The 144,179-nt window shown below is 33.2% G+C and overlaps 11 protein-coding genes and 2 pseudogenes across 11 annotated transcripts in view; 1 reads left to right on the top strand and 12 right to left on the bottom strand.

Moving 5' to 3' along the window:
- LOC11420909 (transcription factor HEC2) overlaps positions 1–1,173 on the top strand; it is a 1,309-nt gene extending 136 nt beyond the window's left edge. Inside the window, exon 1 of the mRNA XM_003603005.4 lies at positions 1–1,173. This exon is cut by the window's left edge and continues 136 nt beyond it. Within this exon, the coding sequence (XP_003603053.1) occupies positions 148–963 (816 nt within the window). The 5' untranslated portion in view covers positions 1–147 and the 3' untranslated portion in view covers positions 964–1,173.
- Positions 1,174–26,813: 25,640 nt separating this feature from the next.
- Positions 26,814–28,602, bottom strand: LOC11431819 (heat stress transcription factor B-4). Its single transcript, XM_003603010.4, has 2 exons — positions 28,228–28,602; positions 26,814–28,018 (listed from the first exon to the last, which is right to left on the bottom strand). The coding sequence occupies exons 1-2, from the start codon at positions 28,474–28,476 to the stop codon at positions 27,146–27,148; spliced, it is 1,122 nt and encodes a 373-aa protein (XP_003603058.1). The 5' UTR covers positions 28,477–28,602; the 3' UTR covers positions 26,814–27,145.
- Positions 28,603–51,684: 23,082 nt separating this feature from the next.
- On the bottom strand, positions 51,685–53,311 carry LOC11432319 (uncharacterized acetyltransferase At3g50280). The gene has a single exon (XM_003603013.4). It carries the CDS (start codon positions 53,224–53,226, stop codon positions 51,877–51,879), a length of 1,350 nt encoding a protein of 449 aa, XP_003603061.2. The 5' UTR covers positions 53,227–53,311; the 3' UTR covers positions 51,685–51,876.
- A 1,695-nt stretch (positions 53,312–55,006) lies between these two features.
- Positions 55,007–55,948, bottom strand: LOC112420464 (uncharacterized). Its single transcript, XM_039831782.1, has 3 exons — positions 55,810–55,948; positions 55,234–55,691; positions 55,007–55,132 (listed from the first exon to the last, which is right to left on the bottom strand). Exons 1-2 carry the CDS (start codon positions 55,889–55,891, stop codon positions 55,264–55,266), a joined length of 510 nt encoding a protein of 169 aa, XP_039687716.1. The 5' UTR covers positions 55,892–55,948; the 3' UTR covers positions 55,007–55,132; positions 55,234–55,263.
- Positions 55,949–56,103: 155 nt separating this feature from the next.
- On the bottom strand, positions 56,104–57,894 carry LOC112420463 (uncharacterized acetyltransferase At3g50280). Its single transcript, XM_024780009.2, has one exon. The coding sequence runs from the start codon at positions 57,588–57,590 to the stop codon at positions 56,184–56,186; it is 1,407 nt and encodes a 468-aa protein (XP_024635777.1). The 5' UTR covers positions 57,591–57,894; the 3' UTR covers positions 56,104–56,183.
- Positions 57,895–58,526: 632 nt separating this feature from the next.
- On the bottom strand, positions 58,527–60,575 carry LOC11429851 (uncharacterized acetyltransferase At3g50280). Its single transcript, XM_003603016.4, has one exon. The coding sequence runs from the start codon at positions 60,429–60,431 to the stop codon at positions 59,064–59,066; it is 1,368 nt and encodes a 455-aa protein (XP_003603064.2). The 5' UTR covers positions 60,432–60,575; the 3' UTR covers positions 58,527–59,063.
- A 14,587-nt stretch (positions 60,576–75,162) lies between these two features.
- LOC11435203 (uncharacterized acetyltransferase At3g50280) lies at positions 75,163–99,680 on the bottom strand. The gene is made up of 2 exons (XM_003603019.4): positions 99,657–99,680; positions 75,163–76,664 (listed from the first exon to the last, which is right to left on the bottom strand). The coding sequence occupies exons 1-2, from the start codon at positions 99,657–99,659 to the stop codon at positions 75,297–75,299; spliced, it is 1,371 nt and encodes a 456-aa protein (XP_003603067.1). The 5' UTR covers positions 99,660–99,680; the 3' UTR covers positions 75,163–75,296.
- LOC11434259 (uncharacterized acetyltransferase At3g50280-like) lies at positions 81,120–82,720 on the bottom strand (annotated as a pseudogene).
- LOC11420911 (uncharacterized acetyltransferase At3g50280) lies at positions 95,965–97,812 on the bottom strand. Its single transcript, XM_003603023.4, has one exon. It carries the CDS (start codon positions 97,474–97,476, stop codon positions 96,103–96,105), a length of 1,374 nt encoding a protein of 457 aa, XP_003603071.2. The 5' UTR covers positions 97,477–97,812; the 3' UTR covers positions 95,965–96,102.
- LOC11432320 (uncharacterized acetyltransferase At3g50280) lies at positions 98,184–99,837 on the bottom strand. Its single transcript, XM_003603024.4, has one exon. The coding sequence runs from the start codon at positions 99,734–99,736 to the stop codon at positions 98,363–98,365; it is 1,374 nt and encodes a 457-aa protein (XP_003603072.1). The 5' UTR covers positions 99,737–99,837; the 3' UTR covers positions 98,184–98,362.
- A 2,275-nt stretch (positions 99,838–102,112) lies between these two features.
- On the bottom strand, positions 102,113–103,439 carry LOC11429678 (uncharacterized acetyltransferase At3g50280-like; annotated as a pseudogene).
- A 1,046-nt stretch (positions 103,440–104,485) lies between these two features.
- LOC11429679 (polyadenylate-binding protein 2) lies at positions 104,486–113,164 on the bottom strand. The gene is made up of 9 exons (XM_003603026.3): positions 112,805–113,164; positions 112,562–112,680; positions 111,531–112,187; positions 111,364–111,441; positions 111,191–111,280; positions 105,841–105,972; positions 105,388–105,564; positions 105,153–105,293; positions 104,486–105,044 (listed from the first exon to the last, which is right to left on the bottom strand). Exons 1-9 carry the CDS (start codon positions 113,034–113,036, stop codon positions 104,802–104,804), a joined length of 1,869 nt encoding a protein of 622 aa, XP_003603074.1. The 5' UTR covers positions 113,037–113,164; the 3' UTR covers positions 104,486–104,801.
- Positions 113,165–139,038: 25,874 nt separating this feature from the next.
- Positions 139,039–139,895, bottom strand: LOC11432890 (ethylene-responsive transcription factor RAP2-1). The gene has a single exon (XM_003603030.4). It carries the CDS (start codon positions 139,818–139,820, stop codon positions 139,302–139,304), a length of 519 nt encoding a protein of 172 aa, XP_003603078.1. The 5' UTR covers positions 139,821–139,895; the 3' UTR covers positions 139,039–139,301.
- Positions 139,896–144,179: the final 4,284 nt, after the last annotated feature.

Consider the following 144,179-nt stretch of genomic DNA (forward strand, 5'->3'; position numbering starts at 1 on the left):
CTCTTTTCCATTCCTCTGCTCATCTTCTGTTTTTCTCTGTTTTTTCAGTTACCCTTTAAATACTTGTCCATCTTTTTCTCCTTTCCCTCCCTCTTCATCTTTTGTTTCTAGTTTCACTTCTTCCTCTTAACCCTTCTGTCCCTGAAAATGGACTGTAACCAGTTAAAGTCATCTTCATCATCATCAGAGGAACAAATTGACATGATGTTAATGATGATGATGCAACTCCCTGAATTTTCTTCATCTAACGGTAATAACAACACCATCAATCAATTTCCACCGTCAGATCAACAATTCTATGGCACTTCAAATGCTTCTAACAATACACGTCCTCTTGCAGATTTAATAGATAACCCTCCTAATCAAATACCATGGTCTTCATCTTCATCATTCACTCACTTACCTTCACAATCCACCACAAATACAAACACAATCTATTTCACCAATAACAACTCTACACCATTAATGTTCCAACAACAACAAACAACACCGTTAATGTTTTCGAATTCGAGCAACGAGATTGCTCCGAATACGAACCATTATGGTACTGCATCGCCATCAGAGAAACGAAACTCGATGGCGGCGATGAGGGAGATGATATTCAGAATAGCAGCTATGCAACCAATTTACATAGACCCTGAATCCGTAAAACCACCAAAGAGAAGAAACGTGAAGATTTCAAAAGATCCTCAGAGTATAGCAGCTAGACACAGAAGAGAAAGAATAAGCGAGAAAATAAGAATACTGCAAAGAATGGTACCAGGTGGAACTAAAATGGATACTGCATCAATGTTGGATGAAGCTATTCATTATGTTAAGTTTCTCAAGACACAACTTAAGTCACTGCAGGAACGTGCTTCAGGAGCCAACAGTAACAGGACAGTTGCTGGTTCAGGATTAGGGTTCCCTGTTTCATTGCCTAAGCCTAATTACCAAGATCGTAATGTTGATCGTTATGGGTGATAAATTTCATTGATTAGGGTTTAATTATCATGTATAAGTGTGATCAATCAATTAAATAGTACTTTATTTTAAGGTTTAGCACCTTAGTCTATCTAGAATATTTATCTTAATTTGGTGGTACCAATTTCATGTATTTCGTCCTGTTCATCATGCATGATATCTCGTTAATTAACTCTTACCATTCATCTTAAATTCTTAATCCATGGATCTGGTGTGAAATTCCAGTTGTACTAATATGTTATCAATAAATGGATTAATCTCTAATATTTTTCCTTACTCTTTTGTAAAGTGTAAAAAAAATTATGTCCAATTTCATATTTATTTATTTTTGGTGAATTGTACTTTGGTACATCTAAAATATTGTTCTTTGTGAATATTTTCTTAATTAAAATATTGGAGCGAGTGTGGGCATGTCAGAGAAGAAAAATTGTAATTTAAAGACAGAGGAATAGAAGATAACTCTAGTGATATTATATTTTTTTTGAAAGAAACTCTAGTGATATTATATTAATTTTAATGTTGATAGAATAAATAATGGAAGAAATTATTTTTTTGGAGGAATGGAAGAAATTATTTATATATTTTTTATTGATTTATTTAATTATTAAATGTTGTTTTAATTTTTTATTTCACGTGTTATATTTTTATTAGATAAACACTAGTACACAATATAAGTATAACACCTGTTATAAAAATTCTTAAAAAATTAAAATTGTAGTATATCAAATGTTATGTTTCTTAATTATCAAACATTTTTGTAGGAGGAGAGAGACAGGGGAGCAGTGTGCTTAATATGGGTACACAAAAAATTTAAGCTCCCGCCGTTGGGTACATATGTACGGCCACTACGGGAAACAAACTGGTCTTGGATTCTGAGGCTAAAAGAGTTGAGGTGTTTTTAATTTAATTTTAATCTAAAAAAATTACCCACAAATTACAATTAATTAGTATATTTGTGTGGCTTGCCTTTCCCCAAAAAAAAAAGTATTTGTGTGACTTTTTTTATAAAATAAAATAGGAGTATTTGTGTGACATAAAAATAGTTATAATTACATTAAATATTTGAATAAGTTGATGATAATAATTAATTGACAATATCAATTTTTTCAAACCTTTAATTTTTGGTGAGGCTTAGATTACCCTTAAAAGATTATGGATAATTTATACAACAAACAATGAAAATTAGTTAATGAGTAAACTTGCAAGTGATGATACCCAACAGAAATAATATCTAAAATAAAACTTGGAACAAATCATTTTGCATTTAATCTGTTCAGAAAATATCTTTTAAATGACCCAATTATATATTTAAACAAATATCAATTTAGATGTTTTGTTTGCAAAATATATAGAAAAACCAAAGTGTGTGTTCAATGAAAAGTTTTTTACTGCAGTTTTATTGATCAGTGAAAACAAACACCCAGGATATTATAAAGTTTGCATTCTACATATAAAAACCTTTTTAGGTCTAAATTAATATTCCATAATATCTTAGATTAACATCAAAGGATTTTTTATAGGCTAAAATATGGTTTTAGTCTCTGCAAATATGTATCGTTTTGGTTTTAGTTTCTGTAAAAAAAAATTGTTTTTGGCCCTACAAAATTTTTTGTTTTTTAAAAAAGTCCCTGACCTCATTTTTTGATGATTTGCATACGTGACACATGATAACTGAACTCATTTTGTAGTTTTGATCCCTGCAAAATATTTTGTATTTTAAAAAGGTTCCTGCAAAATTTTTTATTTTTGAAAATATTCCCTCAGAGACTATTTTTAAGAATAAAAATTTTTGTGGGACCAAAAACAAAAGAAAAAAATCACATAAACTAAAACCAAAACGAAACATATTTGCACAAACTATAACCATAATTAATCTTTTTTATATATATATAATTTCTTCGAATGAGAGCATGATTGGCCACCCCAACTTCCGAGCAAAAGTTGAAACATGAGGTGTCTCTGCACTGGGGAAAGAAAGTGCATAGAGTTGTGTGTAAATTACGTAGCAAGTAGAAATAGAAAATGGAAAGAAAAAAGAAATTCAGGGATTAAGGATGCATGAGAAATCCACGTGATAATCTGACAAGATTGCGGTGGTTGCGTTTACGATCGGGCACGGTGATGACGTTGTTACTTGTCAATACCCTGACACGTGATACCCCATCTGCTTGGTCAACCATAAATCTTACGTGGTTCTCCACGTCGGATATATGTTTTACAGCTGCTGCATATGTCTACTACTTTGACCATTCAGTGAACATTTTCTCCATTTGGCACATTAAAAATTAGGGTTAATAAGTTTTTATCTTCATGTAATATGTTATTTTTTGTTTTCTCTTCTGTAAAATTTTTATTTTGATTCATACCCTGTTAAATATTTTTGTTTTGATTTACCCTTTAATAGGCCAAACAAAAACCAATTTTATTTTTTTTCAACAAATTTTTGTTTTTGTTTGGCCTATTACGGTGGTAAATCAAAACAAAAATATTTTATATGGGGTGAATCAAAATAAAAATTTTACACGGGGAAAACCGAAAATAAATCATATTACATGAGGTAAAGACCTATTGACCCTAAAAAATAAATGAAGGTTTATAAATCTTAATTCAATTGATAAAAAAACCGAGCACCCTAAGGAAGGTTTAAACTTTGATTCCTTCACTTATATTCAAGTTTTAATGGTTTTCTAATTGAAAAATATAATTATAATCTGATTGGAGTCAAATTTGATTTAAACAAAAAAAAGATTTAATTGATCTGTCGGTCCCTTAACTTATTTCTTTTATTCAATTTGGTCCCATAAATCTTAACTTTCTCAAACACGTCCCTTAACTTATTTCTTTTATTCAATTTGGTGCAATTTTGATAATTTTAATCCCCTAAAAGAAGAGATTGTTAGATTACGGAGGTCTATCAGATTTTATAGTGTATCACTAACACCAAATTTATTTACTTTCTTCTTCTTCCATCAATTTCATCTTCATTCATCCTTCATCTTTAAAAAATTCTTCATCACACCTAATTTAGAAAACAATTTTGTGAGCAATGAAATATCCAAAAGAAGATCTAACCAAACACCGAAGAAACCTAGCAAATTAATCTGAGACATAAATCAAAAGAATTGAATCTGTGACGAAAGAATCGAAAGAATTGAAATACCCAAAGATGGAAGAGAGACAATTTCAAACGAACGCTGCTGGAGATTGAAGAGGTGAGTGTCGCCGGAGGCATGGGCGGTCGTGGAAGGCTCCAACTCACAGGGTTTCAGTTACTGCTCATCATCAACCGTCGACGGCATGGACGCGTGAATCTGTGACGACGAGTTGTGCAATTGAAATTAAAGGAGAAAGAATTGGGGACGAAGTTTGAAGTTGATGCACACCCTATTTGTGCTATGAAGTTCTCCGTCTCGCTTGTTGTGCGTGTTGCTGTTCTGTGCAAGGTTGCTTCAGATCTCCCCAAGCTTGTTGAAGGACTCAAACGTCTTGCTAAGTCAGATCCTATGGTTGAGCTTCATCCAAAAAAAAAAAAAGTTTTCAGAACACATTGTTGCTGTTGCAGGAGAGCTTCATCTTGAGCTTCACGATTTGGGAATTTTTTTCACATAAATATGAGTTTTTTTTTTTTTATAAATTGGGAACAAAATTTGTAACCAATTTAATTTAATTGTTGATGAGTTTTGCTCCTGCTTCTGCTGCACCTCTCAATCTTCGTCTCTGTTGCGCTGAAAAAGGTAACATTCAATCTTCACATGCGTTGATGGATCCTCTTTGAGTTTCTGTTTCTAAAAATTTGGGTGCCATTTGTTGTTTTCATGTGAAGATTTCCAGTCGTGTTATTTGAGAATGAGATAGTATATTGGATTATGGTAGAAACCCTTGTCTGCATAGAATGAGATAGTATATTGATGAAGGATGAATGAAGATGAAAATGATGGAAGAAGAAGAAAGTAAATAAATTAGGTGTTGGTGATACACTATAAAATCTAATAGACCTCCGTAATCCAACGGTCTTTTTTTTTAGGGGATTAAAATCATCAAAATTGTACCAAATTGAATAAAAGAAATAAGTTAAAGGACGTGTTTGAAAAACTTAAGATTTATGGGACCAAATTGAATAAAAGAAATAAGTTAAGGGACTGAAAGATCAATTAAGCCAAAAAAAATGCTTAGATTGAACTCATGGTTAATAAGTCAATTCAAGTTGGTCACAAACTTAGTCGAGTCAAATTTGATTTAAAAAATATGTTTATATTAAATTTGAATTAAGTTTTAAACGGGATACATGATATCCTATCAAGTCAAGAGAGATCTACTGTCCTCGTGAGATTAACTCAGTTGGTATGGACAATGCATAATATATGTAAGGTCCAGGGTTCAAACTCCGGCAACCACAAAAAAAGTCAGAGATTTACTCATTTATGGTCTTAACTATTTGTACTATATTTAATGATATTAATCTTTTTTTACACCTTTCAAAAAATATTATAAATCTTTAATTTTTATTCAATTAATTTTGTCGTTAGATTCTGCTAGTATTTTTCAATTTGTTTTTTTTGAAGAAGTTAAAATGGAATATATTACCGAAAACCTGAAAATTTCAGCACAAGGAGTGTCAAAATTACAGCTGAAAAAGTATCAATTACAACAAAAAAACAAACGGGAAACCACAAAATAGAACCATAAAAGAAAGCTACCATGTTAGATGATAATTTTATCATCATGGAAAAAGTTTTCAGGCCCCTTTTGCACAACCGAAGTAAGTGGTGTATAGTGCACAACTACTAGTTTTCAAACTTACATCTATTATTTTCACTAATAGAAACGTATAATACGGTGATATATTTATCCTCGTAAATTTATCTCACCGTAAAAAAATAAAAAAGATGATGACATATTCTTAGTCTCATCTCCTTCAAAAAAATAATATTCTTAGTCTCATCGATAGGGCCGGATTTTGGGGAGTGCAAGAAGCTCTACGGAATCGGGCCTCTAAAAATTATGGGTCTCAAAAAAATTATAATACCCACCCCCACTTAAATTAAAAAATTACATGTTACTTTTTTTTCTTCTTCGGTACATGTATGAGTTTTTTCTAGACTCTAGTTCTACTTTCTAGACATTTCTGGACATAGATTTGATGCTATCAAACCACCATCAATTTGTATAATCACTTAATCAGTCAATTTAAAAAACTATTTCATTGAAAGAATCACAACAATTATTTCTTTTTTGCATAAACCTTTTATTTTTCCCTTTCCTACGACGTAGGAGTGACATTCCAAACGACACCGTTAGGTAAATTTCACCTCTCTTTCACTTAATTTTATTTTGTTTTGTTTCATGTTTAAAAGTTCTTCTTATTCTGATTTTTTAATGAAGCTTCGCTACACATAAAAAATTGAATTTTTATTTTACTGGAACCTATTTTAAAAATAGAACCGAGCCTCCTATTTCATAGGAACGGCCTGCTAATCGGTATTCAACGTATTTTAAGGAACCCGGTTAAATTAGATTGATGAAATAACGTGTTCTTAAGAATACTTTTTTTTTTTTTTTTTGAAGGAGTGTTCTTAAGAATACATTGATTACTAGTATTAGAGCCTTAGCCCTTATGTAATCGAGTTCCATTTTAAATACAAAAGATACTACCTATTAAATACAAAAGGCATTTACTATTTTAATAATTATAATGACGTTGACATAATTACCCTCATTTATCTATTAAAAATCTAATATCGACGAATTCTAAAGGTTCATTTTTTTTTTTACAAGAATTTTAAAGGTTCATGTGAGCAAACATTATGTATATAAAAATATGAGAAATGCTAAGGATAAACTCTCAAACACACACTTTCAACACACTCCAATAACATGTTGATACATCCCCATCCTTTGTTTAATTAACCGGCAACCTGATATGAAATTGAAATGTATTAAAAATATTGAGAATTATTAAACTTTTTTTTGTTGTTGTTTAATCTTTAACCATTCATCTTCTCCACTCACCATCTCACTGTAAACCAAGATTCAAATTTGTCTTCCTAAAGCTTTGAGATGTCGACAAACTCCAAAACAAGGTTGCCTTTTTCTGCAATATCGAACATTATTCACGAGACTAATCACATGTTGTCTGGGTTTTAACCAAAAAAAAAAACGCAGACCCAACAAACTTAGGAAAACGACGATGTTCAATTTCAAGGTGTTCAAGCTTTCATCAATGTCGTGGGAACGAACACATGGCCAAATCCTCTGTTTTGGTTTACTGGGTTAGGTAGTTGCTGGTGAGATTAAAAGTGAAGAAATAGATGGACTGAATTGAAAAAGAACATTTTTTGGTAACGCGAAATCCATTGTAACACGTGAAGCAGCAACACGTTTTGTCTTGTTCAGATCTGGTACTATGTTTGAAAAAGCCAAAGAACTATTTGTGTAGAAATTAATTCTTACTAGTACTTAGATCTATCATTAACTTTAACACATCAAAGATGAAGAATAAAAGTACTGTGTTTGTTTCTCATGGCAAATCGGTAGACACCATCGGTGTCTTGGAGAAGATGATACAACAACTAAATTCTAATTAAAAAAAAAAAAAGCAACAACGTGTGTGTCTGTCTTTCAAAACTGGCACAACCGGTTACCAGGTAATGGAATAAAAAATTGGGTGAGGTGGCTTCCTATTATTGGAGTGTGTAAAAAGAGTGTGTTTGAGGGTTTGTCCTTAGCATTTCTCATAAAAATATATTAGAAAGCATTCTTTCATCAGTGTGATTCATTTATCCTCCTCTTGAACAAAACAAGCTCTAACCTAACCAAATGGCTGAGATCCTTTCAAACGTGCCAGCATCTACTTCCAACACTGCTGCTCCAGTGCCGTCCCCAAATCCACCGCCGTCACCAGATGTTCAGCCGACGGAAACATATACCATCATCCAACTGCCCTACAACCAAGTCTTTCGCACTCCTCCACCAGAGAATGCCCGTCTATTTGATGAATACACTAACCTGTAAAAACCTAGGTTTTGGTGTTGTTGTCTTCCCATTTGGACCTTTTGGGTCTTATGTGTTCTGCTTTTTATTTTTGGCACCATTGCTTTTGTTTTTTTTTCTTCTGGATTTTACCACACATCATTATTGTCTTCGGTCTTGTGTCTTTTCATTGAAGATAACAGTAAGTTTAGATATTTTAGGTTTTTATGTTATTGGTTAATGGATGGCTTGAAAAAATGGTTTTTTGTACTTGATCTGGTGCAATATAAGAGCTGCTATCTTTTATTTTAGGCTTAAATATGCAAACTGTCCCTGTAGTTTGGGCTCATTTTGATTTTCGTCCCTGTCAAAAAAAATAATTAATTACATCTCTGTAAAAAAAAAATTGTTTTAAAAATGTCCCTGGCCCCACTTCGCTAGTGATGTGGCATGGGTTTTATCCCTTTTATATTTTGAAGACTCATTTGTTTATCTGTTTATTTCTTACCAAAGATTCTTGCGAAAGGGAGGGTGTAGTAGAAAAATTATAACAGAGATATTATCCAAAAACAGAAACTATGAACGATTAGGGTCGCCTCTTTCGTTAGTTTGTATATCATCTCAATATGTACAACTTGTGTTTACAAATTTTCGATGGCATTTGCGCTCCTAATGAGGTGCTGGACGAAGCACGTATTTTAAAGAAGGATCTTTTGCTATTTAAGGTGGATTTTGAGAAGGCTTATACCTCGGTGGATTGGGGTTATCTGGATGCCGTTTTGGGTCGTATGTCTTTTCCTGTGTTGTGGAGAAAGTGGATTCGAGAATGTATCAGTACAGCTACAACGTCCGTGCTTGTTAATGGTAGTCCGACAGATGAGTTTCAGTTACGGAGGGGCTTGAGGCAAGGCGACCCCTTGTCCCCGTTCTTGTTTTTGGTGGCTGCTGATGGCCTAAATATTCTGATGAAATCTTTGGTTGACAAGCAATTGTTTGCTGGTTATAGTATCGGGGCGGTTAACCAGGTTGTCGTGTCTCAATTCAGTTTGCTGATGACACTTTGTTGTTGGGAACTAAAAACTGGGAAAATGTTTGTGCTTTAAGGGCTGCTCTAACCATTTTTTTAGGCTATGTCGGGTTTGAAGGTAAATTTTCATAAGAGTATGTTGGTTGGTGTTAACATTGCCCCCTCTTGGTTGAATGAGGCGGCATCTGTTTTGAGATGTCGAGTGGGTCAGATGTCGTTCATGTACTTGGGCTTGCCCATCAGAGGTAATTGTCGACGATTGAGTTTTTGGGATCCTATTTTGAATCGTATTAAAGCTAGACTGTCTGGTTGGAATAGTCGATTTCATTCCTTTTGCGGCCGTTTGGTTCTTTTAAAGTCTGTTCTGACCTCTCTGCCTATCTATGCTCTTTCCTTCTTCAAAGCTCCATCAAGTATAATCTCTTCCATTGAATCTTTATTAAATAATTTTTTTGGGGTGGGTGTGAGGACCGTAGGAAAATATCATGGATAGGTTGGCATAATGTGTGTTTACAGAAGGAGTTTGGAGGGTTGGGGGTGAGGCGTTTGTGGGAGTTTAATTTTGCTTTGTTAGGTAAGTGGTCTTGGAGGATGCTTGTTGACATGAGTGGTTTTTGGTATAGAGTTTTAGCCGCCCGTTACGGCGAAATAGATGGGAGGTTGTAGTGGGGGGTCGGAGTTGTTCTGTTTGGTGGAGGGAGGTGGCTAGGATTAGGGGCGGGGGCGGTGGTATTGGAGGAGGGTGGTTTGAGGAAAGTGTGTCGAGGAAGGTGGGGGATGGGTCTGACACGTTGTTTTGGTTTGATAAATGGCTAGGACATGTTCCTTTTTGTGTTCGTTACCGTCGTTTGTTTGATTTATACGAGAACAAATCCATTACGGTGGCGAATTTGTTCTCTCTTGGTGTGGATTACGGTGGGGACGCGTGGCGGTGGAGGCGGAGATTGTGAGCTTAGGAGGAAGCGGAGTTAGAGGAGTGTGGGACTTTACTGCTTGATGTGTCTTTGTGCTCTAATGTTTCAGATAGATGGGTGTGGATGTCTGAACCTTCAGGGAGTTATTCTGTTCGTGGTGCTTACCATTTGTTAACCACGAAAGATATTCCTCTGGCGGACTCAGCAACTGCAATGATTTGTCATAACCATGTTCCGCTGAAGGTTTCTGTTTTTGCGTGGAGGTTGCTCCGTGACAGGTTGCCCACTAGACTCAACTTGGCTCACTGAGGGGTCATCCAACTATAAACCTCTGTGTGTATCTGATTGTGGCTCTTTTGAAACGGCGCAACATTTATTTGTATCTTGTTCAGCTTTCTCTTCTTTGTGGCCTCTTGTCTGCCATTGGCTTGGTTTTGTGGGTGTCGACTCCAATGTTTTGTCCGATCATTTCGTACAGTTTGTCTATTCGACAGGTGGTGGCAAAGCAACGCGGTTGTTCCTTCAGCTTATTTGGCTTCTTTGTGCTTGGGTGTTATGGACTGAGCGAAACAATAGGCTGTTTAATAATGTTGTAACTCCTATGCCCATGCTGTTGGATAAAGTTAAATATATGTCTTTAGCCTGGATGAAAGCCAAAAATGTAAATTTTAGGTTTGGTAGAGATAGGTGGTGTTTGAGTCCTTTTCAATGCTTGGGTATCACCTAATGGTGTTCTGTTTGTGTTTGACTAACTCTTTGTATTCTAAGTAATTTCTTTGGCACATTTTGTGCTATTGGGGTTGCTTGTTTCAAAAAAAATGTTGTTAGGGTTGTGTATTAATTATTAAAATTGATTGGAATATTTGTTTACATATAAAATGAAATTTCTTATTCGCATGATACACGTATTTAATTAGGGATATGGCTAAAATGCAAATTCAAGGAAATAACGGATTGCCACACTAAGCACACGAGTGACTAATATGTGGTAAATCTTTTGTTATACAACTCAATTCTCAAGAATTGAAAAATGGCTGGCAATCCATTATTACTACCTTATAATAATCAAATTCTCTTCTAATTCCTCTTTTCTATTTTCTTTATTTGTAATCTCAGCACATTTACACTTTACACTGCATATAAAAAATCCACAAGTTACAATCTGTGCAAAAACTAAAAAAAAGGTCAACAACTGACATTCCCTTATGTTAGATTGTTAGATCATCCACAACACAGCACCCCACATTGGGTACTTAAGTAAGACTTCTATGTTCACATCATCAATTTTACGGTAATACTGAAGAAGAACCAATTTTCTCCAGCCTAACACTTCAAAAGAAATTATTAAATAGCTCCACAAATAACTTTATATCATTACATTTTTAACAAAAATTATTTATTTTATTAAGATTTATTAAATGGGACCCATGAAATATGAAGAGAAATGGTGCTTCCATAGCCACCCTCCTTTATAAACATCCATATATTATACTCCACAATGGAAGTACCTATTTAATATGACGGTAAATAGGAGAAGCACCCACCATCGTGGATGATCTTAGTCCCTTACGATTTTTTTGCGATCGTATAACTAATTTCCCATTCACGTGTACGTCATAAAAACTCCACAATTAGTGCAAAAACAAAATCAGTGCATTCAATTCAATTCATTTACTTCAGTTAGCATTTAATAAAATGATTTTTTGGTAATTAAATGGAGTTTTTTTTTTGGTATAAAATTAAATGGAGTTTTTAAAGGTATGTAATGCAGGCAAACAAAATCAGTACTCCACTTAGAAATTAATTTTGGTACAAAAATAAGAATGGAGGGTTAGGCCTCAAACGTCCCCACCTTATAAATGAAGCCTTTTTAATGAAGATGCTTTAGAATCTCAATACTAAGCCTGATGATCTTTGGTGCAAAGTGCTCCTTAGCAAGTATGGTAGGAATAATGATTTAAGTTCGTCCATTAAATCCTAACCTTATGACTCTCCATTATGGAAGCTCTTGTTGGCACTTGGGGGGGAGTTTCAAAGAAATATAGTGTGGAAAATTGGGGATGGTCTTCATACCAATTTCTGGCGGGATAAATGGGGATCCAACAACATTTCTCTCATCACAATAGCAACTCAATCTTGTATTGATACCACTGTTAATGTTAAGGATGTGACTAATGAATCTGGTAATTGGGATAAGAGTTCTTGTTTCAAAATCTTCCTGAAAACATTGCAACTAAAGTGATTGTGCTACCCGCACCTATATTGAGGCTGATGGTCCTGACACCATTGGATGGAGAGGAACTAGTACGCATCAATTCACAGTTAATATTGCTTACAATTTGCTTGTTCATGACCAATCCATTGTGGATGGTGATTGGAAAATGCTTTGGGGATGGAGGGGGCCACATCGTATTCAAACTTTCATGTGGTTAGTTGCTCATGGTTGTATTCTTACAAACTACCATCGTAGTAAGTGGGGTACGGGTGTTTCGGCTACATGTCCCTGTTGTGGAAATGCTGACGAAATTGTTCTTCACGTGCTTCGTGATTGCAGGTCGGCGTCTCAGGTATGGATTAGACTTTTGCCTTATGATTGGATAAATAATTTCTTTTCCTTTGATGATTGCAGGGATTGGGTTTTCAAAAACCTTAGCAAAAGATCGATTGGAGTTTCTGAGTTTAGGTGGCAGACAACTTTCATGACTACATGCTGGGATCTATGTACTTGGAGAAACAAAGCTATTTTTGAAGAAGGATTCCAAAGATCAGATAATCCAACTTATGTCATCCAAAATTTCATTAGGGTCGTTGAAGAAGTTGCTAAGGATCATTTGCAGAAAAATCCTCATCATAAGGAAATTGTGTATATAGGTTGGAAAAGACCATTGGATGGTTGGGTGAAACTTAATTGTGATGGAGCATGCAAAGGTAATGGTGAGCTTGCAGGTTGTGGCTGGCTCCTCCGACAATCTGATGGCACATGGATCAAGGGTTTTAGCCGCAAAATTGGAGCTTGTGATGCTCTGCATGCTGAGATGTGGGGTCTTTATCTGGGACTGGATATGGCTAGGAGAGAGGGTATATCTCACTTGATTGTTGAGAGTGACTCAAAGGTGCTTATTGACATGGTTACTAACAATTGTAAGATTAATGGAACTATTCCTTCTTTGGTTCAGCGTATTCAAGAGATCCTTCGGCGAGAATAACATACTCAAGTTATTTACACTTGGCGTGAATGTGTTGATTGGCTAACCAATTTCAGCTTATCTTTGAATTTTTGGAATCTGATAGCTTTGGAGTCTCCTTCTAATGAGCTTCAAAGCCTCATGTTTGATGATATTTCTGGAGCGTGCATACCTAGAAATATGCGATTAGCTCCTTAATTTTTTGTTTGGGCCTTTGACCCTCTTTTGCACCAAAAAAATAAAAATTAATGGAGTTTCAGCAATAAATGGAGTTTTTAATGGTTTATGAGAAAATTAAAATTAATTTGTTCAAAACATTAAAATTAAAACTGTGTGAATACTTTATGGAAAATTGCCTTAATTCAATCCTACAAAGTTTCAACACATGTGCATTTATATTGTAGATACTAGTATAGTGACCCATGCCAAGCACGGGACAATAAAAACCTTCTTTGATAAAATGTATATATTTTATATTATGTTATCTTAAAGTTATAAGTGTGGTTATAATTTAAATTTGATATGGGAAAAAATATCATCTTAATTTTGTTAAAATGTATATATTTTATACGCCGGTTGTTATTTGTTTTTATTTTTTACAAAACCAATGATCTAATGTAAATATTGTATTTTAGGGTAACAACGATGTATAAAAAAAGTTCCGCGTATTGTTATACCTAAAAAGTGCATCGATTAAAAGTCAATGGCAGGAGGATCTGCTTATATAGAAATTGCATGTCATGTAATGACCAATACGCCTTACAAAGAAATTAAAAAAAAAAACGACTTTCAAACAATACGCAACTTTAGTTTTCTAAATTATAGCAATAACAATTCTAAAATATAATCAATGATCATACTTTTTGAAAAACTTCACGATACACAACATTTGTGGTCTCCTTGTAAACATTATTATCTTCATCCAAGATGAGCAGCTTCAAACCTTTTCTAGAAGTAACTCGAGAGACAATGACATAGAGTTGTCCATGCGTGAACACGGGCTTAGGAAGATAACTCCCACTCGAGATAAAGATTGACCCTGACTTTTATTTATTGTCATTGCAAAACAAACTGTCGATGGAAATTGCTTGCGCCTGAATTTGAAGGGTAGTCCTGGATCACTCAGAATAAGATTCATCGTGGGAATGAATACCCTCATACCTGCCCTTTATCCTGTAATTACGATAGCAGCTATCATGCTCTTCCCTAGATGGGTAACTGTCAGCCTCGTACCATTACACAATCCATTGGCCTGATCGATATTTCTCATCAGCATAACTGGACATCCCACCCTTAGTTTCAACCGGTGATTTTGAATTCCATAGCTCTTAATACCATTAAGAAATTCCGTTGTGAACCACTCGCTTTGGACATCAGAATTTCCCCCCGATCGACAAACATAATCAAAGCTTAAATACTATTTTTCTTCACCTGGAATTGGTGACATCATATATTCGTTAACATGCTCAACTGAATCAAGCGTTGGTGCGAGTATTCTCCTTTCTTGGAAAAATAGCGGGTCGCCAAAGTTATCATTCAAATCGGGATACACAAAGTCTATAACCCCTTGGATCTAACAACAGCCGACAGTGTTTTCCATATAAAGGTTTTTCCAGTACCACCGTAACCATATAAGAAAAAGAAACCACCATCGTTAGAACCAACAGATTCCTTGATCTTGTCATGCACACATCTCTGTTCATCAGTCAGCATCAGTAACATATCAGCACGTGTCTTTGCCAGTTCATCCTTGTTGTAATTTAGCTCATCGACGATAAGCTTGTTTGTGAAGGTTGGCATGTTTGTTGCGTTTGGCTTGGGCATAGATTTGAAATCAGTAAGCGAACGTCCGTTTTCCTGAAGCACATTTCAATTTCAAACAAACACAAGTTCTTCAAATCATCGACATTGATACGCAGATTTGTATATTAAATGTAAAGACACAATTAATATTAGAACCTTTGCATTCATTTGCGTACACGTTGAAGAGAAAGTTAAAATCTAAGCTTTACATGAGCCTTTATATTTAAACGTATCAATATGTGTTGAAACATGCTTATTTTCTCCTCTGTCTTTCTCCTAAAAACTCAAAATGCTAGGGAAAATTGTAGCCTATTTTGGGTAGATAGCCACAAATCAAACATGTTACTCAAATCATGGGTCGTCATACTAAAATATTTGTTAAGTTCATGACCGCTAAATACACACTATCATGACGTAATACGAAGAACAGTCCATTAAGTTTGCCACTAAAACTACGATAGCTTGGTAGCAACATCAAATGGTGTTTCTCTGTCTGACATTTATATATAATCAAGCATATTGAATTGGATTGATCTACTTAAAAGATATATATATATATATATATATATAAGGGAAGGATATATTGACTCCAAGAGTAACTCTAAGGAGTTACTCCACATCTCCACATTTAATTTTATCTTAATCTAATTGATTACATTTTAAGTCTTATCAATAACCATGTGTGTCATCATTCTTGATCATTTTAACAATATTAGGTTTCCTTTTTTGCTTTCAATCAACATTTATGTTTCATCAACACAATTAATAATTGGTAACAAGAAATTATTTGTATGATTCATCAAATGTTTTTTTAGAACAAATTTCAAATATTAAACTATGATTAAAGTTCTTAAAAAAAAAAAAAACTCATGCTGGTAAAAAACATCACACTTATTTATTTTTTGACGAAACATTACACTTATATTTAAATACAACTTTTTTAATTCACCGATAAAATAAAAATTAATAAAAATATATATACTTTTTTTAAATAAAAAAAATATATATGTATTTGCATTAATAAGTTTTTTATCAATTTATATTTGTACAAATATATATACTTGAAAACAATTTATTTATATATAAGGGTAGACCGAAGCCTTGTTCTAAATAAACATTAGATAAAATGTAAGAATATGTTTTTTATTTTTTCACCAATAACTGATTGTCTCATTAAAACATCTTGACCAAAAAACAATTGTGTTAATAAAACATGATGAAATATAAGATTTTTTTTTTCACCAATAACTGATTGTCTCTCAATAAAACATCTTGACAAAAAAAAAAATTGAGTAAAACATCAATGTTGATTGAGTATGAAAAAGGAAAATTAAATATTGTTAGAATGATCAAGTATGATGATGCACATGATTATTAATAAGACATAAATGTAGTTCGTTAGATTAAGATAAAAGTAATGGTGGGGATATGGAGTAACTCTTTAGAGTTACTCTTGGAGTCAAAATATCCCTTTCCTATATATATGGGATAGGATCAAATGACACCATGGTGTCAAAATTAGTTTGACACCAAATCTCATCCATTCATTTCATTTAATCCAAAGGTTTAAAACTATCACCAAATTAATTAATATACACCAAATACTCTCTATCACATAATTAAGAAATATATCTATCATTATTAATTTATAATCAAACATTCCATTTTTATTTCCCCAAATTTATTTGTTCCTCTTTTTTATTTCCCCAAATTTATTAATTTTCCCAGATTTCTATAATCATATTCAAACTTTTTTTCTAAACTTTTTTATAAAATGAATGGTTGAACTCATACCTATGGTTGTTTGAGTCATCATCACCATCAATGATATTTCTTTGTCTTTATCTCATATACTCATATTTTTTTAATAATTAATTAAATTGTATTAAAAAAAATCAACAAGCTCGACAAATGATTCTTGAATTGTTCATGCTAATTAGATTATTTTGTCACTCATAGGTCTAATGTTTTTTTAGAGGACTCGTTGTGTCTCATGTTTAACCGAATTAAGATTTATCATGATTTTATAAAAATTATAAAGTTTGAGTTTGTGCTTATGGCCAAAAGAAAAAAATTAGGGGAAAATAAAAAGGGTTTGAATCTACCAAAAACAAGAAGGTATTGTTTGATTATGAATTAATGATGATAAATATGTTTCTTAATTAGGTGATAGAGAATATTTGATGTATGTTAATTAATTTGGTGATAGTTTTAAGCCTTTGGATTAAATGAAATGAATGGATAAGATTTGGTGTCAAACTAATTTTGACACCATGGTGTCATTTGATCCTATCCCATATATATATATATGGCATATCAAGTGAGAGGAGTTGTTAAAATGAGAGATGAGAGGAACAAACCTCAACCATTAGATCAAAATCAATGGCTCACATTAAAACTCTTATTTTAGGGACTCATAGACTTTAATTTTTCTCAGTTTCCCATTGTCTTCATTTCCCAGTTTTCTTTATCTCTTTCTTCGCCGTTTTCACTCTTCATTATGCAGCTGCAATTGACTCATCACTAGTTTCTCTTTGATTGCTAGCATAATCACATTAATCATTATTATGAAAAATTCAATTTATGTAACTCATGCGGTGACAAAACAAACCCAGCAATGCTACTCTTTACCATGACTCCTCCATCACAAGCCTATTGCAATTCCAATTGGCCGGAAGATGAATAGATTTGACGACATCCCCAATTTCGTCGTCGGTGTTCATGTTCGCCGGAGTTCATCGTCCGTGTTCCTAATCGCCGGAGTTCGTCGACGGTGTTCCTGTTCCTTTTTGGATCTAAGCTTTGATGTTCTTGAATATTATATTTTAATATTACTTGCTAAATTGGATCTTTCATGGTAATTGGTTGTTAAATTAATGAAAGAACAACTAGAAATATATATAAAAAGAAAAAAAATTTGTATTTTAGTGATGAACCAGGTGGAGAGGAATACGGTAAAGAAGGAAGGTGAAGAAAACTGAAAATTGGAAATGAGTAAACCAATGGATGATGGAGAAATTGAGCAATATTAAAGCACATAAGTCACTACAATAAGAGTTTTAATGTGAGCCATTGATTTTGATCTAATGGTTGAGGTTTATTCCTCTCATCTCTCATTTTAACAACTCCTCTCTCTCTCTATATATATATAAATATATATATAGAGAGAGAGAGAGATATGATCCATTGACAGTGTCAACGAATTCGCTGACACCAAAGCTTAACCATCCATCTATTTTTAATCAAAGTGATAGGTGATTCACAACTACTGCTAAGGCTACGCTATCTAAGACTAAAATTGGGAAATTTCAATAATCATTTCATCACCAAACATTTCCTTTTATACAATAGAAGGCAGCCTCAAAGGCTCCTGTAAAAGAAAAGATGCTAACAGCTCATGACAGTAAAAATAAAAGGACATAAAGATAAGGTAAATGACAATTCTAAACATAAGAATGAAGAATTTGACAGCTAATATTCTTCAATGATGATAATACTCATAGGGGCATTCTAGAAGACTTCTCATTGGGCCTTGTGGATTAAGTGACATAGTCATTCAACCTTATAGTCATTGGGCCTTGTGGATTAAGTGATGCGTTTGGGTCTACCCATGTGAGTATCATTTGTATCACAAAGGCTCATAATTACTCATTTAAGACCTCACGAAATATCTAATTCTTGATGTACATGTGAATTTGGCTCTTTATTTCCTTTATGGTAAGTCAATCAAGCTCTAAATGGATGCTAAGAACTAATGTTTGTAAAATTCATCCCTGAAAAGATTGATTTCAAACTGAGCTTTTTTCTCGATTTCTAAATGGATGCTAAGAACTAATGTTTGTAAAATTAATAGTCATGGTAGTTATTTTGTTGAAAAATAATGTTCTTCTCAACACTTTCAATTTTGCAGCCCATCATAGTTTTTCACTACCTTTGCCTGTAATTGCAATCAAAATGTGGAATTAACAAGTGGGGATAATTATCATGAAGCCACCATGTTTTGAATTTCAATGGAACAATTGTCTCAGTGGTTGAATACATGTTGGGGAATTTTAATCACAAATATATATGATGATACAAATGGATTATAAAGATGAAACAGAGGCAGGCACATCTGGTCTTGAATAAACCGCAAAAGACAAAGGTAAACGATTAGAATTTAGAAAAGCAAAATCGGCATATCTTTGATTGATTTATGAATTTATGTTTTCACAGCATCATGATTTCTAGAAAATTGGAAACGATCGTATCAATAGAGATAAAATTTATGAGTTTTGTTAAAATTGAACCCTTCAAGCTAAATTGAATTGCTTCTCTGTAGAGATAAATCCAGATTTGTTTTTGTTAGATATTAATAGAGGTGATTCTGTCTCTATAATTGAGATGATCTTTGTTAGAGTGTAATTGAGAAAAATGATACACAATAAATAAAAACTAGACCTGCCGCACGGATCATATAGATTGCAAACGTAGTAGATAAAAGTCAAATTTAATAGCCAATTACAACTTATAATTTTATTGTCATAATTTTGAGTATAAATATAATCAAAGTTTCTCATGTCTACAAATTACGAAATATTTATTTAAACACTACATTCAAAGTACTATCAATGCAAAGACCATCTTCATCTATTAGCAAAATACTCACTCCGTCCCATATTATAAGCAAAAAAAATAAAATCGCACTTTTAAAAAAACTAAAACATAGTAGTTTACAACATAGTTTCTTGTGTTATCCTTAAAATAAGTTTTATAGGAAGATCTAAAAACAATTTTCATTGGTTATTGGTTATTGAGAAAATGAAAGAGAGTGCAAATGGAATGCACTTTGCACTTAATTTTCATTTGGAAAAGATAATTTTTTGAACCCCAATTTTAAAAATAGAGAATTAAGCAATTACTCCCTCCGGTCCTTAATATAAGAAAAAAAATCAAAAAACATCAAAACCAATGCCAACATTAATTGTTGTAAATTTTTAAACATTTTTACAAATATACCCTTATAGAATATTTTGAAACATTAAATACATTCATTAATATTAAAAAGACAGACATTAAATGAAGGATAAAAAAGTCTTTTAAGCAATAACTATCCTTAAAAATTGTGACATTTTCTTATAAATAGGACCAAAACTTTTTTTAAAAATTTTCTTATATTAAGGATCTGAGGGTATAATTATAAAATACATAGTTGAGAGAAGGATAACGCTTGGTAGCCATTGTCAGAAAATATTGGAATCACAACCAAGTATTGGAGCTATATTTATATATCGCAGATGGAAACTTAATTAAAGGTATCATAAATAAAATTAAACCTTAACCATTGAATGGGCAAAATTAACTACAACATTGCATTAAATTAAACCTTGGGCTCAATGCAATATTTGTGTGCTCAATGCTAGCTTGGAATGGTTGCCATACTATAGGGAATGAACAATGCTATATATTAAGAAATATTTAAAAATGATATGATAGAATAATTACCTTTAGATTTTATCAAGAAATTGTCTCGAAATTAATGTTAGCAAATAAAATGTTGGCTGGAAATCATGGGGTGGTGGATGTTATATATATATTTATGATAGATTAATAAATAAGACCGAAATCTAGAGGTGATTATTCTGCCATGTCATTATTGAATCTTTTTTGATAAAATCATTCTTGATATCTAACATTTTCATAAGGAATACACATGAGAATAAATGCTTCCACCATTTGTCATAGGTGCGTCCATTGTACTTCACGTAAATGAAGTGCTTTGTTATTTTTTGAGTCGCTAACACCGAGTTTGATTTCCGCAGCGGTCGAGTTGCATGTACATAAGTTGAGTTGTATGCGTGTTCAATTCCTGCAGATGTGGCTTTCCATTTTTTGCTTCTTCGAAGAAGAAAAAAAAACTAACACCGAGTTTGATAGTTGCACCATGTGTTTGTAGAGCTTTCAACATTGACCAGAAATTTTTTCATGACAATGTTCTTGTCCTGACCAAAATTTAACAGACATTTCCAAGCAATTAACATTTTTTTATCTCATAGTCTGTAGTAGGCAAAGCAATTTGACAAAATACAGCCTGAGACAACATCTCTTTATTTCACACTATAAAAAGAAATTAATACATATGTATGAATAGTATAAACTACAATAAAAAAAATGAAATACACTACATACCAACATGCAAGAAGTAACATAAGAGGTATTAAAGGTCTTAACATAAGCATGTGAAATGTATCAACTTTCAATTCAAACTATCTTTATAAAGCATGTTGACAACTTTTTTTTTTGTTTATAGGTTAAACATCAAATTCTAAAAACCATATACAGTAGTATAGGTGTTTAGAAACAATAATTGATTTTAGAAAGAAAGAAAAAAACATAAATAAATTTTATTAATTCTCAGTCACTCAATTTGGAGCAATTCACAAAAAAAAAATGATATGGGTTTAAATTAGTCATACTTAAACTTGCAACAAAATAAACTACATGCAACCAAAAAAGATATATGAACAAAAAAAACATTAATAAAAAAATAGACGAATTCTAAGCAAAAGACGTTCATAAAAAATAAAACTGTTTTACATTAAAGCAATATCACTTACATTGTTGAAATTATCGAACTCTAAGGGGGTGTTTGTTTCCATGTTATAAAATTTATTCCTGGGAATATGAGGATGGGAATGCACTTTCCCATGTTTGGTAGAAGGTAAAAGAAAAATATACCTGGGAACAAATTATACCCAGGAAAATTTTTAACCCATGATCTCCCTATTTTTATTCCCATGAAAAAGGAGTTGGAATGTTTTATTCCTAAGAATGACATTTGCCTTGCTACATGAAAACCCCACTACCACCATGTTTTTTCAACTGCCAATTAATTTCTGTTTTTTTCTTTTACATACTCTACATCAAGACATTGTTATAATGCATGTTATTATATGTAATTCATCTATTATTTCTTTATGTTCTTTTTGGTTTGTGCAAAAAAATATTTATGTGTCTATTCAAGTTTTCAACAATATTGTTCTATTATAACAATCAACTATATTCTATCAATCAACTATATGAAAACATAATTTTATTTCATGGTGTATTTTCAAATGCTTCAAGTTATAATGAAAATAAAATGTAGTAAAATAAATTCAAATTGATTTAGAAACAAGGTAGAGGTATTTTTGTAACTGTATCATGTTTTTTCTAGGAATATATATTCTAAACTAAACAACAATTAGCTATTTATGGGAACATTTTTTGAAAATATTCCTGAAAAATTAAAATACTAACCAAACACTTTTTTTTAAAATACCCAGGAATAAACTTCCCACTACTTTATTCCCAGGTAAGTTATTCCTGGGATTAATTTATGAATCCCTGAAACAAACGCCCCCTAATGAAAAGTGCATACGCATCAGATCTGTTCTCGTAGCCGGAACAAATGTCACACCCTCGTCAACTTTATTTGTTAGTTTGACTAACAAATAGTTGATAAATGGAAGAAGAAAAAAAAACTTTGAAGAAGATCAAGAAAGGAAAATGAAAACAATAATCAAACAACCTTTCAAGCTTAGCAAAGAAGATGCAACCTCTTGCTTGCTATGTGTAGTTACAAAATTCAGAATAGAAGACATTTTCAAACTCTCATAAGCCTATCTATCAAACGGTTCATTTAATGGTACAAAGAGATTATGAAATGAAGAGATTTGCAAGAAATGTGAGTCCAGCCTTCAAGGTACAAATTAATGTCATATAAGATATGTAAACTTGAATTGTATATGGCATTTCAATGTGTACATGGAGACTTAGATATGCATGCGTATGGGAAAAAGAAATCATTAAATTAATATGCATGCTTATGGGATAAAGAAACAAATTAATGTCATTTTGAAAGCTTGGCATTTAACATTTGAGTGGTTCTATTCTAAACACCTCTTAAGATATGAATAAACTAGACTTTTCACCCGTGCTTTCGCACGAGTCATATACAATGTAAATATAGTATTAAAAGCAAAAATACATTATAGTTTCAATTTAATGTTCAAACGTCATAACTTTAAATTCAATAGTAATTGAGGTTTTCGTGTCTACACATTTTGGAATTTTTTTTTAAACACTTACATTCGAAGTACTATCAATGCAAACACCATCTTCATCTAATAGCAAAATTTTCAAACCATTTCTTGAGGCAACCCTTGATATTGCTACATAAAGTTGACCATTTAAGAACACAATGTAGAAGGTATATACCAATCTGATTTAGTGACTGCCCTTAACTTTAGTTGATGGTCATTGCAAAACACACAACTATTGGAAACTGTCTACATTGAACAAAAAATAGTAGGTGAAGAAATTAAACTTATGAAGTCCACCCTATTTCCTTTCAAACTCAGCAAATTCAAAGTATCCCACGGTGAGACTTTTTTTATCATAAATTGGCAAGTTAAACTCATGAAGAAGAGGATGGAAGGAGAAGGAAGAATATGAATAATATAAACCTTAACGTTTTTTTGAATTTATTTAACGGAAGGGAAGGGACCAAAACAGGTAACGGAGATAAATATAAAATAATCAAACAAATTTTTTTTTTGTTAAGGGACCAAAGCGATACCAAATAAATATACTTAAGAGACCAAAATCGCATTTAAGCCCAATTTATAATAATAAGAACAGTCCAATTATTAGTGAATCCCATAGATTCTAAAGTGGTAAATTGTATTGCATAAAAATTTATTTTGGGACCATACCAATAACCTTTTTTTATCAGTGCCAACAATTCGGAATTTATGTATTCTGGGGAATGCTTATAATTTTTCTCAGTGCCAATAACCTTTTTTTCTCAGTACCAATAACCTTTATAATAATAAGAATAGTCCAATTATAAGCATTCCAAAGAAGGAAAATGCTGTTGCTCGCGAGAAATTGCATCCCGAAAGCATCACGACATGAATTGGTACATATAGTAAGTAATTATTTTACTAATAACACCACCCCCATGTATGGTTAGTGGGGGGCTTTTTAACAGCCGAGAACAGCTCGGGACAATTTCATTGGATATTTTTCGCTGTATATAGCAATGGCCATCCAAAGAATAGCGAAAAATCCGAGTTTGTGTATGCTTGTGGAATGTGGATGTATGTAATAGAGTTTGTTTGTAGTTTGGGATAAAAATCAACAGAGGCAGAGAAAATAAATTTCACAATTTCCCTTCCCTCTATGATAAGGAAAATGTTAGTGGAACATGATTTCACATTAATTAAGCAATTTGGGTTAATCATGTAGAGTTTCTTTTATCATGTGCAAACTTGAATAGTAGAAGAAGTAAAAAAATGCTAACAAGTTTACTTTGAAACTAGCACATTTTATATTAAGTACATAATTTTTTAATAAATAGTTGTTGTTTTCAATAAAAAAATTACGATTTTTAGTTGTTTTACCTATGCAATATTGTAGTGGATAGACAAACCCAATCATATAGTACATAATTAAGCATGAAACACAAATTTTGCTGAGTTATCCGACCATTAACAATCGGTTTTATTCATATATATATATATATATATATATATATATATGTGTGTGTGTGTGCGCGCGCGCGCGCGCATGTGTCTGATTAAATTTGGAAACCAAAAAACTAGTTTGAGTCTCAAACACTGAGGTACAAAATTGGCATCGAGCTATGCTTTTGTTGGGAGTATTAGAAAACTTCCATGAACATTGAAAAAATTATGGCTGTTTTAAGATACGATCGGAACATGTAAAAAAAGTGTTTGGATTCTAAATCCTAATGTGTAAAAATGACTGTTTTGTTGTTCAAATTCTAGAATTAGAATGTGCACAATTCCTAAAAAATGCCGTTTACAATTTGCTAAAACATTTTCCTCGCTAGAAATTTAGGGGTGGGAAAAGAATTTCACTGATGGGCCAATTTAATAGGCTTAATGTTGGGACCATTCCTAAGACCCGTTTTGTTGTCCAGGACTCCATGCTTTGGATTATGCCAATTTATAATATATTTCTTGACTAGGAAAAAAAATTGCTAAAATTCTTCTTATCAATAAATATTTATGTTATTCTTCAAATTTAAATTAATAAAAACTTATTGATTGAATATTGAAAGTGAAATTTAAATAAGTTTATGCATCATATTATTATAAAATAGAAAAAAATGTTTAGAGTGCCAAAGCATGAGACACTAACTAAAAAAAAGCATGAGCCAATAGGTCCACAACCACAAGCACTATCAGGTAACATAGCAAAAGTGTTACTCAACGTGTGCTTAATAAAATTAAAATTAATTTTCCCCCATAACCACAAATGTTCCTTTTCAGTTTTGCTCTTTTTCTGGGGTCAAATAAATAAACTTTAGCGACCTATTCGATACGGTTGTTTAGAATTTAGCAACACCTCAATCTCAAATGCATTATTAAAAAGTCCAAACCGAAAGCTTCTTTATTTACCACTCACAACTACTCACTTTCTTTTTTTCATCTTCAAACTCAAACTCCATTTCACTACTTTTCTTTTCTCTATAGCCATTAAGCTTATCTGACATTCCACTCCTAATTCCCTTCTACACGTGCATAAAACCTGTCACGTGCCACCCTTTTAACCTAGCCAAACATGGTCTTTGTCTAAACTTGGTTACATGTTATTGCTCTTTAATTTGGTCTTTTATCATTTTTACAATTTTCACCTTTCATATGTAACGAAATTAATATAGACTCAAATATAGAAATTTCTTATCATGCTTTCTCTGATGTGTCTCAGTGTTTCTCTGTTTGAGATATTAATACTCCACAGTTCATAGGAATATATTATATGTGAAATTATAAATACTAGAAATACACAATATAAAAAAAAAAAACACTAGAGTCAAGGAAAGCAATTTAATAGTATATAGTCTCTTTCTGATAATGCAAAAGACAAACTTTATGAGACACTTTTCCCGTATAGGTATATATGAGTGGTGCAATGCGACAAGAAAAAGAAGACTTAACATTAAAACAGAAAGAATCATAAACTTCCGGGGAAAAAATGCATATATTGTTCAATGTTTGTTCACCAACCGGTCAATGGTCTCATTTTTCTTTTCACAGTGTTTGTATGTTGTTGTCACAAGAGTAAAAAATCAAAGTGGAATCCGAAGAGTGTAGTGAAAATGTTAAATACTTAAAGTAGGGAAAGACAAATGTTTCTGGTCCTTAGAAGTATATAGAAGAAGCCTTGGAAGAAACATTTCCCTTACATTTCGCTTTCATGGAATAATTCACTTGTTCTTTTCATATCAAACTTTCTCAACATTATTATTATCAATATTTTATTCCCACTACAAAGATATACAGGTTAATTTCCTTGTCTACATCTGCATTACTGACAATTCATAAATACGGCAAAGTATAGATTTATAACTCTCTCTCTCGCTTGAAGAAAAGCAATGATAACATTCTTTTTCCATAAATCATTGTACTATATACTATCTTGACACCTAAAAAATGTTATTTGTTCATAATTAGGATTGCTAATTAACAACAAATTGTACTTCCAACAATGTGATTTTTTATGAATGAATCAGTCATTTGTGTCAGCTTCTTTCATCGGGTTATGAAAATTACTAAGATGCAAATTATTTTGTGTTTTTCGTTTGTTACAAAAATAATGCAAGAAAGCCTTAGAAATGTGTCATTAAGCCAGGCTGTTACATACATTCTCATAAGTTCTCAGCTTTTTACCCAATGGATAAATATGTAAGTATAGCTCTATGATCATTAACTCCTTTCTTTTTCTCGCTTTGTTATGGTAGCATTAATTAACGTAACTGAAGCATGCAGATATCAAAATCAGCAAAAAGATATGATGAAATGAACCAAACAAAAAGGAAGGAAAAATAAACCAACACAAGATGCTAGGAAGCAATAAATATTGCACCAGTGAAAATGAGAAAAACTCAACCAAAAAGAGAAGTTGAACCAAACATTTAAAGTTTGGTAATTTAATTTTGATCTTTAATCTTAGTACTACCAAAATCCACCTACATCAATAGATTGTGAACAAAGATAATATTGGCACTAAGTTATATGTACACAGAATCACACACGCACGCAAAAACACATGTTTCCATCAATATCATCATGATCTTCCTAGCTCCTCCGTGACTCAAAACTTGATAATCAACTTCATTCTTCAACAATAAAATAAGAAAGATAAGAATAAAATAAAACAAACAAGTAAAAAAAACTAAAATAAAAATAAAATAAAAAACCTAACTAGCTTAGGATTCTCATTTAAGAAACTAACTAACAAGTGGAAGGAGGCATGAGATTCAAACCCAAATCAAAATCATGTTCTTTTTCCAAAACCAAACGAGCCTTGTTTGTTTCCAAACTATTTGGATTATTAGATCCACATTCAGGGTGCACTCTTTTCTTGGACTGAAGTGATACTCCAAAAAGCTTAGTCTTGCTGCAGTTATTACTGTTAAGCCCTTCAACCATTGTTATTGAGCTTCTTGATGTGTTTGTAGGAGAGTTCACATTCATACCATGATGTGTTTGATTTTGAGTTTGAAGATGAGAAACATGTTTAGGGTTAGAATTGTAATAGCCCAAAAGCTGGTTCATTGGCTTTTGCACCATTGAAACATTACCACCACCATTCATAGGAGTTGAATTTGAAGCTTGTGGAAGCAGAAAAGATGAAGAGTAAGAGTTACTTGGAGCTACTGGTTTAACATGATTCTGAACAAAGTAGATAATATCATTGTAAAGCTTCTTCATGTGAGCTAACTCAGACATTAACATGTTGTTACTTCTTCTTAGTCTTTCATTGTCTTCAGAAAGAGCAGTAACAGAAGTATTGTAGTTGTTTGTTGCTGTTGTTTGTGTTCCTCCATTAACAAATGATGGTGAAGTTAATGGTGGAGAGTCGCACCAGTTGTTGAGTTGTTCATCAGAGTAATCATTGGATGGAGAAATGCTAACTCTAGTGTTTGAAAATGGAAAGAAACTTGGTGGAACATTGTGATGCTGCTGGTGATGATTCATGTTGATTCCTGTTTGTTGTGGCTGTGATGTTTTTCTTCTATGAATCTCACAAAGCAAATGCTTTTCTCCTTTTTTGAAATATTCATTTGCAAACTCCCATCTGTCAGGTACAATCTTTCTAAAACCCTAAACAACAAAAGATAAAAAAAAAAAAAAAAAAAAAAAGTTAGTTGAAAATAATAACAAAGAATATTAGTTAGTTATACTATTTTTTAAAACCAACCAACGAATCGAAGAAGCGACAATGAGTGATGAGTTATACTAGCTAGTTAGTTAGTTAGTTAGTTACAAGTTACAACATAATGACTATATATGATGAAGAGATGATTGCTTACATAGGTGTTGAGTTGTCGAACGAAGCTAGAGAAGTTGTTGTGTTTGAAGTAGTTAGGGAGGAGGTCTCTAGCAAATTCAGGAGGACGCCAAACAACGAAGGTGGAGTCATCTTCACCCCAAGAAACGATGTGATCTGTGGCTGGATCATCAACAAGTTGGTATGTTTTGGTGAGGAATGGAGCTGGGACTGATTTGTGTGAGTCTAATGAGAGTAAAATGCCTTCACAGTTGTCTAGTAGAAGAGCCATTTTCAGTGATGATCATTCAATAACACAAACAATACTGGTTTTTAGAGAGAGAGAGAGAGAGAGTATGTGTGAGTGTGAGAACGAATGAGAATGAGACGGGGATAAAAGAGAGAGGGGGTGGAATGAATAGTACTAGTACTAGCTTTTGTTACTGTGTAATGCACTAATGCCTTTTGTTTTTGTTCATTTCTTCTTTTATTTTTTTTTCAGATAAAATTCATTTTCAAGTGATGTGTAGGTTGGAGACTTGGAAGGATATTGTCTGTTGGGGCTTTATTTTTTTAATTTTTCTGATAGGTAACACGTTTTAAGGATTATTAATTAATTAAACTAATATTAATTATCACTTCACAAACCGTTTCAATGAGATTTAAACGGTCTTTGAAGATTACAATGTTAAGTTCTTATCTAAGCTATACTTCAAAGACAAATACATTGAGATATCACTCTTTTTAAGTAAGTAATTATATATATATTATTTTGTTCAAAACTCAAATATAAATGTTTTTTGTAGAGGAGTATCTCATTTGATATGATATTGCTAATAAAGTAAGAAATTTTACTCATTTTAACTTTATGGTATATATCTATTTTTTTTTTTTGAACAAGTTATATCTATGTTTTTGTCCTCCCAAAAGAGTTTTTATCATTATCACTTCACACTATTACTCTCCACTACATATTTCTTGCAACATATATTAAGTGTCATTTTAAGTTTTTATAACATATTCTAAGAAAAAGTATAATACTAATCAAGTATATAATTTTGAACAAGTTCAAAAATACATAGTAAGTAACAAATTTAGAAGTGATGTATATAATAATATTAATAATTTGGAGGAAAATTCAAATAAAATAATGAAGGACCATTACATTAATTTGGAGTATTATTATTTTTATTTATAGAAATATGACAAGAAAAATACATGTTTGAATAATGAAGATTGATGTTACCAAGAGATGAAAGTTCTTGTTATTTTAAAGCGATAGCTCGGAATCAAATATAGTAGCCAGTTGGGGAATATGTGTCTGTCTGTCTATCTAGGACTGTGAAATAAGGGCCTTTCAAGACAAACCCGTGACTCCCTCTCTCTCTCTCTCTCTCTCTCTCTCTCTCTCTTCATTCTACGTGTTTGTGTGTGTGTATGTTTTTCTGATACATATAGAGATAGAGAGAGAGAGAGAGGTGTTTCTGATTTCTGACATTAATCCCGCGCACACCCACTTAAAATCACGCATAAGAGCTAGAAGCTTGCAGACCCATGTTGTCTTCTTCTTTCTTTTGCAAATTGACCCTTCAACCCTTCCTTAACTCTACTATAGTACTACCCTTCTTGTTCTTTATTCCATTCCATTTCCATTTCTATTAGTAGTAATCAGTCAAACCCTTCCTCAACGGTTATGTATGTTTTCTACTAATAATTTGCTAATTAGTGGTTAGTCATAAGATAATATTGGAATAATTGTTCCATCACGGTATTACCAATTCCAATGGTAAAGGAAATGATCTCGTCTCGTGAAAAGGGATATAGATAGATAGTAATTCTCATTTTTTGAGAAACAAAAAGGTTATATACACTACTAGTAGTAGAACTATAGTAGTAGTATATTGACATCGATTGAATTGAAATATTGGAATAAAAATGAGAAAAGAAATGTCAAATGTGAAGAAGAAGAAGGTGGGTTTCACTTCACGTCAAACGAAACGAGTGTCTTCTTTTTCACTTTGTAGCTTTCCTTTTGTTGTTTATTGTCACCAACCAAACACAGTCTCTAATTTCGAATCCCTAGCTATCATACATTTTCTAATGCACGTCTCTACTCTACCTTATAGCATCGAACTACGTGATGGGAATGAATTAAAGACTGTTTTGAGTGACGACATTTCTTCCATCCGTTGCTTCTCTCATTCCTAGCTCCACCTTTTTTTCTTCCTTCATTTCCATTGAAAAAACACACATTTCAAACTTCAATACAACAATATACTATTGGAAAATATTAAAGTTGTATTTATTGGGAAATTTGGGAGTGCGTCGCGAGCAACATCAAGTCATTGTTCCATAATCGTAAGAGAAAAAAACACCACATCTTTATCAAAAATCTAAAAATTTAAATATATGCATAACATCTTTTATATATTTAACTTTAATTATTTCAATGTCAATGAGACTTAAACCTAACAACATTGACATTTCAAACGGCCAAATTTTTGAGATGTTGAATGTATAAATGTGCTTGAACGTACTTATGTGATTATATATATAAAAAAATCTTATATAATCCAAGATGTATAAATGTGCTTTGAAGTCTCTTTTTATGGTGGTGGTAGGGATTGTTGGGGTTTGAACCCCGAACCTTGCATCATTGTCTATATCAACTGAATTAAGCTCACAAAGTACGATTTGAAGTTCATTTCACATAAGTATATTCATCCTCATTTTTTATAAGCCGAAGTATACTCCATAACTCTACACTGTGCACCAGAGTATCATATTAGAATTTAGGTTGAGTCTTATCTATTACAATAATGAGTTATATGATGAGATTTAATTCAAATCCTATGTAAAATAAAGATGTAATGTTTAAAATGAGTTTATATATAAGGACACATCTATATATATATGATATAAACTATTTTTAAGTATCAATCAATGTAGTCATATATGGCTTATAATATAGGATCATGTTAGGGACATCAGTTAAGAGAACTAAAAAAAGAAAATTTTAAAGTAAAAATAACATTTTTTATGTTTTTGGAGAAGTTAACAGCATAAATTCCAATGTAATATTTACTACATTTGATCCTTAACCAGTGTCCCGAGCACCGGTTAACATTTCCCTATAATATATACACCCACATTTGAGACGTATGCTGTCTCTGGCCGCTAGTAGTACCATTAAGTCACTAGCTAGCTCACAATAGCTTCCTCTAGTTAGTAGTTACCCCTGTTCAGCTTTTCCTTACTTTTAAGTATTTACATTGAGCCTCCAACTTTGGGTCTTCTGCGGCTCGGCTTAGTCCCGCTGATGTGTCCAGGTGATTGAATTATTGACCCTAAAAAAGTTTCCATTAAGAACCTGGGTAAATATTTACAGCTTTTCCACCTCCTTTTTTATATTAAATATTATAAATAACCCCAATTAATCATAAATTTTCTTTACTTTTCCCCTTTTTCTTTATCCATCACACATTCACTTTTACTCCCCATGCCGTATTATTTATCGTGTATGATATAAGTTGCTCATGTCTCAAAATTTCAAGGTGCATGCAATATTAGAAGCAAAAATACATGCATGACATTAAAGAGCTAATTTTAAAGTAGAATACTTGATTTATTTAAAGAAAAATCTATTAACAATCTATTCACTATTTCACATTGACAATATGAGTTTTTATTATTCATTGGATTGCCTCATTAATTAGATATGGGTAAGTGTTTTCCTATAAGCTACATATTTCATATTGATAATACGATTTTGAAAGAAAAGAGGAGGTAAAGAAAGTTGCTTGAAAACCATAGATGATAATAATTGGCCAGTGAGGATTCAAATAATTAAAATGTGAAGTGCATTCATTCTGTGATAATAAGTGAAAGTAAAAGAGTAGGGACGCAGAAGCAGATAGATAGATAGAGGGGCCAAAGCAAAACAATGGGAGAATGATGACTAATTATATCGGATAGATATCTCAACTGATTATTTTGATAATGCCTATGATTCTCATTATTGGAAAAACAAAGCTAAACTGTCTTGGTTCCCCACCCACATACTAATTATTTCTCACTTTACAATTTTCTTTGCTTTCCTCATTAATAATATCTAAAAGTTGCTCAACATCCAACTTAACTAAGCTTACGAGAGAAGCTCAATTTTATTTTATTTTATTGATTTTACCCCAATACCATATTAGTAAACAATTCAAAGGAAGCAAACATTGAAGTATCTTGGACTTGAAGGGTGGGTAAAAAAAAGAGTATCTTGAAGGGTATCATGTTACAAGGAGATGATTAAAAAAGCAAAGCTGTGGCTTTTCTTTGGAGGATATTACAGAAATAATGTAAGTAGAATACTCATTTTCCTTAACAATTAGGTGGTCATAATCTTCAAGTTTTTTAAGGAAAAAATTAAAAGTTTTAGTAATCAAGTATATATTAATTTTCCATAAAAAAAAGTATATATTAATTTATAAATAATAAATTTAAGGTCTCCGGAAGTGTAACCCAATAGTAAAATAGTTGAAACGATGAAGGGGTTTTAAGAAGAGATTCAAGATTCGATCCTTGGTGTTAAGTGTTAACATTTCTACATCTCCTCTAACAATATACTACTCACTCCGTCCTAAAGTATTTAACAATGTTTAACCATGTTCACCATTTACATAATCTACTTTGGTCATATTTTTCATTAATACAAGCGAAAAGACGGGCACTCTCGTGCCCGTTTTTCCGCTTTTTATTACGCTAACGTTTGAAAATTATGAACGGTGTTTTTTTTAATGAAAATTACCTTTATACTAACATTTAATAAGAATAGAACATTTTGTAGTTATTTAAATAAAATAAAGAATTGTTGGCGTTCATTGAAAATGTACATATTTAAGAAGTCTCACGTCGCTTACAATTGAAAAGTATTCGAAGACTAATTCTATATATATATAGAGAGAGAATGCTTCTTTTATTTTAAGAAAAAGAGGTGGAAAAGTGGAAATTCTAGGGTTACACAAGATGAAACTTTTAGGGTTAATCACTTGAGAGTTTTTGAGAAAATTCTAGGGTTGGAAAACACTTCAAGATATCTTGAAGATAAATCATTGAGTCTCTTGATCACCATAAGAGATTCGGAAAAATGGTAGAAATTAATGTTTGACTTGGTCTCCCAATGTCTTACTGCATTATTGTTTTCTCTACCACGCGTGCATTGCCACTTTTGGTCGTGGTTCCAAAAAAAAAAATGATATTGTTAGTTCATGGAGCTAAAACATAGAACATTCTTAATTTGTCAAGTTCATCTTGTCTTTGATTGATCTAACACTCCTACGACCTTCATGAGACAATATGGACTTGCGAAAGATGTTCCTCGCTCATATTTTGTTTCCTTTAGTACGAGTAACCATCATTTGACTTCCTAAATATCAAATAAACTTAATTCGGTTGTTGACCATTTTCCGCCTACAATTTAGATTTTTTATAGGGGTGAAATACTTCAAAACCTAATATATATTACTTGTAAATAGTATTTTCTAGTGATTATATCAAATGTTCAAGTTAATTTTTTCTCATATATTCATGCAAGTAAAATATTTGTGAATTTTTTTCATAGGCGCACCATGAACTCTATTGCAGAATAAGCAAGTATCTTGACTTTTCTGGTCAGCATATAATCAAGGAGAATGATGTGATATTAATTTTGTGATATGCTATTAAATTGAGTATTGAAAAAAATGAGAAATCTAAAAATACCGACAGCTTCAAGTCCCGATAATCAAATGAGAAAGTGGGAATTATTAGTCTAGAAAACGTGAAGGGGAAGAAGAAAGGAAAGGAAAGGACCAAAATGACAAGTATCTGGCAAGTTGTAAACAATCATGCATGCCCTTGTTGTTTCTTCTATTTCTTTTTGCTTCTTCTTCTTCTTCTTCTGTTCTTCTAAAACCTTTTCTTAATTCTCAAATTCTCAGTTCACACCCCCCTGACTCTTTATCTTTCTGTATAATAGTACTCTCTAATATTACTACTGCAATGTTTCAGCGGCTGACATGGTGACAGTACCTATAGTCCTTTATATTTTTCTGATTCATCTGTGAGTATTACTAGTCTCGTGAATCCTTTTTTGTTTTTTTCTGTTCTAAAACACTTATTTATTACCACTACCTTATTCCCTTGTTCATGTTACGTGCATATTTATGGGAATTGTATACATTTTTTAATTTTTTTATCTTAATTTAACAACAAGACGAACTAACCCCTCTCTGTGCTCTCTTGTTCCAATATCGAAATAAACGTGACCACAGTTACGATAGGAAGAGAGTACCCTGCCCAATTATTTTGTTTTTATCCTATTCTTATTGTATTTCCAATCGAAATCGAATCTCATGTTTAGAACAGGAGCAGGTTAATTAAACTATTTCATGGACATGGAAACTTTTTTGTGTCGTCACGTTTTCATATTCAATATTATCTATCCAAAATTCAAACTTCTTTTTCAGAATTACTGATTGATTTGCTTGACCGCAACAGAATTGATAGACCTAATTACGTGATTATATATAAGAATGGAACATGAAATTAGACGGGGTCCATCTATGGGTCCACCCTTATTTTTGCACTAAAATGGTATAATTTAGTAAGCCAAACGTTTGCACTAAAATGGTTATCAACAGCTTAACTTAGTCTTGAAAAAAAGAAAACAACTTAGTCTAGCTAGGAACAATTTGAGCCAGCAAATACTTTGGTCAAAACTCAAATCAGTTGAAATCAAACAATGATAAACTAGGGTAAGCTTTACTTTGTAAGAATATTTTGTATTTTTATTTTGAAAGTGTGTAATAATTTTAGTTGTTCATAAAATGAACAATTGTGAGCATTATTTTTTTAAAAACAATGAATATGTCAAAAGAACCGTTCTAATCAAAATAAGTAAAGAACTCTTTAAAGATATCAAATCAAGAAATAATTTCTTAAAAAAGTTAAATAATATAAATTTTCATAAAAACTTAATATTGAAAATCTTTAAAAAATAGGCTTAATTGCACTTTTGGCCCCCTATCTTTTCAAAAGTTGCGATTTTAGCCCCCTAACTAATTAAAATACAAAACAACCCCCTATGTATTGGATCTTTGGCAGTTTTGGCCCACAAAATGGAAAGATAGGGGGCCAAAAGTGGCCTTGGGGGCCAAAACTGCCAAAGATCCAATACATATGGGGCTGTTTTGTATTTTAATTAGTTAGGGGGCCATAATCGCAACTTTTGGAAAGATAGGGGGCCAAAAGTGCAATTAAGCCTAAAAAAATATTGTGATGACACTTGTTAGCATTTTACTTAATTATTTTTAGCAAAAAAAATGTTGTTTGGATAAAAAAAAATGATGTCTAACACCCGAACTTGTTTTTCTTTTATATATTATCAAAATTGTAAGATTCTTCTCCTCACTCTCCAACAAGTCGGCCCTAATTTTCTCTCTCTAGGTTTTCTCTTCTACTTTCTTCATTGAGGGGTGGTTTTTGGTCAATTTTTGACCTGAAATCACCCCTCTTCATCTTTCTCTCTCTATTTCAATCTAAATAAGTGATTTTCACATAGATCCAGGTTTTTTCTTGTTGATTTCATCATCTAAGTGTGGTGGTTTGTTGTTCGTCGTCTTGTGCGGTGTTGTTTGATTTCCCGTCTTCTTGCGGTGTTCATTTGATTCATATTGAAAGATCGATTATTCAATCAACGATTTGGGCGTCAACATTGCAGATCCGGAGTTCATGGATATTCCGGTCACTTTAATTTTATCATATATTTTTGTAGGCATGTCGTTATATGCTATTAACTTGGATGTTGTGAGTTTGTTCGTAGATTCATCCTTTACGTTTTTAGCGATGTTGAATGATGCAATCTCTCGATTTGAATGAATGAATATCATTTTATTTTTGTAAAAAAAAAATCAAAATTGAATTCACGAAAATACATGGAATACTCCAATCCTAAACAAAGAACATAAAGTTCAAAATACAAAAATCAAACTAAGTTTTGGTCTAACACCCTATTTGTATGCGGGATGGTATACAATAATGCTGTTTGTATTTACCCCTCTCTCTCCCTTCCTAATAACAAAATTAGTAGTTATAAATGATGTATTTTTGTACTGTGTTCAAATATAATGCAACATTTTGATGTTCCAATAACACCACTCTTAGAGAAATGCATCACCCCCTAGTTAGTATTTTAATTTTCTTCCATTACAATGATTGACTTCAAGAATCTTACATCTTAATATAAAAAATTAATACATACTTTAAAAAACGAAAGTAGAAAATATTTTCACAAAGTAAACGAAATTTAGATTTTGACCGACAAACTAAAACAAAATTTAGATTTTGACCGAAAACTGTTATTTCCTTTATCCCATCCAAATAGGTGAACGAACACTTGATTGCTTAGAGTTTTGTTGAGTATATATGATACTCTCAAGGGTGGTATTGATGGCCAACTATTTTTATGGATGCCAAAGAATTTTCCAAAATCCAAATTCTCATGGCTTTCTCTTTTTGTCTGAATTAAAAATGTAGAACTGACCATCGTAACTAAAACATGAAATTTTCATTCGCTTACTTCCTAATAAATTTAATGTGAGATTTTTTTTTAAAAATAATAAAGAAGAATATAGTAAATTTCTTCAAAAAAAGAAGAAGAATAGAGTAAATATCTACACTAAAATAATGATAGCACCAACATTGTGATAAAAGTTTGATATTTTGTTGGCACTCGAACTTAACACCCTAGTATATCCTAATTTGAATGAGTGGGGATAAAATCTATTGAAGTTGTATATAAGAGTCCAACATTGCTAAAGTTTTCAAACTATTAGATGTCTATATACATGGCGGGTGTTAGATCCAAGACCATTTAACATGATCAACATCTTATACCTCCTAATCTCTAAATCACCGACTTATACCTCTCATAACTTGGATGATTATGAATAGCATTGGACACAAGATAAAGGATATGAGTACATTTATTTGGGAGAGATCCGAATATAGATAGATCCTCTACAACATATGCACTATATAACATTCTAAAATACTTAAATTTAGATAGGAAAAAAATTATTTTTTGAAATCTAACGATTCCTACAACTTCTAAACAATGCAGTTGTTGTTGGGGATCCCCACACGAGGGCTCCCCGACACTCCAGGGTAAGAAAATAATGGAAAACAAAAGCTGATTTTCCTCGCAAGTTGACATATATCCTACCGAGCCGACCACTATGCATGACTACCAAAATTCACCCAAAGAAAAACAAACAAATTATAAACTCACTCATCATCACACACTTCTCAAACTTCACACTCTTTCTACACGTTGAAAAGCCAAGAAGATTCTATTCTAATTTCTAAAACTAAAAATACAGTGAAAGTGAAACAACCCCACCTCCTATCACATGACCACCGCCAGTACCTTTCAATAAAATCATATTTGTTATTATTGGACAAAACTTGCAACGGGAATTTCAAGGAGAGACAACTTCAAAACACACACCGAATACGGATGAACGATTTTTATTGTAATTTTTTCGAAATGTTGGATTAGCTACACAATATCTTATTATGTTAATCATAAACATAGATACATACACCATTTTTTTTTAATAGGCAAATTCTATGGTACACCAAAAAATTTGAGTGTACCGGTACACCAAATCGATAATTAATGATTAAATGAGTTGTTGTTTTTAAGAAAAATAATTATTTTTTATCATTAACAATTATAATAATTAAATCTTATTTACCAAAAGGTTCGACGAAATAAAAATTACTTTTTTTTTTTAAATTTTTTTTATTACTTATAATAAAGAATATTGATAATTTTTTATAAAAAAATGTTAAAAATTCAATAAGATTCTTATAAACAATAAAATGATGTTTTTTATATATGAAATAATGTTTTCTAAAATATAAATATTAACTAATAGCTTTTTATTTCATAAAATAATCCTTAATTTATAAATTTATAGAGCAAGAGTATTGGTACATTAATCCTTCTAATGGCCCAAGAATAAAAAAATATGTATTTCCCTATACGACAAAGCCACTGAGGTTCTTTCTTCTGTCCCTTTTTGGACTTTCTTTTGTTTTCCCTCTCTTCGATTTCCATAAAAACACACATTTTCTATTCATTAATTTATATATTCATTAATTTTATGTTGTTATCTCTTTAGTTTTTTTTTATCTTCAATTTTATTATCTAATTATAATTCAAAACGTCGTATTTTATAGTTTGCCTTAGGCCTTCAAATTTAATGAGACGGCCCAACTATGGAGGATATATGAAATTAAACATATATATACATATATGCTTACCAAAAGAAATATACATTCTGTCAAAAAAATAAACATATATGCAAACAGTGATGCTATTTCCCGCGACACTTTTTATCGCGAACTCGTCCTGAACTGCCGTAGAGCTAATCACATCTCATGCTGGCCGGAAAAAACTTGAAGGTGGGGTAGTGGAATTTCAATTGTATAACAGTAATAAGCCTTCGTGATGTTGTCGTTGTAATATTTCTCGCTTGATTAAGCATTTTCCATATGCAAAAGTTGAATGCATAATTGAAATTGAAAGTTATATAACAAAAGACATATTTAGAATAAAGGGTATGTAGATGGAGGAGATTGGTTTGCATGTAAAAGTTAAAAGTGAAGTTGTCATGGGAAAGACATTGTAAAGCAGCTTCTTCAAAGAAAATAGTATGACCTATATACTCTATGATCAAATGCATGGCATGACAAATTTCTATTTTTTTTTTTTAAGATACTTTATAGTTACATTAAAAGGAGAGAATTGAACAACAACGGAGGTCTTTTCCCACCACTAAACCTTTTTTATTTCTCCTTTCCCCCTTTTCCTATCCCTTTATTTTTTATCTTTTTTCTTTCTTAAAGTTATTTCCATACATACGACGTGAATGGGAAATTATTCAAGATCCTTCTATTTATGTGAAATGATGAGATACTTTGCCTCGTATCATCGAATAAGAATAGAAGTAGTATATTCATATTCTACCACCTAACGGATCAATTCATCAACACCAAACATCACATATCTTTTAGTGATTTAATTAATTAAAAAGAAAAGCAAGAGAAGTATTAGACAATTCACTTGATATGATGCTGGGCCTAAGAACTTAAGCTTTTAATTTTATGAATGGTCAAGAACGCATTCGCATGCATGCATGGCCGACCTCGCATGTCAAGTTATGGGACCCAAATTATGTTTTAAGGACAATTAATTTTTAGATGTCTATGCTTGAACTAAACATATAAACCATAAAAGTCTAAATCACCGAATGTTCATAAAGAGATCTAGAGTGATAAGGGATCGGTTCCTCTAAAAGTTGAATATTGTAGGTGTTTCATTCTATCTGAAATATAAGCAAAAATAATCAAACAAATTTGAATATTTGATTCATATTTTTAATTAGATACATGAACTTTGTTTAACTTTTATTTGAGATTGAAGTACATTAGTAACAAATTTTGGATGTTATATTAACAATTCTTTATTACATTACTTCAAATTTACTCATTTTGAAGAATCTAAATTCAACAATAAGTATAAGCATTAGGTTAGTTTAACTCCAATTTGCAAGTTGAAAATATTTGACCTAACTCATTTTTATAAAACGAACATTTAATGTGAAATCATGTGTCACTATTTATAGCTTTATCTCTATTTTAGGTGAGACATGAGTTTTTCAATACACCCCTTGTATTCAATACTATTGTACTCAATTTGTAGATATAAATGGTGGGCAAACCAATTGCTAGACTCTATATCATATCATGTTTTTATATTAAATCTAACTCAATATTTCAATATTTTTTTTAGTTGCAAAGACCTTATCCCTACAAAGTAATTAATAAACATGATATTCTTAACGCACCCCTCACGTTTAGAACTAGGCGAACATTGTTTACCAATTATATAAATACATTTTTGGATTAAATATGTTTGTTTCCCTCTAAGTATATCATCTTTTAGTTTTGGACCCTTTAAAATTTTCCTTTGTACTTTGATCTTTATAATTTTCTGTTACCAATTTTAGTCTATGTTTTTTTTCTTTTAAAAAAAGTTTGTATTTCATTTTCCAAGTTACTTTTTTGTTGACATGTTATTGTCAAGACCTTAAAATATCACCACCTTAAAAACTTAATTATTTATTTGATCTTTAATTTCAATTTATATATAAACTAACAAAAGATTAAATATTTAAATTATTAAACAATAATGGCATGTCATAAAAAAAGTTACTATGAACATGTGACGCAAACTTTTATGAAGAAAAAAAAAAACTAAAATTGATAACAGAGAATTAATTAAGACCAAAGTCTAAAGAAATTTTTATATAGTGGATTCAAAAATAAAAGTTGATATATTTAGAAGCAGTAAAAACAAATTTAACCCTGCATTTTAGACCCGTTTTCTCATGAAATATGTGACTGTTAACCGAAACAATATAATTTGATTTTGAAATAGCTAGTGAAGAAGCTAAGGATGTTTTTATTTTATTTTTTACAAAATTGAAGAAGAAAGGTATAGCTCTATATAGGTAACGGGGAACATAAAGTCTGTTGGATCACATGCATATCACATTCTTTTTCTCCCTTCTACTTCTCTTCTTTTCATACTGTGGCCGATAAATGTCTAAAGATATAAAAAACAAAAAATAAAGGTGATTAGAGTGATTACTAACCAACAAAAAAAAAAAAAAAAAAAAAAAAAAAAAAAAAAAAAGAGGAATGGTTAATTCCACATCCACATTCCATATTCCACAGTTTGAAGGCTGCTTCTATATCCTCCTTAATCCAAGGGATTCTTATGACATGATGAAGCACCTTCTTCCTTCTGGCTATATGGGTCCCTCAACATCATCATTTCATGCATATATTGAAAGACCCACCTTCTCTCACGTCCATAACTTTGCAAAGTGCAAACCATTAATTGCTTAAAGTGGTAAAATTAAATTTCTGATATGCCAGCCAATAATGCATGACTGCAACATGTTCATCAGACATTGATCATAGCATCGATTTTCAGTAAAGAAGCATATGAATCGAAAATAGATTGGGTTTTATTAATCATGTTTGTGATCCAAAAATCATTTGCTATGTTTGATTGATTCCAACTGTCAAGTTTAATGTTAATGTTTTTTTTTTTTTTTTTTTGCGGTGAATCTTAATGTTTGTTATGCTTATTGAAATATGTATGATCTATATTATGCATAAATACATAGTAATGCATGTAGATATTTCCATGTAATAGAGAGTAGAGATATAAGGTGCCAACTAATTTTCCACTAAAGCAAAACCTTTTTGGCCTAGACAATCATGTTTGATATAAAGTTCTTTAGGCCAAGTAATCTGATAGTGATAGAGGTCTAATTGTTAACCAGGTCTCATTGATATAGAATTAACTAACGTTAAAACAAATTTTATTGGCTTTAAATACACACATGACTTTTTTTAGAGATGTCCGTTTTGATATATTTTGGTGGGCAAGAATATCAGTGAAGAAGGAGATCATTGTGAACATATTGACTGACCCACTAGACAGAAGATCGACTGCAGATGTTATGGTGTATGGATAGATAGGAGCAAAAACATGTATGTGTGAACTTGACTGAGGTTTCATTACTCGTGGGATTAGGGGTCGAGGATTTTATGGTAGGACAGACAACTCTAAAAGATGCGTCAAGCAAAGTGGCCAAACATTAGAAAACATGTTCCGACAATCAACATGCTTTTATACCATTTGTTTTTGACACTTTTGACGTCCTAGCACCATAGACTATTGACCAGCTTCTACATAGAGTTCAAAGGATCATGCACGACAATGTCATGACTCATAGGTTCATGAATGTTGTGTTTACGAAAATTGATTTTGTTATCCAAAAAGACCTAGCGGTGCAACTTGTTGCCTGTTTACCTTCTATTCATGTGTAATTAATCATTAATATATATAATAGTCTATAAAATAAAAAGGAAAATGTTACATGAACACCCTTTATTCCTACATCTCATTGTACACCCCATGTATTAGGGATATTTTGGTAAGTTCATCTCACAACCACACTTTATCTTCTATTTGTGTGGGGTCCAAGTTGCCACGTGTCAGAATTTTATGTGGGTGTAAAGAGTGTATTGCCACATGGGGTGGTACATGTATCATCACTCTAAAAATGTGTTCATCCATAAGTTCGAGGGTAAAAGTTACGATCTATGCAACAAAAAAAAAACTAATTCCTAGCTTTGAATTTGAATCAATTCTGAAATCATGGTCAATTATATTTGGGAGCATTTAAATATGTTAAAATCAATTTATATCTCCGAAATCAATTTTGTTTTCTTTCATTATCGTAGTCTAGTGATTGAACTTACACACTGAAAAAAAAATCTGAGTTTTTTACTCATCCAAATCTAAAACCAACATACACCAAGTTACATATATGATATAACCGGTTAAATGAAAGAGGGTTTCTTCATTATCATTATTAATATTAAATTTGATATTATAACATTTTGAACTGCTTAATTATATGTACTTCTTCATGACTAGTGTAAATTATCGAAATATAGCTTACAATCTATACGCCATCACTATAACAACATTTCATTTTATATCATAGAAATAACTTCTATTTGCTTTAAAGAAAAAGGGTAAACTTCACACGTAGAAATAGTTTTTTATAAGCTAAATATGATTTTTTTAAAAAGTCCAGATGGTATTCTTTTTTTTTTTGAGAGAAGTGCAGATGATATTCTTAATTTGCTTAAATCATAACTATTTTTTCATTAAACGTTTAATTAATTTCTATATCCAAATACCTTATTAATCTATTTTGGACAAGTTGGCCGAGTTTGTAAAATTTCTCAGTTTCTCAGTCTTGATCTAACAGTGATTTGAGTTCGATTGATTAAACATAAACGTTATAGAAGAAGGATATTTACGGTGAGTTGTTTGTGAGTTAATATGAAGGAGCTAGTACAATTCCTAATATAACAGGGACCGCAACACGTACTGTTACCAAAAGTGTAACCAACATCCTATTATGGTCCGGTGCTTCTTTGGAGTTGGCTTTATTTGCAGAACATGAGTGAAGCTGTTTTCACGTCCCACCCAAAAAAGCAAAGTGGACGCACTAAACAAACTTTTGCACATTATTTCAAATTTAAATAAAAGAGCATATATATATGCGTACAAGGATAAGACAAATGACTAGCTAGAAGAAATGCATGGTGAATTTCAATTTTAGCTTTTCAAGTTTCACCAATATGATGAAACAAGAGAAAATACACATAAAGCATAAGAAAAAAAAAAAATTAAAGTGAATCACCAATCTTTAATTTTGGTGATATTATGAGTCTCATGTAAGAATACCTACTCAAGCTATCACCACTAAAAAAGCAAAAAATTGTGAGGGAATTTTAGAGAGGGAAAACGTGAAATCCCTCTCTAATTCTGTCACTAAATTTTGCGACCAAGAAAATTGTGAGGGATTTAATTTTTTCTGTCACTAATTTCCTTCCCTAATTTTGATTTTTCTAGTAGTGTATAAGAATATCTCCCGCCAAATGCAGGCTTTTAGATTGAACTCTCATAATGATCGGTTTAAGTAATAACACTTGAGATTTACGTATAGTTACAAAAAAACAAGCTACCTATGCTGGATTAAGGTACACAATTGAGTAAGGTTAGATTAGTGAAACTGCCAAAGAGACAAATGCTACCACCAAGTTAATTAGAGTATTGAAAGTCGTTATGGACATTAACTTTTAAGTGGATTGATATATGCTATGAATCTTACATTTAATAGAATTAAAGAACTTGTACGTGATACACACATATGCTCTCCTACCTAATGTAGTAGATCAATCTTTTAGATTAGACTCTTGAATAAATTTATTAAAGTTGTAAATGGTAGTTTTTACAAAAAAATACAATGGCTTGACGTGATTTTGTAAAATTAACTATGATAGCAACACAAGGACCAAATGTATGTTTGGTAACACTTCTAAAAGGAGCAAAATTGATTATAGATTGTACAATTGATTTTGACATGTTTGGTTGATTTCGAGTATAATTAATTTTGTTTTTAGAATGATTCTACTTGAAGTTATGATTATTAGCTTTTGCTTACATAATTGATTTCACACACAAATTTAGTGTATGTTTTTGAATTGATTCTGTAAAATTGATTCTGACTAAAATTGAGTTGTAGGTATAGTAATTTGTGTTTGATTATATTTAATAGTGAGTTGAACTATATATTTGTGAGTAAAAATCAACTCAAGTAGAATAAATACCGAAGGCAAAATCAATCATACTTAAAAACAACAAAAAATGTTAGAGTCAATTTTACATCTTCATAATCAATTTTGGGCTCTCTAGAATGTGGAACCAAACATAGACTTATTATAATTCAACTCACTTTTGCTTGAATATATTCAAAGTCAAATAATTTTACATTCAACTCGATTTTAATCAAAATCAATTTTTGTGACTCAACAAAACACATTTAAATTATTGAAGGTGATGAAGAAGAAAAATGAAGGACAAGGACACATGCATGCATGTATTATGCATTATATTTGTATACCCACCCATGTACGGTTAATTTATATATGTATAATTGGCCACAAGGTAACATAAAGGCACTCACCTCCCGAATTCCAACACAATGGAAAAGAATATTGGGTTTTACATATCCTGGCAAAAGAACAAATGTTCCATTTACGTGGGTGGAAGCTTTGCATCAGAACGCAATATCCTTCAAAAAGTAGAAGCTGTGGGCATAACTTGCAACATTGTTCAGCTTAAAGATAGAATAACTTTGACTGCAAAAGAACAGAGATATCTAATTAAATTCACTGATGTGTATGATTTCAATGAAAAAGAATGAAAGAAAAAAAGAAGCATATTGTGTGATACAAAGTGGAAGGAAGCAGGCATGTTGTTAGAGAAGGCTGCCTTATTTAGACCCCACAAAGAGAAAACAAGATAAAAGAAAGAAAGTAACAAACAGCTTTATGGGAAGTGTGGATGAGGTTCTATATCATTGATTTTGAAATCAAGTAAAATTCTCTTTTCCTTCTTCATTTTTAAAACAATATTTTGTTTACATAATATTAATTACATGTACATTTTATATACAAACGTGTTTGTTTATGTATATGTGTGTAAATCTTTATACACACACATAATAGCAAAAAGTCCCTTCTTTTGAAATTTACTACAAGTTGTTTTGGTGGGGGTCTATAATTTTTTTTTTTCTTTTTATAAGAAAGCGTTTGTTTTTAGTATATTGTTAAATGTGAGAGAGGAAATGTTATCAGTCCTTTAACGTCCCAACATTTTAACCATTGTGCTACATTTTCGGATGCGTATAACTTAATTAATTTCCTTAAATGAGTATGAGTATGACATGACTAAGATAAGCTGGAAATTGAGGTGGGAGGTGGTAGAAGTGGAGGAGAAGGTTATTATAATAGAATAGATTGCAAGATAGATAGTTATAATCATGGGGGAAGCATATTCACTTTCCTTTGTCATCACTTTCTAAGGCATGATTAGATAAAAGTTCACCAATCTTCTCCACCTCCTTCCGATAAAAAGCATTCTTTTCTTTCGTCCTTTCTACATATTCATCCTTCTCTTTATATTGCCAACTATATATGACATAATGATACCAAATTTAGGAAAATGTCACAAAACTTGCATCTCAAGTTTATAGAAAAGATCATAACACTGATTTCCAAGTATTTGACTAGTGTATTTTATATACAATTAGTTTTTTTAGGCAAACCTTTGAAAGAATCCTCACAATTATATATTTACCAATAGTAAAAAATTAAAGTTTCTTTTGTTGAGAATAGTAAAAAAGTATGATGTTTCTTCCATTTGTGTCAAAATATGGAGATCACTTTATATACGCCTTCTTGAATGAATTAACGTTGTTTGCATGGGTATGTAATTATATTAGAGTGAATAATTACTTCGGTCCATGAGAAAATCTATGATACCCAATTTAACTGAAGATAACATAAAAAACAACCTTAAGTCCCTGATAAAAAGGACAATTGGATCCATAACAATAATTGAAAAGAGATAATTTTATTCTTGACAATAAAAAGAGACATTTTTGTTGCTACAACAAAAAATGTTTGCAAATAATTTATTCTTCAATAAATTGTATATTTTGTTTCTTTCATCTTTAGCGTTCAAAAAAATTATTCCATAAAAAAATGGGGACCTATGTAGGGATTAAGTCATTCAATGACAAAAATTAGGGAATTAGGTAGAGATTAAATTTTCTTTTATAACATTCAAACAAATTCATTCAAAGGATTTGTTTGAATGCTAAAGAAGAAAAGGAATAAAAATGAATGATTTGTTGAAGAACTTTATTTTTAGCTTCTTTTTTTTGGTGTGTTGTTATAAGGATCAAAATGTCTCTTTTTAATTACTGTAAAGAGATCAAACTATCTCACTTTTAATTATTGTTAGGGGACCTAATTGTCCATTTTTTGATAGTGGTTCAATTAAGACTAAGTTGTCTTGATTTTTTTCTAGGCACTAACAGTAGTAAAAGTTTTTTTTTTCAGGGCTCAAATTGAGTTTCATATTTTTTCGGAGAATAAAATGAGTTTGATTCTACTTGTATTTTTGCTTGTTTTTGAATCAGTAGAATTTTTTTGCCATGTCTCACACCATTAGAATATTTATAAAAGTTGCAAAGTGATAGAGAAACAATAGTGGAATCAAAGATATGAGAGGACTAACCTAATCATCTGCACGAGCCGGTCGCGCATATGAACTCATAGTCCCAAATTTTGAAATTCGTTCTCCGAACAAAATGTGTTCGAATTTGATGGGTTGGTTTGGAACTCGAACAAGAAAGATGTATTCAAACAACATAGTTTAGCTAGGATTACGGTTTAATTCAAAATTGTCTAAACTGATGAACACCCCTACTAATCACACTTGACATGACTTGAATTTATGTTCATAATTCTGCATTTGATACATTATACATAAATTTTATTGTTAATTCAGAATGAAGTTATACCTAGTTGGGGGATACTATTTAGATCTTTCCTGACGATGAATTCTAATGAAAATAGAAGATTTTTTTAAGCATAAATGAAAATGGTTTAAGCTCCAAGCACGATTGAAAATATCCTTAAAAAAAGCACGATTGAAAATAATGATCATGGTTTGTTTAAAATTACACACATACATGATGGATAAAACGTGCGTCCACGGTCCACATATAAACATGTTCAAAGTCGATACTCACGAAAGTGGAGCTGCAAGCTAGAAATTTCATGGTCTTAGAAATCATGATTTTTACAATTTTGTTGCATTAGCTATTATTACGTATGACAGACAATTCTCATAATAAGACTTACAAATCTTATGAAACTTTTCTTTTAAAAAAAAAACTTATGAGACTTTCTATTTTCACACTTCAACCTTCTCACACATTCTATTATGAATTTTCATATATAAAAAATTGAACGTATTAGATGGTTTTTGAATGATTGTACGCTTTTAAAATGTATAATCTACACTCTAATATGACTAGGACGTGTGAGGAGTAAGTAGTGTGTGATAACATATTCTCATTTCTTACTTTCAATTTTTTTAGATTCACCATGAGTTCACCCCATCTGAGTTTCTTTTGAATGAAGTTTTCTGGTTTGAACTGTTTTCCTAAAAAACTTCATTTTTAACCTTTTCGATTTGAATAAATTTTTTGAAAATTTTACTGAAAAAACTTATATTAGGTTTTACGAATTGTATTTAAATAATAAAAATGACTTTTTGTTTTGTTTGATAAGTATAAACATGATTCAATTATGTTATAAAAACCAAGCATGTAAAGACATGAGTGATGCTTTCACAACTACACAAATGTTTGATACACAAGAAGCACTAGTTAATTAGGCTTAGGGCCGACCTTAGGCATAGTCTGGGAGAGTGACAGCCTAGGGCCAATGGGGGCCCAAATTTTATTTTATTTTATTTATATGGTATTGGTGTAGCAAGCCTTGGTTCATCAGGGGTGTATTTAGCAAAGGTCATCAAGATGCCACAAAAATTGCCTACTTCAGAAAAAATGATAATGGGCTGAATTGAAGTTTGCTGATGTTTTAACTTTTTTAGTGCAATTTGCTATATATATTCTCATATTAAACATTTCTTTCTATATGTACCAACCCAAAAAAAATTGGGACTTTTGTTCCTAATAATGTACCAAGAATTTTATTATACAAGAAATTGACAATATTTTTTTGGGCTATTTGTTCTTAATAATGTGCCTCGCTTATTAGAAAAATATTTGTAATATTTATTGTCCAAAAAATTATGAGAATCTTCGTAATAAAATAAATGATACTTTAGAAAAGGGATTTACTTAAGAAATCAATCTTTATATTTCCTTTAGAGGATCCAAAAAATTAAATTATATTAATATAGTAGTGGCAACTTTCTTAGTTTGATTGAAAAGATTGCATAATTGAATTTGATAATGCAAGATCATGTTTCCTCAAAAAAAATAAAAATAAAGATAATGCAAGATCATGTGAGACGCATTCATGATCAAGAAACACGGTGTGAAACACATATAGGATCATGCGGTCCACCCCAATTTTTTTTTTTTTTTTTTTTGCTTTGTTTTCTTTTCATCAATAATATATATGATATGGTGCATTTGACACACGATGTTTTGGTGTGTCAACATAGTTGGTATTTCAACCGTCAAAATTATCGCATGTCTCAATAATTTTAGTGAGCTAATTTTTTATCATAGTGTAATAAATTTATTGATATAAATGATTAACTGTGCTTAAATTTCCCATTGGAGGCACACTATTAACAACAATCTAACACTAATATTGTATAATCACAATGAACTTGTTAGACATACCTCTATTTTATAAAAAGATGAATGACATACTTGAAACATATAAATGAGTTATTGTATGTTTGATTCCTCTTCAAAAATCTAACACTGTTTTGTACAAAGTATTATTGTTGTTATGAGTTTGATATTGGATAATTCTGCATCCAAAAGACCAAAATTTAATTAATTTAATGTTCATATTCTTTTTTCTTTTTGTGCTATTATTCTTTGGTGTTAAAATTTTAGTCTCTATTTTTTAGATGCTAAAATTTCAGTATATTTTGTATGTATTATTTACTCTACTTCTATGATTTTTGTATTGTTTTGGTTTCTATTGATTATTTGATTTATTTTAAAATATTGCTTAAAAAATATTTATTTAATAATGAAAAACTAAAATAAAATAAAATGAAGCGCTAATAAAATCATAAAAATTGATTACAAGAATCATTTCGTTGGTTAGAGTTAGACTAAGTGGTTAAAGTTGGTTACTCTTATCATGAAGTAAATAAATGGGCATAGATGTTCTAAATTTGATGTGTTGTGAATATGGTTTTAAAGTGATATCTTTTGAGTAATTCCCACTTTATATTACACATGTAATTTTTACTTATTCAGTAGAGTCATTACTCCATATATAATTAGGGAGTTTCTACTGTACATCCTTAATTTAAGATGTACTGGTACACCTATTTCATAAATCAATAAGTTAATGATTATTTTTATGTAATAAAGAGATATTTGTTGACTTTTATATTTTGGAAAATATTTTGGAGTATTTCATAAGAAAAAACATCATTTCATTCTTTTTAAGAATCATACAATTTTTTAAAATTTTATCGAAAAAATAATAATATTCACTATATTATGAGTAATAAAAATAAAAAAAATTAAATTTTGATTTGCAGACACTTTTGAGAAATAAAATATAATTATTATAATTATAACTGATAGAAAATATATATTTTTTTCTAAAAAATAATTCATTAAACTATTAATTTAATATGTAGGTGTACCGGTGCACTCAATTTTGTTGAGTGTACCGTAAAAATTGTCATGTAATTAAGGTGTATTTTCGCTCTAAAACAATTTAAGGCGTAATTTTCCTTTTTTTGAACTTTCACCCTCCCTTTACCGAATAAAAAAAAAAAAAAAAAACAAAAGTGGCGGTGCCTAAACTTGATCATGCCAATAAGGTTTTTTCTAGATGAAAAATGCTATACACTGCGAAAATATTCTCGCGAGTATATAGCGACAGCATTACATTAGGCAATTTTTTTTTTTTTGCTTACATCTATTTCTCTATCCTCCCTTGAATTCCACCCAACCTTGATTTATAATTGGCTGCTTTATTGTCGGGATGTTTTCGTGGTACATTTCTTCGCTAGATTTAGCACTCCTCTTTCTAGATTATCTTTGAAGATGGTGTGTAATTTACCCACCGACCAATGAAAATGAACAATTTGTTGGCGGGATCAAGATAGTTCATGGATACCACTTAAAAATGTGTTTATGTGGCTAATGTGTATTGGTTGGATAAATTACCCACCATTCTTCCATGGATATCTTGTTGTCACATGCTAATAATAGTAGCTAACTATGTGTTTCGGTCAAACTTGGCAACTCAAGTCATAAATAATTTGTTCCGGTGGCTTTTGTACTACTACATACGTATATATCTCTTGGCCTAAAATTTTTGACATTTCTTGATTTAACTTCTTCCGATTAAACTATTGTGAACAATTTGATTCAGATATATAAAACCAACTAATTTTGGGCAAACCGATTATCAAATTAATTCTAAAAGATTCTCTTCCTAGACTGGGAAGTAAATGTTGTTCAATACGCCAGAACTAAAATGAAACATTAATCCAGTAAGTGCAGCTCAATTGGTAGCTAACAAAGATAATTTATGTAGGGATCTTAGTTCGAATCTCGAATTCTCCATATAATATGTGAGAAAAGCTACAAAGCTGCTTGACAAAAAAAAAAAAAAAAAACCAACCCGACCGGATGATAAATAAAATTATATTAAATGAAATGAAATGTTAAACCAAACCCCACTAGATGCGAATTTTTTTTATAAAATGAAACATTAAACCAACCGCACCAGATGAGAAATAAAATTATATAATACTTCAGATTAAGGATATGCTAAATCATTAAGAGATATAGCAAAAGGTTTTAAGATATCTGACTCTCTAAGACTCCAACTTATCTGAATTTTTTATATTACTATAAAAAAAATTCAATGGAATGACATGTAAAAGAAAACCCTTGGATTTTTTTTTCCTCTAGGTTGTTTTAAAGAGTTGTGGATAAATTATCCAACAACCAACAAAAATTATCTTTATGAATTTTTTTGTAAATAGAGTAAAAACTAGTTTGTTTTTGTCATTTGCAAATTTACTTATGTGTTAATTTTCATTAAATGGTAGATAAATTAATCACTATTCTATCAAGGCACCATCTCACTTTAGCAACTTAGCAAAGCTCTCAACTAACATGTAAATACGTTTCTTTCTGTATCCCTGTTTAGGAATCAACATTAATATTTATTGATATTTCATATTAAAAAAAAGAACTATCAAAATACATTGATATGCATAAAAAAAAAGCATGGTAGAACTACATATATAATACACTAAAAATGATGAACCCCTTCCCCGTCCTTTTAAAATACATGTTTCTATAACCCTTTTGAATTAGACGGGGTACAGATATAATTAGAGAGAAACTGCATTCATGAAATTCTGATCCAATTCGAGGGCTCTCATTACATTTGGAGAAAGAGAAATTTCCAAATCCATGCTCCCTCCTCCTTCATGTCCCTCATATGCTGTCACATTCCCATCACATTTGTTTGCATAACCACTCAAAACTGCCACTGGTTTTCCCATTCCAAATTCATTTCCATACATATTAAACCTTGGTGAACTTATCATTGCCACACTACCGGCATCAAAGTGGTGTTTAAGGCTTAATATCATAGGAGACTCTAACCACTTTTTGACCATCTTTCGTATCTCTAGGTCAACATGGTTTGCTACAGCACTATGCACCTTCCATGCTGCCCATCCCAAATCATTTTCTAGCAATTCACCTACGGTTGTTTTTACACTCACTGTGTCAACTGAGGTCCCAAAATACTCTTTTGGAAGAGGTGGTTTCATTCTCGGTCGATTATTTACGGCTAACATACAAGTTGTTACTTGATCATTCGTTAGGTCGCGAGCACGAGTTATACCTCTCCAAACATGTGCTGATAAAGATTGGAATGAAGAGATTTTGTTTGTATTAGACTCCATATTGGCCTTAGCTTTCAACTTTGCAATAGACTCTGCTGTAAAATGGAAGAATCTCTCTCTCAGCTTGGGTGGTTCATACCTAGTTATAATCTCGTCATGATGTTTGAATGGAAGATTGATCAGTGGACCATAACCTTCTGGAAACCAACGAATGTGTGAGGGTTGGCGTGAAATGCGAACATCATGGCCTTGGCCTTGAAATATTTCAGACCATGTATTAAAGAAATTCCAATAAGAAGTTCCATCACCAATATAGTGATTCATAGAACAACCTATGAAAACACCATCTACTAGCTCAGTGACTTGGATGGATAACAACGGCATGGTGTGACCGTCGTGGTTGATTGCTTTATTAAGATCAAACAATGACTTAACAACTGATGGAACATCAATTGGTGTCATGATATCAGATACTGTTGCATCCAAAGTTGCATGGATGAATCTAGCTCCGGAGTTATTGTTACTGCAATCAACGAAAATATTATAAGTGGGAGGGTCTTGGGATTTTTGTGTAACAAGACGACCTGATAAAGGATAGAAATGAAATAAAGCAAGAGAGAGGGAGTGTTTGAGTTTCTCTAAAAGATTATGAATGAAATGTTGTTGGTTATTTGGCTTTTTGAATAAGAGGCCTTTCTGGATATAGTTCATAGAGGACATGGCAATATCCCAAGTTGTCAAATAGCAATTTTGGTTTGACTCTGGAATGGGGTGTAGTGGTTTGATAAAACATTCTGAAACACGTTGAATGATAGGGGAAGTCATCATTCAAATGCTCAGATAGAATTCAGAATTTTGTTGCAGAGAGAGAGCTCAGGGGTATAACTATTGAATGTCGCCATTGATTTATAAGTCAAGGAAAATATAACTATTGACTGGTCTTCGCCGCCAAACAAATTGATGGAATAAATAATTTGTGGTTGGTGATGGTAACATGGAACAAAATTAATTAATAAAATGATCTTGTGTGATGTAAGATGTGATGTGTTTAGACTTTATTTTATATTGCTGATACTACATGTTATGAAATATTTTTAGTGCTGCTGATACATGGCCTTGTAAGTTGCAATATTTTTTCTCTCTCAAATTCTAATTTAAAATTAATTAATTAAACTAATTAATTAATCATCTTCATTGAATAACTTTATATCTAGTTAGAGACTTTTTCTGTTGTAAAAACCAGATTGTCTATCTTAAATTATTGTGAGGAATCATGTTGTCTCTTATGAATATTATCTTGTTTTTGTTGTTCTCATGGACCGAATTCGGCTGCGTAGTTTTTAACTAAAATGGATATTCAATTTAAACAAAACCATCCATTAATAGTCTAAATTAAAAGTCTAAAGTTACGAATTTATACTCGTACACTAAATTTATATATACTTACCTCAATTCCTTCTATTTGCATGTTAACTTTGTCTCCTCCTTTAACAGCTGACAGAAGCTCGTTATGAGGGACCATTCTAAAAATCGTTGGGTCAAACCAGTCCTCCATATTCAACATGAATATTTTAAGGCCTTACAAATCTAACAAACTCAACTCAACATAGAAGCATAATTGAAGAACAGGTTTTGTCAAAATAAAAATAAAAATAAGAAGCATGATAAAAGAGTAATTTTGTTTGATAAAGGATAAATTTAGCAAAATTAAAGCCTAGAAAAAAGAGAAATGATATTTGTACAACCATTTTTTGATAACTTTCTCTCTCATACTCACATTATGGTATTATACTCTTATTCTCTCTCTTCCTTTTTCTCTCTTCATTATTTTTAACCGATGAAAAGAGAAAAAAAAAACAAAGTTGTCATAAAAGTTGTATCAAATAGTTGTTCAAATATCACTACTCTAGAAAAAATAACTTACTTCAATTGCAAGTAAAGTAAACAAAATTAAAGACAAAATCACAAGGTAGCTATATTGTTAAGGAATCAGAGGCAACTTGAACTTCCGATTGCAGAAAAGTTAACAAAATTAAAGACAAAATCACAAGCTGTTAAGGAATTTCACAAGCTCATAGCCATTTTGAATTCCTTTTATAAACAAAAGTACATTAACAATCCTAACCAAAATTTTCAAGAATTGTATCTTTACACAGGCTAGCTTAAATATCATTGATGTATTACTTACTTGCAGAGTGTTTAAGCAGCATTTCCTTCCTCAGAGATCGCAAATTTGCTCTTAGTTCTTAGAGTCAGAAATATAAAACCGCTATTATTAAACAACAAAACTCCTGTTTGGTTCTCATTAACCTTATCATCCCCAATAGTTCAAAATAATATTAACCTTTCTCATTGGACATAATCTACAATAGTACATTAAACCAATGGTTATTTCACCATGTATCCAAATGAAGCAAGGTTCCCATTATTTGATGAGAAAACCAAGGTTCCTATTTACACTTTATCGGCCCAATTTGAATTTACTTCAAATTTTTGTAAACCAAATTCTTTTTAGGTATATATTCTATGAAGTTCCTATTTACACTATATTAACCTCAATCAAGATTCATGAGTTCATTCGGATAACATAATCTAGAGCACAATATGATTGCTTAACATGATTCTTATAAGCTTAGGCATGGGAAAGAAAGAACATCTACAGTATCTAGGACGAATAAACACTTAATGCATACTCAAACTCAAAAGAGAAAAAGTTTAATCCAGAGTGTAACAGTTTTAATGAGGAAATTGACTATGGCAAGTTGATAAAAAGCCAAATGATGATTTTTTTTTTTTGGTTACAAGGGAAAACAAGAGCAGAAAAAAAAAAAACAGACAGAAGAAACAAAAGAAAAAACAGAAAGCCTAAGCTCTAGGAAAATAAATTCCTACTCCATCATTCCTTAGTAAATCAGGAAGGTCTTGAGGAGGGGATGAGTGGATAAGGTACTCATCATTTGACGAAGCTCCTAATTTTGCCATGAAATCAGCGCATTGGTTTCCTTCACGGAGGCAATGCTGGACAGTGAAATTGTGCGAAACTAAGAGGTCCTTAATATCTTGAATTAAAACGGCATAGGCATGATACTTTGAAGCTTGACCCGTAATGAGATTAATTGAGAGAAGCGAAACCGAGTAGCAAACCAATTCCTCATAATCCATATCTACTGCCATAAGAAGACCGCGGTGAATTGCCGAGAGCTCAGCAAGCAGAATGTCAGTGGAATCTGCAATGAAACCGGAGAAGCCAGAGAGGTATAAACCGGCACTGTTACGAATAACTCCCCCAAAACCTGCGCGAATTGGAGTTCTTAAACAGCTCCCATCCACGTTAAGGATATGGCAGTGATGATTATTACTGTTCCATTTGACCATATAAACCGGCACTGTTACGAATAACTCCCCCAAAACCTGCGCGAATTGGAGTTCTTAAACAGCTCCCATCCACGTTAAGGATATGGCAGTGATGATTATTACTGTTCCATTTGACCATACGATCAGTAGGTGAAACGCCGTTGCTTTGAAAACTTGCTTTGATAGTATCAGCAGAATTCTGGATGTGGAAGCCAAATGATGATTTTGAGTGAAGGCTTTAGAGCTATATAGTTGTTGGGGGGTGTCTGGAGCAGAAACGGATCAATACTCCAGGACCACCTCTCCTTCTAAAACTTTAAAACGTTAAGTATATGAGTTACATATCTTATATATCAAACATTGTATTCATTCATATATTTCAATTCTTTTCAAATATATGTTAATTTATTTCTAGGAAGCTTTGCTAAAATTTACAGAAGATTAGAAAAATTGACCACAGAAACTGCATTCATAAAATCTTCGTCTGATTCTAGCGCACTCATTGCATTAGGCAAAAGGGACACTGCCAAATCCATGCTTCCTCCTCCTTCAAATCCCTCATAGGCTGTCACGTTGCCATCAAATTTGTTTGCATATCCACTTAGAACTGCAACCGCTTTTCCCATTCCAAATTCATTTCCATACATATTGAACCTTGGTGAACTTGACATCACCACACTGAAGGGATCAAAATGGCGACCAAGTTGGTAGACAACCGGAGACTCTAACCACTTTTTGAGCATCTCTCTCACCTCTCTATCGTCATGATTCACAACAAGTGTATGCACCTTCCACGCTGCCCATCCTAAATCATTCTCAAGCAATTCGCCTACAGTCGTTTCTGTACTCACCACATCAACTGAGTTTCCAAAGTACTCTTGCGGGAGAGGTGGTTTGATTCTTGATCTATTGTTTATGGCTAACTTGCAACTGGTTTTTTGATCATGTTTTAGTCTTCGTGCACAAGTCACACTTCTCCAAACAAATGCCGATAAAGATTGGAAGGAAGATATTTCATTTGTATTGGATTCTTTATTGGCCTTTGCTTTCAGTTTTGCAATAGACTCTGCACTAAAGTGAAAGAATTTCTCTTTCAATTTAGGTACTGCTTCAAATCTGCTTGTAAACTCGTTAAAATGTTTGAACGGAAGATTAATTAGTGGACCGTAACCTTCTAGGAACCACCGATTATGAAAAGGTTGATGCGAGATGAGAACATCATGATCTTTTGCTTGAGCTTGATATATTTCAGACCATATATTGAAGAAATTCCAAAAAGAAGTCCCATCACCAATACAATGGTTCATGGAACAACCTATGAAAACACCATCCCCTAATTCCGTGACTTGAATGGATAGCAACGGCATGGTGTGACCATCATGATTGATTGCTCTATCGAGATCAAACAATGAGTCCACAATTGGCGGATCATCAACTGGTGGAGCATCCTGATTAATTGCTTTATGGATATCATATATTGTTGCATCCAGAGTTGCATAGATGAATCTAGCTCTGGTGTTATCGTTACTGCAATCAACAAAAATGGTATAAGAGGGAGGGTCTTGAGTTTTGTGGGTGACAAGGCGGCCAGAAAGAGGATAGAAATGGAAAAGAGCATGAGAGAAGGAGTGTTTGAGCTTCTCCAATAGTTTCTCGATGAAATCTTGTTGGTTATTTGGTGAAATTGTTGGTTTTTTGAATAATAGGCCTTTTTGGATGTAGTGCATAGATGACATAGCAATATCCCAGCTTGTTAAATAACAACTTTGTTTTGAATCTTCAATAGGGTGTAGTGGTTTGATAAAACATTCTGAAACAAGTCGAACAGAGGAACTCATCGTAATCTCAAATCTCAAAGAGCCCAAGAATCAAGATTTTGCTGCAATGAGCTCAGAGATATAACTTCCTCTTGTCAAATTGTAACATTGTTGGTGGAGTATATGTCTTTAACTTGAAGGATTCAAGTGTGAATTCAAATGACGCCAGAAAATCATCAATGTCATCTATTGATTAGTCAATGAATGTAGGTATAGTAGTTGTATTATCGTCTTCAGAATAAATTGTAAATTTATGGGAAAAAGAAATTAATTTTTCTGTGGTTGGATGTGAATTGTGATAAGGGATTCAGTTGCCAAATTTGTCTTTTACTTCAATAAATAAATGAAAGAAAAAAAAGTACGGCACTAATAATGAACGGATTTAGCATATACAGTAGAACATCTTTATCTGTCCTATACATACATTCAATCAAATCATTCCATTGCTTCAATTCTCCAGTAGGAACTTGTCAAAAAAACTTTTCAATAGGAAATTGTTCCTCTCCATCATAAAATACTCAAACGATAAAATGAAATCTCTACTCCTTTACATTATGTTCCGCTCCATTATATTATGTTTAATTCCGATTTGCTCTGATATGTTCAATTAACTCAAACAAAGCCTAACAAAATTTTAGAAAAGTTGTATTGGTTACCCGACAAAATAATAGAAAACTAGTTCAGTCCCTCTTGATTCACTTCCAACAATCTGAACTATTTAAATATTGAATCATGTCTCGTAATCAAACCGATCAGATTTAAATCCTCTCAATTATTAAAAAAAAATAATTGAGAAGGTTATGCGGATGATCTCGCCATTAAAATGTATTTGGTGGAGTGTGAATTTCAGATAGAAATGAAGTGTCTTTCTAGACTAATGCCATTATCTGATGTTTAAATTAATTTGAAGTTATCAAGCCTTTGGTGGAGTGTCATACTTGAGATCAGCTAAAGACATTGCGTATAATGTTCCCTTGTTCATTGCCAAGAAAGGAAGCTATGTTAATTACTACTCCACATGGTATCATCACTATCTATATTCTATAATCTGTTCCTCTTTTCTCTCTTACTTCTTTTTTTGACCATGTAGTAAAATACCAGTAGATTTTTCAAATTATTTGAATTTGAATATATTTTTCTTGGTAACTTACTTGATGGAGCTCCACTGGATGAATATGGTATGGTTCTTTCTTTTCTTCATTTGAGTGAAATTGCAAATATTGAACAAATATGTGATTGACTATGCTTCACAAGGTTTGGTTAGGCAACCAAAATGGGGACATCTTACGGAGCTACATGCTGCAATCAAGTCATGTTCACAACCTCTACTTATGGATATGAAAAATAAGAACAATGAATTCATCTTATATTCAAGAACTACCTCACATTGCATGAGTTTTTTAATGGCAAATATAATGTCCCCTTCCCTGAAATTATCAGCAAAACTTGCCAATAAATTTATCAAACCAGTAACAGTAAATAAATTTAGGCACTTCAAACCACAATATTCACGAACTGCTCGTCTAATTCCAAGGCCCTCATTGCATTAGGTGTAAGGGTCAATGCCAAATCTATGCTTCCATGCTCATACCCTTGATATGATGATACATTACCATCAAATTTGTTTGCATATCCACTCAGAACTGCCATCGCTTTACCCATTCCAAATTCATTCCCATACATATTGAACCTTGGCGAACTAGACACTGTGATACTTTGGGGATCAAAGTGGCGACCGAGTTGGTATACAACAGGAGACTCTAACCACTCTTTCAGCATCTTTCGCACTTGTTTGTCGTCGTGATTCACCACAGCCACATTAACCTTCCATGCTGCCCATCCCAGATTATTCTGAAGCAATTCGTCCACAGTCATTTCTGCACTAACCACATCAACTGTGTTTCCAAAGTACTCCTGCGGCAAAGGTGGTTCCAATCTTAGTCGATTATTTATAGCTAACTTACAACTTGTTTTTTGATCATTTGTTAGTCCGCGTGCACGTGTGACACATCTCCAAACATGTGCTGATAAAGCCTGGAACGAAGATATTTTTGTTGTGTTAAACTCCTTATTCGCCTTTGCTTTCAGTTTTACAATAGACTCCGGTGTAAAATGGAAGAATCTATCTCTGAAGTTGGGAGATTCATATCTGCTGATAAACTCTTCATGATGTTTGAAGGGAAGGCTAATAGGTGGACCGTAACCTTGTAGAAACCAACGATAATGAAAAGGTAGACGCGAAATGGGAACATCGTTTTCATTTTCACAACTTTGAGATTGAAATATCTCAGACCATATATTAAAAAAATTCCAGAAAGAGGTACCATCACCAATACAATGATTCAGGGAACAACCTATGAAAACACCATCCACTAGCTCTGTGACTTGAATTGATAACAATGGCATGGTGTGACCGTCGTGGTTGATTGCTTTGTTGAGATCAAAGAATGACTCAACAATTGGAGGAACATCAACAGGTGAGAGGATATCAGATATGGTCACGTCTGCGGTCGCATAGATGAATCTAGCTCCAGGGTTATTGTTACTACAATCAACAAAAATGGTATAAGAGGGAGGGTGTTGAGTTTTGTGGGTGACAAGGCGGCCAGAAAGAGGATAGAAATGGAAAAGAGCATGAGAGAGGGAGTATTTAAGCTTCTTCAATAGACTCTCAATGAAATCTTGTTGATTATTTGGTGAAGTTGTTGGTTTTTTGAATAATAGGCCTTTTTGGATATAGTGCATAGATGACATAGCAATATCCCAACCTGTTAAATAAGAAATTTGCTTTGAATCTTCAATAGGGTGTAGTGGTTTGATAAAACATTCTGAAACTCTTTGAACGATAGAGGATGTCATCATTCAAATATTAAGCAGAAAACAACACACAATGTTGTTGTTGCAAGAGAGATCATACAAGTAATTCCTCTATAAATAAGAGTGAAATAGTCTATTTTTTCGGTGGAGATACTCTCAACATCATTCATGTCTAAAATCAATTAATGTAAGACGATAAATTTCTCACCGGAACTATGTTTATGAAAAAAGAAAGAAAATTTTATTTTATTTTATTTTTACAAAAAAACAACAAAATCTCTAATTTGTAAGGCCTATACGTGTTGATATCACTTGGTCAGGCTGATAACATTTATCCTTTACGTAAATTCTATCGTACACCTAACAATTTGAGTGTATTGGTACGTCAAATTCTTAAATTAATAGTTAAATGAATTATTTTTGTAGGAAAAAATATTTTCTATGACCTATAATTATAATAACTAAATCTTATTTATCAAAAATGTCAACGCAATAAAATTTGATTTTTCTTAATTCTTATTACTCATAATAGAGAATTTTGATTATTTTTTACAATAAAATGTAAAAAAAATTAGTATAATTTTTATAAAAAATGAAATTATGTTTTTTCTTATAAAATGATATTTTCTAAAATATATATGTCAACAAACACCTATTTTCTTCATAAAAAATGATAGTTAATTTATAAAAGTTGTAAGCGAGAGTACCGATACACCGTAATTTGCAGGTGTACCGTAAAAGTTCCCTTATCTTTATCACATATATTAAGGCATCTTACTTGTTCTTTTGCAGGTTTTTATCCATATCTCTAAAATTAGACTACATTGAACGAAACACACTCCAACGTTTTAAGTCAACCCAAGTGAGTTATATCTCCACATATATGTTAAGTTAACATCAAGTAGATTGACCTTCATGATCATGTATACTGCTAATTAACTCTTACGCATATCTAATATCTAATATTTATGATTGAGTAAGTGTCCTGATTCATTGGTTTATGTAATGTAATTACTCACAAGATTTAAAACGAATCTCCTCTGAAATATGAAAGCAACATAACTTTTGTCCAAGTAACAGTGCAACACAACCACTCACTCGTAGTCATTTTGGTTTGGAGTCAATATGTCAATGTCACTAGTAGTGAATAGTTATTTTATTTTTTGAAGGATAGTAGTGAATAGGAAATTGCTTGTTACTATAGAATAATGATGTATATCGCAAGACAACCACTCACAAGAGAATCACGACACACAACATGTATTTGTAGTGGGGCCTTTACGTTCATCAAAGTCATGTATTGGGTCAAAAGGCAAACAATCCGATTGATGTGATGTAATTCATACGTGATATCTTTGTGAATTTTTCATTTTCTACAAATAGATCGCCCTTTACTAAATGGCAACGTTTAGCATGGGAAATTGGCATATTTCCTCATCTTTGGCCAATTTAATAAAGGCCATTGATTTAATGTTAATAGAGATCAATGGATAAGATTGCTCTTAAATATTTACTTTAAATTTGGATGAATTTTAATTTTAAAAAACTGATATACCATTATTTGAAATTGTACAAATCAACTAGGTTTGATATATTTATAAATTTGGAACATGTTGAAAATAGTGTTGTTTTACTTTCCGTTACCAAATTATTATTATTATTTTTTTTTTATCAAAATCAATATTTCATTTTCTTTATTATTTAGAAAAACTCGATAAATGTTAGTATTTAAATTAATATTTTCTCATTCGTTCGGTTTGAAGTCAGAATCACTAACTTTTTTAATGGTTAACTCAAACTAATAACTCTTTGTTCACTTTGTTTATTATAAATTTTTATATTGATATCATTTATTTAAGTTGCTGTTTGACGTAAACATGATATATTTTAGAATTAATTTTTTAATTACTTGTGTTTTTCAGGAATATAGTTGAACTTGTTCATTTCCTTTAGCATGTGTTAGAATTTGCCATGAACTTCTTGATTTTATTTTTATAGTTTTTTATTTCAAAAACAAGATAAATTTAGTATTATTAATGATGACCTTAATAACTATTTCACAAATAATATGAATTTTGACAATGTATATTTATTATTTTTTATGAACCAAGTCATATTCATGTAAAAATAAAAATAAATAAAGTGATAATATTTATTTTTGGAAGAACGTTTTTCACTAAAATATGAAAGGTAAATAATTGAAATATTTTCTTTTTTGAGGAGATTAAGGAAATAAAATCTGAAGCATGAAAATGTTAGTCACATTATTTGGTCTATGTTTTTAATTAATTTTTTTTTTTATTGAGAATGGGGCTGGAAAATGTTAGCAGGAGTGTTAAAAAAATATTGTATCTCCCTCCGATAAAGAAATAAACAAATTAATTGAGTTCAAATTATAATTTTGAGCCAGAGATATAAATTGGAATATAAAAGAATAGGGAGTACAACTCATTACAAGTAAAATAAAATTGATCTAAGATGGGAAAATTTGACAATTCACCCATGCTAAAACTCGTCTTACTAAATATCTTTACCAAACTATTCTACACATGAACTCCCTTGTTTTCCAGTCAGGGAAATACTTAATTGGCTAAATGTTCTTTGTGATCCGTTGGACAATTTTTCCCGGGAAAAATAACAATGCTCAACCAAATATATTGAAATTATAATGTCTTTGAGTGTGTCTTTTAATTTTCTTTTATTGGAAATTTCATTATAATATAATTACACTCAAGTTCAAATTAGTGTGAACCGCAGAAGTAGTTGAGAAAACTATGTTTTATTCTTCTTCTGAAAAGCAGCTGAATATATTAATGGGTTAAATATGCTTTTAGTCCCTGTAAATATGTCAACTTTTCGTTTTAGTCCCACTAAATTTTTCTTCAACTTTTAGTCCCTATAAAATTTTTAATTTTCACTTTTGGTCCCTCTTTTAAAGTAAACTCATATGTAGAATTTATATTTTTTAATAAAATTTTTCAGAAAAATTCAAAATATTATAAGAATCACTACAAAAAAATTTTAGAATTTTTTAACAAAAAAATGAATTTAATATGAATTTTTATATTTTTTACGGTTAAAAATTCATATTTAATTTGTACTTTGTTAAAAAATTCTAATTTTTTTTAAGAATGTTTTTTAGAATATTTTACACATTTCTGCACAATTTTATTAAAAAATAAAAAAAATTAAATTAAAAATAGGGACCAAAAGTAGTGATTGAAAATTTTATAGGGACTAAAAATTGAAGGAAAATTTTAGAGGGACTAAAACGAAAAACTAACATATTTATAGGGACCAAAAACATATTTAACCCTATATTAATTGACTCTAAATCAAGCACATGCCGTGCAACAAATAGAGCAAAGGCTTAAATATGAAAATAGTCCCTGCAAATATCTGATATTTTGGTTTTAGTCCCTGTAAAAAAAATTTTTTGGTTTTAGTCCCTGCAAATATAAAAAATTTGGTTTTGGTCCTTGATATTTTGTTTTAGTCCCTGTAAAATTGATTCATATTGGATTCAGTTCTTGTAATATGTAGAATATTTGATTTTAGTCCCTCAAAATGAGGACTAAAATGAATATTATAGGGATCAATTTCAATATGAAATGATTTTACAAGGATTAAAACAAAATACCAAGAACCAAAACCAAATATTCTATATTTGCAGGGATTAAAACCAAAAAAATATTTTTATAGGGACTAAAACCAATACGCCAGATATTTGCAGGGACCATTTCCATATTTAAGCCTAGAGGAAAAGATACACATTAACTATACAACATTAACTATAACTAAACAAATACAAGTACAATTATTTTGAATAGCAAAATAGATTTTATCGAATAAGATGAGATAAGTAAAAGGGCCACTAAATCCCCACCAAGAAAATAGTACTAGTGGGAAACTTACAATTTAGTGGCAACATAAACCATTCATAAAAAAAGAAAGAAGACATCGACTTATATCCAAGAGTCATTCTCAAGAAAGTCTCTTGATCAAATCAACTACTTCTACCACTTTAGGAACGTTTACCTTGGAAATGAGATCCTTTCTAGCTTTTCAAACGAGGCAAAGCACCGTACGCCAAATCAACAATATCCTACTTACATAGTACGTCTTTCCTAACCAAGGAGGTAACACAATTGAAGCAAGACAAAAAAAATTCCCGGCACACACATATGTACTCCCCACACCAAATGGAACTCATGAACACACACGTGGCAAACAAACAATCTTCACTTTTTGAGACATTCTCACACTACATGCAAGATGGTACAACAACCTCTCCTACAAACATTCGTAACAGTTAAATTTGTACAATTTGTTAATGTAATTTTGGGTTGTGCCACAAAATGCATTAAAGAGAGTGACATGGTCATGACAACAACTTTGGTAGATGAAAATTCTTTTTTCAAAATAAACTTTGAAAATTCAAATATAACTGTTTGTAAATCCAAAACAAACAATTTGAAGACAGAACGATGCAATTCCAACAGACTCCGGTGTAAAATGGAAGAATCTATCTCTCAAGTTGGGAGATTCATATCTGCTGATAAACTCTTCCTGATGTTTGAAGAGAAGGTTGGTAGGTGGATTGTAACCTTTTAAAAACCAACGATCGTGAAGAACAAAGTTTTCATTTTCACAACTTTAAGGTTGAGGATAATAAGCACTTACGTCTTTCTTAATTTAATATATTTGAATTAATTGTCCTATTTCAAAATACTATATATTTTTTAACAACACACATCTCGAAAATGTTGTTCCATCTGCATGTCTTTTCGATTGTCTATGTTGTTTTTGGATTTTCAATCTCTTTAAGACGTTTCATGGCACTGTTTAAAATTGTGCAATGCAGACTATCACCCATGCCACCTCTAGGATAAAACAAACTCAGATACAACTATGTGGTTAACTATTGCACTATAGAAAACCGTTCGAGATTTACACCCTCAAATATGGTATTAAGACCACTCTTTAATACTGAAACCACTTTGATATGGTATTGTTACCACTCTGTTATGGTGCTGAGACCACTCAAATATGGTGTTACCACCATTCTAACTTTAATTTATCCAAGACATATGGCACTACGACAACTCAAGTATGGTGATACCACAATTTCTCTTCAAATAGAAAAATATTGAAATAATTTTTATATACTGTTAAGATCATTCTTAATTCCGACGGGACATTGCTATTCCAAATATAAATTATGATCTTAAAAGTACTCTTTATTCTGAAGGGACATATATTATCGAAGAGACTATGTTTTTAAGACCATTCTTAATTCTAAAGGGACATTAAACCGAAAAAGGGACTATGGTCTTAAGAACACTCTTAATTCCGAAGTGATAGAAAAAGGAGATGAAGAGAAGAAAGACTCGTCAACACAAATCAAGAAAGGGAGAAGAGAGAAAGAGTTCCCGACAACTCAATGAAACTCTTTGGTGTGATTTTTGAACTGAGTGGAGTCCTCTATTTATATAGAGATTCAGTAACTATTTTAGTAAAAATTGCGACAACAGTTACTCTAATGGATAAGATTAAAATGGAGTTTATCCATTAATCAATTCAACACTCGTGGATAAGATCAAAAGAAACAAATCCACAAGAGTGGAGAAAACAAACTACTGGATTTGAATGAAGGAAATATAAGAAATTCAATTAAATTCTTATTCTTATCACAACCACCATAAGCTAAATTTATGTGAAGTGATATTCTCGAATAAAAATAATTATTATTATTATTTTTATCATTATCAAGTATTTAAAATTAAATACCGCAGTTTAAACACTATAATGTGTGAGTTCTATTTTATGTGGGGCCCTCACACTCTATTTTTTCAATTCACACAACATTAGATCAAAGTATAATTATTTGGTGTTTAATCTTCCAATTTATTTTCCAACATTACACTAATGTTCCAACAGTCTATATGACTGTCTTTTTGCCTATATGTTCATTTATCTGTCTATCTATTATATATGAGATATATCAAGTGAAAATGTTATATTTATGTGAGAACAATAGGAATAAACCGTAGCCCCCCATACTAAAAGGAATAGGTGAGATTAAAACACGACTTAAGTGTGTCATATGCTAGTTCTCACTTCACTCTTTAGCCACCAATGTGTTAAGACTTCAATTTCTTGTTCTTCTTTGTGTGTTCAAACCCTACGTTTTTTCCCTGCTTCAACATTTCTTCTTCTCCTCCAATTAAAAGATAAATCAATCTCTTCATCTTCTCCAGTAAATTAAAAACAAAATTTAAGTAAGAATGAAATTTTTTCATATTTGGTACTCTCAAAAACAATAAGTTTAGCCATTATCTTTATTTAGAATAGAAAACACCAAAGAACTCTCCAAAACAGATTAAAACAATTCAGTATGAAAAAATACATAATTAAATAAATAAGGTTATAAATGAATTTTTATCATCTATTTGTTATTATTATTCAAGGGCGAGAGAGATATTGTGGAAAAGAAGCATTGAGAAAGCAGTACTAGAAGATGTGAGTAAGTGTTAACGCGTTGGTGCATAAGCGATGGACAATCATTAACTTTCAAAATTTAATTATAATATGAGGTGTGTTATTTAAACGATCATTTGTGTGACAACTTTTAGGACAACCATAAATTTACAAAGAAAAGTAGGTATTGACACAAAAACTAAAGAGATGTGTTATTTGAACAACAATTTGTGTGACAACTTTTAGGACAATCATAAATTTACAAAGAAAAGTAGGTATTGACACAAAAACTAAAGAGGTGTGTTATTTGAACAACCATTTGTGTGACAACTTTTCGGACAATCATAAATTTACAAAGAAAGATAGATATCGACACGAAAACCAAAACAATAGATAGAGAAAGTAAAAACATAACGTGAGTATGAGAAAGAAAGTTGTTACAAAATAATTGTACGAATATTATTTCTTAAACTAAAATAATAGAGAGAAAGTAAAATATAATATGAGTATAAAAGAAAAAGTTGTCACAAAATAAATATACAAACATCATTTCTCTTAATATAATGATACTCAAGTTCAATTATTGTGAACCACATAAGAAGTTGAGAAAACGATGTTTTGAATAGCAAAATAGAGCAAAAGACACGCATTAACTATAACATTAGCTATAACTAATCAAGGACATGTACAATTATTTTGAATAGCAAAATAGATTTTATTGAATAAGATGAGATAAGTAAATGGGGAACTAAATCCCCATCAAGAAAAAAAAGGTACTAGTACTAACTCAGCTAAAAAATAGACTAATCTGTTGTGAATTCGCTACAAAAATTCACAGCAATAAAACTTGATGTGTGGAGCAAATAAACCAAGCAATCAAATTGAGTGGGTGACAATATAATTCAAACAAAAATAAATAGTAAGAGAAGAGAGAAGAAGAAGAACGCAAAATAATTTGTTTATCCAATTCAGTCCAATATTGACCTACTCTGGGGAGAGGGCAGCTCTCTGTTCCACTATAATGATGAGTTTCTTTACAAAGAGATATCAAATGGTTACAATAATTAGTCTTCAAACCTAATTCTACCCAAAGTCCCGAATCTTTTTCCGTGAGCAAGAGACTCTCCTAACATTGTTTTGTTTAAGATGAATCGAAACAATCTCAACCCTAGTGTTTGTTGCCAAGAGGAATCTCTATAAACCTTAATTTTGTTGTTGGCTTCTAAACCCTGTACTCTGTTTTCATCTGATACAATGTTTATATTTATAGTAAAAGTAACCCTTAAAATTTGGAACAAATCTGCATTGAAAAATATGTTTCTGTTTTTCGCCTTCAGCATTCCATCGTACCACGTTACGACTCCATCGTGGCGTGATCTTTCTAGTGACTTGTTTCATAAATTCTCATTCATCAATCGTAGCACGATTCATTCTGTCGTGGCACGATTTTTCAAAAACCTAATTTTAAGTTAACTCTCACATAACCAATACCGATTACCCAAGGAAACACCAAACTACGAAAGCATACAATCCAACGGTAACATAAACCAGTCACAACAAAAGCAAGAAGACATCGACTTAAAACCCAAGATTCATTCCCAAAAAAGTATCTTGATCGAATCAACACATATGTAATCCCCAACCATTTAAACACCACATACTAAATGGAACTCGTGAACACACACTTGGCAAAAAATCAATATTCGGTGTCCGAGACATTCTCACACTACATGTAAGATGGTACAACCCTTCGTAACAAGTATTACCTCTGTTTTTTAATATAAGTAAAATTTATTTTTTATATTCATTCATTTAATGATGTATGTAGTCCATATTATGAACCACATACATCATTAAATGGATGAACCTAAAAAGTCAATTTTGCTTATATTTAAAGACGGAGGGAGTACGTATAATGTTTCCCATTTTGATTATTTGCCTTTGTATTTTATCTATGGAGTATGACAAGTTCTTTAGAAAAGAGACTAATACGATTGGTCATAACTTTGCAAAAATGGTAATATATCATGTTAATTTTCAATTCTATTTTGACATACTTATTTATCCTTTGATTTTAAATAAAATAAGTTAGATTTCTATTATAAAAAAATGATATATGTAGATAATGCGTCAAAAAAGAAACTCTAGGCAAAGTTAACATCACTAGCTATAGATCCCATCAATAAAAACATCACAAGTACAGTAAATTGACCTTCATTCATACTAATTCATAAACTGATAACAATGACTAATCCTCACGATTCAGTAAGTATCATGATTGGTTGGTTTATGTAATTAGGAAGCCCCTCTTTATACGAAAGCAAGCTTGGACAAAACACCAAGTAATACGGAACTGCTGATTTTTATTCTTTTTTGTGACATATTGAAGAAATTTATGAAACCTATTTTACAACGTGTCCTCATATTATTCTTGGTTTAATAAACGAGATCAGAATCATGCACGCATACATGTACGTTAAGTTAAAAAGTATTTTGTAGTTATTTTGAAAATATAGTTATAAGCTAAGCTTATGTATTTGGTCAAAAAGAGTAAGCTCGTCAATCTTATAAATCTTATGAACTTAGTCTTAGCGTATTGTCCCAGTGTCGTGGTCATACATATATGAAATTATGATTTGCAAGAGTGACCGATAAGAATACAAACAAAAAGTTGCTTCAAATAAAAAGCATAACAAATATTTGTCATTGGTACATAAAAATATGGGAGAAATATTTGACATTGATATATAAAAAAAACTTGATGAAATAGTTGTCAATGATAGATATAAGAAAAACACTGATAAATATAAATAAATATGCTTGACCCAAAAAAATATAAATAAATATGAGACAAATAATTGCCATTGATGCATAAAAAACACATGAGATAAATGTTTGTCAGTAATCAATAAATAAAATTTATTAAATATAGAACCCAAATTTTTTTATTAAATATTAATTTTTTGATATATACGATAAAATTAAAAATAATTATAATATATCAACTGACAACGGTAATTATAGCATCACTCGTATTTTTTATAATAAATTATTATTTTTTTCTTGTAAGAAAACAATAATTTATTATAGAAAATACGAGTAACGCTATTTTCAGCGAATTTTTTCATCAAGAACTAGTCATGAATCATTTGTGTGTTGGATCTTAGTGGAAATCATGGGTGCCGGTAAATATATAAAAAAAAAGGTGGCTACATGTGCAATCCAACAGTAAATATAAACTGTTATCCCGTGTATATATTTTTCTCAAAAATACCTCTAGCGATGCAGAATCTTAGTCTACCTGAACTTAATTAACTCAGTTGGCAGAGACATGCATTGTTATATAAGGGGATAGGGTTGAAACCACAAACACCTCACTATTCTCATTGAAAAATGTGAATTCTAACCATTAATCTACTTGACAAAAGAAAAAAAATATCACAATAACATCGTAATTCTTCGACCATGTAATCAACATGATTTTGAATCCTTTTAAAATATTATTGACTTTCACTTTTCTCATCTTTCTTCCTACGTAAATCAATTAATTAAATTTTGAGTTTTCAATTAATAAGTTACCATACAAGTAATAGCACACAAATCTCAAATTTCTTCATTTATCAATTTTAAAACGCGTCTCGGTTCAAATGAAAACCATCACAACTTGAAAACGAATTTGTCATGCTATTGCAATTAATCGTTTATGTGTATTGGATTGTGGAGTATTTGACGAACATAGAAAGGATTCAAAGAACGTTTGACGATTGAAACTAGTTTAAGATGAATCAGAAACGGTTTAGGGTTTGGGCTGATGAAAGAGATATTTTTATGGATCTGTTTGCAGTAAGGAATGTGATAGTTTAAGAAGAAATAATTGAGTGGTTTTAGATTTTTGAGGAGGCAATGAATTTTGACGGATCTGATTTTGTTTTCTTTAATTTGGATTGAGTTTTGGGTTTAATCTTATCTCCTGATAGAAAAGGTTGCAGAAAATTGAGAGTTGGATTTTGCATAAGATGAAGCGCTCAATGCTAGTGGGTATGGTGGATAGAATAGGTGAAGGCACATGGTTGTTTAAATAAGATTTTTTAATCTCTACCATTTAATTTTGATCTGATGGTTGATCATTCTCACTATTCTCATAGGATATGTGTGTGTGTGTGTGTGTGTGTGTGTATAGGGTTATGCTAGAAGCCACCCATGAAGGTGTCTTTTAGCAACCCACACATCAAGGTATGATTTCCACTTTTTAGTTATAATTTTGCTAAAAGACACCTTCATAAAATGTGTCTTCTAGCAAAACATATATATATATATATATATGGGGGTTGCTAACTTACACCCACCTAAAAACACCAAGGCTTTGTTTGAATGCAAAAAGGAAAGAAAGTAAAATGAAAGAATGCTCAAGGAATGAAAGTGAGTGGAATGGGAGAGGAAAGTAAGATGATTTTTTGGTTGTTTGGTATGAGTGATAATGAAAAGAAAGTGAAAGGAAAGAATGATGTATTTTTTTATTGAATGTCATAAATACCCTTATATATAATATATATGAATGATGTAAGCAAGGATAAATTAGGAGGAGTCAAAAAAATTGAAGCTGCCATCCTCCCTATATATAATATATAGGAAAGAATGAATTCTTTTTATTAGAAAAAAATAGAACGAAAAAAAAAAGTAGAAAAAAAACATTTTTTATTCATTTTACATAAGTTGTTAAAAGGTGCACACATTTGGTTAAACAAAAGGAAATATGCCTAAAAAACAACGGCTGTATTGTCATTTCATGGAATTTGGTATTCTCCCCCGCCTTTCCGTGCATTCAAGGTGGGAAAGTTTTTAGATGTGGGTTCCATCATAAAACTTTTTTTCCTTTCCTTATTGCTGGCAAACCAAACAATGGAAAATAGAATATTCTTCAATCTTCCTTCCTCTTTCTTTCCTTATAGTTTCTCTGAAACCAAATATAGCCTAAGGTGCAAGTTAGCAAGCTACACCCACTTGTATTTTACTAAAACACCCTTTTGTCTATTCAAATTAATTTTAAATTAAAGGGCAGTTTAGTAATTACGAATACATTGACATAATTTTTCCCTAGTTTTTCGGCAGCATTTCCGTTATAGATGTTGATTTGTTCCGATTAATGAACATGTTTTTAATGTAGTTCCAAGTGTTAAACTTCAGAGCATTAACTAGTAGCAAAATATTCTTTCAAAAAAAAAAAACTAGTAGCAAAATAAATTAATGTCAAACAAAAACTTCATTTTATAACTATTTATTAACATATTGTTCGTTAAAAAGAAAATGAAGAAACGATTTTTTTTTTGGATTCAACTAAAATGATATAATAATATGATTCACACAACGTGATTTATATAAGTATAGGGTATGTTGTTGAAATGGTGTTAACATAAATTAATATTACTAAGGACGAATAAGAAAGAAAGAAAGACTTGACAGAAAAAGAAAAAAAAAATGAAAGAAAGAAAGAAGATGACAAGGAGATGGAGTAAGAATGATGGTACAAACCTGCGATACCTACTATGCGTGTTCTCCGTGTGAAATTGTTTTTATTAATTTAATAATATAATGACAAATCTACCCTTCTGCTTAAAACAGGTTTTAAGGGTTATAAATTTGTTTTTTAGTAAATAACTATTAGATGTATCTTTTTCATTTAAACAAAAAGACCACTTGGTTTATTTTAAAGACCCTTTGGGTTGTGTTAATCGGTGTCCCCGGAGCACTGGTTAAGGGAGTTAAAAGTGAAAATTTTAAGTCAATAATGATAGTTTTTAATGAAATGACAGCAAAACTTTCAATACAAAATAATATTATATCTGATTAACATTTTCCTATTTTAAAAAAGACAAAATTAAGGGACACAATTGTAATTGACATTTAAATATTTATTTTTTATTTCTAAATTCCATATTCTTGGATCCATCCCATTCTCTTTCCTAAGTCCCACTGTTCTTTAGTCTTCACTCCCTCTTTTCACGTTTTCTTCCTGTACCAGGAAACCTGCAACTGATTTTTTTATTCTTTTTATTGAAATTAAAGTGAAAACAGAAGAAGAGATTATGAAACAAATTCCATATTTTATTCATGGCATTAAATTTGGATCATACTAAAATAATAGTATGAATAAATCATAGGACACTTCTTCATTATAATATGCTAACATCAAATTTGGCTAAAAAACAATAAGATATGAAAATGTTAACATTATAATTTTCTCCTTCTCATTGTTAATTAAGTGTTAGGAAATGTTCATTTTAGAGAGTAGACAGACCGTACCAATTTGGGGTCTGTTTGGTAAACTCAAAAAAAGAGCTTTTAGCTCTTAGCTTATAGCTTATAAGCTCGTTTCACAAAAAAATTTATGTTTGGTAACACTTTTTGACCATGAGCTTATAGCTTATTTCACGAGCTTATAAGCTATTTTTCAGAAGCTATTTCAAGTAGCGTTTGAGCTTATAGCTTATAGCTTCTCATTTTTTGTCTCATTTTTACCCTTATCAATTTAACAAAAATTCATATCTACCCTTGTAATAAATAACTACGTTGAAGAAAAATATAGCACTTTTAATCCCAGATTTCACTTTAACTAAATATATATGCTCACGCTTTTATTTATTTTTACAAAATATTTGCTCATGTTTACAAAAATAAAAACTACATTTTTTCTTAAAAAAATATATGTTACGTTTGCCTAAATAAATCATATTACGTTATGTTTAATTTTGTTTTTAAGTCTAAAAACAAAATTTTGTTTGATTTTGGGTCAATACGTTTAATTTTGTTTTAGTGGGTAACAATTAATTTTTTTTTAAAGGTTTTGTTTAATTTTTTTATAAAGTCTAAAAACTGAAATAAAATCAATTTTAAATAAAACATTAGCCAATTTATGAATTTAAAAATAACATATAAAAGACATATTAGATTAATATATTTAAACTATGAAATTTTAAATATTTTAAATATCAATTGATACAAATTTTATAATGAATTAAAAATACCCTTTTATGTCATTTTACGTTTATAAGCTAGTTGAACCGCTAATTTTACCAAACACTTCAGTTAGCTTATCAGCTATCAGCTAAAAGCTATCAGCTAGCTTATAAGCTATCCGCTATTTTTACCAAACAGAGCCTTGGAATCCATTCGAGCCATTTTTAAGGTGGAAAACGAGGTGTGCAAGAAGAAAAATCTGGACAATTTTAAATATAAAATTACAAAACTACCACTGCTTAATACAAATTTTAAAAAGGAAAAGTGGTATTTTTGTCCATTTCATAAAGGTGCGTCATGTTAAAACACACCTTCACTACATATAGGCAAATTCTATGGTACATCCAATATATATATATATATATATATATATATATATATATATATATATTGGGTGTACCATAGAATTTTCCTATACATATACATACATAAAGAGAATATATAAGTTTGAGTTGGCTTTTTCTTTTTTATTTTACTCTTCATTTAAAATATTTTATTTATTTTATTTACTATGTTAACCTTTTATAATATTATTTAAATTATTAGTTAAAAAAACTAAATTCATTAAAATAGAAATTACTCCACTACATATGAACAATATTATACGTTATAAAAAGAGTTTATTTTAAAAAAAGAATTAGGTAATTTATTTTAATCTTATTTACCATATCATAGTATATATTAAAATTGATACTCCCTCCGTTCCTTTTTAAGTGTCTTCACTTTTGGAGAAAAATTTTGTTCTTATTTAACTGTCACTTTCAAAGTTCAATACAACATCAAATGTTATTTTACCAATATTATCCTTAGTTATTTATTGCGGAGAAAGAAATATATGAAATGATATATTAAATGAATAAGGTCATTATAATAAAAGTATAACTTATTGCATCAAAAGTAGTATCAATTGTTGATTGCTTTGGTTTGTGTAAAATATCAAAATGTAACAATTAAAAAGAAACGGATATAATATATCTTTTTATATATAATTAAACGCGCACAAAAGAAATGGAAGATAGATTGATACGTTGGTGTTCGTCTTTTTCCTATTCTTATTAATGTTTTCATCATCTATATATATATATATATATATATATATATATATATATTCTACCTTAATATAATGTTTACTTGAACTATCTAGCACAAGACACTCACTGTGTGTGAGTGCACATGTTATTTGCAAGTTTATATAAAAAATTGTTACTTTTATTTACTTTAATATGTGCAAATGCTATTTGCACATGTTAGAGAAAATCTTACATAATTACATGCACGGGTGTAAAACAAATAGCAATGATATTTGAACAGTATCCTACATTTATTTCCTTCTTTCAAGGTGGAAAATGGGCGTCAACATATTATTTTCCTAAAACTAATTTAGATTTTGCATCCCAACCAAACACCATAACATACTCAAAGACTCGAACATGAGAGTAAACACCAGAAGTTGAACTCTTCATCTGCTTCCAGCGCCATCATTTTCTCCGGCGAAAGACACACTTCAAGATCAATGCTTCCTCCTCCTTCTTGACCTGGATATGAAGTTACTTTTCCATCAAATTTATTAGCATATCCACTTCTAACTGCCAAAACTTTTCCCATTCCAAATTCATTCCCATACATATTAAACCTCGGTGAACTACCCATCATCACAGTGTAAGGATCAAAAAACAAATCTGTTCGATACACAAAAGGAGAACGAAACCACTCTTCAACCGACCTACGCACCACTTTATCATCATGATTTACAACAGCTAGATGAATTTTCCATGCTGCCCATCCTAGATCATTCTCCAGCAATTCCCCTACCGTCGTTTCAGCACTCACCGCATGAAGTGAATTCCCAAAATATTCCTTCGGAAGAGGTGGTTCCATTCTCGTTCGGTTGTTTGTAGCCAGTTTGCAAGTTGTTCTCTGACCGTGTTGTAGTTGACGTGCACGAGTTATAGATCTCCAAACTAATGCTGATAAAGATTGAAACGAAGAAATTTTTCTTGTATTAGACTCTTCATTTGCCTTTGCTTTCAGTTTCATTATAGACTCAGCTGAAAAATGGAAGATTCTCTCTCTTAAAATGGATGTTTCATATCTGTGAACAAACTCCTCGTGATGTTTGAATGGAAGGTTGATAATCGGACCATAACCTTGTGGAAACCATCTATTGTGGATAGGTTGATGTGAAATCGGAACAAGAACATGAATATCATTTTGAAATATCTCAGAAAATGAGTTAAAGAAATTCCAATAACCAGTCCCATCACCTATACAATGATTCATGGAACAACCTATAAAAACACCATCCAATAATTCAGTTACTTGAATAGTTAATAAAGACATGGTATGACCATCATGGCTGACTGCTTTGTCATGATCAAAGAACGATTGGACAATGGGTGGGACATCAACTGGTGAGAGAATATCATTTATGGTGATATCTAAAGTTGCATGAATAAATCTAGCTCCGCGACTGTTTTTGCAATCAACGAAAACAGTGTAAGAATGAGGGTCTTCAGATTTTTTAGTAACAAGACGACCAGACAGGGGATAATAATGAAAAAGTGTGAGAGAAAGAGAGTGTTTGAGTTTGTCCACTAGGTTCTCAATGAAGTGTTGTTGGTTTAGTGATGATGTTGGTTTCTTGAAGAGAAGTCCCTTTTGGATATAGTGTGTAGATAACATGGCAATATCCCAATGTGTTAGATAGCATATTTGGTTTGAGTCTTTGATAGGGGGATAAGGTTTAATAAAACATGCAGAAACAATGTTTAGGGAAGGGATCCTCATATTTTGGAGGTGAAGAAACGAGTCTCTTTTGAAGTTTTTTTTTTTTTTTTTGTTGTATCATTCATGTGAAGATAGTAGTATTAATAAACAAATTAGAGATAATGATTTATTGTCTCTGTAGGATCGATAAGGATGCTCAGAGGAAGGTGTCAGCAGCACGCAAAGCAAGCAAATCAATGGTTCAATGCCTTATCTAGAGCTTAGGACTTACCTAATTAGAGATTGTCACCACATGTGTTTGATTGTTGTTGGCTACGTGTTCAAACACTTGCTGAAAGCTTTGTCCAATAAAAATAGTTTGCTGACAATCTTGTTAGTTTATTAGTAAAGATATGTTTTGTTTCGAGTAAATAGACAATTACCCTTAAAATTGTAAATTTTATAAATTACTCCTTTGAAATTAACAAAACTTTAATTACTCATGAAATTTCACAACGTTAATCAATTTACCCTCTCCGTCAAATTTTTCTGTTAGTGAACATGACGTTTTTCAAATACCCATGAAGTTTTGCACTTATGTGCAAAATGTCCCCCAACTTAAAAATTAATATTATTTTTTTCTTAAAGACAAACGATTAAATATTAAAGCTTTAGAGTTTGGAAAAACTACATGCATATATACATCAAAATAGGAAAAAATGTGTATTTTTAAAGTGACAATAATGGTTATTTTTAATAGACAAATTATTATGTTTATGGGTTTATAGACAAACTAATAATCAGTTTTAAATTTATATTTTCTCTTTCACCATCTTAGTCTTTTAACTCCTCTAACTCCTTCAACAATTTGCTCAAATCATTTAAACTACACAACCCCCAATATTTTCATATGATTTGTTCTTGTTTACACACTTTATAGAAAACTTAATTCTAACTTCTTGTTTGTGCTTCAGGCAGAGATAATCATTCATCGTATACAATCTAGCTCACACCACAATACTATCAGACCGACATATCATATATAGCATATTAAGTAATATTCATGTAAAAAAGACACAAATCATAAGCAAATGAAATATGTGATCGGTATGTATAGAGGAAACACTTATTGAGAAATGTCAAACAGTTAGTCATATATTTCTTCACCTTTGAAATTAATCCACAAATCATCTCATTACTGTCACTTTAAAAAATACACATTTTCCCCCATTTTGATGTATATATGCATGTAGTTTTCCCAAATTCCAAAATTAATAGTTAGTTTTAATATTTAACTATCAATTGTTTGTTTTTAAGAAAAAATAATATAAATTTTTAAGTTTAGGGGGCATTTTGCAAATAAGTGCAAAACTTCAGGGGGGTATTTGCAAAACGTCATGTTCACTAAGAGAAAAATTTGACGGATGAGGTAAATTGATTAACGTTGTGAAATTTCAAAGGTGTAATTGAAGTTTTGTTAACTTCAGGAGGGTATTTGCCTATTTACTCATTTTGTTTCTTCAGGTGAGAAAAGACATATTTTTATTATGACTATAAAAATAAGAATTTAAAATAGGTTTAATTGCAGTAGTTTTGATGATCAAATTATAAAATAAGGCCGTCTAGCCTGAGGCATTTAGCATACACAAGTTATTGAATTTGAAGTATCATATAAGTATCATATACAAATGAATTTTTATTGTCCCGTTACTTTTGAACGGATTTAAATCCGTCGCCACTTTCAACCAATTAGAATGCGGTATTTTTTCAATAAGTAATGTCATATACATTTTCTCTCTTCCATTTGTCAAATACCTTTTCTTTTTCTTTTTCCATTATATATTCAAGTATATTCCTTTTATTTTTAAGGGAAATTCAAGTATTTTCAATCAAATCTTTTTATTATTACATGGTCGATTAAGTTTTTTTTTTTTTTTTTTTTTTTAAATTATACATAAAAACAACATTAATATCTTCCCTCTTGAAACAAAAAACACATTTACAACTTAGCTCCTCATCAGTTCTTTCAAGATCTGGTCATCAATTACAACGCCGAATTCGCCATCGCCGACGAGAAGAAAGGTTGTCATATCTGTGAGGTTGTCGTTACTCGCATCCTTTGACACATAAATTCATTTTCAATGGATCAGGCAAGGTAATGGAATATATTATATGAATCGTACAATGTTTCTTTCATTTGAGTTCCATTATTTTAGATGAAACAGTGTAATCTAGAATTTCATGAACATATCGAATCTAAATATGTTATTAGTTTTAGGATTATTAAGATTTTAGTGCGTAAGTTTGATTAAACCATATTTGATTAATAGAAAAAAAACAAGGTATTTTATACTTTTAACATATATTCCACAGAAATGGAAATGAAACATCTTTATTCACATATTTCGACAAAATTACACACATTATATTAAGGATACAAATGATATCGATAAAGGAAAGTAAACCACTATCTTAAAAACAGCCTTGGAATGGTAGGGTAACCACCCAAAACCATAACATCCTCCGAGTGGAAACACAAAGATATTTGTGTTACAAAATTCCTTTCGGAGGATGTTCCGAGAAACCCCAATCTTCCTACCATCATTGATTAAATAATAGACTATAGATTTCACACAATGGTGTTCACATAGAAGAAGAAAACGTTGTTTTCCTTTACTATCTCACTTTTTGGATGAAACGGTGTAGGTGTACACCTACTCAAATTGGGGGTGGACGTAATGATGAATTTTGGAGCTCGTCAATTCTTTCACCCTTAAGACAGAGGCCTTAATGCAAGACATGTTGAAAAAGAACCAACTTTCCCAAAGTTAAAAATAAACTTAGTATAACACACAGTGAGAAAAGAGTGATGCGAGATATATGGCTTAGTGTGAGAAAGAAAGCAGTACTAAAACATGTTGTGAAAAGAGAAATAGGAATAATATGACTTAGTTTTTTAGAATGAAGGCAATGGATAATAGCCATTATATAGTAATCTAACTACCACCTTTAAAGTCATTTCAAACTTGTGTTTGGATTGAGGGTTTAGGAGGGGAGGGTTCACTTTTAATTTTTAAATTACGAACGGTGTAAAATGTTTTTTTAAAATAAATTAAATGTTTTTGAAGTATTATATAATCATTTATCATGTTGTTAATTAAATTTTATAAAAATCATTTTACACCGTTATTGCTATTTTGTTAAAGATAAGGGATCAAAGGTGTATATATTTTTAAAAAATAATAGAAGGCCAAAATTGCTATATTTTTGCAATGATTTGTAAAGTTGAGAGGTAAACTGTTATATTTTTTTATTAGGGGTCAAAATTGTAACTTTTAAAAAGTTAAATGGTCAAATGTTCACTTAAACCATTATTATAATTGAAGATAATGTAAAATGTATCTTAATTGATGTGGTTGTTTTTGTTTTTTACGAACAAAAGATATAAGTTGTTGATTTAGGTAAGAGTAATAATATTTGTACAATTATTTATGATAATTTTTAGAATAATTTTATTTTTCTCTCTTTAATTGGTCAAAAACAATAAGAGAAAGAGTAAAAACATATAATGAAGCTCCGATACGGATACGGGTGCGGGTACGATACGATATGGATACGCGGATACGCGAATTTTTTTAAATTTAGGATATGATACGGTCAGGATACGTTAACAAAAATTTATAATAAAATTTATCTGTATGTAAAATACTAGAAGAAAAGTAACACTAATTACTCTTCATTATTGTATTATTATAAAAGTTACAATTTTTAAAAAATAATACATGTGATCAAAATAATTTTTTTGAAAGTTTTCTTATAAACCATATTACATTTTCATATGTTGCGATATCGAGAGAAACATCATTAAAAGAACTCAACGCAAATTTTATGTGATGTTGATTAACTAAATCACCTCTCTCGCTACGTTCATCCACAAGAAGTATAATTTTAAGTGATTCATCAGTAAACAATTCTATTAATGTATATCTAAAATTGAATCTTATACATCTATAATGAATTTTTACAACGTTGTCTCACTTTTTTACTCTTCATCTTTTTCTAGGATACGTATCTTTGAAGTATTTTAGAAGTATCCTTGTTTACACATGGAGTATCAAATAAGTATCCGATAAAATATTTATTAAAAATTAAAATAATTAATTCTGATACTTTGTGGGTACATATTTGCGAGTACCCGTGGAGTATCGGTATCCGATACGGGTACGTCTCCATTTTGGAGTATCCGAGCTTCATAGAAACATAATAAAAAGTATGATATAAAGTTGTTCCAAAATATGTCCCAAAATAGTTATACGAATATTATCTCTCTTTTATTTGCCTATTATTTTCTTCTTATTTTGACAAAAACAAAACTATTTTCATTCATTAAAATTGATAGAGTACATTATTCAACAGCACTAAAAACGTAAAGGATTAATCTGCAAACAAACTCATAACATCCAAGTTAATAGTATACAAGGGTAAATTATTGATAAATAATTAATCTTTCGATAAAAATTAAATGAACACCATAACAAGATTGAAAATCAAACAATATTGCACAAAACAACAAACAACACATGACTACTTTGAAACGACTAAATCACGAAGAAAAAAACCTAAATCTATATATAAATCACTTATTTAAATTGAAATAGAATTATTTTTCATCACCATTAAAGAGCATTATAGCATATTCAAATACTAGAACAAAGGATTAAACACAAACTGAATTCATGAACTCTTCATTTGTTTCCAGCACCATCATTTTCTTAGGTGAAAGACACACTTCAAGATCAATGCTCCCTCCTCCTTCTTGACCTGGATATGAAATTACTTTTCCATCAAATTTGTTAGCATATCCACTTCTAACTGCCAAAGCTTTTCCCATTCCGAATTCATTTCCATACGTATTAAACCTCGGTGAACCACTTATCATCACAGTATAAGGATCAAAGAACAAATCCATTCGATACAAAAAAGGAGAACGAAACCACTTTTCAACCGACCTACGCACCACTTTATCATCGTGATTTGCAATAGCCACATGAATTTTCCATGCTGCCCATCCTAGATCATTCTCCAGCAACTCTCCTACCGTCGTTTCAGCACTCACTACATAAAGTGAATTCCCAAAATATTCCTTAGGAAGAGGTGGTTCCATTCTTGTTCGGTTGTTTGTAGCCATTTTGCAAGTTGTTCTCTGACCGTGTTGTAGTTGACGTGCATGAGTTATAGATCTCCAAACTAATGCTGATAAAGATTGAAACGAAGAAATTTTGTTTGTATTAGACTCTGCATTTGCCTTTGCTTTAAGTTTTGCTATAGATTCCACTGAAAAATGGAAGATTCTCTCTCTTAAAATGGGTGTTTCATATCTGTGAACAAACTCATGGTGATGTTTGAATGGAAGGTTGATAATTGGACCATAACCTTGTGGAAACCATCTCTTGTGGATAGGTTGATGTGAAATGGGAAGCAGCAGGAACATCATTTTGAAATATCTCAGAAAATGTGTTGAAGAAATTCCAATAAGCTGTTCCATCACAAAGACAATGATTCATGGAACAACCAATGAAAACACCATCTACTAATTCAGTGACTTGAATAGACAACAAAGACATGGTATGACCATCATGGTTGACTGCTTTGTCATGATCAAAGAACGAATGGACAATGGGTGGGACATCAATGGGGGTGAGGATATCATTTATGGTGATATCTAAAGTTGCATGAATAAATTTAGCTCCGGGACTGTTTTTGCAATCGACGAAAACAGTGTAAGAATCAGGATCTTCGGATTTTTTAGTAACAAGACGACCTGAGAGGGGATAGAAATGGAAAAGCGTGAGGGAAAGGGAGTGTTTCAGTTTCTCCACCAGGTTCTCTATGAAATGTTGTTGGTTTAGTGATGATGATGTTGGTTTTTTGAAGATAAGTCCCTTTTGGTTATAATGTGTAGATAACATGGCAATATCCCAATGTGTTAAATAACATATTTGATTTGAGTCTTTGATTGTGGGATAAGGTTTAATAAAACATGAAGAAACGATGTTTAGGGAAGGGATGCTCATATTTTGGAAGTGGAGAAACAAGTCAGTTTTTGAAGATGTTTTTGTTTGCATCATTCTTTGGAAAATAGTAGTATTTATAAACTTGTTTCCTTCCTCCTGCCATGTATTCTGCGCTAATATAATACTTTGGATTAATCTTTTGAAGATAGTAGTATTATTAAACTAATTAGAGAGTGATTTATTTTCCAATATTTTCCAAGGACCTCATTGGAGGAAGAAAAAATGGATACCTATTAATTAAGGGACAATTATATAAAGATTCTCTCATGAGCAACTAACGGGTCTCACATTCAAAAGAAATAATAAAACATGTAGAAGTTGGTCTCGCGTTCAAAAGAAGTAATGAATTACTTTTGTATAATGATGTAAAGTTAGTGAGACTTATTTAGATACTTTTCAATGAAGCTCTTATTAGTGTATTGTCATTGGAGTCATATAACTCTTAATAGATACTTTTATTAAAAATATATAAATAAACGATATGCAGACGTGAAGTTCATTTAAGAGTCCTTATTAGTTTACTTTCATTGTGGATGCTCTTAGCGGCACGTAATGGCGGGGAGGACTAACATGGGGCTTAGGACTTACCTAATTAGAGATTGCCACCACATGTCTTTGATTGTTGTTGGCTTCGTGTTCAGACGCTTGCCGAAAACAAGTCCAATAGAAAAGGTTTCATGACACCCAAAAATATTTAGATGAGATAATCAACTCTCTTCAGATTTAATCAAAAGTTATAGATTTGAATCCACCCTCGCTTGCAGCAGCCCTACAAGTCTTGGGAATTTAAAACACCCTCCATTTTTTTAAGGATAAATTAATAAAATACTTACATTTGAAACCAAAATAATATTTCCATTTGAATTTTTTGAAGATGAATGAAATTTCACTTAAACTACCGTTAAAACCAAAAAAAAATATTAGCATAAAATTGATTTTTAATCAATGATTTTTTTTTCAAACAGGTTAACGATATAAATAGTTGAATTATATAAGCTTTTGTTTCCATAAACATATCATATTTTATTTTTAATCCCTCAAACATTAACAAATTTTGGGACCCTGAATATTTTTTATAAAATTGGTCTTGCCATTAAAAGCAATTAACTAATGAATTTTTTTTTATTAAGAAGAATTAACGAATGAATATGTGACACTATATGCGGGGCTTGTTTTATCTACCCCTCAAAAAAAATGCGTGGCTTGTTTTATCTATCCTGTATGACCACGTGGTTGTGCAGACTGGCCTACAGCATGTGTCGGTACGTCATATTCAAGTGATGAAATCTCGCCTATTTTTTAAGATGAGTGTTATTTGAACAACTAATTTGGTGACAATTTATTTGACAACTATATTTTACAAAGAAAAAAGTGGTATTAGCACGGAAATAATAGCAATAGAGATATAAAGTAGAAAGTAATATGAGTATGAGAGAGAAATTTGTTGCAAAATTGTCACTAAATAGATGTTCAAATATCATTTCTCATTTTTTAATTCACAACGATTACCACGAGTAAGAGATATAATAATTTCATCGTAATAAAGCAACCTAATAACCCAATACCAGCGGCAAGGAAAGCAAGCTCACTGAATAATGATAAGGTTCAGCAATAATGGAGTTTTTTTTTGTCGGGATTCGAACTCCAACCTTACAATCTTGTATAATATGCATTGTTCCTGTCAACTGAGCTAAACTCACGAGAACGGATATTATTTTTTATATGATAAAATATCTCAATCCTTAAAAAGAAAATTAAGTCATAAATTAGGTGTCTTTAGTTTTTACTACCGTTAGCTTGGGAGGAGGAATGCGTGGGGGAGTGTGTAGTATTATTAAATAACATTATTTTGCAGGTTGAGGTTAATGACGGGTGGAGCTGGCTTCTAGATCCTACACATGGATATTTGGTCCGGGATGCCTATCGCTTTATTACCAATTTTGAGGATCATGCAGATAGGAGGAAAATTCGGGCGAAGGTATCTCTCTTTATGTGGTGCCTTCTTCGTAACAGATTACCGACGCGAGCAAATTTATTTAGGTGGAATATACTTTCAGCAGCTGACTCTTTGTGTGCGGCTGGTTGTGAGGTCTTGGAAACAGCTCGACATCTATTTTTGGAATGCGAAACATTCGTTACTTTATGGTATCATGTGTGGAAATGGTTAGGCTTATACTCGATGTCTCCTTGTGAGTTACGTGAAAATCATCTTCAGTTTTTCAATATGGCGGGATTACCGCGGTGCACTCAATCTTTGTTAAAAGGTATTTGATTTGCTTGTGTTTGGGTCATTTGGAAGGATCGGAATAACCGTATCTTTAAAAATGTGGCATCACATCCTTATGTTCTCATTGAAAAAATCAAGATGACATCTTTTTTCTGGGTGAAAGACAAACAACCATCCTTTATTTATAGTTATTATGATTGGTGGAAACACATGTTACTTTGTATGGATGTTTACCGGTAACTTATTTTCGATTGGTTATGATGGTGCCCCTCTTTTTTGGCACTTGCTTGGACTTTGTAAATTTTGATCGATGATTCACTTTTTACACGCCTTATGCAGGGTGGATCATTGTTATTATTAATTAATATATATCATTTTGGTTTGAAAAAAAATATATCAAATATAATATTAGCATAAAATTGATTTTTAATCAATGATTTTTTTTTCAAACAGGTTAACGATATAAAAAGTTGAATTATATAAGCTTTTGTTTCCATAAACATATCATATTTTATTTTTAATCCCTCAAACATTAACAAATTTTGGGACCCTGAATATTTTTTATAAAATTGGTCTTGCCATTAAAAGCAATTAGCTAATGATTTTTTTTTTTTTTTATTAAGAAGAATTAACGAATGAATATGTGACACTATATGCGTGGCTTGTTTTATCTACCCCTCAAAAAAAATGTGGCTTGTTTTATCTATCCTGTATGACCACGTGGTTGTGCAGACTGGCCTACAGCATCTGTGGGTACTTCAAATTCAAGTGATGAAATCTCCGCCTATCTTTTAAGATGATCCTTATTTCAACAATCAATTTGATGACAATTTATTTGACAACTATATTTTATAAAAAAAAAAAAAAAAAAAGTGGTATTGGCACGGAAACCATAACAATAGAGAGATAAAGTAGAAAATAATATGAGTATGAGAAAAAGTTGTTACAAAAGGTATCACTAAATAAATGTTCAAATATAATTTCTCATTTTTTAATTCACAACGATTACCACGAGTAAAAGATATAATAATTTAATCGTAATAAAGCAACCTAGTGCAACCACCCAGTACCAGCGGCAAAGAAAGCAAGCCCACTGATTAATAATAGGCTTAATTGCACTTTTGTCTCCCTATGTTTTAAAAAGTTGCGGTTTTGGACACCTAACTAATTAAAATACAAAACAGCCCCCTATGTATTGGATCTTTGGCAGTTTTGGCCCCCTAACTAATTAAAATACAAAACAGCCCCCTATGTATTGGATTTTTGGCAGTTTTGGCCCCCTAAATCAATTTTGACTCGGTCAACGCTGACGTGACACTTCAAAGCCTCCACGTGTGCATTGTTTTAATTAAAAATAAATAAAAAAAGCCACATATAAATTAAAGAATTAAATAAATGAAAAAAACAACAAATAATTAAAAAAAATAAAAAGGAAAGAACAAAAAGAAAGGAAATTGTGTTCCAAAATCTGATTCTAACTCTTCTTCCTCTATCTCTCTCTAAAACACTGATTCAAGAACCTGCTCCATTGACAGAAGCATGGAAAAAGTGGAAAAAGGATGAGTAGCTCAATGCAAGCACGATAATGAAATAATGTTCTATTGAACGAAACGAAAATTTCATTTTTATCAAAATAAAAAGGAGCATATCACATGCACTTTGACATATATAAAGGGCACAAAACAAGACAGCTATATTAGTTGCATGTTGCTTATACATAACTTGAATAAGAATTACACCTTCATTGTTCCCTAACAATTCAATAGCCTGATATGTTTATCATATAAATTCTTTTTTTTTCTGCCTTACTCTGTCGTTTCCTATCTGTATATTTATTATAAACTGCTTAGTTATTTGTTAATTTGCAGTTATAAATGCAATATTATCAGTGTCAACATGAATAATGCAAGAATATCTGAATAATCTTTAATAGTATGAATATCTATTCTTTAATCAATTCTTGAATCAGTTAAAAAGTGTTTTAAAACTCCTCATCCGAGACACAATAACTTCTACGTGTTACCTTGAGTGCATGAATAAGAACTCCATGAATAAGTAAATCGTGACACGTTTTCCTTTGAATTGCAACCAACTGATTTAGGGTTTCCTCAAATCGTGTCACGATTTTGCCATCGTGACACGTTTTCCTCAATGTCGAAGCATGTTTTGGTCTTCTAAAATCGTGTCACGTTTTTACAAAATCGTGACACGTTTTCTTTCTTTGTATTTTCTTCAATTTTCTGCTCTTTTTGCTGCATAAGTTGCCTTGTGAACTCCAAATTGTGATCAAAATACATATAAAATTACGTAATGACGAGATGTTATCAATAGACCTCCGTAATCCAACGGTCTTTTTTTAAAGGATTAAAATTATCAAAATTTGACCAAATTTAATAAGAAAATAAGTTAAGGGACGTGTTTGAGAGAGTTAAGACTTATTGGACCAAATTGAATAAAAGAAATAAATTAAGGGGCCGGCAAATCAATTAAGCCTTTTTTTTTAGAGAAAAGTGTTTATAATATTTCATTAATAATAATGGATAAGAAAATGGCTTCTCCTGCCAACGCATGAGCCGCCACATTCGACTTGTCGCCTAGTGAACTTGACCCTGAAGTTTGTAAAATGTACAGAGAACATCTCCCTGCAAGCCTTCATAATGCTTCCAAATTTTGTGTTGTCTGTATGGCATGAATGGAAAGCATCCCTAGTCACCTTTGAATCAAGTTCAAACTCAACATTATTAAATTGCATATCTTGCATTCATTGAATAGCATGGAACAATCCTAATCATGGGCGATTTTACCCCCCAGCTAGCTCGGGCACGCGTCCGGGCTCAACCCATACTTTCTTTTTATCGTTACGAGAAATTTACAAGAAATTTGACTTTTAGTGACGGCCAAAATCCGTCACTATAGGGAAAATTTCCGTAGCTAAATCTGTTTGTCATTGCTAAATGACTGTCACTGCATGTTTTCCATCTTTACCTACGGAAAAAAATCGTAGGTAATTCTAAGGAGACCATTTTAAAAACATTTTGGACCTCTACCTACGGTTGCGGCTGTCACTAAAACTTATCGTTGTTTTATTTTGCCCAGGCTCCAAAAAAAATCTAGCTCCGCCACTGGTCCTAATGCTTCGCCAACATTCATGGGGCAAGGATTCAAAATGCATCAGTTTGGCTAACACATAAAGTTTCGGTTTCATCACGTAAACAAATCTCGATACCTGTCCTTCGAAATTGCTCCGAAAAGGCCGCGTCCACGTTGCACTTAAACCTCCCGAGCCTTGGCGGTTGCCACTGCTGAACAGCATTGCTGATACGGACAGTCTGTTGCTACAACACAGTTTGCTGGACCGTGACAGCAGCCAGCTGCTGGCCAACATTATGCTGAGAAACGTGCGGCTGAACCGTAGCAGAATGCGCGTTTAGCTGCGATACATTAGCCTTCTGCCAGTCGTCAATTAACCCCTGAGCTCTCTCAACAACAACAACACTGAGCTCAGTGACATCCTCCCAAATTTTAAGGTTTCTATATTTCCATAAAAACATAAAGCAGCAAAATGTTGATTAAGTTGCACAAACAAGTTGTGAAGCAAATAAAAGGCTTAATACATGCTTTGGTCCCTTAACTTATTTTTGAATTTCATTTTGGTCCCTTAACTTTAAACCGTCTCAATTTGGTCCCATAACTTTACCTCTCTTTACCTAAGTGGTCCCTTCTGTTAGTTTTTTTAACAGAAGGGACCACTTAGGTAAACAGAGGTAAAATTATGGGACCAAATTGAGACGGTTTAAAGTTAAGGGACCAAAATAAAATTCAAAAATAAATGTTAATAAATGTTGTAATTTTGAACTTATTTCTGGTTTTCTTTTTACTGTGATAATTAATTAGCTTTGAAATTTTAATATACTTATGATAAGAATAAGTAACTAGAGATAAAGAAAATAAAAAAGAGATAAGCCATGGAATTATAAGAAGCTTGCCTAGATTTCTAGGGAGGTTTCTTTTCCTCTTTAAAATAGAAGGATTTTCATTTGATGAACTTGTTGTATTTTCATGAGTGTGCTTTCCAATCCGATTGAACAGCATAAAATTTTGAGCACTTCCACTTATTCTCACTGTGGTTCCTACAAAAGTGCTTCTTTATCCCTGTTAAATCTCCCAGAGCCCTTGAAGGATGATTATGAACACGGGTCTTCTCTGGACACACATACACTCTCTTCCTTATTTCTTTACTTGTTCTTTGTTTCAGCTTCCAAGGTAGGTTATATCCACGTCGATGAAGTTGAAGATTTTGATTCCTTTGAAAATCCTTTTAAACAGATTTCACACACGAATCTGTTTGTTGCCATCAATGGTTTTGGTGATAAAGATATCACTTCTGCTTCAGGATGTGCATGTGCATATAATTTAATCTATGAAACACTAACATAGACACAAAATATTGATGCAGACACATATCAACACGATTAATAACTCGAGAAAAAAATTAATTTATTGAATAGAAATATATGTTTTGATTTGTTGGAAACTGAACAACCTTTCAATCTGAAGTGTTATATGTTACATAGTATATAACAAATAATTTGCTTCTTAATTATTATATATATAAAAAAAAAAAAGCTTAATACATGCTTTGGTCCCTTAACTTATTTTTGAATTTCATTTTGATCCTTCAACTTTAAACCGTCTCAATTTGGTCCCATAACTTTGCCTTCGTTTACCTAAGCGACCCCTTCTGTTAAAAAAATAACAGAAGGGACCACTTAGGTAAACGGAGGTAAAGTTATTGGACCAAGTTGAGACGGTTTAAAGTTAAGGGACCAAAATGAAATTCAAAAATAAGTTAAGGGACCAAAGCATGTATTAAGCCCAAATAAAAAATGGCCTCAAGTAAAATCAGTTTGCATAGCTGCATGTTGGACATCAAACCACATACCTGTTGTACAAGTTGAATGATAGCCAAGTCTTGTGTAAGGTTAGCTGCAACATAACATTTTTGTCAATTTGTGAATATGGTTTTGTCTTGTTTTTTGAGAAATAAGACATTAATTGATTGTGTATATTTTAACTATTGGTGGCCAATATTTATTTAAAACATTAATGTGAAAAAAACTGGATGGGTGAAAAGAGTTTGAAAGAAAAAGAAACACTTTTATTAATTTTTATCAAGTTTGTTAGTTCAATTAGGATTTAATTAATCATTATTTTAGCCAAGGTTTTGATTAACTAGAAGAAAAAAAATGAAGATAGCACTGTCAATTATCATTACTTTTCCATTTGATAAAGAAGTGATTAGTGTTCGAACTCTGGATACTCCATTTATTCACCTTAAAAAAGGTGAATTTTAATCATTAAATTAATTAATAAAAAAAAAAGTGATTAGTTCCGAACAAATACATGGTTTTTCAACTTCTTATATGGTTCACAATAATTTTTATTTAAGTAGTTATATTATAATTAAATTTCCGGTAGTAATTGTAGTTAGACTAATTCGATGCTTTGGTGTAGTAATTTCCGGTATTAATTGACATAGTGTACTCTTGAGGTTCTATTCTTACATTTTTTATGCTAGATAGAATATTTTGTTTGATGAATATATTTCATTTTATCTTCTTAAAAAAAAAAATTGAGAGTGTAAAGGAACTAAAAAGAGTAGTAATTATACACTAGCTGGCAATTTCTTTGTTAAAACCGGTTCTGTGACCAAATTCGTAACAAAGCACGTATGACGTATCAATGTTACTATGTATAATGAATGTAGAGAATTGTTGTTTACACATTTAATAAGGTTGTGTCATACGAGTAAATGACGTTTTTGCCCTCTCGGCAGTTAACTACCGAGAAATTTGAATTCCGGCTGCAGTTAACTGCCGAGGAAAACCTCGGTAGTTAACTGCATAATTCTAAACATTTCCAAGCCATTTTTTCGGCCAGTTTTTACCTGTAATTAAACCAAAGTATTTTCAAAGGCAAAATAATTCATACAAATGTGAAACTCGGACATAAACAAGATAAATACAATATCTTTTACAATTGTCCATAATTAAATTAAACCGACATTTGGTTCAAATTACACAAACATTTGAAATTCATCAAAACGTTACAAAGTGTCCATAATTAAGTGTCCATAATTAAACAACTCATTACACATCATTAAATTAAATCCCTACTTACATTCAACACAATTGCATGTGGAACGAACATACATATATAATATATTATCTTCCACCATATTCCAAAACATAAATCCGACGTCGTCATCGTCGCGAATAAGCCAAGGCATATAGCTTGCCGTTTTCCATGCGTATTCATCTCTATCTTCTGCTAGATCTATGCATGACATTTGACCAAACAAGTGACGTGTATATTGATTTTCACCAAGATGCTCAAAATAAGTGTTAAGTTGTGCCTTCAAATCGTCAAGAGAGTCTGTCGGAGTTATCATAACCTTAACCGTCTTTTTAAACGCAGAGTACCTAACACGCCCTTCAATTTGTGCAACCTCAAACATGTCTCACTTGAAAAAAGCTTTAAGAAAAGAATCATAGATTAGAACAAAATTAAATGGAATGTAATAACAAATAAATCAAATACGTAAACATTAATAAGCTATAAATAAGTATTGCACTAGTTTCACCACATAAAAGTCATATTATCATATATATATCAATATAAATTACATAATGTTACTTATATATTGGCCACAAAAAATTGGCGTTATAATTTCGACCCCAAAATATACGTCGGTGTAATTTCTACCAAAAAAAAGGACTAACACCGACCAAAAAATCACTCATTAAAGATCAAGTGATTGGAGAAGATCAAGTGACATAAAATCTTCCTCATCTTCCGCAATAACTTCAAATTGTTGCTTTGGTTTTTCGGGAGTGTCCAACAAAATAGGCGCCGCTTTGTTTGACTCCTTTTGTGGTTTCGACGGTTTGTTTCCACTTTCAATAGCCATGAGCTTTCGGAACAACTCATATTGATCAAAATACTCATCTTCCCAAGTCACTGCATCTTTTTTCTTGTGATTGTGCCACTCCATAGATGATGGAGGTAGTGGACAACCATTCTTCAAGGAAATAAGCACGAAATGATTCGGAATTGCCCTAAGGCACAAGATGAGAGTTTTTTGATTACCCGGCGGTGGTGGCCCTCTTAGTGGGAAAAAAGATTCCGAGTTTCCAACTTCAAGATTTGTCAACACGACCACACACGTTTTGTAATAATTAGCAACAATGTGTCCCATGTCCGGAAAAGTCAACCACTTATCAACAAGATGTGCACAACTTTTTGTAGCAATTTCGCATGCACATGGTAGCCCATAAGATGTCCTTTGAACACAACCACAAATGTCATTGTCCATGCACAATGTTTCCCTACAACGTGTCTCTTCCAAAGCAATGTTGTCCAAAGCATATCTAGACACATGACCACCTAACACCGAGTACAAAGTGACATCTTTGAATCTATATTTCAACACGCTAACGCTGTGACCAAAGGATGTTTGTATAGCAGTGAACTGAAGCAACAACATGTCATGTATTTTCTCCCAACAAGTACCCAAATCACCCACACTATTGTCCAAGTATTTCTTCAATAAAGCATGAGCCGATTCGACCCTGTTCGTGGTCCTGCAACCAAGATGCAACACATGGCCTGTCCATGCCCTCACAATTTTCTCCTTCACTTCATTCAAGGTGGTCATGGCATAATTTTTTTAAAATTGGGAAATCACTACATGAATCTTGGAACTCCATTAATGCATTTGCATATAACTGTTGAGTGGGCGATTCAACCATAGCTTTCCATGCCCTCATTATCTTCTTGACAACATCGCGATTACTCACCTCTTTCCCATCCTTTTTTCCTAAAGGATATTTACAATCTAAGACACACCTTTGTTTAACATTTGCTTGCACATGAAAGTAACAATTCATTGCATAATTTTCGGGAAAAACATTTGCAATCGTTTTCATCAAAGACATATCCATGTCGGTAACAATCACCTTAGGCATATTCATCTTTGACGAAAGAAGTTTACGCAACATTTTTAAAACCCAAACAAAGTTTTCCTCTTTCTCATGTGTCACAAATCCAAACCCAACCGAATATGTCAAATCGGTCGAAGTGACCCCAACTACCTCAAACATTGGCATCCTATACATGTTGGTTTTGTAGGTGGAGTCCATAACCAAAACCGTTGGAAAATTGTTAAACAACTTAACGGATGTTGGATGAGCCCAAAAGATATCTTCGATTGTAGTACTTTCACTTTGTGTTCTTGAGTAATAAGTATAGTTGTGCTCCTCCAACATAAAGATTAGATATTGCAACGGCTTCTTGTCACCTCTATTTGTCTTCCATATTTGTTGACGTTCATTGTACACTTGCTTCATATTTGTCATGCAATGTGGTATTTTGTTCTTCAAATGTATCAAAAAATTTCTTGGAAGCATCTTGCTCTTGGTCAAGTCACGTACAATCTTCTTGTCGTCCTCCTTTAATCTACCGGCAAGAATGTGTCCTTCTAAAGCCGGCTCCATCGCATGGTTGTGAACTCCATTAAGAATGTTCAATCCCCATTCCTTTGTTTGCTTACTTTGATATCCACTAATCATGAACAAGCACCCACATTTTCTTGAGCCCGTTCTCGCATGCTTTGGTTTTTTTTCCGGCACTTTGTGAGCTCCACTCCTTTCACACACTAGGCGGAACATTGGATTGATCAAGTTTGATCTTTGTGTAACTATTGTAAATCCCGCCTTATTTGCTGACGACGCACCCACTCAAGCAATTCATCTCTATCTTTCGACTTAACGTCTTCTGAAAAAAAAACCTAGCCGTGTCGACCTCATGGGCTTGAAGTGGGAGGACACCGGAGCCGCCAACATACTTTGAAGCTTCAACATGGACGGAAGCTCCATCAATGTTTGGTTTCGCTTCAACCTTAGGCGGTTTGACATCTCCGGAAATTTCGACAAAATTTTGTTTTGTCTCTCCCGAAACATCTTCCGCATTCTCTACCATTACTATAATTATACAACACATAAATATGAATTAACAACTAACTAATGCATAAACATCAATGCCATAATAAATTAAAATAAAAACAAAACAAAAAAACAAAAGGATTTTTTTTTTGAAAAAATGGCAGTAGCTCCCATTTTTTCGTTGTGAAAATTTTTCACAAGAGTTCCTCGGCACCTTACTACCGAGGTTTTCCTCGGCAGTTAACTGCCGATGATTCCCATGACAGTGTTCTATGTAATTGATGTAGATACCCATAAAAAACCAAAAAATGAACGGATTAAAATGCTCAATACCTGTTTTTTTACGTCAAAAGTGTGTTGATACCTCCTATGCTTGATAATTGAATGATTTTGGATCAAGAATTGATGAAAAAAATATTGGATTTTGGGATTGAATGGAGGTGGAAATGAAGTTGATGATGAAAATAATATGTAAGGGGAGCAGGTGGCTGTTTCATCTGATGAAACATTTCCTCGACAGTTAACTGCCGAGGGGGCAAAAACGTCATTTACTCGTATGGCACAGCCTTATCAAATGTGTGAACAGCAATTCTCATGAATGTATGGCGGCATTTAACATGGGAAAGTGTAAAACTTTCCCACCATGGAAAAGTTCACTTTAGCCATTAGATTAATCTGGGAACACAATCTTATCATACATTTCCAACATCAAATTATTTTTTTACACCTTCCACCACCCTTTTCTCTCCTTCCTCCCCACCACCACCAGCAGCATCAAGCAACCTGTAATACATTGTTCTATAAAAAAAAATCTGAAAAGCAAAATTAAAGGACTGGGAGAAAATGGGATCGAGCCACCATTCAAACAGGTGCACAATGTTCATCCGCAGAAAGGTAAAAGTGCCACGATGCAGATGTGTTTTTTGGTTTTTTTTATATAACAATGTATTCCAAGATTATTTCTTTTCAGTTTTGAACTTAGGCAGTGTTTTCTATAAGCTGTAAAAATTGATCTTATCCTTCTTGATTAAAAAATCAAGTGACCCATCCTCCATGTTATGCCTAAATTTGAAACACCCATAAAATAATCTATAGTAGCGACGTTATGAAATTATATTCCCACTCAAATAAATAGTTTAATTGTAATTAGTATTTAAGGTTAATGGTGTTTTACCTCCTGTAATATAGGTCATTTTTTATTTTTCCCCTGTAAAATATTTTTTTTGATTTACACCCCTGTAAAATATTTTTTTTTTGGAATACCCCCCTAATAGGTCATAAAAAAACGAAAAAATTCTGCAAAAAAAATAAAATAAAATCGTTTTTTTATACCTATTAGGGGGTATTCCAAAAAAAAAATATTTTACAGGGGGTAATTCAAAAAAAAAAATTTAAATAACCTATATTACAGGGGGTAAAGCACCATTAACCCTAGTATTTATAATAATACAAATGGAGAGATGGTGTACTCATATCACAACTAGTAGAGTATGAAAGGGTAGAAAAAGGTCATATTACAGTCAGCTGGGTATTGAAGAAGAAAACATTGTATATCTCAATCTAATTCCACTTTTTATTCTTTTTATCTTTCACATATCGATTTAATCCAACAACTAAAAAGAAAGCAGTAAAGATGGCTGAATAGAAGAAACATCAATGATAAACAGACACAAAAATACAAACACAAATATGAGATCAGGGATAAGTTTGTAATTTTCATCAAAGTTTAATGGCATAATTGAGATTTCAGGTGAAAATGAAGGGTATTTTTGCTCATTTTTAAATTGTTGATTTCTGATTAATGATCAATAGTAATTCATCTAGTAATGCTTGCAATATCTTGGACTTACAGGTACTATTTTATTGTCGGAATCTTTAGCATGCAAACATAATTGATGATATTATGTGATAGTCTTAAGTGTTACATTTTGTGGGGCGTTACACTTATAACAAGGTAGGATAAAATTAGATTAAGTGTAGTCTTGTTAATCATATGAGTTGATGATACTATGAGGACTGAACTTTTGATGTCATTGTATGTGTTACTCATTACATTTTGATGTTATAGTATTAACTTCACCAAAAAAATCATTCTTACGACTTCACCGTAGAATTTTCCTTCATTTATTTGGCTGTTATTTTTAAAATGTTACAATGTGCCCTTTGTCTGATGAAGTGTAAAAGAAATTTACACAGCACTAGCATACTCAAAACTAGAACAAAGGATTAAACACAGAAACTGAATTCATGAACTCTTCATCGGTTTCTAGCAACGTCATTTTCTCCGGCGAAAGACACACTTCAAGATCAACGCTCCCTCCTCCTTCTTGACCTGGATATGATGTTACTTTTCCATCAAACTTGTTAGCATATCCACTTCTAACTCCCAAAGCTTTTCCCATTCCAAATTCACTCCCATACATATTAAACCTTGGTGAACTACCCATCATCACAGAGTAAGGATCAACCAACATGTCCATTCGAACCACTATAGGAGACCGCAACCACTCTTCCACTAATTGTCGCACAACTCTGTGATCATATTTTGCAATAGCTAGATGAATCTTCCATGATGCCAATCCTAGTCCATTCTCCAGCAACTCACCTTTTGTTGTTTCAGTGCTCACTGCGTAAACTGAATTCCCAAAATATTCCTTAGGAAGAGACGGTTCCATTCTCGTTCGGTTGTTTATAGCCAATTTGCAAGTCGTTCTCTGATCATGGTGTAGTCGACGCACACGAGTTATAGATCTCCAAACTAGTGCAGATAAAGATTGAAACGAAGAGATTTTCGTTGTCTCGCACTCTTTGTTTGCCTTTGCTTTGAGTTTTGCTATAAACTCTGCTGAAAAATGGAAGATTCTCTCTCTCAAAATAGGTGCTTCATATCTATGAATAAACTCGTCGTGATGTTTGAAAGGAAGGTTGATAATTGGACCATAGCCTTCAGGAAACCATCTATTGTGAATAGGTTGGTGTGAAATAGGAACAGGAATATGAACATCAACATCAACAACCTTTTGAAATATCTCAGAAAGTGTATTAAAGAAATTCCAATAAGCAGTTCCATCACCAACAGCGTGGTTCATGGAACAACCTATGAAAACACCGTCTAATAATTCAGTGACTTGAATGGACAACAAAGACATGGTGTGTCCATCATGGTTGACTGCTCTGTGATGGTCAAAGAATGAATGAACAATGGGTGGGACATCAATTGGTGAGAGAATATCATTGATGGTAATATCTAAAGTTGCATGAATAAATTTAGCTCCGAGACTGTTTTTGCAATCGACAAAAACAGTGTAAGAATGAGGATCTTCGGATTTTTTAGTAACAAGACGACCTGAGAGGGGATAGAAATGGAAAAGTGTGAGGGAAAGGGAGTGTTTGAGTTTGTCAATGAAATGCTGTTGGTTTAGTGATGAAGTTGGTTTTTTGAAGAGAAGGGCCTTTTGGATATAATTCGCAGACAACATGACAATATCCCAAGGTGCTAAATAGCAAATTTGCTTTGAGTCTTCAATTGGAGGATAAGGTTTGATAAAGCATTCAGAAACGAGTTTTAAACAATGGGTGCTCATCATTTAGATGTGTGTTGTAGCACAGAGAGATCTCGTTTCTTATGAAGACATTTTTTTTTTTAACTATTCTTATGATGATGATAAAAAGAGTCGGCTGCCAAAATTGAATAAGAAAGAAGGTTCGTCGAAGTTGTTGTGAGTAGAACGTGAATCCCACTCAAAAAAGGAATAACCACCTACCCTGCTTTTTTTAAAGAAAATCCACCCTGCTTTTATTATTGCTTAATTTTTAAATATAGATTCAACAAAATGAGGATCAAATGTTCATCTATCATTGCCACATACACATGATAGATGCAGGGTGATAATACATTAGAACCTATAGCACCTATTGCTGAAATCACAGCTTAAAAATGTTAACTGAAATGTGAAGTATTGGTCCGCTAATGTAAAATGTGACGGCCACATTTCGTCAGGAAAAAAAAAAAAAACACATTTAGATCAATGAAATCTTCTTGATGGTTATTTTGTGGTGTCGGCTTTATGAATAATAGGCCTCTTTGGATGTAGTGCCTAAATGACAGAGAAATATTCCTCTCGGAAACACATTTTCAGTAAAACACAATAAAATTTGCACCATACAGTTTGATAATGTCTGTCTAAACGATAATATTTATAGAAGACAACAAAACACAATTTCCTTGATTATTAAATATAAATAATCGGCATATCTTAGCTTAATACAAACGTATTTTAAAAGATATATATTGTTGGTTTTGGTAAATGAAAACAGGAAATGTGTATTGTAGGTAAAACACCAAAATCTCAATTAGAGTTCATTATTAGGCTGTTATTTTTTAAATGTTACAAAGTGCCCTTTGTATGATGAAGGGTAAAAGAAATTTACCACTCGCATTCCCATTAAACAGCACAATAGCATACTCAAAGACTAGAACAAAGGACTACACACCGACGCCGAATTCATGAACTCTTGATCTGTTTCCAGAACCATCATTTTCTCAGGTGAAAGACACACTTCAAGATCAATGCTCCCTCCTCCTTCTTGACCTGGATATGAAGTTACTTTTCCATCAAATTTGTTAGCATATCCACTTCTAACTGCCAATGCTTTTCCCATTCCAAATTCATTCCCATACATATTAAACCTCGGTGAACTACCCATCATCACAGTATAAGGATCAAAAAACAGATCCATTCGATACACAAAAGGCGAACGTAACCACTCTTCAACCGAGTTTCGCACCACTTTATCATCATAATTTGCAATAGCCAGGTGAATCTTCCATGCTGCCCATCCTAGATCATTTTCCAGCAATTCCCCTACCGTTGTTTCAGCCCTCACTGCGTAGATGGAATTCCCAAAATATTCCTTAGGAAGAGGTGGTTCCATTCTCGTTCGGTTGTTTACGGCCAATTTGCAAGTTGTTCGTTGACCTTGTTGTAACTGACGTGCACGCGTTAGAGATCTCCAAACTAGTGCTGATAAGGATTGAAAAGAAGAGATTTTGTTTGTATCAGACTCTTTGTTAGCTTTTGCTTTAAGTTTCGCAATAGACTCTGCTGAAAAATGAAATATTCTCTCTCTCAAAATAGGTGTTTCATATCTATGAATAAACTCGTCATGATGTTTGAAAGGAAGGCTGATGATTGGACCATAACCTTCTGGAAACCATCTATTGTGAATAGGTTTATGTGAAATCGGAACAGGAACATGAACATCATTTTGAAATATCTCAGAAAATGAGTTAAAGAAATTCCAATAACCAGTTCCATCACCAATACAATGATTCATGGAACAACCTATAAAAACACTATCCAATAATTCAGTAACTTGAATGGACAACAAAGACATGGTGTGTCCATCATGGTTGACTGCTCTGTGGTGGTCAAAGAATGAATGAACAATAGGTGGCACATCAACAGGTGAGAGAATATCATTGATGGTGATATCTAAAGTTGCATGAATAAATTTAGCTCCGAGACTGTTTTTGCAATCAACAAAAACAGTGTAAAAATGAGGGTCTTCAGATTTTTTAGTAACAAGACGGCCTGAGAGGGGATGGAAATGGAAAAGTGTGAGGGAAAGGGAGTGTTTCAGTTTCTCTACCAAGTTCTCTATGAAATGTTGTTTGTTTAGTGATGATGATGTTGGTTTTTTGAAGAGAAGACCCTTTTGAATATAGTATGCAGATAACATGCTAATATCCCAAGGTCCTAAATAGCATATTTGGTTTGAGTCTTCGATTGGGGGACATGGTTTGATAAAACATTCAGAAACAAGGTTTAGAGAAGGAGTGTTCATTTTTCAGATGGCAAAAGGACACAGATGTGTGTTACAGAGAACTTGGTTCTTCTTGTTCTTATAAAGATTATTAGTAATAAAAAATTATTAAACCAAATGATAATGCATTGTCTGTATATATATGACAAATAAATACAATATGAACGACCGTGCCGCACGCTCCCACAATCGACAGATACAATATTGTTTTGTACTATGATAATACAATATGGTTCTTCAGTTCACCGCCAATAAACATTATTCTGGTGTGAGATCACACTGCCAATAAACTATGCTTGTTTCAATTTACAAGGATATGTCTTTATCTTGACACTTGGACTTTATGGTAATTAGAGATATAGTCACCACAAATGATTGTCTTGACAGTTGGATTCTTATGCTTAAAATTTTTCCAAAAAACCAAAGGTTTGCTGACAATATTTTATAGTATATTAAAAAAGACATATTTTCACTATTACTGTAAAAATTAAGAATATGAAACACTTACGTTTGAAACCAATTAGATTGTACTATTACAACAACTTAGTCAAATCATTCAATGGTTGAGCTAAGAACTATGTTTTATTTTACATGCAGGGTTTTAGACTCGAGATTATCGTTAAGAGAGAGCTCTCTTCTCTTGTTACCGTCGAGAGAGCTCTCTTCATATTTTACAAAAGCTGTGTTAGAATTTAATCCGGTATGGTCCCAATAAATAGGTCTCTATTTAGTTTACACAGATATCTATTTAGTTGGACTATAGTTGTAGAGAGAGAGCTCCCTTCATGTTTTACAGAAAAGTTGCTCTTCTTTTAGATGGTAAAAAGAGAGCTCTCTTCTCTTATTACATTTTTCTTTGACTAATTCTGTTGAAGATGATAAAAAGAGTTAACCGTCAAAATTGAACTATGGTCAATAAAGAAATAACCAAACGTTTTCAATAAAGAATATTCTTACTCTGTTAGACTTTTCCTCTTGGAAGTGCTTCAACAAAATTTTCCAAGAACACCACTTGTAACCCTCCCTTTTTTTATTATTGCTTAATTTCTAAATATAGATTCAGGAGGAAGAAAATAATACATTAGAACCTACCTACTGCTGAAATCATATTATCATCATCATATCATAATTTAAAAACGTTACTGAACTATGAAGAATAATGTAGAGTGACCGCCAAATTTCATCCAAAAAAAATATCTATATATTTAGAGTATGTTTGGATGAGGGAATGTTTTGAGGTAACTAATGTTTCGAGAGAATTTAAATAATTACATTGTTTGGATGATAATTTGGAGAATTTTAAAAATAATAAAAATTTATGAATTATTTTGTTTAAGTTAGGTTTACGGATTTCAAATAAAATCTATAAAAGTTAAGAATTTCAAATTTATTCATTCTTATAATTGTTCAAATTTTACGTTTTGGTCCTCAACTTTTTCAATTTGACCCAATAAATTTTCAAAAAAAAATTAAATTTGACCCCTGTATTTTGGAAAATACAAATGTACCCCTCAAAATTTATAAATTGACCACTAATTTCAAATTTTAAATTTGGCCAAAAAAAATTAAATTTATAAAAGTTGCTCAAAAATGATTACAAATTGATAATGAAATTTTTTATTACTCAATCCAAACAAAAATATTTAAAAATGAATGTCATTTAATTGAATCATTTGAATTGCTTAACATTCTAACTTAAAAATTTTCAATTACCTCATTCAAACACACATATGGTGTCGGCTTTTTTAATAATAGGCCTCTTAAATGTTGTGCATAGATTACGTAGGAATTTTCCTTTGCAAAACACAGTTTAAGATACATAAACTAACAATACATTTCGAGTAAAAGACAAAAAATTGTCTCAATATCTAAAACCAAGCCATGTTTTGCAAGTCATCTTATGTAAGGTGAAAATATATGTTTTTAAAAGGTGAAAATATTGATTTCATTCAAGTTCTTAAAATACATCGGAAGATTTTATTTATAGCTAAGTATCAAGATGGAAAGCACAAGGCAAGATTTGAAAACATGGTTTCAAGAATCTTACGAGACTTAGACTAACACAACCAAAACTACAGAAATTAAGCTCTACTTAGCCTAACATCTTATCCAATTAGCTTCCATGAAAATATGGTTTCAAGAAGTGTAAATGAAATTTACACCTCGCGTCCCCATTAAACAGCACTATAGCAGAGTCAAAGACTAAAACAAAGGACTAAACACCGAAACTGAGTTCATGCAGCGCCGGCTCTAAGATTTTTGGTGTCATGGACAAAACTATAAATTGTGCCCTTTTAATCATTTAAATATTTTTCTTCTTATATTTTTTGTTGCAAAATATTCATTTATAATCAAAATTATCTAAAAATATTTTTCAATAGAATTAATCAAAGCGAATTAAAAATATTTGCTCCCTCCTCCTTTTTGACCTGGATATGAAGTTACTTTTCCATCAAATTTGTTAGCATATCAACTTCTAACTGCCAATGCTTTTCCCATTCCAAATTCATTCCCATACATATTAAACCTTGGTGAGCTACCCATCATCACAGTATAAGGATCAAAGAACAGATCCATTCGATACACAATAGGAGAACGTATCCACTCTTCAACATAATTTTGCACCACTTTATCATCATGATTCGCAATAGCCAGATGAATCTTCCATGCTGCCCATCCTAAATCATTCCTGAACAACTCCCCTACTGTTGTTTCAGCACCAACTGCGTGAATCGAATTCCCAAAATATTCATTTGGAAGAGGCGGTTCTATTCTAGTTCGGTTGTTTAAAGACAACTTACAAGTTGTTCTTTGACCGCATTGTTGTTGACATGCACGAGTTATAGATCTCCAAACTAGTGCTGATAAAGATTGAAACGAAGAGATTTTGTTTGTATCAAACTCTTTGTTAGCTTTTGCCTTTAAGTTTCGCTATAGACTCTGCTGAAAAATGGAATATCCTCTCTCTCAAAGTAGGTGCTTGATATCTGTGAATAAACTCGTCGTGATGTTTGAAAGGAAGGTTGATAGTTGGACCATAACCTTCTTTTTTTGACACAAGGACCATAACCTTCTGGAAACCATCTTTTGTGAATAGGTTTATGTGAAATCGGAACAGGAACATGAACATCATTTTGAAATATCTCCGAAAATGTGTTGAAGAAATTCCAATAAGCTGTTCCATCACCAATACAATGATTCATGGAACAACCTATGAAAACACCATCCAATAATTCAGTGACTTGAATAGACAACAAAGACATGGTGTGACCATCATGGTTAACTGCTCTGTGGTGGTCAAAGAACGATTTAACTATGGGTGGGACATCAACAGGTGAGAGAATAACATTGACGGTGATATCTAAAGTTGCAAGAATAAATTTAGCTCCTCGACTGTTTTTGCAATCGACAAAAACAGTGTAAGAATGAGGATCTTCAGATTTTTGAGTAACAAGAAGACCTGCTTTTTTTGAAGAGAAGTCCCTTTTGGATATAGTGTGAAGATATCATGGCAATATCCCAAGGTCCTAAATAGCATATTTGGTTTGAGTCTTCGATTGGGGGATATGGTTTGATGAAACATTCAGAAACAAGGTTTAGAGAAGGAGTATTCATTTTTCAGATGGCCACAGAACTCAGATGTGTGTTGCAGAGAACTTGGTTTTATTTTTAAGATGGTTTTGTTTGAATCATTCTCATAAAGATACTACTAATAAACAACTGTTAATTAAAAAAGATACTGTATCTTCTGTATATGATAAATAAATAAATAAAATATTTCTTATAAAGATATTTTTTGACAAAATTTCTTATAAAGATATTAGTAATAAACAACTACTAATTAGAAAAATATAGTGTGATTTTTGTATATGATAAATAAATAAATAAATGAATACCATTAAGATATTAGTAATAAACAACTACTAATTAGAAAATATAGTGTGTTTCCTGTATATGGTAAATAAATAAATAAAATAATTTCTTACATAGATATTAATAATAAACAACTACTAATTAGAAAAGATAGTATGTTTCCTGTATATGATAAACAAATGAATGCGTTCTCGTGAGTTTATTATGGATAATGCATAATATATGCAAGATCCAGATTTAAACCCCGACCAACACACAAAAACAAAAAGAAACAAAAAAAATACAACATTTCTTATAAAGATATTAGTAATAAACGACTACAAAAACGCGTAATAAACGACTACTTCGTCTCTAATTATAAGACCATTTACAAAAACAAAACAAAAGTGTTTGCCCCTAATATAAGACCATTAACAAATTTTTAGATGCATTCGTTACTCTTTTTCAAATTATACCCCTTATTAATACTACCAATTTACAAGGATATGCAATTTATCTTGTCAAAGAAAAAAAAGGATATGCATTTATCTAGAGCTTTGGACTTTGTGGTAATTCAAAAATAAAAGGTTTGCTAACAATATTTAATAGTCCATTAAAAATGACATTTGAGACCAAAAGGTATACATTTACATTCGAATTTATAAAAGATGGAAATAATATCTGGGTTGCAACTTCGTGAAATCTGTATGTAGATTTTAGAATTTTAGTGATCGATGACATTAGGTTTGGTTTTCTGGTTGATATCATATTCGAATTTAAATTAGTACGGAAATTTATTATTCCATTGTATTGATGGATCTTTTTGAGCTGTATTCAAGGATGATGAATGCAGACTCAGGTAAAAAGTAATAATCGTAGAAAAACGTAGTTTAAGATAAATAACTTTTTTTAACGGAGTTGAACATAATTTAAGTTGCCTTTTCAATACTTCACAACCCAGACAGCAGATTTCAAGCATAAGACGTTCATAATTACGAAAATTTCCTAGAAGCAAAGTCAAACAGAGCAAATCAAGTTATCCACCAAGCAGTAAAAAGGAAACGAAGCAAACTGCAAAACAATATGCTAGTTAATCCAAGGAAAATCGCTAATCCTACCAAAAAGCCAGAAGCACAAAACTGTAACGTTCAAAGAACATCCTACCAAAAAGCCAGACGCACAAAACTGTAACGTTCAAAGAACGCATGTATCTCTGTAAACTGCCATGCAGGGTCTAAGACTCAAGATTGTCGTTAAGAGAGAGAGAAGCAAGTTGATCAGTTGGGCTGTTCGATTGCTGCTGTGCAACATTTCTCAACACATCCACGGCCTCAGCAACTTTAGTCTTGAGAGCCTCTGGTGACTCAATCAGATGTAACACCTCAGGCTGGTCCATCTCCAAAAGCATACCAGTAACCTTTGCAGCTCCAGCATGCTCAATCTTCTCTACTAGAGGGTATAAAACTTCACCAAGCATCTATGAATCCATTCATGAAAGAGTCAGTATGAGATTTTCCTAATGCACATTAAACAATTTCGCACTCAATCCAAATGTGATGAGAAAATAGCCAGAAACAGGACTTACAGTCCTCTGCTGTTCAGGAGGAGCATTTGCAAGGGCTGTAGCCAGAGCCTGCATGGGCGTTCCTCCAGCTACTCCTGGCATGGGAATACCTTGTGGGTTGCGACCAGTAGGATATCGATAGACACGTCCTCTTGGATGCATCTGAAAATCCCAACAAAAAGCATCTCAACAACAGGCATAAAGAGCAAAAACAGGAGAAATAAAAACAAATCCCAGATGTAATGCATGACCAGACCTGCTGCTGCATCATTGGCAATGAATGCGGGAGTTGTTGCATAGGACTTGCTCCCCGCCGTCCGCCTGGACGCTGACCTTGTTGACCCTGCTGAACCATGGGCATGAAGAAGTTTGGCATTGGAGCACCACCTGGTCTCATTCCAGGAACCAGTTGCTGCGGGTAACCAAATCCAGCCTGCATATATTATTGCTCAGTTTCAAAATACAGATTCAATAAAATGACGATAAAATGTGAAACTAAAATGATCATTTATCATTGCCAGATACATCAGAACCTATGGCACCTGCTGAAATCACAAAACTTAATGTTAATTGAAATGTGAAGAATTGGTCAGCTCATGTAGAATTAGACGGCCACGTTTCATCCACAGAAACATTGAGATCTTCTAATAACATGGTATCATCAAAACTGAAAACTAACAAACAAGATTAATAGATTCTTTGTAATTACCTGAGATATGAAGGCTGGAGGAGCTTGGCCATACATAATTTGTTGTCCCATCCCAGGAACACCCGCAGGGTAAAATGGCAATCGAGGTGCAATAGGAGCCATTGTAACCGGCCTCACTTGCGAAAATTGTGCCTGTACAAAATACATAATTAATGTTCCAGGAGAAGAAAAAAAAGGAAATAAGCCATAAGCTAGGTGAAAGAAGTTAGCAAGTGCCCATATAAACTAAAGAATAAGTTAAGACCCCTCTATTCATATTAGAACATCTATCAATTATCCCATGGTATCATTATTATTTTTAAAAAATTTACAATACCTTTGGTGATCTCTATTATGTTAGAACATCTATAAATTATCCCATGATATCATTACTATATTTAAATTATCCCAATATATTTTATGATTAGTTTATTAATATAATATAATTAGGACTAGAAAAACTAGTATTTTTTTTAAGCGAAAAGAAAATATATTAAATAAAAAGAAGGCTAAAATATGGTTTTGGTCCCTGCAAATATGTCTCGTTTTAGTTTTAGTCCCTGTAATTTTTTTTTGTTGTTTTTGGTCCCTGCAAATATGTCTCGTTTTGGTTTTCGTCCATGGCCCCACTTTTGTGATGATTTGCACACGTGGTACATGATGACCGAACCCATTTATTTAAAAAATAGTCCCTGCAAAATCTTTTGATTTTTAAAAAGGTCCCTGCAAAATATTTTACTTTTGAAAATAGTCCCTGGAGGGGCTATTTTCAAAAACAAAATATTTTGCAGGGACCAAAAACAACAAAAAAAATTTACAAGGACTAAAACCAAAACGAGGAATATTTGCAGGGACCAAAACCATATTTTAGCCTAAAAAGAAAAAGATACAAAGATTGGGGGGACATAGGACCAGACCTAGGATAACCCAAACAGGAATACATCGTGATAAAGCAGTCCAAGTGGATCTACTCTAATCTATCCTAACCAAAATTCACTAATCACATACGCAACCTAGCGAACCCGCGTACGAGCGCGAAACCAAGTTCAAAAAAAAGATGAAAAGTGAATATTGCAGAGAACAATTAGAGTGTAACCAGGGCGAATGGATCGACCGTCAACGCGGTATCCGAATCCAAGTGCCAACAGCTCCCTGAGCAACAACAAGCATAAAAAGCTCTTTCGAGCAAGCAACGCGTAAGAACTAAGATCGAGGGATGAGTCCAATACGTCAGTAACCAGACCCTTTTGGGTTAACGAAACCTAACCACCGCAAAACAAGATCATGTCTACTGTAACCCAATCATTGATCAAAAGCAGAACAAAGAACAAACAAAACAAACAAAATAAAACAACGGACAAGTATTAGAATGAATAGGGGTTGGTGATTTGTTTTAATAAAAATAAATTATTACTTAGTCTCTTTTATCTCTTTTCCTCAAAATTAGATGCCAAACTTAAGATATCAGCCAAGGTACTGTAAAAATATTTTAAAATGCAACACTAATATTATGAGACATTTTATAGATATTCTAACATTAATGATTAACATAAATGAGAGAAGAATCTTATGATTTGTTTCTTTATTTAATTAAGAATAAGAGTCTAGTATTAATACATAATAGATTATTATCCAAAGTCTCATCTATCTCGCTTTACCTACACTACCTAAAACCCTAATATTTCAGATAAGTCACAACTGACAATATCTGTAATTGTTCTAGATTAATGACAAAATCTTTCTCCTGATTTGAATTAAATAAAACATGTGCATTATCCTGCTTTCCTTTCACAAGATAATCTGATAATTTGACCATCACTTGGATTACCAATCCCTCTAGTCTTTCCACTCTGTCAAATTGATGGTATTATGATTATTCTCATTTCTCAATCAAATGATTCCGTAAGCTCCAACGCTGTGTATACAAACATGACTATTTAATATGGCAAATGTTAACTTGTGCCCTCAAGGGCACATGTTAAGGAACTTTTTATAGAAATATTCGCATCAAAAGTCGTGCATTCAACTTCTTAAAATTTAAAATGTTATGTTTTCCAATGCAAAGTTGCTTTTTTTGGGTTCCTTAACATGTACCCTTAGGGCACAAGTTAACATATGACCCATTTAATATTTATCATCACATAAAACATTTTTTTTTTTTTTGAAGGAATCATCACATAAAACATGGTATGTCTACTTTGGGATTTATGAATTAATTTAAATAATTCTAATAGTTTGAAATACCAATTTACAAAAAAAATGAACGGTAACTGTTACATGCATTTGTGAGTACATCAAACCCATATCTAGTCCTCTTCTTTATAGAAATGAATACGTATCTATATTGTTTATCATGCCATACTATACACTTCATGGGTGCAGATCCTCTCCATTTAGGGAGGAAATTGCAATCTCAATTTCCATTCATTAAAACATGACACGTGGAAAAATTAATATCAATGGCTCACATTTATTTCTATAATAAAAATTAATAATGTTACTTTATCCCACAATTTCTCCTTGCTCGATTTCAGCAACACATGCTTCGTTTTCAACCTTCCCTTTCAATTCTTCTGTTATAGTTCATCTTAATTCTTTTCAATACTTTAAATTCAATCTTAATCCTCATTCTCCTTGTTCTTTTTGTTGTATCTACCATCTCATACTTTCTGGATTTAGGTTAGATTATTAATAATCATAACCAATTTGAGTTAGCATGAGTTTAACATGAGATGAGATGAAAACAGACCGTTCTTAATCCTAATTCTGGTTTTTTGTTGTATCTACCGTCTCATAATTTCATGTTCTTTTCAGTACCCTCGGATACAACTCAAATGCAAGGGCAATCAAGAACAGCAACAAGAACAGCCCATGCCTCCTATTACGAGTCAGAACAGCGACGATCTCATGTTTGGCAACATGTCTATGGCGGCGGACCGCCGGTACAATGAATTTATGAGGTTTGATCGGCAAAGTTAATGTGTTCTGCAAGCTAAACTCCAGACAAGAGAGAAGGAAACGGCAGTGGTTTTCTATGTAATTTTATTAAAATAAAATAAAATAAATCATTGAATAAATAAGAACCATTGATATTAATTTTTCCACGTGTCATGTTTTAATGAATGGAAATTGAGATTGCAATTTCCTCCCTAAATGGAGAGGATCTGCACTCACACTTCATATATGCAACATACTTGTATAAAATGATATCTTACAACTGATAGATGAAAGACATCGTAAAGAAAAGGCATATGATAAGAGAAGTGATGGATGAATGACATGATAAAGAAAAGGCATATGATAAGAGCATATGATAAAATTGCCAAAGAGATTTTATAAGAGGCTTTAGACGAAGTACAAATTATATTTCCTCCATCTGAATAATTAAATGTTTGAGGTCACAACTCACAACTGCACAGGTAAGAGCACAAAGATTTTCCTAAAACTTAGGTCTACAACATGAATCATCGACATTAACATGCATCTTCTTATTTGGTGCAAGATGTGTTTCACAACATTTTTAAGAACTAGTATATCATGTTGCATGCTTTTTGTAGATACTAAAGGCAGCTCGTTTATATTATGAAAAAAGTTATACTACCTCCGTCCCTAAATATAGGACCCTTTTGCCAAAATTACGGAGATTAAAAAAGTTGGTTGTAGTATTAAATTTGTATATAATTACTATTGTTTTTACAATTTTATCCTTAAGGGAGAGAGTTAATTTATGTTTTCAACATAATATTTATTCTTGATTGAAGAAAAAGATGCAAAATAAATAAGGGTATGTTAGTAAAGAAATAATTAATGTACTTGGAAATACCAAAGGGGTCTTATAAAAAGGGACAAAAAAATTTCTCAAAAGTGTCTTATAATTAGGGACGGAGGTAGTAATATTTTTTTTGGTACAATAAAAAAAATAAAAAAAAAAGATATAACATAATATGTATGGTTAACATTTTTTTTTTCAGAACTCTTTTCAGAAGCTATTACTACCTTATGAGAAAAACACTAGAAGAGTATTTCCTTTTTGAAAATTTTGTAATGCAAAAAAATATAAATACTAGCCATCTTCCAAAGTCATCAATATTTGTAGGTTAATACTAAGATACAATACTATAAGTATGTGTTCAGATTAACGTTTATAAATGTACTTTTGAATAAACGCCATTTTGCAAACATAATTTTAGTTAAAAATCAGTTTTCTATAGCGTCATTTATGTTTGGGTACTTTTTCTCAAATATAGGTTTTAAAATATAAATATGTTTGTAATATATTAACCTAGAGTACTTAAGTGTATATTTACCAAAAAGTATCGACTACAAACTGTGACTGTCATCTAGTTATTTCCTCATCAAATCAAACCCAAAGAATCCACACATAAAAGACGTAAATAATAAAAAGACAAAGCCAATTTTGTCGCCAAGGTATAATTTTAAACAAATTTCTGATTTAAAAAAGCACAAACAATTGGTCCCCGTAGTCCTTGTTGGATAGTCAAAGGAAATGAAAAATTACAACTGTGGAGACAAGCTTTCAAAGCATTTGACCTTTCATTTGAGTAGAAGTAAAATGGAGCGCATGAAATGTACGTTTTACAACAGGCACACAAATTCCAAACTAGAGGTGAAAATTGGAATACATACTAGACCACAAGACCAATTTTAAGTATCTTGAGCTTATCATTCAAAATGACATGGAATTAAAGGGTTGTGCCATAGGATTCAAGAAGGGCACATGTATCTTTTGTGCAATCTATGATAGAAAAGTACAGGTCAAGCTTAAAGGAAAGTTCAAAATACTTCTATCGTATAACTATAAATCCTGCCATTATATATGATATATGGGACTAAAAAGTAAACTCAGAATTGCAAAGGGGATGCTGCGGTGGAGCAATGTAGTAAAAAAAAAAGGACAAGATTATCAATGAAAGCGTTAAACAAAAATTTGGGGCAACATCAGTGGTGGAAAAGATGGCAAAGTAACTTCAGATGGATTAAGAAATGTGGATAAGACCACTAGAAACACAGGTAAAGTCGTTAAACCAAATGGATGATAATCCAATAGTTCTAGATAAAGGATGACCGAGGGAAACTATCGACTAAACCATTAAAAATGATTTAGAGTTTAATAATCTGTGAACAGAATCAATTCATGATAGGACGATAGGATAGGATAGCTTCATTTGAAAATTTTGATCCATTGGCCAACCCCACCTGATATAAAAAAAACTATTGGGTTGTTGTATAACTTTTGTTGATCTTTAAAAGATGAATTTTGCTACCAAATGAAAGTCATGTAATTATTACCACACACGCTGTAATTATAAAGCATAGAATTAACTGTTGATCCATTGTTGCGCAATATTACCTGTAACCTTGCTTTTCTCTCTTCCTTTTTCTGTGCAGGAGCAACATAGAGAGGTTTGCCCGCAACCATTTTGCCATTCATCTCAGCAAGCTACGATAATCAATAGATTTGTATATGATCAATAAACTTTCTCGGTAATTATTAAATAAAGTTGCTAGAATCTTTACACTTACAGCTCGAGTTGCTTCCTCGGGGGTTGAAAAGGCAACAAATCCAGATCCCCTACTAATTCCCTGTGGATCTCGCAGAATCTGTGGATCAGGAAAAAAGAAATAAGTTTCATGAAGATGAAGATTTGACAATTGCAGATATGAACAAAAAGGGAACCGTATTCACACACCTTGCATGAAGTTACTGTACCAAACTCGGAGAAGAGTTCGCTAAGTTTTTCATCAGTGACGCTATCATCCAAGTTCTTGAGATACAAGTTTGCACCATAAAACTTGTCAACAGTTTCCTTCATACTCTGCTCGTGTCTTTCTTTCAGCTCAAGCTCCCTTTCATATTTTTTTAGGGCTTTTCCAACATACCACTCCTTGTCATCAAATTTCTTTCCATTGAGTGCCTCCACGGCTTCAGCAGCAGCATCTGCATTTTCAAAATTGACAAAACCAAAACATTTTGATTTACCATCTACATCTCTCATTACTACAGCACTAGTAATAGTTCCATATTCTCCAAAAGTGTTCTTCAAGTCATCATCTGTAACCGATTCTGATAGGTTTTTCACATAGACATTGTTAAACTTCGCATTACTCAAAGCGTTATCTCTATCCTGCTTCCTCTGGAAATGACCAACGTAGACCGGTTTATCGTTGAGCAGCATGCCATTTAACTTGTCAATTGCACTTTGTGCAGATTCTTCATTCTCAAATTGCACAAAACCGTAGCCTTTAGACAGACCAGAAGCATCCATTGCTATCTTGCAAGAAAGGATATTTCCAAAAATCGAAAAGGTATCATATAAAGCTTTATGATCAATTGCCCTGTCCAGGTTCTGCATCATCATCAAATCACAATATTCAATAACAGAATTATTAAACATTCACTAACTACTCAAAAAAAATAAAAAAAATGAGCAAATCACCCATTCACCTCCTGAATTTGTAGGGGTCGGAAATTTATACCCCTGAAATTTGCAGATATGCAAAAAAAAAAAAAAAACAGGAACTACTTTTGTTTGATTGTAAGCTAGTTTGAAAATAAGTGAAATAACTCGGAGACTAATTTTGTAGTAAGTGACTAATTTTCCAGAATATAAATTAGATACATGTTAACAGAAGGACCAAGTTGTTCGACAAAAATGTCAGTGATGCTAGTGCCTAACGGCTAACCCTACAATTTCAGGGGGGCGAAACTACGAGACAGTACCTTGATGAAAATATTAGCAGCACCACTCTTCCGAACACTAGGGTCGCGATGAGAATACATAATCCGAATCGGTTTGTTGTTCAGCGGAGTGAAATTTAGCACATCCATCGCCTTTGCAGCTGTAGAACAGTCACATTTTCAAAATCAAAATCACAATAATCTATCAACAAGAGCAAATGCGGCTAAACCTAACCCTAACCATGCATTAAAATTTCACGAAAAGGGAAAAAAACAAAAACTAACCGTCATGAGGGTTACTGAAATTGACATAACCGTAACCTAGGGATTGTTGAGAAGCCAAATCCCTACAGATCCGAACAGAAACAACTTGACCGATCTGGTTGAAAAGATCGTAAAGCTGTGAATCGGTGACGTCGTGATCGAGATCTCCGACGTACAACGATGTCGTTGTCAGCTGATTCGGAACCGGAGCCGCCGCCACGTCATTGTTCACATTCTCGTGATTTTGCGCCATTGTTTGGAGATTGAAACGTTCAACAACGAAATGAAAACCCTAAATCGGTTTTTGGTGAAGATAAATTGAAATGGTTTCTAGGTTTTTTTTCTTTCTTTTTGATAAACCCGCTCCGCGAACAATGTAGTAGCGGAAGTAGAGAGGATAGTAAAAACAATAAAAAAAAAAAAAAAAAATAGTATATTTAATCTTTTTGGTGGCAGCGCATGCACAAGGTTGGCTTGTCGGAGGGTGAGGCTTATATAGTATGACTGTTAAGCCAAAATTATTTTCGTATAGAATTTGGAGTAAATTACACTTTCATCCTCATGAATCAAATAACACAAAAATTAAGGACGAAAATAGGGGGTATTGTCGTACTAGACTCCATAACATCAAAACAAAGAGTTGTTCGAGGGACCAAAACGAGAAGATTCTTAAAAGGACCGCTAGAGTGAAGCAAAGTTACATCATACATAGGTAGGGTACACCAAAAAGAACCGTTGCAAGAAATTAAAAGGATTTAGCCACCGCATATGGTATTCAAAGGTAAGATTACTCTGTTTCGCTTTCAATTATCCAAAAGAGTGAGTCTTTATGTTGTCAAACAAATGGTGGATAATTTTATTTTTGTTCTTGAAGATTCTTGCATTTCTTTTTTTCTATAAATAATAAATCAGTAAAAATATTATTAAATCAATTAAATGTTGAACTTTTTAAGTTTTAATATAGTATTATTTTCTTCCCAATAAAAAATTGTGGTAATTTTGGGCTTAGACTCTCTTTCATTAAAAAAATAGTATTTTTGTTTTTAGTTAATAATTTTCATTATTTCTTCAATCATATTGTCTTTATCAAGGCCAGTAAATGTCAAAGTCATTATTAACACCCAAAACAAAAGGCAAAATTAAAATAGTCTAAATAACAAGACTATTATTTTTTCCACCCTATGTCCTTCCTCGCGCGCCCTATTTTTTTCCAATTTTACCCTTGATTTGAATTTTGTTTTTCGGATGATATTGTTAGAATTTTGCAGATGTTTCCGAATTTTTAAATCCGGAATAATGTTTTACCATAAGTTTTGCAATTTTAATCTTCAAAATTTGTAAAATAAAATGCAAATAAAATAAAAAATAGAAATAAAAAGACGCAAACATAAAAACAACTCATTTTATTAATATATGAACAATACATTACAATAATTTTCAAGCTTTTTAAGCTTATTACATAAGATCCTAAATCTATTTCTAATCTCCTATGAGCCTAATTCTAATCTCCTAAGAGCCTAACCACTGGTATGCGATGGGACATACCAGTAGTTTGCCTATTGGAGGAAAACCGGAGGAGGAGGGAGGAGGAGGGCGGAAGAAGAAAACAATGCCCCCTGAGGGAGATGGGGGGTGCTCAAACTTACGCCCAGACATGCCAAGCTATGAACCACACTGACCCACATAACCCTCAGATGAACCGCGATTTGTTGCAGCGCGGTTCCATCCTCATTGATTGTTCATACAAACCCTGAAAAATTTCAACGAGACCTTTATCTATGAAAGGCCAACGATGGAAAACCATGGTTTTAGAAGGAAGAAGAGGAGGAGAGGGTGGGAGAGGATGGTGTGAGAAATGGTGGGTTTTGGAAGGCTATTTATAGGGAGGGGTGGGTCAAAAACGGTTGGGAGGCCATAAATGCAGTCAAAAAAACGTGTTTTACCACGTTTTTTTACTTGACCACCGAAAAAAACGTGTGGTGCAGACCACCGGCCATGACTGATGCATTCCGGATTAATGCGATAATGGTAGTGAACGAGAGAAAAGTTGGCACTTCCTATAGGGCTAAGGACATTCCGGAATGTAAGATCCGAAAAGATTCAGAGCCATTAATGTGGGTTTGGATGGTTACAACCACTAACACGTTTTCATTGACCGTATTAATGACCTAGGACTTGTTTTAGGCTATAAATAGGTTTCCATCTTCAACAAATACCTTCATTCTTCACTTCACCTCTTTTCTTACATTTTCTTCAAATGTTTTTTTAGTTTTTTAGGGGTGTCTATGGTGTCACGGTCGCTGTTGACCGTTCATAGGAACCCTGCAATTCAAATGCATTGCAGCTTGTGTGGGGTTCATATAACGGTCAACAAAGACCCTTGACATCAAAGAAAGACGCAAAAAATTACACAACATCTGTCCAGATTTCATATAGGAGATTGCAAATGTTGTTTTGAAGCTATGAAAGCCTAGATACTCTAAAATAGAGATGTATCCGTATTGGATACTGATACTCGCGCGGATACATACCCACGGATTATTGAACTTAATTATTTTACTTTAAAATATATATTTTATTGGATACCTATAAGATACTCGACAGATACGCATAGATACTTATAAGATACTTCACAAAGACGTATCCTAAGAAGAAAAAATAAGGAGTAAAAAAGTGAGAATATGTTGTGAAAATTCAATGAAGATGTATATGATTCAATTTAGATATAAATCATTATAATTGTTTTTCGATTAACCAATTAAAAATTATGTTTTGGGTGGATGAAAGCAACAACACACACACACACAAATATATATATATATATATATATATATATATATATATATAGAGAGAGAGAGAGAGAGAGAGGGAGGGAGGGAGAGGGAGGATTCAACCAATCAACATTAAACGAACTTTGTTTTTAGTTCTTTTATTGATGCATTTGTTGATATCCTAACATATGAATGAAAATCGAATATGATTTATGCGAAATCTTTACATTTTTTATTTTGATCGCATGTATTATTTTTTGTAAATTATAACTTTTATGATTATATAGTATTGAAAGGTAATCAATGCTTTTTTTTTCATGTATTTTACATGCATATATATTTTAGTGTAAATATTTTGTTAACGTATTTGATCCGTATCGTATCCTTAATTTTAAAAATTTTACATATCTGCACACCCATATCGTATCATACCCGCACCCGTACTATGTATACATACTTCATAGTTTTGAAGTATTCAACTATTATTAAATATTGTGCTAGTTTGGATTTTTTGTGTGTTACTGTTTTTTGTCAAAAAAACACTTTTATTCTTTTTAAATTTTTTTTATATGGGTGGTTTACATGTCAAAAATAAAAACGGAAAGAGATATTTGCAAGAGAAAACATGTTTGCAATAATGACTTGAATTTACGAGTGTGTTGGGTAGAGAAAGGAGGTGAGAGATGTAATGCTCGTAACTTAAATAAGGTGTTTATGGGATTATGTTGTATATTTCAGGTTTTTGTTTGAGTCGTTGTGAGCATGACGAAAATGTTGATCACCTGTTTATGGCCTACACATTTCAAGGTAGCATTTGGATGCATATTTGTCTTTGGTGTGACATCTCAATGTCGGATAAGTTACCTTTTTCTAATCATTTTACACAATTAACAAACTTAGTTGGCAATTCTAGAAGAACGTTTTTCTCTTTATATTATTTGGATGGCATCTGTTTAAGTTATTTGGGAAGAAGTGAATAGTTGCATTTTTCTGAAAAAAAGAACAATCTTTGTAGCAACTTGTTGACAACGTGAGTTTCTTCCCTTTTAGGTGGTTACAAGAAAAAAAATCTAACTTAGGTTTCGATTTTCATTATTGGTGAACTAATTCTACTCGGTGTTTCGCTTTTATCCCTGGCTAGAATAGTGTGTTGTTTTTTAGCTAGTGATGTTGTTGGCTTTATTATGCATTATAATTGTATATGCTCTTGAGTCTTAACCTAACGCTCCTTGTACGGATTGGGAACTCGTTAGTTAATATATATTTTATTTTATCTTCTTAAAAAAAACTTAAAAAGGTGTTACAAAAAGAATTTTGAAAGTCTAACGGTAATTTAAACTTCAAAGCATATTAGTATTACAAATATTTGATACAATAATTAATAAAGGATTGCATGCCAATTGGGAGATATAAATATCAAACTCTAACTTTATGACTGTGATTGTCATTTGACTTGTGACCAGTTAACGAGAGATCTGTATATACTACTTGATGATTAAATTTGGCTAGTGCATCATACTGTTTCAATTAATAGAGTAGTAATTTATCGTCTCCATAAGCATTGCCATTTCGACGAGGCAAATAGATAAACTTATTAATTAAAGCAGTAAATTGGGGGGAGTTTGTAAGTTTGATTTGATTGCGCAAAACATTTGGTTTGATTGTAGAAATAGTAAAATATGGTTGATTTAGATTATCAGTGGTGATTAGGAATCTTAGAATCCCCTCTCTAACTCTTTGTTGGACACAGTGCAAATATTTATGAAGTATGAAATATGAATTAGATCAAAGTGGTTAGTTTGTGGGACATAATACCTCCAAATGTCATGTTGTTCTTCATCACCCTAAAGATCATATGTGTGATTCGGTAAAATGTTGTCACTCCTCTAGGTTTCAACACCCATTGGTATCGTTATTAAAGTGGAAATTTTCACTCTCACATGTAATTGAAACAAGGTAGAAGTTTGTTATACCCTGTTTTTGGACCTAAAAATACTGGGCCCAATTTCATTTCAAACTTTGTCAATTATCAAATTTCAACTGCACAGTTCAAATTGTCTCTGCTACGCAGTGTTTTCAATCACATTTTTACCTCTGTTTTTCTTGCATAAAACCTTTCAAAATGTCTTTACTTGTCTTGTAAGTCATTCAAAAGTGTCTCTGAATCATTACATTGCTTTTTCTACAGTTTATTTCAAAATTTGCAAAAAGTCATACAGAAGGGTATTTTGGTCATTTCCTGCAGTGGGACCCATTTTCATCCTTGTGACTGTCTCTGAGTCTTTTCAGATTACTTTTAAACATTTCATCAGTAAACTTTGTTAAAATTCATTTCAAACTTGCATCTGAGTCAGTGTCAAGTCAATTTGATTCAGTTTAGGTCGTTTTTAGCCCTAGGGGCATTTTGGTCATTTCACATGAAATTTTGGCATGGGGAGGTTACTTTGAAGTACCTCATTTAAGCCATTGGTTCGTTTTAGTCCGTTTTGTCAGTTTTATTTTTGTTTCACTTTACGTTTGGTCAAATTACGTTTTTTATTCAATTTTATTTTTTAATTACATTTTGGTCCCTCAATTGAGGTCCCAAAATTACATGTCAGTCCAGTTTCTTTTCCAATTTTCATTTTAGTCCTTTTTTGGTCAATTACAGTTTAGTCCTTAAGTGTTGTTTTTTTGCAGAAAAGTCCATTTTTTGTACAAGGCCGTGTCACTCTTTTTTTTCAGGTCCAGGTGTCACTTTCTCATTTGTTCAGAGGCACACATGTCATGCTATAAAAGGTGCACAGTGCCACGCAGAGCCACAATCACACGCCAACTCATAAACACATTCCAAATTTTCTCTTTCTCAGCAATTAGATCAAAAACAGAAAATTCTCAGAATTTCTCAAGAACACCAAGAACATTCAAACCCTAACCGTTTTTCAGAATCACCAGAATCATTGAATCATCAACAAATTCATCAAATTCTCTGCAATTCTCAGAGATTCAATACTGAATCTTCATCATTGAATCGCCTCCTTCACAATACGAGTGCGAATCCATCGCTGTTAGCAACGGACTCAAGCACGATCACGAAGGGGACAGTGAGAAGAAGAGGGAAAGAAAACGAAGAAGACTGAACCGGTGAAGCAGACAAAGGATCACTGATTTATTTTCAGTGTCAAAGCCAGGAATCAACAACACAGAAAGCACAGAATCAAGTTTCCCGGAGAAACTCAACAGAATCTCCATCACAAACATCAGGTAAAACTCAGAACCTCATTTTCAAAATAAAATCATAGTTAAACCTGTAAAAATCACGCAAGCATATCAAATTTTTTCCAGAATCACAAACCGTAACCGTAACCGTAAACGCGTGAACCTCGCTTTTCCCTTTTCAAAAAGCATCAACGTAAGCGAATCGTTACAGATCAAGAAGGATAAAAAGATTTGATCCAAGAAAGTTTCAAAGGAAAAAAGGAGTTTCAAAACCGTGACATAAAACTTCAGATCTATAACGATTCAGACCTTGCATGCAAAATCTAACGCCATATTCTTGTTTAGAACGAAAAAGGATGTCTTAATCTGTAAAAAATTTTGAAAACGGTGGAATTTCTCGCCTCCGGTGCGGCGGCGCCGCCCTGTTGGGCCGGCAAGCCACCACACCGGAGCGGTGAAGCTCACCGGAGAAGACAACCGGAGGAGAGGAGAGAGGTGAGAGCTTCTCTCACTAGGTTTAGGGTTAGAGAGAGAGAGGAGAAGGAAAAATGGACTGGACCGGTCCTGTAATCCTTTTATAAGCAGCTGAACCGGACCGGTCCAGCTTTGGTTCGTTTCCCTCAATCTAGACCGTTGGATCTAGGGTTCCATCTCCTGGATCAATCCAACGGTCCCTGCGTTTTCCTGTGTTTTGACTTTGGGCTTTGGGTTTGGGCTTAATCTGTTTTCACGTTTTTTTTTGTTCTTTTGCTACTTGCACCACTTGCCTGCTGTTTGCACCCGTTGTTCATGCTAATTTTTACCAATAAATTCCAAGAAATTTACTACGTCATTTTACTATTTTTCTTGATAATTTTCAGTGGTATTTTACTTGGAAAAGTTGATAAAAATTTTAGTGTTGTTTTGTCAAGGGTTTTTACTATTTTGAGTCACTTTTCTCGCATTTTTACCCGTTACCTCGTATGCATAATGTTTGTATTCGTCATGTTTGATTTGCATACTATTTCATATGAATTTTGCTACTGTTTGCTATGCGTATGTCACTGTTTTGATGTGTTAGGTTTTATTCTTGCATCATACGCATTATTCATCACATGTTTCCGGCTTATTTTCATCGTCACTCTATCGTCTTATGCCATACTTTCTTCTATCACTTTATGCCGTATTCTTCTTTTACCATTTTCTACTAACATTTCCTTTCATGTTGATCATTTCATAGCACTTCATTATCCTCACTATTGTCTTCTTTAGTTTAGTTTTCTCTTTTACAAATTGTAATTCATTTGGTGATGTAATATTTTACCATTGGTTTGTAGCTTGGCAAAGAGGCCATAGAATGTATTTAGGAAATGTTGTAATATGGACTATGGACACTATGACGCACCGACACGCACACACTCACCTTAGATGTATGCATAGGATTGTGTGGTTAAATAAGCGTTTAGGTTTTTAAACACTTAGAGAAAATCCATCTTTTTTTCAAAAATAATTGAACTTCACTTCAAAAACTTTCATAATAAGTATGAAGTCAACACTTCATTTTTTCCTTTCTTTTTTTTTTAAAGAAAAAATTCAATTCATCTTAATCATTTAGACCTTCTTTCTAATCACTAATCAAACCTCACTTTTTTGCTAAATCTAATGCTCATGAAGCCTCCCAATCTCCTTCTTCAAAACTTTTTTTCAAAACTTAAAATCAAACAATTAAAATAAAAAGCAAGTTTTTTTAGCAAGAACTACGAGCGGTTTTGATCCCTTAAAAGGGTACGTAGGCAATGAGTCAAAACTCATCCAAGCCGAAATAAAAATCAAGTCTTACAACTTCTCTCCCCCCATTCTTAACTAATCACACTTTCTTTTTTACAAATAAGCAATAAAACTAAAGCGTAGAAATCAACTTAGGAAAACGGCTCCTATAGAGGACTATAGTTACTCCGGGTGCCTAACACCTTCCCGTAGTAAAACCGACCCCCGAATTCGGAAACTCAAGGGTTTTTCTCCTTTTACCCTTCCCAAGAAAAAAGAGAGATATCAACGGTCGAAAGGTACAAGTCCAATTAATGGCTTGGCACCCAAAAACCATGATAACAGAAATGGCGACTTCACTGGGGAAACTTTTTAGCGGGTCGCGCCTAGTTTTCCTTAGTTTATATTTACGCTTTATTTTATTGCTTACATATGTGAATATTTGTTTACTTTCATTCAACGTGTGGGGTGAGAATATCAAAAGTCCTAACCCGGGCTGAGTGAACTTATGTTTAGGTAGAGATATAATCGACAATTCGATCCGGGGGTTTGCCTCGTGTATTGGATTATGCGATCAATCTCACATAGCTGAGGCATTTTGAAGGTGATATTGTCGGCGTGTGTTGTCATGCTTAGGCACTTCACTTTCAATTGTTCGACGAAGCTATGAACCGTAGTTACCAAACCCATCCTAGCCTTTTTAGGACGTAGTGCGGTGGCTAAATTGAGTGTTGTCTCAAACTTTAGTCGTCACGCGATACTACACTCAAACTAGACCTTCTCACAAATAATCATGGAACGGGTGTCGTCCTGTACTACCATGATATATGTGAGAGAGGTTGCAGTTTGGGAACTGTGTTAGAACCTTGGTTACTACTATCCAAAGCCTTAGTTCACCGGACGCCGTGTCCATCCGTGGCCCCGTTACTTTGAACCTCAACCCACATTGTAACTAAACAACGCAATCATGCATACATGCATTCATGCATAAACATTTTTTCATGCATTCATCGAAGGGTTTAAAACAAATGGAAATTTTTGTAAATAATCACAGGTATGAAGAAGACCAAGTGCTACAAGTTCAAGGAAGTGGATTTGGTTAGTTTGAGAGAGTTGGCACTCAAGGTCAAGAGTCAAACAGGGTTCCGACTCCGATATGGGGGATTGCTTACTTTGCTCCGAACCGATGTGGACGAGAAGCTAGTGCACACTCTAGTGCAATTTTATGATCCGAGCTTCCGTTGCTTCACTTTCCCGGACTTCCAGTTGGTTCCTACTCTCGAGGCTTACTCCGATCTAGTGGGTTTACCTATAGCCGAAAAGACGCCTTTCACCGGTCCCGGGACTTCTCTTACTCCTCTGGTTATTGCTAAGGATCTCTACCTCAAGACTTCCGACGTCTCCAACCATCTTATTACCAAGTCTCACATCCGGGGGTTCACTTCAAAGTATCTTCTTGATCAGGCTAATCTCGGTACTACTCGTCAGGATACACTCGAGGCTATTCTTGCTTTGCTTATCTACGGGCTCATTCTCTTTCCGAACCTCGACAACTTCGTGGACATGAATGCTATCGAGATCTTTCATTCCAAGAACCCGGTTCCTACTTTGCTAGCGGATACTTACCACGCCATTCATGACAGGACTCTCAAGGGCCGCGGGTATATTCTTTGCTGCATATCTCTTTTGTATAGGTGGTTTATTTCGCACCTTCCGAGTTCCTTCCATGACAACTCGGAGAACTGGTCCTACTCGCAGCGGATTATGGCCCTTACTCCTAATGAGGTCGTCTGGCTCACTCCTGCCGCTCAAGTGAAGGAAATCATTATGGGTTGCGGAGACTTTCTCAACGTACCTCTTCTTGGTACTCGTGGAGGAATTAACTACAACCCCGAGCTTGCTATGAGACAGTTTGGTTTTCCTATGAGGTCGAAGCCCATCAATCTTGCTACATCTCCAGAGTTCTTCTTCTATGCGAATGCTCCTACCGGACAAAGGAAAGCTTTCATGGATGCTTGGTCCAAGGTTCGAAGGAAGAGTGTGAAGCATCTAGGTGTGAGATCCGGTGTTGCTCATGAGGCTTATACTCAGTGGGTGATAGATCGAGCTGAAGAGATTGGTATGCCTTATCCAGCTATGAGATACGTGTCTTCGTCTACTCCATCTATGCCTCTACCTCTACTTCCCGCGACTCAGGATATGTATCAAGAGCATCTAGCTATGGAGAGTCGTGAGAAGCAAGTACGGAAAGCTCGGTACAATCAAGCTGAGAATCTAATCATGACTTTGGATGGTAGAGATGAGCAGAAGACTCATGAGAATCTGATGTTGAAGAAAGAACTAGCTAAAGCCCGGAGGGAATTGGAAGAGAAAGACGAGCTGCTTATGAGGGATTCCAAGAGAGCTCGAGGACGACGAGATTTCTTTGACAGATACTGTGATTCAGATTCCGAGTCCGATGATCTTCCGACTACTTCCTATGCTTGAGAGCTCTATTTGTTTACCTTGTTGAAAATGTTGTGTAATTTTGTTTATTTGCAAGATTTCTAATTTGTTTTAAAATCCTTCGATGAAAAAAAAATAAGTCTTTTGCATTCGCATTTGCATATCATGCATCATATGCATCATGCATTGGTCACAAAGGCTTCCAAGTGCTCACTATCTCCTGGTTCCTCTGCCGCAGTGTGAAAAGTGGCTCGTGCTCAGAGAGTTTACGAACCTGATAGAATTGATCGAACCAGAGAATACAGAAGAAAGAAAAGGGCTATGGAAGAAGAGAACACACAGCTTCGTACTGAATTGGCATCTTTAAGGGAGGAATTGGCCAAAGCTCATGATGCTATGACTGCTCTGTTGGCTGCTCAGGAACAACCAGTTCCTGTAGTTTCTACAGCTGCAAATGTGACTCCTACCGTAACAACTGATCCTCGCTCTATCATGCCATCCGGGTATCCCTACGGACTTCCGCTGTACTATACTGCTAACACAGGGGCAGGGACCTCTGGTACTACCAACAATGGCCCAATCCCAGGGGCAAACTTAACTCCTGTTAGTACCGCCTTGACTCAAGCTGCAACAACTGTTACCGAGCCCATTGTGAATGCGGTGCCTCTATTTGTCCATGCTAATGCGCACCACGGGAGTATTGCCACGACCGGAAATATGGAAGAGAGAATGGAAGAACTTGCCAAAGAGCTCCGACGGGAAATTAAGGCTAACAGGGGAAATGGAGACTCCATTAAAACCCAGGATCTCTGCTTGGTATCGAAGGTAGATGTTCCAAAAAAGTTCAAGGTCCCGGAGTTCGACAAATATAACGGGCTGACTTGTCCTCAAAATCATATTGTCAAATACGTCCGGAAGATGGGCAACTACAAGGACAATGATTCCCTTATGATCCATTACTTCCAAGACAGTCTGATGGAAGATGCTGCAGAGTGGTATACTAGTCTGAGCAAAGATGATGTCCATACTTTTGATGAACTAGCCGCTGCTTTCAAGAGTCATTACGGGTTTAACACTCGATTGAAGCCGAATAGGGAGTTTCTCAGGTCCCTATCTCAGAAAAAGGAGGAAAGTTTCCGTGAATATGCGCAAAGGTGGAGAGGGGCAGCTGCCCGTATCACTCCTGCTTTAGATGAAGAAGAAATGACCCAGACATTCTTAAAGACCTTAAAGAAAGATTATGTTGAGAGAATGATTATCGCTGCCCCGAACAACTTTTCGGAGATGGTCACCATGGGAACCCGTCTTGAGGAAGCCGTCAGGGATGGAATCATTGTGTTTGAGAAAGCCGAATCCTCTGTGAATGCATCGAAGAGGTATGGTAATGGACACCACAAGAAGAAAGAAACGGAAGTGGGGATGGTGTCAGCTGGAGCCGGTCAATCAATGGCTACTGTTGCTCCTATCAATGCAACTCAAATGCCTCCGTCATACCCATACATGCCGTATTCTCAGCATCCTTTCTTCCCACCGTTTTATCATCAGTACCCTCTGCCACCGGGTCAACCTCAGGTGCCCGTCAATGCAATTGCCCAACAGATGAAACAACAGATGCCGGTTCAACAACAACAACAAAATCAGCAAGCTAGGCCTACTTTCCCTCCGATACCGATGTTATATGCTGAGTTGCTTCCAACTTTACTCCAGAGAGGGCATTGTACAACTAGACAGGGTAAGCCCCCACCTGATCCGTTGCCTCCAAGGTTCAGGTCTGATCTCAAATGCGACTTTCATCAAGGTGCCCTAGGTCATGATGTCGAGGGGTGTTATGCTTTGAAGTATATCGTGAAGAAGCTCATCGATCAAGGGAAGCTGACTTTTGAGAATAATGTTCCACATGTCCTCGACAATCCGCTACCAAATCATGCCACTGTGAATATGATCGAAGTGTGTGAAGAAGCTCCGAGACTTGATGTCCGCAACGTCGCAACTCCTCTGGTACCTCTACACATCAAGCTGCGCAAAGCTTCTCTGTTTAATCATGATCATGCCAAGTGTCTGGGATGTCTCCGTGATCCTTTGGGTTGTTATACTGTTCAAGAAGACATCCAAAGCTTGATGAATGATAATCTTCTGACTGTCAGTGATGTTTGCGTGATTGTGCCGGTTTTTCACGATCCGCCTGTCAAGAGTACACCTTTGAAAAAGAATGCTGAGCCTTTGGTGATAAGGTTGCCAGGACCAATTCCTTATGTTTCGGATAAGGCTGTTCCATACAAATACAATGCTACTATGATAGAAAATGGAGTAGAGGTGCCTCTAGCCTCCTTTGCCACAGTAAGCAATATTGCCGAAGGGACTTCTGCAGCACTAAGAAGCGGGAAGGTTCGTCCGCCATTATTTCAGAAGAAGGTAGCTACGCCAATCATTCCACCAGTTGAAGAAGCAACTCCAACCGTTGTTTCACCCATTGCTACAGATGTGAGCCAGCCAGGCAAATCTATAGAGGATTCAAATTTAGATGAGATTCTGAGGATAATAAAGAGGAGCGACTACAAGATCGTTGATCAATTGCTGCAGACTCCTTCGAAGATATCTGTCTTGTCATTACTCTTGAGCTCTGAGGCTCACAGGAATACCTTGTTGAAAGTGCTGGAGCAGGCTTATGTTGACCACGAAGTTACGGTAGATCGGTTTGGTGGCATAGTGGGAAATATTACTGCTTGTAACAACCTCTGGTTTAGTGAAGAGGAGCTGCCGGAAGTGGGAAAGAGTCACAACCTGGCTTTGCACATCTCGTTGAACTGTAAATCAGACATGATATCAAATGTGTTGGTGGATACCGGTTCTTCTCTCAACGTAATGCCCAAGACAACTCTAGATCAGTTGAGCTACCGTGGGACCCCTTTGAGAAGAAGTACTTTCTTGGTCAAAGCTTTTGATGGATCTCGAAAGAATGTGCTGGGAGAGATAGACTTGCCGATAACCATTGGCCCTGAGAATTTCTTGGTTACCTTCCAAGTGATGGACATTAATGCATCCTACAGTTGCCTGCTGGGGAGACCGTGGATACACGATGCAGGTGCGGTTACTTCCACCTTACATCAAAAGTTGAAATTTGTGAAGAATGGAAAACTCGTTACAATCCATGGTGAAGAAGCATACTTAGTCAGCCAGTTGTCTTCTTTTTCTTGTGTTGAAGCAGGGTCTGCTGAAGGAACTGCTTTCCAAGGTTTGACCATTGAAAGTGCAGAGTCTAAGGAAGCTGGGGCTGCTATGGCTTCATTGAAGGATGCTCAGAGAGCCATCCAAGAAGGTCAGACTGCCGGCTGGGGCAAGATGATACAGCTCTGTGAGAACAAGCGTAAAGAAGGTCTCGGGTTCTCCCCGTCATCAAGGGTTTCCTCGGGAGTCTTCCACAGTGCAGGGTTTGTTAATGCTATCTCTGAAGAAGCCACTGGATCTGGTCTCAGGCCTGCATTTGTTACACCAGGAGGCATTGCGACAAACTGGGATGCCATTGACATTCCTTCAATCATGCATGTTTCTGAGTAATGTGTCTTGTTGCTTTAATGCTTTGTTTTCAAAATAACAATCCTCTCGCTCTGCCCAAAGCGAGAGTGATATTTTCTGTAAGGGCATGTTTGTTTCGGCATTGCCGTTGATTAATAAAATTTTGTCGTTTCTTCCACGACTACTTTTTTTGGTGCTTTTTCCCTTGGAAACAATGGTAATGCCAGAAAAAAACCAAAACGTCTGTATTTTCTTATTAATTTCAAAAATCTGCATGAAAAAAAAAAACTCTTTCTAAAATCATCCAAGCATTATATGCAGGTTGAACCATAATAAACCCGTTGAACACAGTAATCCTACGGTTCCTCCAAGTTTTGATTTCCCTGTGTATGAAGCCGAAGATGAGGAAGGTGATAACATACCGTATGAGATTACTCGGTTACTTGAGCAAGAAAAGAAAGCCATTCAGCCTCACCAGGAAGAGATTGAGCTTATCAACATAGGTACCGAGGAAAACAAGCGAGAAATCAAGATTGGTGCTACTCTAGAGGAAGGGGTTAAACAGAAGATCATCCAACTCCTCCGGGAATATCCGGATATTTTTGCATGGTCCTATGAAGATATGCCAGGTCTAGACCCTATGATCGTGGAGCATCGGATCCCTACCAAGCCTGAATGTCCTCCCGTCAGGCAGAAATTGAGAAGGACTCATCCTGATATGGCTCTCAAGATTAAGAGTGAAGTTCAAAAGCAGATTGATGCGGGTTTCCTCATGACAGTTGAGTATCCCGAATGGGTTGCCAATATTGTGCCCGTGCCAAAGAAGGATGGTAAAGTCCGGATGTGTGTTGACTTCAGAGACCTGAACAAAGCCAGTCCAAAAGACAACTTTCCATTACCTCATATTGATGTGCTTGTTGATAATACTGCTCAATCTAAGGTGTTCTCCTTCATGGACGGTTTCTCCGGTTATAATCAGATCAAAATGTCTCCTGAAGATAGAGAAAAGACATCTTTTATCACTCCATGGGGTACTTTCTGCTACAAAGTGATGCCGTTCGGCCTAATCAATGCTGGTGCTACCTACCAAAGGGGAATGACCACTCTGTTTCATGACATGATTCACAAAGAAGTTGAGGTATATGTGGATGACATGATTGTGAAGTCAGCAGATGAGGAGCAGCATGTTGAATATTTAACAAAGATGTTTGAAAGGTTGAGAAAATACAAGCTGCGATTGAATCCCAACAAATGTACATTCGGTGTCAGGTCTGGAAAGTTATTAGGCTTCATTGTCAGCCAAAAGGGCATTGAAGTCGATCCTGATAAAGTCCGGGCCATCCGAGAAATGCCAGCTCCACAGACAGAGAAGCAAGTCAGAGGTTTCTTGGGACGTTTGAATTACATCTCCCGATTCATATCTCATATGACTGCAACTTGCGGGCCAATCTTCAAGCTACTCAGGAAGAATCAGCCTATTGTATGGAATGATGAATGCCAAGAAGCTTTTGATAGCATCAAGAATTACCTGCTGGAACCACCTATCCTTGTCCCACCCGTGGAAGGAAGGCCTTTGATTATGTATTTGGCAGTGTTTGATGAATCCATGGGATGCGTGCTTGGTCAACAAGATGAAACTGGAAAGAAAGAGCATGCTATCTACTATCTAAGCAAGAAGTTCACCGATTGTGAAACTCGGTATACAATGCTTGAGAAGACTTGTTGTGCTTTAGCTTGGGCTGCCAAACGCCTGCGTCATTACTTGGTGAATCATACAACTTGGCTGATATCCAGAATGGATCCGATAAAGTATATCTTTGAGAAAGCTGCTGTCACTGGAAAGATTGCACGCTGGCAGATGCTTTTGTCAGAATATGATATTGTGTTCAAAACTCAAAAGGCAATCAAAGGTAGCATTCTTGCCGATCACCTTGCTTACCAACCTCTTGATGATTACCAACTAATTGAATTCGATTTCCCCGATGAAGAGATCATGTATTTGAAATCCAAAGACTGCGAAGAACCGTTGATTAATGAAGGTCCAGATCCCAATAGCAAGTGGGGTCTAGTCTTTGATGGTGCTGTCAATGCTTATGGTAAAGGAATGGGGGCAGTCATTGTATCCCCGCAGGGGCATCATATTCCTTTTACCGCCCGAATTTTGTTCGAATGTACCAACAATATGGCTGAGTATGAAGCATGTATCTTTGGGATCGAGGAAGCAATTGACATGAGAATCAAACACCTCGACATCTATGGAGATTCTGCGCTCGTCATCAATCAGATAAAGGGTGAATGGGAGACACACCATGCTAAGTTGATTCCTTATCATGATTATGCGAGACGTCTTCTGACATATTTTACAAAGGTTGAGCTGCACCATATCCCTCGTGATGAGAACCAAATGGCTGATGCCCTTGCTACTCTATCCTCCATGTTTCGAGTAAACCATTGGAATGATGTGCCAATAATTAAAGGGCAACGCCTTGAAAGACCTTCGCATGTGTTTGCTATTGGGGATGTGATCGATCAGGCTGGTGAAAATGTGGTTGGCTATAGACCCTGGTACTACGACATCAAACAGTTCTTGCTAAGCCGTGAGTATCCGCCGGGTGCTTCCAAACAAGATAAGAAGACCCTGAGAAGATTGGCCGGTAGATTCCTGTTAGATGGAGATATTCTGTACAAGAGGAACTATGACATGGTATTGTTAAGATGTGTTGATGAACATGAAGCGGAACAGTTAGTGCATGATGTACATGACGGTACCTTCGGGACCCATGCTACAGGGCATACTATGTCAAGGAAGTTGTTACGAGCAGGTTACTACTGGATGGCCATGGAGCATGATTGCTACCAGTACGCCAGAAAATGCCACAAATGTCAAATCTATGCTGATAAGATTCATGTGCCTCCGCACGCTCTCAATGTTATGTCATCCCCATGGCCGTTCTCAATGTGGGGCATCGACATGATCGGAAGGATTGAACCAAAGGCTTCGAATGGTCATCGTTTCATCTTAGTGGCAATTGACTACTTCACTAAGTGGGTTGAAGCAGCATCTTATACCAATGTGACCAAGCAAGTGGTAGCTAAGTTCATCAAGAACAACATCATCTGTCGATATGGTGTTCCCAGCAAGATTATTACCGACAATGGTACCAACCTGAACAACAATGTGGTGCAAGCTCTTTGTGAAGAATTCAAAATTGAGCATCATAACTCTTCTCCCTATAGACCTCAGATGAATGGTGCAGTTGAGGCCGCCAACAAGAATATCAAGAGAATTGTCCAGAAGATGGTAACCACTTACAAGGACTGGCATGAGATGTTACCCTATGCTCTGCATGGCTACCGTACTACTGTGCGCAGTTCAACCGGGGCAACCCCTTTTTCTCTTGTATATGGTATGGAAGCAGTTCTTCCTTTGGAAGTGGAGATCCCATCTCTCCGTGTGATCATGGAAGCAAAGTTATCCGAGGCTGAATGGTGCCAAAGCCGGTATGATCAGTTGAATTTGATTGAGGAAAAACGTATGGATGCCATGGCTCGTGGACATTCATATCAAGCCAGAATGAAGGCTGCTTTTGACAAGAAAGTCAATCCTCGAGAATTCAAGGTAGGGGAACTTGTTTTGAAAAGGAGGATAAGCCAGCAACCCGACCCAAGGGGCAAGTGGACGCCTAACTATGAAGGTCCTTATGTTGTCAAGAAGGCCTTCTCCGGTGGTGCTTTAATCCTTACACACATGGATGGTGTAGAACTTCCAAATCCAGTGAATGCTGATATAGTCAAGAAATACTTTGCCTAGAAATATGAAAAGAACAGCGTGGTAGGTCGAAAACCCGAAAGGGCGGCCTAGGCAAAAATGCGCTTCCCGGTGGATCGAAAACCCGAAAGGGCGGTCCAGGCAAAAATAAGGGACAAAAAAGAAACAAATATGAAAAGCTCGCTGAGATTGTACACAACTCAGGCAAGAATGAGCGTCTCGATGAGCCGAAAACCCGGAAGGGCGGTTCATGCAAAAATGAGATTGAAACAAAAGGCAAGTAACTATATCTAGTCAACCACCGGCTCCCTTGGGGCATCTGCAGCTGTTAATGCCTATCTTCATCTAAAGCTCCTACGCTTGCGAATTCAAAGTTTCCAGGAAATGTAATGATTGCTGTGTTCAATGTACCACCAACCAATAAAATTACCATTTTCCAAGCTTTGTGAATCCGTGGAGTCATGCCTTTGGCTGACCACCACTCTTATACATCAATTTGAGCCTTTGCTTTTGTTTGAAAACTCTATTTTTTCTTCTACTTTCAAAGCTATATACAAAACATTTTCTTTCTATTTTGATAATGACAATGCTTGAAACAAACATTTTGAAAATTGAAAACTTTTTGTCTATTTTGAAAAGCAAACCTGAGCAACAGGGTACATTCAAATGAAACATGCATGAGTGAGAGTATGTTGATGTCTATTTCAATATGTGTTACAAGCAGGTTCTCCTCCAGGATAGTCTGTGGTCAATGGCAAGAATGAAAAAACAGAATGAAAATGCATGAAAATGAAAAGGCTCGCTAAGTTGAAAACCCGGAAGGGCGGCTTAGGCAAGAATGAGCACCCCGCTGGATTGAAAACCCGAAAGGGCAGTTCAGGCAAAAATGGGGCATTGAAAAGAATTTATTTCCCCGGTGGATCGAAAACCCGAAAGGGCGATCCAGGCAAAAATGGGATGCAAAAAATGAATGAATGAAATTGAGAATATAACATGCAAAAAAGCATTGACCACAGATGCAATGTCTACAACATACCCAGCACTGAATGCCCAGCACAACGGCGTTTTCCCCAGTGGAGTCTTCCAAGATTCTATCTCCAGCAAAGTTGCATAGCTACCTGCCCTCAGCCATGGTTCCGATGCGTCTCCCAACGACGTCATCTTCAAAGAGGATTTCCAAGAATGTGTAATATAGCACGAGCCACTACGTGCCCAATATTCTGATGTCTTGTCTTCCCCGTGAAGTCGTGCCTACAAAATGCCAACAGTCATGCATTACAAGCATTCATACATGCATAATCATGCATATTGCGTACCCATGCATTTAATGAAACTGCTATATCATCCATGCATATCGCATTTCCAATGTCAACATCAGTCTCAATTTCTACCTTTCAAATCAAATCGATGTCAAGTCAATCTCAATCTATATTTTGTCAAACAAACCAATCCCCAGTGAATATGTTTCCGTTCAGTCAAGTGACTAGCTCAATCCAAGAGCAGCTTATACCCGTCTATCTGTTTCTGTTCGCTCAAGTGGCTAGCTCGATCCAAGAGCAGCTTGCGCCTGTCTATTTTGTATTTGTCTCCAGTGGAGTAACCAGTTCGCATCCAAGAACAAGCTCGCACCTGTCTATTTGCCTTGCTTTCAGTCGGGTAACCAGTTCGAATCCGTAAGAACAACTCGTACTTGCCAATTTTCTTTTTTTCCCAGTCGGGTCACCAGTTCGAATCCATAAGAACAACTCGCACTTTCCAATATCCCCAAGTGAGTTACCAGTTCGAATCCATAAGAACAACTCATGTTTGTCCAGTAACCTCTATCCCCTGTGAAGTTACCAGTTCGAATCCATAAGAACAGCTCGCAGTTGTCCGTTTGTTTCATTCCCAGTCAAGTACCCAGCTCAATCCAAGAGCAGCTTGTACCTGTCCAATTTGTTCCTAGTCTCCTACCTACCCTGTTATCTGTTATCTTGTCTATGTCTACCAATCCCGCAATGGATACGACATATTTTGTTAATTCCAATTCCCATGAGGTCTTGCATTCATAATCCAAATGATGCATGGCATGCATAGTATTTGAAAATGGTTAGGCGTATTTTTACGTCCAAACACAGCGCAAATGTTAATATTTAAGTATCTTCGTCCTGTCAAGCCAAAGACTCCGTCTCTTGACTCTCCAGACAAAGAAACTCAAATAGGGGCAGCTGTTATACCCTGTTTTTGGACCTAAAAATACTGGGCCCAATTTCATTTCAAACTTTGTCAATTATCAAATTTCAACTGCACAGTTCAAATTGTCTCTGCTACGCAGTGTTTTCAATCACATTTTTACCTCTGTTTTTCTTGCATAAAACCTTTCAAATGTCTTTACTTGTCTTGTAAGTCATTCAAAAGTGTCTCTGAATCATTACATTGCTTTTTCTACAGTTTATTTCAAAATTTGCAAAAAGTCATACAGAAGGGTATTTTGGTCATTTCCTGCAGTGGGACCCATTTTCATCCTTGTGACTGTCTCTGAGTCTTTTCAGATTACTTTTAAACATTTCATCAGTAAACTTTGTTAAAATTCATTTCAAACTTGCATCTGAGTCAGTGTCAAGTCAATTTGATTCAGTTTAGGTCGTTTTTAGCCCTAGGGGCATTTTGGTCATTTCACATGAAATTTTGGCATGGGGAGGTTACTTTGAAGTACCTCATTTAAGCCATTGGTTCGTTTTAGTCCGTTTTGTCAGTTTTATTTTTGTTTCACTTTACGTTTGGTCAAATTACGTTTTTTATTCAATTTTATTTTTTAATTACATTTTGGTCCCTCAATTGAGGTCCCAAAATTACATGTCAGTCCAGTTTCTTTTCCAATTTTCATTTTAGTCCTTTTTTGGTCAATTACAGTTTAGTCCTTAAGTGTTGTTTTTTTGCAGAAAAGTCCATTTTTTGTACAAGGCCGTGTCACTCTTTTTTTTCAGGTCCAGGTGTCACTTTCTCATTTGTTCAGAGGCACACATGTCATGCTATAAAAGGTGCATAGTGCCACGCAGAGCCACAATCACACGCCAACTCATAAACACATTCCAAATTTTCTCTTTCTCAGCAATTAGATCAAAAACAGAAAATTCTCAGAATTTCTCAAGAACACCAAGAACATTCAAACCCTAACCGTTTTTCAGAATCACCAGAATCATTGAATCATCAACAAATTCATCAAATTCTCTGCAATTCTCAGAGATTCAATACTGAATCTTCATCATTGAATCGCCTCCTTCACAATACGAGTGCGAATCCATCGCTGTTAGCAACGGACTCAAGCACGATCACGAAGGGGACAGTGAGAAGAAGAGGGAAAGAAAACGAAGAAGACTGAACCGGTGAAGCAGACAAAGGATCACTGATTTATTTTCAGTGTCAAAGCCAGGAATCAACAACACAGAAAGCACAGAATCAAGTTTCCCGGAGAAACTCAACAGAATCTCCATCACAAACATCAGGTAAAACTCAGAACCTCATTTTCAAAATAAAATCATAGTTAAACCTGTAAAAATCACGCAAGCATATCAAATTTTTTCCAGAATCACAAACCGTAACCGTAACCGTAAACGCGTGAACCTCGCTTTTCCCTTTTCAAAAAGCATCAACGTAAGCGAATCGTTACAGATCAAGAAGGATAAAAAGATTTGATCCAAGAAAGTTTCAAAGGAAAAAAGGAGTTTCAAAACCGTGACATAAAACTTCAGATCTATAACGATTCAGACCTTGCATGCAAAATCTAACGCCATATTCTTGTTTAGAACGAAAAAGGATGTCTTAATCTGTAAAAAATTTTGAAAACGGTGGAATTTCTCGCCTCCGGTGCGGCGGCGCCGCCCTGTTGGGCCGGCAAGCCACCACACCGGAGCGGTGAAGCTCACCGGAGAAGACAACCGGAGGAGAGGAGAGAGGTGAGAGCTTCTCTCACTAGGTTTAGGGTTAGAGAGAGAGAGGAGAAGGAAAAATGGACTGGACCGGTCCTGTAATCCTTTTATAAGCAGCTGAACCGGACCGGTCCAGCTTTGGTTCGTTTCCCTCAATCTAGACCGTTGGATCTAGGGTTCCATCTCCTGGATCAATCCAACGGTCCCTGCGTTTTCCTGTGTTTTGACTTTGGGCTTTGGGTTTGGGCTTAATCTGTTTTCACGTTTTTTTTTGTTCTTTTGCTACTTGCACCACTTGCCTGCTGTTTGCACCCGTTGTTCATGCTAATTTTTACCAATAAATTCCAAGAAATTTACTACGTCATTTTACTATTTTTCTTGATAATTTTCAGTGGTATTTTACTTGGAAAAGTTGATAAAAATTTTAGTGTTGTTTTGTCAAGGGTTTTTACTATTTTGAGTCACTTTTCTCGCATTTTTACCCGTTACCTCGTATGCATAATGTTTGTATTCGTCATGTTTGATTTGCATACTATTTCATATGAATTTTGCTACTGTTTGCTATGCGTATGTCACTGTTTTGATGTGTTAGGTTTTATTCTTGCATCATACGCATTATTCATCACATGTTTCCGGCTTATTTTCATCGTCACTCTATCGTCTTATGCCATACTTTCTTCTATCACTTTATGCCGTATTCTTCTTTTACCATTTTCTACTAACATTTCCTTTCATGTTGATCATTTCATAGCACTTCATTATCCTCACTATTGTCTTCTTTAGTTTAGTTTTCTCTTTTACAAATTGTAATTCATTTGGTGATGTAATATTTTACCATTGGTTTGTAGCTTGGCAAAGAGGCCATAGAATGTATTTAGGAAATGTTGTAATATGGACTATGGACACTATGACGCACCGACACGCACACACTCACCTTAGATGTATGCATAGGATTGTGTGGTTAAATAAGCGTTTAGGTTTTTAAACACTTAGAGAAAATCCATCTTTTTTTCAAAAATAATTGAACTTCACTTCAAAAACTTTCATAATAAGTATGAAGTCAACACTTCATTTTTTCCTTTCTTTTTTTTTTAAAGAAAAAATTCAATTCATCTTAATCATTTAGACCTTCTTTCTAATCACTAATCAAACCTCACTTTTTTGCTAAATCTAATGCTCATGAAGCCTCCCAATCTCCTTCTTCAAAACTTTTTTTCAAAACTTAAAATCAAACAATTAAAATAAAAAGCAAGTTTTTTTAGCAAGAACTACGAGCGGTTTTGATCCCTTAAAAGGGTACGTAGGCAATGAGTCAAAACTCATCCAAGCCGAAATAAAAATCAAGTCTTACAACTTCTCTCCCCCCATTCTTAACTAATCACACTTTCTTTTTTACAAATAAGCAATAAAACTAAAGCGTAGAAATCAACTTAGGAAAACGGCTCCTATAGAGGACTATAGTTACTCCGGGTGCCTAACACCTTCCCGTAGTAAAACCGACCCCCGAATTCGGAAACTCAAGGGTTTTTCTCCTTTTACCCTTCCCAAGAAAAAAGAGAGATATCAACGGTCGAAAGGTACAAGTCCAATTAATGGCTTGGCACCCAAAAACCATGATAACAAAGTTGAAATTTCTAAATTGTCTTCTAACTGAACCACTTTACACACGAATCTTAGAAGTTAACCATACACATTAATCATCCTTAATTAATTAAAAAAGTTAGAATAAAGTTCACATGCAACAATTCTGACTGAGGTGAGTCATAAACTTCCAACTCTAGCATAGATTCAATTACACGGAATAGCTATGTCACACTCCCGAGTGCATAAAAACATTAAAGCGCGAAACATGTGAAAATCAAATATAACCCAGGGTCATTGGTAATGTTCTGATATTTTTTAATTTTTTTTTTCTATTTTTTTTTTCATTCACCCACTCACTAATTTAGATTAAGGTTCTTCACATTGCTATTTGAATAATATTTTTCTTTTTCTTTTTAGTTAGAGTCAAGGTTTGTTAATCTTCAATCCCTCTTTTCATTTTGTAGATTTGTTGTGATATATGAGAGGTAAGCACTTTGAACCCACTTTTTGGTGTTTAGTTAACATGTGTTTTATTGTTTTGTTATTTATTTGTTGAATGTGCGTACTATTCTACTGTTCTTTATAACAACAATTAGTTAAAACGTGTTAGCTAAAGAAATTGGGACATTTCGAACAACCCTCGTACATTATATCAACCAGGCTCTGACTTATATATTCTTTTTTTGAAACAGAACGATGAAAACAGTCCATCTAGTGCGTAGTTGTACATGAAATTGTTGCAGCTGATTTATAAAATCTTATTAAACAAATTTTTAAATTGATTTCTTCAAAAAAAAAAAAATCTATACTATGTTTTAACAATTTTTTAAATTGACTTCTACATTATTTTCCATCCCAACTCAACATTTGTTAATATATTTATTGTTTGGTTTTTTAGGTTTACTACTATAAAGGACTGGTGATAGCAAACAAGCATGGAACAAGGATAAAGTAGAAGAGAGTGTTTATGAATTCTCCTTGATCTCCTCCTCTAATTAGACCACCACAACCTGTCCTCGCATCAACTCTGCTAGCACTGTCCGTGTTCAATTTGACCCAACCCTGTTCTGGAGGAGACCATTGAACCTGCACGGGAATTTTGACAGCATCAATGTTTTCAAATTCCTTTATTTGAGATGAGTTGACATACTACCGAGAAAAACACATTATTTCACCCGAGGAGCATGAAGGCGAGTGAAACCTTCAACACAAACCTCCTTATTCTTCCATTGCCACAAAAAGTGACAAGCTATGGTACATTCACCAGACCACAAAATTCACATATTAATCTCATTGCGTTTGCTCAAACATAACTCTAACCAATCCTTAAAATCACATTTCAAAGAAAGCTTCACGATCTTTCCACGGAGCCAAATGCATCTATATCGCCCTAGCTAGCAGACACTCGCGGAGAACATGTAAAATTGATTCAATTTCATTACCACAAAAATTGCAGCACGAATCACCTAATTGATTACACGACTTTTTCAAATCAATGAACAGTCTTCCATGACAAACTAGCCAAATAAAGCATCTAACACGCTCTGGAGCATGAATTCTCCAAACATTGGACCAAAAGCTATTAGCCTCCATGTTATTAAACCTGCAAAGGGACTTGTAACTTGTAAGTGGTAGCGACAATATCCCAGGGTAACACACAAATCAGCTCCTAAATTGATATCAGATTGCACTAGGCTCCTTATGTCAAGGACTATATCATCTAACAAGTGGCTATTTATTTAATAGAGATAAATTCCATTGCTCATTACTATCTATTAAGTCTTCTACTTTCATATTACTCAAACTATTTGGGACATGTCCTTTGCTATCCATTAATCTCACACCCGTTTCATCAAACAAGCTTGTGATTCATAACATCAAGCCCCTTTGTGCCAAGACCTCCCATATTTCTAGGGAGAGTAAATTTGTCCCACTTTACTGCATCAGAAAATTGTTTTTGCTGATTTACTACATGATGAAGGAGATCAAGCTATCGATGTTTTTGCCAAATATGAGTTACATACGACTAGTTTGCTGACCAAAAAGTTGCTGCATTTTTTAGGGGCTTTTTGTCTTTGCAAAATTTTGGTTCTAGTTTAATGGTCAGGGCCTAGCATTATGCCACTTTAATAATAATACAAAAAATTGTTCAAAAATAACAATAGTACAAAAAAAAAAACACTTTGCAATTTTAGTTCTGAAGCACCCTTTTCATCATAAAAGATAGATAAAAAAACAAAAGAAAGATATGACTTTGGTCCATTTTTTCTTCCTTTATAAGCAAGATGGCTATGGTCCTATGGAGGAGAAGAGAGCATTCACATGACAACCGATAAACATAACTGCATTTATCATAAATATAATACCGACATGACTCTGTAATTGTGCTCCTGATTCTTTTTCATAAAAAAAAAAAGGGTGGTCCAAAAGATAGAATTATAGAAAAGAAAGAAAGAAAGGAATTAAAGATCTTGATGGTCCCTACTCATAAAAAACAAATGGTATGGTAAGCTCCAAAACACTCTTTGAGATTGAGCACTACTATTCTTTCACCTGTCTCGCTCATTCTACATATCAACAACTGCCTCTTTTGGTGCTTATCTCAATATCCACTTGTTTTTAGCAACCGAATCAATGTTAAATTTTTTTTGTACGTTTCAAACTAATGCCGCTTTGTTGGGCCACTGCCGTTCCTATGAATCCTATCTTTATCTCTTCGTCATTCGTTGGCCTCTTTTCACATTGGTTAATTGCATTTGCACATATTTTGATCTATCATCATCAAGATAATATAGTTCACAAAAAACGCAAGTGTCTTAAAAAAAACATATTGATATAGAGTGATTAGAATGATTTTGTTTGTCAAGCAACAACCGCCTCAATGCGAATTGGAGCAATAACCGTCAATATGCGAGTTGTGAGTATTTGCAGACACTTTTACGCTCAAGCTAGTAAAAGAGCAAAGAGTGAGAGGTTAAACTTTATATTGTAATTACCTTTTGATGGCTAACAGTGCCTTTTTATAGGTGTTGATGGTCTATTGACTTGGACCTAGTGTTTGGGTCTAAGAGTAGTGTTGACAACATTCTATTGTGAACACTCTTTATCTGTATTTGGACTTCGCGGGATTGAACCTTTGCTCGACAGGTGTTGAGTTTGAGCATTTGGCATGTCCAGCATACATATTCATAAACTAAAATTCATATCAAATTAAGGAAGAAAATATCAATCAACAAAATATGGTTATTTTGATTCAATTATCTATGTCCAGCCCTGTTACAAATTCCAAACACCATATTCATGAAACGCATTATTCACTGATTTAAATAAAGAGTAATTTTTCATCTTAATTAAAAGTAGGTTACATTATTTATGACAATTGACAAGGGTCTACAGTATTATCTATTTTTTCATGTATCCTCTGTTAACAATTCTAACAAACAGGACGAAAAAAGAGTAAGAAAAGTTGCAATTTCCATCATCATAACAAAATATTGGGTTGATTAATAGATGATGGATATTAAAGATTACAGAGAGAAACTAAGTATCATATCAATAATATTAAACCTCTAAGTGAAAAAGCATTAATAATCTTCAGGTTCTGGAAACTTGTTCAAATCAGGTTTCACATCAGCGTTGAATTGATCGGAATCAGAACGAGAAGAAGCTTGAAGAGCCGCTTGAAGAGCATCAACTCTAGCACCGACTTTGGTAGCTTTTTTGCGTATTAAATCAGCAGACATGTTACCTTGCTGAATAGAACCGTCCTTGTTTTCTTCGTCGTCTTCGAGCAATAATTCGGGGAAATTAAGACGAGCCGTAGGACCTCTTAAATAGAATACGGCGGTGTCGTAGGCACGAGCAGCAGCTACCGGAGTGATGTAAGAACCTAACCATATTCTTGATCTTTTATTTGGTTCTCTTATTTCTGCTACCCACTTACCCCACTTTCTCTTCCTTATTCCTCTGTATGGTTTCTCTAGTTGTTGTTTGTTGTGTTTCTCTTGAGGTTTGTTGTTGCTTTCTATGTTTCTTATTATTGTTGAACAACAATCTCTTTCTTCTTCCATGATCCTCCTAGTTGATTCGCTTTGCTGTACCATATATATTGTGTCTCAATGTTGCCAAAACTATATAGTTCAGGAAGAGTCTGAAAATTCAGATGGATTTGTTCTATTTATATGAAGAATGAAGAATAAATTGCAAATATATATATATAAAGAAACTCATGTGTGGTCTACTAAAAAAATCGTGATATAAATCACGGCGGATAATTAAAATTTATTTTCTTTTCTTTGGATCAATATGTGGATGTCATATAGTTCAACAAAAAAAAATGTGTATGTCACAAAATCAATGATGGAAATATTACTTGTTTTAAAAAAAATGATAGAAATATTACCTCTTGAAGTACAAAATTCTTGTTTTTAAAGTATTTTCAATCACAAACAAAGTAAAGTAATTATACGGCGCTAGCCAAATCAATGAGAGCTCAGAAATATTAGGGTTTCTTTTCAATTAGGATTTATGAAAAATGATTTTGTATTCGTTATCCATGAATTCTATTTATAGGTTCACGTATATGCATCTCCTAAATATTTTTAAATAAAATATAACTTTTGAAGCAAATTTCAAAACCATATATGTAATTGTATTTAAATCCAAAATATATATTTTGAAACAATTTCAAAATTATATCTTTGATTTTATTTGAATCTAAAATATATTTTTGAAATAAATCCAAAATATATATTTTATTTGAATCTAAAATATATTTTTGAAATTTTTCTTAAAACTTATCATTGATTTTATTTGAATCCAAAATATATATATTTTTAAACAATTTCAAAATCATATATTTGATTTTATTTGTTCCCGTGAGCTTAACTCAGATGATAAGGACAATGCATAATATATGCAAAGTTCGGGGTTCGAATCCCGACCACCACAAAAAAAAATTAAATCCAATTAATTTTTTTTGAAGAATGTAAACTACCCCATCGAAATTGGGATGTTGAGAATCGAATATGAGATTTTAAAGGAACATATTCTAAGGTCTCAAGCTAACATCATCAAGCCAATTAAAATGGAGAATAAAATAAAATATAGATTTTTTTTTTGAAGGAATAAAATATAGAATTTTAAAATTTCAATATCATATATTTGTCATTATATATTGGTCTATTTATTTATTTTGATATCCATGAAAGTGCAAACACTACTTCATCAAACCGAAAAGACCAACATAATGGCAAAGCTTTTTATCAAAGGATTTAATATCATCGTTTTTTCGAAGTATTTAAGATTACTGCATCATTATGACTGAGTTCGAACATATATCTTCTAATTATGTTGAAAGAGATTTTTTTTCCATCTTAATGTATCAATACATTGTTGCATTTTATTTGTAAATGAGTGCTCCTAACACACTCTTTAAGCTATAAGGAAAATGTTAATAAGGATTTCTAAAATACTCTTTAAATTTTTTAAATTACAAATTTTTATGAAAAGTTGTATACTAAATGCATTAAAAATTATAATAATAAATTTTTTAAAAGTTTAATTATTAAATGTGGTATGTTTTAAGAGTGTTTCGAAGACACTCGTTAACAAAATTTTTGTTACAAATGATATGATATAAATTCGGCGGTAGAGGGCGGGTGAAATGAAAGGAAGGGAATGAGTTTTCCATTTGGCTGCTAGTCTGTCGACTGGTACCGCCGCCACGTTGAGATTTCTTTAAGATAAATCCAACATTCTATCTTTTTCAAATCACTTACAACTCTCATAATATTTAATAATAGTATTTACTGTATTATTCCCATTTTCTTAACCAAAAAGATGGCCGACACACTCCATCATAGCAATCTCTCTATCACACTTAATTGGAATGCCAATTTTGTTCGTATAATAAGTATATATATCCACCACACGTGGCAATTCGTGGTTGTTATGACAGCCGAATTGGACGGGTTATGACTATCTTGCAATTATACGAAGACAAATACAGTCGTATGTTGCATGATTGAATACAAAAATTGCTAATAATACAGCCACCTATGTTTCTTTTTGTGCTTTGCCAGCAGTTTTAAGTTCGCACTTTTATTTGTTTATATTGTCAAACCAAGAATTATGCTCAATAACGTTTTCTGTTTTGCTTGGAATTTAATTAAGGGGTGGCCTCATCGCATAACTTGACAATAGTGGACACAATAATCTAAAATAATAAGGTAGTGTTTAAGATAGAATAACTTTTTTTGGTTACTTTAAGATAGAATAATTTGTTGTTTTGACTATTATGATTTTTTTAATTAATTTGGTCCTGAAACATTTTTTTGTGGTCGGAGCTTGAACCCCGAACCTTACATACATTATGCATTGTTCATATCAACTGAACTAAGCTTACGAGGACCTTGAAACATTTTTTTAAACAAAGAGGGAAAGCTGCCACTTTATTGCAAGAACCGCAAATTCATAAGGGAACCGTTAAACTATTTGACGATAAGGATGTGTTCAATCTACTAAAATATAAAAGACATGACAGCTGTAGTTGTACACAGGGAGATTTTACCCCCCAGCTAGCCCGGGCACGTGCCCGGGCTCAACCCCTACTTTCTTTGTATCGCTACAAGAAATTTACAACAAATTAGACTTTTAGTGACGGCCAAAATCCGTCACTATAGGGCAAACTTCAGTCGCTAAATCTGTCTGTCATAGCCAAATGACTGTCACTGCATGTTTTCCACCTTTACCTACGGAAAAAACCGTAGGTAATTCTAAGGAGACCATTTTAAAAATATTATGGACCTCTACCTACGGTTGCGGCTGTCATTAAAACTTATCGTTGTTTTATTTTGCCTAGGCTCCAAAAAATTCCTGGCTCCGCCACTGGTTGTACAATGTTTGAATTTATAAAACTGTTTTGGGGTTGGGATAACTCGAGACAAGGGACATGAAAAAAATTGAAATTCTTGTCCCTTATTGAACCACAACACATTTTTTCCTCCAACATACAAATTGTCTAAAATACCAAAATAATAGTCATTTGTCTACCGAAAATTTTATGAGATAAAAAACTATTCAATATCATAAAAGTTTATTTTGTGTTGTCATGTCTTGTGTTGTATTGTATTGTTATGTCAAGTACTTGTTGTTTAGCAGATCAAAGGTACCTTAAGAGTTTTAAGTTGGATGGAAAAATAAATGTTACTTTATAAGTAACATGACTCATAGACCTACTTTCTTAAAGTTTTGGATTAACAAGTGATTTATCTCTTCTTCTTTTTTTGACAAAAACAAAATGATATTCATTCATTCAAATAGATAGATTACATCAGATACAAACATTGCTAAAAACGTAAAAGGTGAATCTGCGAACAAACTCATATCACCTAAGTTAATAGCATAAAACGATAAAACGCCTACAAATAATATGATGAAACCTAAGTCACCAAAATTCACATGCTTCCGGATCTTCAACGTTGACGCCCAAACCATTGGTTGAATTTGTAACTGACTGATGCTGATCTTTCAATAGGAAATAAATGAACACCGCTACAAAAACGCGAAATCAAACGCCGCACAAGACGACGAACAACACAACGTCGTACTTAGACGACGAAATCACAAAAAAAAAGAAAAAAGAAAAAACATGATATATGTGAAAATCACTTATTTAAATTGAAAGAAAAGGGAAAAAAAGATGTAGAGGGGTGATTATAGGTTAAAAAATGACCTAAAACCACCCCTCCTCGATGAACGAAGGATAAATAAAGTTTAGAGAGAAGTTGGAGTTTCTTTCACTAGAAAATTAGGGCGGCTATTGCCTATTCACTTTTAATAGGTGATTTATCTTATGTGGTTGTTCTTGGTAAAATGTGGATGACCATTTGGACTCCCGTCATGACCTAACAACAGTATCAGAATGATAGTTTAACGAAAGATACAATGTGGACGACCATTTGCTACTTGTATCGAAAGTCTTTCATACAATGTATCTTGAGGAGAAACAACGATTGTGCATGTAGATTTGGATGAAAACGTTTGAGTAAAACTCTCATGCTGAATGAAATAGTGATTTTCATCTTTTTATAAGTGAGATAATTCATAATGAGGGCCGGCCTAAGGGCCAAGCCACCCAAACAATGGCTTTAGGCATCAAGATTTTGGGTTAATAAAAAGGCCTCAAAATAAGTCTATTTGGCTAAAAATATATAATATGACATGCCAATAATCAATATTTATCTAGCTTAATTGGTCAATTTTAAGGTCTCAAATCATTTTGGTCTTAAGTTCAAATCTTAATTCAACAAAACTCGATTTATCATGCTTTTAATAAACATTGTATTATTTTTTTTAAAAAATTTCAAAAGCTCTCATTATAAAATTTATTTTAGACCTCTTAACATATTGGGCCGTCCTTGTTCATAGTCCTAATATCTTGAGATTTTGAGTTAAAAGGA

This window comes from Medicago truncatula, chromosome 3, assembly GCF_003473485.1.
Source record: "Medicago truncatula cultivar Jemalong A17 chromosome 3, MtrunA17r5.0-ANR, whole genome shotgun sequence".
In the NCBI taxonomy this organism is placed as follows: Eukaryota; Viridiplantae; Streptophyta; class Magnoliopsida; order Fabales; family Fabaceae; genus Medicago; species Medicago truncatula.

Excerpts from the sequence above, each read along its gene's own strand:
- LOC11431819 (XM_003603010.4), bottom strand. The coding sequence starts at position 28,476 with ATGGCTCTTCTACTAGACAACTGTGAAGGCATTTTACTCTCATTAGAC. Across the intron at positions 28,019-28,227 it reads TTCGACAACTCAACACCTAT|GGTTTTAGAAAGATTGTACC; the intron begins GTAAGCAATCAT and ends TTTGTTGTTTAG.
- LOC11432319 (XM_003603013.4), bottom strand. The coding sequence starts at position 53,226 with ATGATGACTTCCCCTATCATTCAACGTGTTTCAGAATGTTTTATCAAA.
- LOC112420464 (XM_039831782.1), bottom strand. The coding sequence starts at position 55,891 with ATGGTCAAATGGAACAGTAATAATCATCACTGCCATATCCTTAACGTG. Across the intron at positions 55,692-55,809 it reads AAGAACTCCAATTCGCGCAG|GTTTTGGGGGAGTTATTCGT; the intron begins GTTTTGGGGGAG and ends CAATTCGCGCAG.
- LOC112420463 (XM_024780009.2), bottom strand. The coding sequence starts at position 57,590 with ATGAGTTCCTCTGTTCGACTTGTTTCAGAATGTTTTATCAAACCACTA.
- LOC11429851 (XM_003603016.4), bottom strand. The coding sequence starts at position 60,431 with ATGATGACATCCTCTATCGTTCAAAGAGTTTCAGAATGTTTTATCAAA.
- LOC11420911 (XM_003603023.4), bottom strand. The coding sequence starts at position 97,476 with ATGATGAGCACCCATTGTTTAAAACTCGTTTCTGAATGCTTTATCAAA.
- LOC11432320 (XM_003603024.4), bottom strand. The coding sequence starts at position 99,736 with ATGAACACTCCTTCTCTAAACCTTGTTTCTGAATGTTTTATCAAACCA.
- LOC11429679 (XM_003603026.3), bottom strand. The coding sequence starts at position 113,036 with ATGGCGCAAAATCACGAGAATGTGAACAATGACGTGGCGGCGGCTCCG. Across the intron at positions 111,442-111,530 it reads GTACAGTAACTTCATGCAAG|ATTCTGCGAGATCCACAGGG; the intron begins GTGTGTGAATAC and ends CCTGATCCACAG. Across the intron at positions 105,565-105,840 it reads CTCCAGCCTTCATATCTCAG|GCTGGATTTGGTTACCCGCA; the intron begins GTAATTACAAAG and ends TAATATATGCAG.
- LOC11432890 (XM_003603030.4), bottom strand. The coding sequence starts at position 139,820 with ATGGTACAGCAAAGCGAATCAACTAGGAGGATCATGGAAGAAGAAAGA.